The sequence below is a fragment of the Alnus glutinosa genome, chromosome 1 (genome assembly GCF_958979055.1).
Source record: "Alnus glutinosa chromosome 1, dhAlnGlut1.1, whole genome shotgun sequence".
Lineage (NCBI taxonomy): Eukaryota > Viridiplantae > Streptophyta > Magnoliopsida > Fagales > Betulaceae > Alnus > Alnus glutinosa.
The window spans coordinates 23134001-23278179 of NC_084886.1; the positions used below are offsets into that span (position 1 = coordinate 23134001).

General features: G+C 37.6%; 5 protein-coding genes and 1 pseudogene across 6 annotated transcripts in view; 3 read left to right on the forward strand and 3 right to left on the reverse strand.

Moving 5' to 3' along the window:
* Positions 1 to 51719: 51719 nt before the first annotated feature.
* Positions 51720 to 52519, forward strand: LOC133856687 (galactinol synthase 4-like; annotated as a pseudogene).
* A 1471-nt stretch (positions 52520 to 53990) lies between these two features.
* On the forward strand, positions 53991 to 61579 carry LOC133877319 (microtubule-associated protein 70-1-like). The gene is made up of 11 exons (XM_062315578.1): positions 53991 to 54642; positions 54739 to 54824; positions 56073 to 56138; positions 56226 to 56396; positions 56561 to 56731; positions 56834 to 56989; positions 57106 to 57252; positions 57383 to 57454; positions 57551 to 58090; positions 58171 to 58358; positions 60843 to 61579. The coding sequence occupies exons 1-11, from the start codon at positions 54396 to 54398 to the stop codon at positions 60880 to 60882; spliced, it is 1884 nt and encodes a 627-aa protein (XP_062171562.1). The 5' UTR covers positions 53991 to 54395; the 3' UTR covers positions 60883 to 61579.
* A 7295-nt stretch (positions 61580 to 68874) lies between these two features.
* On the forward strand, positions 68875 to 87690 carry LOC133877328 (phragmoplastin DRP1C). 2 transcript variants are annotated; one of them, XM_062315589.1, is made up of 16 exons: positions 68875 to 69251; positions 69353 to 69416; positions 69852 to 69959; positions 74859 to 74960; positions 77231 to 77281; positions 77427 to 77488; positions 80394 to 80484; positions 80596 to 80660; positions 80881 to 81075; positions 81215 to 81334; positions 81422 to 81492; positions 83108 to 83333; positions 84560 to 84610; positions 86466 to 86694; positions 86807 to 86946; positions 87371 to 87690. In XM_062315589.1, the coding sequence occupies exons 1-16, from the start codon at positions 69120 to 69122 to the stop codon at positions 87494 to 87496; spliced, it is 1833 nt and encodes a 610-aa protein (XP_062171573.1). In that variant the 5' UTR covers positions 68875 to 69119; the 3' UTR covers positions 87497 to 87690. The 2 variants fall into 2 exon arrangements, with proteins under 2 accessions (XP_062171573.1, XP_062171583.1); XM_062315599.1 differs by having other exon boundaries at positions 77427 to 77467.
* Positions 87691 to 99563: 11873 nt separating this feature from the next.
* On the reverse strand, positions 99564 to 100547 carry LOC133856736 (uncharacterized). Its single transcript, XM_062291800.1, has 2 exons — positions 100523 to 100547; positions 99564 to 99982 (listed from the first exon to the last, which is right to left on the reverse strand). Exons 1-2 carry the CDS (start codon positions 100545 to 100547, stop codon positions 99564 to 99566), a joined length of 444 nt encoding a protein of 147 aa, XP_062147784.1.
* A 4532-nt stretch (positions 100548 to 105079) lies between these two features.
* On the reverse strand, positions 105080 to 112217 carry LOC133877340 (adagio protein 3). Its single transcript, XM_062315610.1, has 2 exons — positions 111907 to 112217; positions 105080 to 106955 (listed from the first exon to the last, which is right to left on the reverse strand). Exons 1-2 carry the CDS (start codon positions 112182 to 112184, stop codon positions 105350 to 105352), a joined length of 1884 nt encoding a protein of 627 aa, XP_062171594.1. The 5' UTR covers positions 112185 to 112217; the 3' UTR covers positions 105080 to 105349.
* A 29706-nt stretch (positions 112218 to 141923) lies between these two features.
* LOC133858736 (uncharacterized) overlaps positions 141924 to 144179 on the reverse strand; it is a 4559-nt gene continuing 2303 nt past the window's right edge. Inside the window, exon 2 of the mRNA XM_062294204.1 lies at positions 141924 to 142195. Within this exon, the coding sequence (XP_062150188.1) occupies positions 142013 to 142195 (183 nt within the window). The 3' untranslated portion in view covers positions 141924 to 142012. The remainder of the gene's footprint in view (positions 142196 to 144179) is intronic.

Consider the following 144179-nt stretch of genomic DNA (forward strand, 5'->3'; position numbering starts at 1 on the left):
ATGGGATTGATTTCACCACTCACCGCATAACAATGGTCAATCATAAATTAACAAGAAAAATTCATACTATGCATGATATAGGGCTCGTCTCACTCGAGTAGTCAAGAAATTACCTCTAAAGAATAAGTATAATCCATCTTCGGTTGGCATGGACCATCCACCTAACCACTAAGATGTGGTACAACCTGTCTTTCCTAGGTATGAATTAGCTACATCTTTAATAGGATACACACAATCAATGAAATAGTATAACCCATCTTCGGTAGGTAAGAACTGTCTACCTAAATTACACTAAACTAGTGTGTAGTACGATCTGTCTTCCCTAAGTATGGCCTATCTAACCCTCTTGATCATACGTCAAACGTTGTATAATCATCATTCCCATAATCACAAAAAATAAGATTGATTTGAGTTCAATAAAGGTAAAAAGCTTTCTAAGACAAGATAAGGATTTCCCCAATATTGATTTTGAATTTAAGAACAATTGCATTAAAATATTAAGAACAATATCGAATTTTAGCAATTCTCATAATTATACAACCAACATGCATAAATCGAAATTCTCTAAATTAAGATACAATCAAACCATTGTACTTGGATAGGGTTACATCAATACCCTATGAAGGGTTTAGCCGCTCATGATGCTGCTGAGATGGCCTCCTGCCATAATTTACTGCTCTTCAACTCTTCAACTCTTCAAGCCTTCAAGAAGTATTTTACTGAATTTTAGCTCTAGGTAGTAGTGTGTTTTTTAAATGTTTAGGTATAACTTAATTTAAAATTTGTTTGATTTTATTTTGTTTATAACTAAGTTAAATGCACAAAACTAAAGACATAAAAATAAAGATTGTAGTGATCAGAGAAAGAATAGGGGTTTGATTTCACCACTCACCGCATCACAATGGTCAATCATAAATTAATAAGGAGAATTCATACTATGCATAATATAGGGCTCGTCTCACTCGAGTAGTCAAGAAATTGCCTCTAAAAAATAAGTATAATCCATCTTTGGTTGGCATGAACTGTCCACCTTGTTAGTTTGTAATTGACATCATTCTGATTGGACAAAATCACTTGTATGTAAAGATGCCTTTTCATAGGGATTCTACTATTCAAAAGAGTTCCAGAGATTCTGCACTGTTTACAAGTCAGAGATTTCGGTTCCCTGCCAGCCGTTCGGACGATGTGTCATCCCATCCGGACACTCATCTGTCCATAGTTCCAGCCGTCCGGACGACGTACCATACCATCCGGACGCCCGACAGACCAAAGCATCATCCATCCGGATGACGTGGATTTTCGTCCGAACTTTCCTCTGCATCGAGAAGCTTCTGTTCCAGCATGCATCCGTCCGGACGTCTCGGCAGCCCGTCCGGAAGACTCTAAGTGATCGACTAGCTTTAAATTTCGTTCCAAGTTCAAATAAGGGAAGATTGCTGCAACCGTCCGGACGACGTGGATTCCCGTCCGGACGTGCTCATTCATAAGGCAAGAATCGCAATTCAAATTCAACCTTCTGGATGCCAGTCTGACATGGTCTGGACGCGCGCTCAATAGATACAGAAATTGCGTGTAGAAGATCAACCGTCCAGACGACCATCCCCTGGGTCTGGACACGCGAAGCCTTAGTAAGGAAATTACTTGCAGTGGACGTGTGACCATCCAGACGACAGTGCCTCACTGTCCAGATGTGGCTCTCAAACAGGAAAGATTTTCAGCAAAAAATCTCGAAATTCTAGTCGCACAGTTGCCCATCCAGTCGGCCTATGTCCACCGTCCGGACGGCCCCCGTATTTATCAAAGCAGTCGCCCATTTAAACCCTCAGCCTATAAATAGAGGCCCCTGGGTATTGAGAACTGCAAGAATTCGGTATTGAATTCCACTAGAGCTTAGAGAGTTATTTGTGAGGCTATTGAGCTGATTTGTTCTCTCTAGAGCCATTATTGTGTGTGATGTTGCTGCGCTTAACTTGAAGTCTATCTTATGGGTTGGCCCTAAGGTAAAGGATTCCATTGAAGACCCCTTCAGGTAGGAAACTTGGTTGGGAGGCGTTCGTGTTGGGTTACACGTTAGAGAGCAAGGTACGACCACTGCATCAGGGGTATGTGAGTATTACTATCTTGTATCTAGTCTTGTCTTCTGAATAATGGATATTCTGGGTTTGGCTGCCCCGGAGTGATTTTTCTCATCGTGAGTTTCCACTTCGTTAACAAAAATCCTTGTGTTATTTATTTTCCGCATTGTTAATTTTTGTTAACACTTTGTGCACACACACACTTGTATTTATTTTAGAAGTCAATTTCAATTTTTCAATTGGTATCAGAGCTTGGTACACTCTGTATAGATTCAATTCTTGAGTGTTATTATTTTGACTTCTTTCTGTTTAAAATGTCTCAAACTCTTAATTTTGTTCCTGCCTTTGATGGTACGAACTATGGCTATTGGAAGGCACGTATGCGGTTCTTTCTAAAATCTATTGACTGTTGGAGTATTGTTGAAACTGGTTGGACTAAACCAGAGGATGCAACACTCGAACTAGTCCCTCAAAAAAATGCACGTCTTTCAAATGATAAAGCCCTCCATGCCCTTTGCCAAGCACTTTCACCATCTGAATTAGCAAAAATTTCAAATTGCGAATCAGCTAAAGAAGCATGGCAAATTTTGGAAACAACATATGAAGGCACTAAACTTGTAAAATCTGCCAAACTTCAAATGTTGATTTCAAAATTTGAATAGATTAAGATGTTGGAAGATGAGACATTTGGAGAGTTTTACTCCAAGATGAGTGACCTAAGAAACTCCATGGTGAGTCTTGGGAAGCCTAACTCGGATGTGAAACTCATCCGAAAGATTCTAAGATCTTTGCCTGAGCGTTTCAGGATTAAGGTGACGACTATCGAAGAAAGCAAAGATCTAGAAGAGATGAAGATTGAAGAGTTGGTGGGATCTCTTCAAACGTATGAGCTGTCTCTGCCCCCGGTCAAGAAGCTGAAGACTATTGCCCTAAAAGCATCCAAGAAGAAGGTAGAAGCTTCATCTGAAGATGACTCTGAGGAGGAAGAAAAAGCTATAGCTATGTTAGCCAAGAATTTCAGAAGACTTATGAGAGATGACCAATTCAAAAAGAAGTTTTCTGAAAAGATGAAGAAAGCTCCCAGAGAAGCTGAACCTGAGGACGAACAAAAGAAGGATCCCAAAGGGCCCAGATGTTTTGAATGCTTAGGTTTTGGGCATATCCGAGCCGATTACGGGAATCTTAAGAAGGGCAAGGGGAAGGCATACAATGTGACTCTCAGTGATGAGTCCGAAGAAGAAGCTCCAGAGTCTGAGAAATTTCTGGCCTTTGTAGCCCCACACGCTGAGGAAGAAGACTCTTATTATTCAGAGCATAGTGATAATGGGGAAAAGCTTAAGGAGGCTTACAAGACACTCTACATAGAGTATAAGAAGCTGAGGGAAGGTCGTAAGCAGCATCTCTGTGTCTGAACAGTTTGCAGACTGAGAAGAGTTCATTGCTGCTCCAAATACAAGAGCTTGAGGAAAAACAATTAGAGACGCAGCTCCGGTTAGAAAGAGTCACTGATGAGAAGTTCTCTCGTATGCTGTCTATCCAGAAGAGCCCAACTGACAAGACCGGTCTCGGATATGTAGCTCCCTCTTCTAATGCTCCCTCTACTTCAAAGACTGTATTTGTGAAACCTACAGTCCCAGAGCCTCCTCCCACTGTTGAAGATAAAGGGAAGGACAAGATCAATGATGATGTTCCAGGCACTCAGAAGCCTCATTCCATCAGAAGATCTCCCATATGCCATCACTGCGGTCTAAGTGGGCATGTTCATCCTTAGTGCTCCCTCCTGAAAGCTCAGAAAGCCAAGGCCAAGAAATAAGTGCCCCAACAGGCTAATCATGGCACTAGACCTACGGCCCAGTTTCAGACTCCATGGTATCAGGCTCTTTATCGTCAAGCACCAAGATATCAAGCTCCTTGGTCTCATGCACCACGATACCAGACATCTCAGCATCAGAGGCCTCAGCAGCGATTTGTACCAACCAATCATAGTGGCAACTCTAAGAACAAATCCAAGCAGTTTAGAAGGCCTCAGAAGGTGGAAGAAGATCAATATCATAATGAGCCACCTATCTGGATGCAGAACATGATGGAGTGGATGATGTCCTGCCAGCAACCACCCTCATGAAGGCAGGCTTGGGTTAAGAAGGACAGCCACCCCATGAAGGGGAACAGACGCACCTAGCAGGTTCGGGTGTTCATGCCTAGGATTTGGTTCCTAATCCTACGGCATCAGGTTTGATTGCTTATCTTCTTGCTATATTTTATATGCAATCTAGGAACCAATTCTGTTTTTGCCCCCTATTTCTCTTGAGAGAATTTTGCAGGTACTTTGTGGGGAAGACAGAAAAAGCGGGTCGAGCGATTGTTTTTCTGTTTTGGCATCATTAGGTTTGTTCTTGCCTTGCATATGATGTCATTTCCATATTGCATTGATTTTTTTCTTTAAAAAATATATATATATATATTGGAGAGAATTTGCAGGATATTTTTTTTCTTGGCATATCAGATATTGCATGTGTTTTCACCTGATATCTCAATTCTTTGTGCATTAATCTACTCAGTTTAGATATAATTGAAAGTTTATGACCATATCTGCCAAGTGTTTTCCTATATATGCAAAAGTATGATAGCTTCTTTTCTCATGAAATGAAAAATGTGCACTATCCACAACTCCCCTAAAGGTACATCTTTCCTTATTTAACTTTTTGTTTCTAGAAATTTTGGATAGGAGAAGAGGTCCTTGATAAGATGGCCAAATTGACCACATGCTAGTTGAACCTAGAACCTAAAAACTTTGGCATTCCCTCTATATTGCAGCATCATAAGAATCAAGCAGTAAATCATAAGAATTATGCGCTTTAATTGTATATTCACTGCTTATGTGCTGAATTTGCTATATGCCTTACCCTCTACGTGCAAGTAAAACATTTACTTTGTCCTTCATGGTACAAGTAAAACAATTAGGTGCTGCATCTCAGGGGGAGTGTATCAGATGAGGGTGGCTAGGCCCTAGTAAGTTATAAGGTTTGACTTTTGACTAATCTGTCACTGATTTTCTCTATTGTCTAGAAAATCTGGTTGCTATCTGTCATGTCATTGAAAGTCATACCTTGTGGGTTAAGTCTTCACACACACACGCATTGCATGAGTTGAGTTGTCTATTTGAATTTTCTATTTCCAGGAAAATAATTGTGCTGAATGAAATCTCAACTCTCTTTTATATCTCTGCTTAGTTTTGAGATGCTATCTGATTGTGTTATCAGTGGATTATACCCGCGTGTTCTGAAACTGACCTGAGAAAAATTAATTTCTGCAATTTTTCATCAGTTTTTTGTTTTTCAGTGTGAAGCGTCCAGACAGTCTCTCTTGGTGTCCTGACGGGTGAAGTTTCGTCGTCCGGACGGTTCAAATTTAGTTCGGACTCGCGCGGTAACCAACGGCTGAACGGTGAGGTTACCCGTCCGGACACGCGTGACCTGTTCGCTAGTTTCCAATGCAGCGCACGTCCGGACGACGTTATTGCACCGTTCGGACGGGGACCCCACAGGATCTATATATACCCCTGATTGCTGCATATCCACCCTACCCCACCAAAATCTCCCTTTTTGGCATCTTGTGAGTTATTACTTGTGAGCTTTTGGATTCATCTTGCTCCCTTTTGTCTTTTTGCGCATTATTCTCAAATTCTAGGTATTTTTCGTTTCTTTTTCTCTTCAATTTATTTTTTAACTGTTAGGTCATTAATTTTTTTCTTGGGATGTTGTTGAGATTGTGAGATGCATATATCTGCTGTGGTGATATTTTTAGGGACTACATTGTGATAACTTCTGTTTATATTTTTGAAAAGTCCCTTTTACTGCCGTTATAATGCCCAATTTTTGTTGTGACCTAACAAGAATATTTTTGGATTATTCTTGGCTATCTTGTTGGTGTCTTTTTGCAGAATCATGTCTGCAGGCAGTCCACAGTGTAGAGTTCGCCAGAGGATTGAGGGAGACAGGGCGGCCATTATAGTCAAGATCATGGATCGCCCAGTCATTGCCGAGCGGAATGTGGTCCGCTCTGACATTATGGTGGCACCTCTGGATAGTATTCATGACACTATCCAGACTTATCATTGGGGGTATCTTCACTCATGTGCCTGTGTTGTCTACATCAGGCTTGTCAGACTTTTCTATGCCAACCTAAAGGTGGTGCAAGACGATGACCACAGGTTGGTACTTCAGTCCACCGTTGGTAGCCATATTATCACTGTTGATCCCCAGATCATCAGTCACTTCATCAGAGTGCCTATTCTCGAGCTGCCTGGCAGTCCTTATAATGAGGTAGTCATTCCTCCCTCTATGGACAATCTCAGAGAGTTCTTCCACGTTGTTCCCCAGGGAGAGGAGCGCGCCACCACCATCAGGATCTGCGCCCTATCTGCTCCTCTTTACATGTTGGCGAAGATTGTTCAGCACAATCTCTAGCCGACAGTCAGGCATAGTGACCTGATTTTGAAGAGGGCCCAGTTCGTCTATGCCATTCATCTCTGCTTGCCCTTCTGCTGGTGCAAGCATATTTTGGGCGTTATTCTGGAGGCCCGTGATGAGAGCAATACCGATCTTCCTTTCGGTTTCCTACTCGCCTAGATCATCCTACAGTCAAGTATCAGTATTGCTGGGGAGCCGAAGATGAAGATTCAGAATCCTATCGGCAAGCAGACTTTGATGAAGTCCAATGCCCAGCTACGGAGAGATGATTCTGATGATGATGCACCTGCTGCCATGCCTGTTGGCTTTCTGGACATGGCCACCTCCTCTCAGACCGTCCCACCTTCTGAGCCGGACGTCAATTATTCTCAGATAATGGAGGCCCTAGCTACCATTCAGGGAGGTATGAGTACCATGCAGCTTTCCATGTCATCCATGCAGCAGTCCATCTCCACCATGCAGTAGGAGGTGCACTCCATCAACCTGTGTGTAGAGCAGAATCAGCTGGACCTTCGGGAGTGTCTCAAGTTCCATCATCCTGCCAGCAGTGACGATTGATGAGTGCCAAATATTGTGTATTTGGACCCCCTGATTTGCACTAGTTAGACCTTTAGCCTTGTTATTTTTCTAATGTTTTGGTTAGTTTTTGTGTTTTCTGTTTCTGTAGGACAATAAGAGAGGAATGACAAATTTCATAAGAAGATAACTGGAAATTCGGAGACCCTGACAAGTCGATCGATCGAACTTAAAATTCGATCGATCGAATATTTGCCCGAAGTCGATCGATCGAAATAAAAGTCGATCGATCGAATTTTCCCAGAAACTGCTTTTGCAGAGCGCGCCAGAACGCCCAATCAAAAGCCAAAAAGCAGTCCTCCCTCTGATTTCCGCTGCAGAACACGCTGGTTTCGTGTTTGGGGTTGTCTCTAGATGCAGAAGAACCCTAGAGGAGGGTAGAGGAGTCATTTCTTGCCATGGCTTTCCTCTATAAAAGCCATAGCCATCCCCTTGTTGAGAGAGTAGTAGAGAGAGTAGGAGAGGAAAGAATAGAGCAAAAACTCTGTAGTTAGTTTTAATTTCATGCTTATTGTAGTGTAATTCAGTAGTTTATTTTCAGAACACTTTCTCTTTGTAGAGCTTTTCTTTCATTTCCATGGTTGTTCATCATTTTCTTGTGGTGTTCTTAGTCATGGAAGGCTAGTAACCTCAACTAGGGTTGAGGATGAAACCTTTCCATTGATGACTCTCACAACCTTGCTGTACCACTTGCACATTTAATGATATATCATGTTAGTTGTTCAAGTTCCATTCATTTAAAGCTTTATCTTTTGCAATGAATGTGGCTAGTGGTGGATAGAGGACATTTTATGTGTTTCAACCGACTAATACATTGTTTTATCGGTTTGAATGATGATATCCATTGTGATTGAATGATACATTGGATGTTTTGATTTCAATCGGTACTCTTTGTGATTTGTCAATGTGTTGGATTCATTTAATGGTTCTTGGGTTTATGGTTAAGAAACTTGAATAACACCCTAAGCTTAATGTTCTTTGGGTGTTCAAGTGGAAACCAAGAGTGTGAGTTGTAGGATTTGGTTTGGTGGATTCCTTAACCTTAGTTCCTTTTATTTTACATATTTCATTACATCTCTTTCATTTAGTCTTTTGTTCTTGAATCAAGTCTCAAACCTTTGGAACTAGGTTAAAATGAGGTTGATTAAGCAAGATACCAATATTTGACCATTTCCCTATGGGATCGACCTCGCACTTGCATAACACTATATTGCAAAACGATTCGTGCACTTGCGAGTATTATTTAAAATACACATCAAGTTTTTGGCGCCGTTGCCGGGGAAATCGGTTCAAAAATTGGTTTTTGTTTGATTGATTTTGTTTTTCTACTAGTTAGATAGATTTTTGTTTCATTTTTGCTGTTGTTTAGCTTCTGTTTTGCATTCTAAGTCTTTTCTTTGTTTTTCCCGGATCTGTTCTGCAGCTTCTGCAACTTACTAGGTGCCCTGAAGAATCGATCGATCGAAAATAAATTCGATCGATCGACTTTCGATCGGTCGACTTAGAATCTGCACTATAAAAAGACGATCGATCGACATTATATTCAATCGATCGACTTTCGATCGATCGAAATATACTTCGATCGAACGATTTCCTGCACAGCAGCAGCTCGGAACTAGGTAAGTATCACTGTTCCAGTATTTTTTTTTTAGGCCATTTTGTTCATTTTTGTTCATAATTTGTTTCTGTTTAATAGTATTTTGCTGTTTGTTTAAATTTCCTTTTAGTTCATTATAACTTAGTTCAAATTCTGTTTAGTCTGTGTTTTATATTATCCTCAATTTGTTTTATTCAAAAAAAAAAAAAAAAGATTTTCTGTTCTATTTTTGTTTCTGTTCCTGGCCCTGCAAATTTCGAACATTCGATCGATCGAATAAAAAGTTAGATCGATCGACTTTCGATCGATCGACCGACCATTACATTCGATCGATCGACCTCAACTCAGAAGGCAGCTCCTGGATAAGATCAGTAGCAGAAAATTTTTACCAAAAATTCTTTTTGGTCCCAACTTGTAAGTATTCTTATCTTTATTTTTACTGCTGTCTTAGTATAAATTGTATGCATTTGTGTTAGTCTTTCAAATTTATCTTAGTTGTGTTATTTTTCTTTGTTATAAAAAAAAAAAAAAAGAAGAGAAAAAGAAAAAAAGAAAATATTTTGCTAGTAAGGATACTTAGCAATCTAAGGGCAATGTCAAGGTGAATTCTGGCAAGGATTGGTCTTGGAATTTAAGTGTGTCCATTGTGACCCCCCTCACCTACCTGGGAATTAGCCTAGATTGTACTTTGGAGAACTTGGTTCCCTATTAGCAAATTGTTTTCTTTATTTTTGTTTGATTGTTTTCTTTGGATTAAACATTTGTGTATGTTTGGTGTATGCTTGGTAGAAGATCATTGAACTTAGACTTGACATCTTTAGATCCCGAAATTGAAAGAACTCTTAGGAGAAATCTTAGAAATTCTGTTGAGATGGGAGATAACATGCATGCTAATGAAAATGAGAGGAATCGGGGAGAAAACATGGATCATACTAGAACACTTAGGGATTTGTTTGCACCCGTTGCAACAAATTCTCCTTCATGTATCGTGTTACCCCCAACCAATGCCACTCATTTTGACCTCAAGCCTCATGTCATTCAACTCCTACCCGCATTCCATGGCTTAGACCTCGAAAATCCTTATAGCCATGTGAAGAAATTCAAGGACATCTGTGCTACCTTCAAATTTCAAAATTTTTCTGAAGAGTCTGTGCATCTTAGGCTATTTCCTTTCTCACTTCATGATAGGGCCAAAGCATGGTTGGATTCAAACATGCCTGGTTCCATCACTTCTTGGGAGAACTTGCTCAACAAGTTCTACAACAAATTCTTCCCCATGTCCAAAGTCAATGAGTGTAGGAAGGAAATAAGTTCATTTACTCAAGAGGAAGATGAGAAATTTTCTGAGAGTTGGGAGAGATTTCAAGAGATGCTGATCAAGTGCCCTCCACATGGATACGAGAAATGGAGACTGGTGCAATTTTTCTATCAAGGGTTAACTCAATCCAATCGTAGCATGATCGAGTCGATGAACGGAGGCGCATTTCTGAGTTTGACGGGAGAGGAAGCGTATAGGACCTTAGATCAGTTATCCGACAATTCCCAACAGTGGGATTTTTCAAGCTGTCGAGATAGAGCTGCTCGCATTCAGAAAAAGGGAGGCATCTATGAGGTTAAGGAGGATGTAGAATTAAAAATGAAGATAGATGCCCTTACCAAAAAGGTCGAAGCCCTAGTTGTTAGCAAATCCATGAATGCTGCCAACCCGTTCCATGTTGACTGCTGTTCCATCTGTGCTAGTCCCTTGCACTTAGCACAAACTTGCCCATCATTGCCAGCTTTTGCCGAGTCACCAATGGAGCAAGTGAACGCTTTCAACGATTACCGAAAGCAAGCCAATGGACCTTTCTCCGAATCGTACAATCCAGGATGGCGGAAGCACCCTAATTTTTCTTGGAAGCAGAACCAGCCTATGGCTCAAGGGGGAGCTCCTCACCAATCTCATACTCAATACCCCCCTGGATTTCATCAGCCGGTTCACCATCAAAGCCGTCCAGCCCAGCCAGCACCATCATACCAGTCCCCCACTCAAGCCCCTGCCTCTTCTTCACAATCATCGTTGGAAGACACTCTTAAGGCCTTCATCCAGATTACCGGCCAATCCATCAGTGACGTGAAGAATGCTACCATGGTGAACACTCAAGCTATTGCCAAGATGGAGACCCAGATCGGGCAAATTGCTAGTCACCTGGGGGAGAGAGAGAAGGGAAAGCTCCCTAGTCAGCCTGTGCCGAATCCAAAGTTGCAATTTCACGAGGGAGGATCATCAAATGCAGTGCATGGACAGGAGCATGTGCAAGCCGTTGTCACACTTAGATCAGGGAAACAAGTGGACAACCAAGTGGTTCAACCGGAAGAGAACCCTGCTGCACAAGGAGAACAAGGAAGCAGGAGCGTCGAGAAGAAAGATGCCGAGCCATCTACATTAGCTCCGACCGTAGAGACTCCTCCTCTTAGGCCGTTTATACCTAGGGCGCCTTACCCTGATAGACTTCTCGCGCCCAAGAAAGGAGGAACATTCGAGGACATTCGGGAGGTATTCAAACAAGTGCAGATCAACATTCCATTCTTGGATGCCATCCAGCAAGTGCCGTCTTACGCCAAGTTCTTGAAGGACTTAATCACCGTCAAGCGGAGGAACAATGTCCCGAGGAAAGTTTGTTTGACCGAGCAAGTCAGTTCCATCCTCCAATACAGGCTGCCCATCAAGTACAAGGACCCTGGATGTCCTACCATCTCTTGCACGATAGGAGTCAGCCACATTGAGAAGGCCCTGCTTGACCTTGGAGCCAGTGTCAATCTCCTACCCTATTCAGTTTACCTGCAATTAGGATTAGGAGAATTGAAGCCCACCTCTATGACATTGCAATTGGCTGATCGGTCAGTGAAGATACCACGGGGAATAGTGGAGGATGTTTTGATTAAGGTGGATAAGTTTTACTTCCCCGTGGATTTCATAGTGCTTGACACCGAGCCGGTACAGAACGTTGGAGTTCAGATACCGGTAATCCTAGGGCGACCATTCTTAGCTACGGCTAACGCCCTGATCAACTGTAGGACGGGAGTAATGAAGATCTCTTTCGGCAACATGACGGTAGAGCTGAACATTTTCACCATCAGCAAACAACCGAGGGAGTATGATGAGATCAACAATGTCTGCTTGATAGAGGAAATCCTGGAGGAAAGCATTGAAGAATCAAGCATTCAAGACCCCTGGAAGCATGCCTTGCTCAATTTGGAGAGGATCTGGACTTGGATGTCCTGCTTGAGCAAGCAAATGATGTTTTGAAGTTTGCTCCTCTGGAGAGCAAGAAGGAAGAGGAGGCAGCAGTACCTGAGCCTCCAAAGAAGGAACTTAAGCCCTTACCGGACAATCTCAAGTATAAGTTCCTCGGTCCAGCAGAGACTTTGCCCGTAATCATAGTTTCAGATCTTCACACCGCTCAGGAGGAGAGGTTGTTAGATGTCTTGAGGGAGCATAAGGAAGCTATAGGCTGGACCATTGAAGACATTAAGGGAATCAGCCCCTCGGTGGTGATGCATAGGATACACTTGGAAGAAGACACCAAGCCATCAAGGGAGCCACAGAGAAGGCTCAACCCGACCATGCAAGAAGTCGTCAGAGGAGAAGTCATCAAGTTGTTAGATGCTGGCATCATCTACCCCATCTCTGACAGCAAATGGGTGAGCCCCATTCATGTCGTGCCCAAGCGAGCTGGAGTTACAGTCGTGCAGAACAAGGAAGGCGAGTTGGTTCCAACTCGAGTACAGTCGGGATGGAGAGTCTGCATTGACTACCGCAAGCTGAACACCGCCACCAGGAAAGATCACTTTCCTCTTCCGTTCATTGATCAAATGGTGGAGCGGTTGGCCGGGCACGAGTATTATTGCTTTTTGGATGGTTATTCTGGATATAACCAGGTCCCTGTGGACCCTGAAGACCAAGAGAAGACGACCTTCACTTGTCTGTTCGAAACGTTCGCCTACCAACGCATGCCCTTTGGCTTATGCAATGCACCAGCTACTTTTCAGCGGTGCATGATCAGCATCTTTTCTGATATGGTAGAGCGTTTCCTGGAGGTGTTTATGGACGACTTTTTGGTTTTCAGGTCATCTTTTGAGGAATGTTTGCACCACCTCACGTTGGTTTTGGAGAGGTGTAAAGAGAAGAACCTAGTGCTCAATTGGGAAAAGTGCCATTTCATGGTGCAACAAGGAATCGTGCTCGGGCACGTCATCTCTCGTCGGGGGATTGAAGTCGACAAGGCGAAGGTAGATCTGATATCCAACCTTCCTCCCCCACGGACAGTGAAAGAGGTTCGCTCTTTTCTGGGCCATGCAGGATTCTATCGGCGATTTATTCAGGATTTCAGCAAGATCGCCCGGCCCTTGTGCAAACTGTTGGTAAAGGAGGCCCCTTTCATTTTTGATGAAGATTGTAAGAAAGCATTTGGGGCCTTGAAGGCTATTCTGACGTCCACACCCATCATTCGGCCCCCAAGCTGGGGTACACCCTTCGAGATCATGTGTGACGCGTCCGATTACGCCGTTGGAGCTGTGTTGGGGCAGCGCATTGACAAACTTCCCCACGTCATTTATTATGCTAGTCGGACTCTGAACGACGCCCAGCTGAATTATTCGACCACTGAGAAGGAGTTGCTGGCAGTCGTTTTTGCTCTGGACAAGTTTCGATCCTACCTACTAGGATCGAAAGTCATCATCTACTCGGATCACGCGGCATTGAAGTATCTTTTTTCCAAAAAGGATGCTAAATCTCGCCTCATCCGGTGGATTTTGCTCTTACAAGAGTTCGACATTGAGATTCGGGACAAGAAGGGGTCCGAAAACGTGGTGGCTGATCATCTCTCGAGGATTACCGTGGACTTCACGGAAGAAGCCGCCCCCATCTCTGAGACCTTCCCCGATGAGCAGTTGATGCATATTGCTCATACTCACTCACCATGGTTTGCTAACATAGTGAACTATCTTGTCACCGGACAAATGCCTTCACATTGGGGACGGCAAGATAAGTCCAAATTTCTGTCCATGGTGAAGAATTTTTTCTGGGACGATCCTTACTTGTTCAAGTATTGTCCCGATCAGATCATTAGGAGATGCATTCCCGAGCCTGACCAATCTAGTGTCATTTCCTTTTGTCATGATCATGCCTGTGGAGGCCACTTCAGTGCGAAGAAGACCGCTGCAAAGATTTTGCAGTGCGGATTTTACTGGCCTACCATCTTTCAAGACGCTCACACTTATTGTGTTGCATGCGAGCGCTGTCAGAAGCTAGGGAGTATTTCACGTCGAAATATGATGCCCCTCAACCCGATTCTTATTGTTGAGATTTTCAATGTATGGGGCATTGATTTCATGGGACCTTTCCCAAACTCCTTCGGCTATCTGTACATTTTGGTTGCTGTGGACTACGTGTCCAAATGGGTAGAGGCAGTTGCTTGCAAGACCAACGACCACCGAGTTGTGGTCCAGTTTTTAAAAGACACTATATTTGCTCGTTTTGGTACTCCTCGAGCAATTATTAGTGATGGTGGAAAGCACTTCTGCAACCGGGTCTTCGAACAGCTGATGAAGAAATATTGCATCACGCACAAGGTTGCCACTCCTTATCACCCTCAGACGAGTGGACAAGTGGAGGTTTCAAACAGAGAGATCAAGAGGATTTTGGAGAAGACGGTGAACCCGTCAAGAAAAGATTGGTCTCTCCGGTTGAACGATGCATTATGGGCATACCGGACAGCGTTCAAGACACCGATTGGCATGTCACCTTACCGTATCGTGTACGGGAAAGCATGCCATCTGCCTGTGGAGTTGGAGCACAGAGCCTACTGGGCCATTAAGCAGCTAAATTTCGATCTCACAAAGGCTGGCTCACAGAGGAAGCTCCAACTCAATAAATTGGAAGAGCTGAGGAACGATGCCTATGACTGTGCTAGGATGTACAAAGCACGGATGAAGAAGGCCCACGACCAGAACATATTGAGACGATCTTTTGAGCCTGGTCAGAAAGTCCTTCTTTACAATTCACGTTTGCATCTGTTCCCAGGGAAGCTCCGATCTCGATGGACAGACCCTTTCGTAATTCGATCAGTGTTTTCTTATGGGGCCATTGAGATTGAAGATCCAAAAAATGGCAGCATGTTCAAGGTGAACGGGCAACGACTAAAGCCATTTTTAGAGTTACAGAGCTTGGAGGTTGAGACGACCCTTTTAGAGGACCCGAGTTACTCGGAGTGATTGTCGTCAGGATGGAAAGTCTGGCTGAAGACTGAAAACTTAGCGCTTGTGGGAGGCAACCCTCATCATCATTTTTTCCTATCATTTGATCTTCTTGTGTTTCAGTTGTGATTTTCAGGACAGTGTCCGCCATTCAAGTTTGGGGGAGCGCTTCTCTTACAAGTGTGCCCAACTTGCATCACCCTTCGGTATTGTATCTCTAGCCACATTGGGGACAATGTGTTATTCTAAGTTTGGGGGTGGAGTAGACATTTCTGTCTGTTTTCATTTGATTCTAGTTTTGTTGCCTTGTTAATACTCATTCATAAAAATAAAAAAATAAAAAAAAATAAAAAAATAAAATGCTTTATTGTTAGTTGAGCATGGTTACATCTTGCTTTATTGTTAGTTGAGCATGGTTACATCTTACTATGGTTTGCATCTCATTGGTTTGTTTAAAATGTTGAATTTTGCATATCATGAAAATCTGAGATCTTTTGACTCATCTTTGGATTAGAGAGACTTGACATGTTTAAACTGTTCATCACAAGCACATTAGCATTTGTTTCTGTGGGGTATGAGATTTGAATTAAAATTTATATGTCTTGAGATTTGTAGGATGACTTGTTGATGAATCCTTGGCTTATTGTTTAAAAAAAAAAAAAAAAAAAAAGCTTAGAATAATATCACCAATTTGACTTTTCATTGAGTAACCGGGCCCCTTGCCTCATTAAGCATTGGGTGTTCGCGTAAAAAGATGAGAATTTCAGCTTGGATGATTGTTTGGCTAGTTTGACTTCGTAGCCTTTTTGACTTGAGTAATTAAGCCCTTAGGGATGTCTTTACATCTAGTGCCCTAAAACCATCTGGTTTGGGACTCACTGGCCCAACACTCGTTACATAGGTCAATTAGAAAGCTTAAAAGAGTCAAACATTGCACAGCCGACACAAAATAATAATAAATGATAATAAATATATAATGAGCCTTGGTTATTTGACGGAAGTCCTGCGAATTTTTGGATATATGTGCTTTGAAGAAAATCGAAACCCCATGATTCTATGCTATTCACACCTTACACTTTTTGAACATGTGTTGTCTCAATTTTCCATCTATGAGTTGATCGATTTTTGATAACATGATAATGTGATATTCATTTTGTTAAACATGCTCATGATGTGTGAACCATGTGTTTGAATGATGATTTTCGCTCAATTGATAAATACGGCATTTCAGTGTTTGTGGGTACCACTTCTGGCAAACCCTCACGAGACTTCACTCGTCCACTAGGGAGTCCTAGGGGTTTAAAAGGCTTATTGCATATGCTAAATGCAATCGTTTCTCCCACGAAAGAGGACTTATGTTTCATGCTTTGATTTTGTTTTTCATTTTGTTTTTGCTAAGGGACTAGCAAAATGTAAGTTTGGGGGTATTTGATGAGTGCCAAATATTGTGTATTTGGACCCCCTGATTTGCACTAGTTAGACCTTTATCCTTGTTATTTTTCTAATGTTTTGGTTAGTTTTTGTGTTTTCTGTTTCTGTAGGACAATAAGAGAGGAATGACAAATTTCATAAGAAGATAACTGGAAATTCGGAGACCCTGACAAGTCGATCGATCGAACTTAAAATTCGATCGATCGAATATTTGCCCGAAGTCGATCGATCGAAATAAAAGTCGATCGATCGAATTTTCCCAGAAACTGCTTTTGCAAAGCGCGCCAGAATGCCCAATCAGAAGCCAAAAAGCAGTCCTCCCTCTGATTTCCGCTGCAGAACACGCTGGTTTCGTGTTTGGGGTTGTCTCTAGCTGCAGAAGAACCCTAGAGGAGGGTAGAGGAGTCATTTCTTGCCATGGCTTTCCTCTATAAAAGCCATAGCCATCCCCTTGTTGAGAGAGTAGTAGAGAGAGTAGGAGAGGAAAGAATAGAGCAGAAACTCTGTAGTTAGTTTTAATTTCGTGCTTATTGTAGTGTAATTCAGTAGTTTATTTTCAGAACACTTTCTCTTTGTAGAGCTTTTCTTTCATTTCCATGGTTGTTCATCATTTTCTTGTGGTGTTCTTAGTCATGGAAGGCTAGTAACCTCAACTAGGGTTGAGGATGAAACCTTTCCATTGATGACACTCACAACCTTGCTGTACCACTTGCACATTTAATGATATATCATGTTAGTTGTTCAAGTTCCATTCATTTAAAGCTTTATCTTTTGCAATGAATGTGGCTAGTGGTGGATAGAGGACATTTTATGTGTTTCAATCGACTAATACATTTTTTTATCGGTTTGAATGATGATATCCATTGTGATTGAATGATACATTGGATGTTTTGATTTCAATCGGTACTCTTTGTGATTTGTCAATGTGTTGGATTCATTTAATGGTTCTTGGGTTTATGGTTAAGAAACTTGAATAACACCCTAAGCTTAATGTTCTTTGGGTGTTCAAGTGGAAACCAAGAGTGTGAGTTGTAGGATTTGGTTTGGTGGATTCCTTAACCTTAGTTCCTTTTATTTTACATATTTCATTACATCTCTTTCATTTAGTCTTTTGTTCTTGAATCAAGTCTCAAACCTATGGAACTAGGTTAAAATGAGGTTGATTAAGCAAGATACCAATATTTGACCATTTCCCTGTGGGATCGACCTCGCACTTGCATAACACTATTGCAAAACGATTCGTGCACTTGCGAGTATTATTTAAAAAACACATCAACGATGAGAATGATGCGCCTAGGACTGCACCTATGGTAGAGGATGCTTGAGTTTCCTTTTGTTTATTTGTCTTTTTTTGTGTGTTTGAGACATTTGGTTTATATTCTACTATGTTAAACTCTTGGACTAATATTACTCTGTTTACCCTGGTCCTTCTGAGACCGTTAGGAGGAGTAATTTTTGTTATGGTTGGTTTTCATTACTCTATTTTACCCTTTGTGACAAAAAGAGGGAGTAATTTTTATTTTTGGACCGGGAATGTATTTTCAAACTGGTCAAGTGATTTTTGTCCCAGAATGGCTAAAGGGGGAGTTTGTTAGTTTGTAATTGGCCTCATTCTGATTGGACAAAATCACTTGTATGTAAAGATGTTTTTTCACAGGGATTCCACTATTCAGAAGTGTTCTAGAGATTTCGCACTGTTTACAAGTCAGAGATTTCGGTTCCTTGCCTGCCGTCCAGACGACGTACCATACCGTCCGGACGCCCGACAGACCAAAGCATCATCCGTCCGGACGACGTGGATTTTCGTCCAGACCTTCCTCTGCATCGAGAAGCTTCTGTTCTAGCTTGCATCCGTCCGGACGTCTCAGTAGCCCGTCCGGACGACTCTCAGTGATCGACTAGCTTCAAATTTCTTTTCAAGTTCAAATAAGGGAAGATTGCTGCAACCGTCCGGACGACGTGGATTCCCATCCGGACGCGCTAATCCATAGGGCAAGAATCGCAATTTAAATTCAACCGTCCGGATGCCAGTCTGCCATGGTCCGGACACGCGCTCAACCGATATGGAAATTGCGTGTAGAAGATCAACCATCTGGATGGCCATCCCTCTGTTTCGGACGCGCGAAGCCTTAGTAAGGAAATTACTTTGCAGCGGACGTGCGACCGTCTAAACGACAATGCCTCACCTTCCGGACCCGGCTCTCAAACAAGAAAGATTTTCAGCAAAAATCTCGAAATTCTAGTCGCACAGTTGTCCGTCCGAACAGCCCATGTCCATCGTCCGGACGGCCCCCGTATTTATCAAAGCAGTCGCCCATTTAAACCCTTAGCCTATAAATAGAGGCCTCTGGGCATTGAGAACTGCAAGAATTCGGTATTGAATTCCACTAGAGCTTAGAGAGTTATTTGTGAGACTATTGAGCTGATTTGTTCTCTCTAGAGCCATTATTGTGTGTGATGTTGCTGCGCTTAACTTGAAGTCTATCTTAGGGGTTGGCCCTAAGGTAAAGGATTCCATTGAAGACCCCTTCAGGTAGGAAACTTGGTTGGGAGGCGTTCGTGTTGGGTTACACGTTAGAGAGCAAGGTACGACCACTGCATCAGGAGTATGTGAGTGTTACTATCTTGTATCTAGTCTTGTCTTCTGAATAATGGATATCCTGGGTTTGGCTGCCCCGGAGTATTTTTCTCATCTTGAGTTTCTACTTTGTTAACAAAAATCCTTGTGTTATTTATTTTCCGCATTTTTAATTTTTGTTAACACTTTGTGCACACACACACTTGTATTTATTTTAGAACTCAATTTCAATTTTTCAATTGGTATCAGAGCTTGGTACACTCTGTTTAGATTCATGCACACTATCTCAAGAAAATATCCCAACAAATATTCCAATATTCTAAAAGCACAAAGACTTAAAAGAATAACGGAAGACACAATGAAGATCATGGGATGAAAAGAGATGTGCAAAAAATGCCAAAATCTCGGGAGAAATCCACGAGAAAAACACACAACATGATAAATCAATAAAAATGCAAAGATATGTGTATGGCAGAGAAAGAGAAGCAAGTCTTAAACCTATAGAGATCTTGTCAAGATGTGCAACTACTAGGTCAACATATAGCAAGATTGCTCTCGTCTGGACGAAGAATAGGTCCGTCCAAATGCTTCACACTTGAAAATCTGAAACTTGAGGAAAATATGCAAAAAAATATTTTTCCCAAAAGTTAGCTTCAGAACACGCATGAATAATCAATTGATAAAGCAGTCAAATAGCAATGCAAAAATATGCAAAGATATAAATGAGAGTAAAGTATTCAATAAGCACAAATTTCCCTACAGATAGAAATTTTAAATAGATTACTCAACTCATGCAATGCGTGTGTGTGTGAAGACTTTCTCAATAAGGTATGAAATTCACTGATATGACAAAAAAAACAACCAGATTTTCCAAACAAGAGAGAAAATCAATGAAAAATCAGCCAAAAGTCAAACCTTATCTTACTAGGACCTAGCCACCCTCATCTGATACACTGCCCCTAAGATGCAGCACCTAATTGTTTTACTTGTACCATGAAGGACAAAGTAAAATTTTTTTACTTGCACGTAGAGGGCAAGGCATATAGCAAATTCAGCACATAAGCAGTGAATATACAATTTAAAAGCGCATAATGCATATGATTTACTGCTTGATTCTTATGGTGCTGCAGCCTAGAGAGTGCCAGAATTTTTAGGCTTTAGGTTCAACTAGCATGTGGTCAATTTGACCATCTTAATCAAAGACCTCTTCTCTTATCTAGAATTTCTAGAAGCAAAAAGTCAGATAAGGAAAAGATGTACCTTAGGGGAGTCTTAGATAGTGCACATTTTCATCGTATGAGAAAAGTAACTATCTATCATTAAGATGCAACAGGAAAACTTAGCAGATATCATGCATAAACTCTCAATCATATATAAGCATATTTAATCAATGCACAATGAACTGAGATATTAGGCAAAAACACATGCAATATCTGAAAAGCTATCAAAAGAAATAAATAAAGTTCCGTATCTTCTCCCAATTTTTTTTTTTTTTTTTTTGTTGAAAAATGAGACAAAAAAAAAAAAAAAAAAAAAAAAAAAAAAAAAACAACAAAGACATGCTTATGGAAAAGGAAATGACATCTAATCCCAGCATGTAAGGTAAAACCAAACCTGTCCTCATGGAGAGAGGTTTAGAAATACCAAGACAGAAAAGCAGCCGCCCAACGTGCTTTAACTGTCATCCCCAAAAAAAATATATGCAGATGATTTTCAAGAAAACCAGAGAAAATATAGGGAAAGAATAAAAAGGTTCCTCAAATAGAATGCAAGGCATGAATAAGATATGACATGATAACCGATGCAATGCAAACATACCTGACATGCACTAGGATTTAGGAACCAAAATCCTAGGCATGGGAAGACTTCACCTTTACTAGGTGAGTCCACTCCCCCTCAAGGGGCGAATGGTCTCATCCTTCTTGACCCATACCTACTTGACTCATGGCGGTAGCTTGCAGGTCTTGCCCATGTTGTCCATTCTCCTTAGCATACCTTGCATCAGGCTCAGAAACCCTTCATAGTCATGGTAGCTAATGGGCTTCTGCGGCTTTCTCTTGTAGCGCCTTGATTTGTTCTTTTTTGATTTGCCACTATGACAGGCAGGAACAAACTGATGTTGATGCCGTGGAGCCTGAAGCGCCGTAGGAGGTAGAGTGCCTGATGTAGCTCTAGTTGGCAACTTCCTCTAAACCTTCAACTTCTAGAGTTGTGGGCATTTGGATCGGATGTGACCGATGATGCCGCAGTGATGACAGGTAGGCAAGCTTCTTTTGTTTGAATGCTTCTTTGTATTCTCTGCAAAATTATGATTAGCATTCTTACAAATAACATTGCCTTTACCTTTTATATGTCTCCTATGCGGAGGACATATTTTGCTGAGAAAGAATCTTCAACTTCACTTTTCCTCAGAGCATCCTGCTTAATCCAAGGCCTGTGGGATTTCAACAAATAACAATTTGGCCTAATATGACCAATCTTCCCACAATTATGACAAGTAGGGACAAACTTACCATGAGCTTGTGTACCTGTATCTTTCGATTTGGCATCACATGATTAGTTAAGCAAGAATTTTCTAAACAAGCTGTATCTACTATCACAGGCTTAATATCAATAGAATCTATTTCAGAATCAGAAGCATGTGAAGTAGAAGTACTCATATCATCAACAATTGAAGCAGGCTTGTTAGAAATATCTGAATGAATACAAAGCATGCTTTTCAAATTATCACTTGAGAATTTTTTCAAGATATCCTCAGATTCTTTTAATTTATTCTCAAGTGTATCAATAATGTTAAATATCATAGTATTCTCAGATCTCAAAGAGTCAATCAAAACATGTGATTCAGATAACTGAACAATCAAAGACTATTTTTCTTGCTTCACATTTTTGAGCTTTTTTGGAATAACAATTTTATCTATTTTAGCAAAAACTTTAAAGAGCTCAATATCATGATTTTCTTCAGATAACTGAGAGAAATCCATGATAAAAGGTGTAATAAAAAAATAGAAGTCACAAAGAGATGAGGATCACACTCAGGAAATAAATCCTTTCAACGGAGTGTGCCCGCTTTGATACCAACTGAAAAATTAAATGGACTTCTAATTTTAACAAGTGTGTGTGAACAGTGTGCAACAAAATATTAAATGCAGAATTTAAAGGAGACAAATATTTTGTTGACGAAGTGGAAACTCAATTAAGAGAAAAACCACTCCGGGGCAGCCAAACCTAGGATATCTACTATTCAGAAGACAAGACTAGATACAAAGTAGTAACACACACATACCCCTGATGCAGTGGTCGTACCTTGCTCTCTAACGTGTAACCCAACGCGCCTCCCAACCAGGTCTCCTACCTAAAGGGGTCTTCAATGGAATCTTTTACCTTAGGGCCAACCCCTAAGATAGACTTCACAGCTGATCAAATCACACACTGGCAAAGCTAGAGAGCTAGTAGATCTTTAATATCTCCCTAAACACCCTCTCTAAGCTGTGGATAATTCACCACCGAATTCTATATTGAAAGCATGCCTCAAGCCTCTTATTTATAGGCTTAGGAAACCCAAAAACGCGTCTAAAACGGAGTCTGAAACACACGCGTCCGAACGGGTCATGTTTTTCTTCTCCGGAAAGTAATTCTGGAATTTTCTGCAGGGCCGTCCGGATAGGAAAATATTTCCGTCCAGACGGGTTCCGTCCGGACGCTTATAGTAGCCGTCCAGACAATCAGTTGACAGCATTTTTTGTCAGCTTTCCAACGACGCTGATTTTGTCCCAATCCGATATTTGAGTAAAACGTTATGATCAAAATACCGGAGGGAGTCCGGACGGCTTGACCGAACGTCTGAACGGTCAACTGCAACCACCTTTCCAAAATAGTACTGAAAGCTCCCATAACAAGGCCACGTCCGGACAGTGTTGCCCTAGCGTCCGGACGGTTGCACTTTGGCTGCACATAATTAACATAATAAGGCTTTGGAGCGTCCGGACCCTGAAGGGTGACGTCCGGATGGTTGAACTGGTCCACGCAATTTCCATATATGAAGCTTGATCGTCCGGACCATGAAGACTGTCGTCCGGACGGTTGAACTTTGTATGCACGTCTTGCCTCATAGATAACATCGTCCGGACGGGATCACACATCGTCCGAACGGTAGCAGCCGTCTTCCCAAAACTGTGTCTTGAGGCAGAAACCCTAAAGCTTGTCAAACCCTGAATGGCGTCCGGACGGTATAACCACGTCGTCCGGACAGATGCGCTGGAACACTGGGATCTTCTCGAACTCTGAAGAGCGTCCGGACGATTTGCCACTATGTCCGGACGGATGCAATCTTGAACTGTTAGAAGCTGCTAGACACTGATGGGCGTCCGGACGGAAAGATCTCATCGTCCAGACAAAAGTTGCTGACTGATGAGCGTCCGGACTGAATACCACGTCGTCCGGATGGCTGACAGGGAACCGAAATAAATCCTTGAAAACTTCACAGAATCTTCTCGAAGAACATAGCTAAAGAGTAGACTCTGGATAAAGCAGCATCCTTGTGAAAGCAGCAACATTACATAGAAGTGATTTTGTCCAACAGAATGCAGCCAACACAAAAACTAACATTCCACATTGTTAATTTTTGTTAACACTTTGTGCACACACACACTTGTATTTGTTTTAGAAGTCAATTTCAATTTTTCACACCTAACCACTATGATGCGGTACGACCCGTCTTTCCTAGGTATGGATTAACTACGTCTTTAATAGGATACACACAATTAATGGAATAATATAATCTGAAAATTGAAATTACCTTCTAAAATAAATAGCAAGTGTGTGCTTAACGTGTCAACAAAAAATAACAATGCGGAAAATAAATGACACAAGAATTTTTGTTAACAAAGTGGAAACTCAGTTAAGAGAAAACCACTCTGGGGCATCCAAACCCAGGATATCCACTATTCAGAAGACAAAGCTAGATACAAGATGGTAACACTCACATATACCCGATGCAGTGGTCGTACATTTACCTTAGGGCCAACCCCTAAGATAGACTTCAGATGTAGCGCAGCAACAGCACACTTGCAATGGCTTCAGAGGAAACTAAATCAGCTTAACAATCTTCAAAATAACTTCTCTGAGCACTTGTGGAATTCAATACCGAATTCTTTCAGTTCTCAATGCCAAGGGGCCTCTATTTATAGGCTGAGGTGCAGAATGGGCGACTGCTGTAATATGTATGGACGCCGTCCGAACGGTGAACCTGGGCCGTCCGGACAGACAACAGTGTGACAGAATTTTCTGAGATTTTTGCTGAAAATCTTTCCTATTTAAGAGCCGCGTCCGGACGGTGAGACACTGTCGTCTGGACGGTCGCATGTCCGCTGCAAATAACTTTCATATAAGGCTTCGTGCGACCGGACCATGGGGATGAGCGTCTGGACGGCTGAACTTCAACATGCAATTTCCATATCGGCTATGCGCGCGTCCAGACCATGATAGGCAGTCGTCCCGACGGTTGAAGTCGAATCGGCAATTTCCTTAACTGATGAACGCGCGTCCGGACCAAGGCTGACTGCCGTCCGGACGGTGATATTTGAATTGCAATTCTTGCCTTATGTATAAGCGCGTCCGGACGGGAATCCACGTTGTCCTGACGGATGAAGCAATCTTCCCTTAAATTGAACTTGGAAAGAATCTGAAGCTGATCGATCACTGAGAGGCATCCGGACGTGCTGCTAAGACGTCCGGACGGAAACAAGCTGGAACAGAAGCTTTTCGATACAGTAGAGGTCCGAACGGAAAATGCACATCATCCGGTCGGATGATGCTTGGTCTGACTAGCGTCTGGACGGTAAGGCACGTCGTTCGGACAGATGGAACAATGGACAGATGGGCGTCCGGACGGCTAACAGGGACTCTGAGAAACTTTTGACTTGAAAACCGTGCAGAATCTTCTGACATCACTCTGAATAGTGGAATCCCTGATAAAAGCATCTTTACAAACAAGTATTTTTTGTCCAAACACAGAATGAGGCCAATCACAAACTAACATAATCCATCTTCGGTTGGTACGAACTGTCTACCTAAATTACACTAAACTATGGTGTAGAACAATCCATCTTCCCTAGGCATGGCCTATCTAACCCTCTTGATCATATGTCAATTAAAACCGTTGTATAATAATCATTCACATAGTCACAAAAAATATGAAGGATTGAGTTCAATCAATATAAAAGACTTTCTAAGACAGTGTTAAGAAATTTTTAATGATTGAATATAAACATTAAGATCAATTCTCACAATTATACAACCATCATGCATATAGAAAATTCCAAATTAAAATACAATTAAACTATCGTTACTTGGAAAGGGCTACATCAACACCCTATTATGAATTTTGCCACTCATCGTGGTGCTGGAATGGCCTCCTATCATGTTCTTCTCCTCTTCAACTTGCCAAGCCTCCAAGAAAAATTTTCTGTCTAAAGCTAAACACACCTTCTCTTGAAGTTTAGGAGTCGATTTATAGAGAATAGAAGAGGCCTAAAAGCCCTAGGAATCCAAGAAAAATCAGAACTTAGTCTCTTAGTCCAAGTAAGAGATTGAAAATTCAATCCAAGTAGGAAAAGAATTCCAAATTCATCTAGATTTGCGGTCTTTTATTGTGGGGTGATTTTTATATAGTAAACTTCCGAATTAGGGAAAAGCTATTTCTATCATATTTGTTTCATTTTGTATTAGATTTCCAACGCCACTAATTTCATTGCAATCCAAAACTTGAGAAGAAAGTTATGATCAAAATACTGAGACGTGTGCAGAATCCAAATTTGAATCCAATCCGATTTTCACTCTTCGATTTAATCATTCCCTTGATTTGATTAAACTTAACCACATCTTCTAGGTCTTCCCAAAGTGTGCTTTAAGCCCAAAATCAATGGAGTTAATTACATGTTTATTTAAAACCTAAAAATAATAAAACAACACAAAATCAAACAAATAACAATGCTAAGGAATTAACATATGCAAGTTAAGGGGCTTGAATGTGTAACATTCGACGCTTATCAATGTCCAGACGCATGACTGGGCCGTCTAGAAGGAAAATTAGGATCCGACTTCTCTGAGTTGGAATCTGCACAGAATCTTCTTTGAACATCTTGAAGCACTTTTCTGAAATGAAGACTTTGAAATATAAGGCATCCCTGATAAGAACAACAACTTTACAAGATAGTGATTTTGTCAAACAGAATGATGCCAACACAAACTAACAAACTCTCCCTTTGGCCATTTTAGGACAAAAATCACTTGACCGGTTTAAAAATACATTCCTGGTCCAAAACCAAAAATACTTCATGTTTTTATCTTAAAAGGACAAAGGGTAAAATAGAGTAGAAAAACCAGCTATAAAATACTCCCCCTTAATATCTTAGCAGGACAAGGGTAAATAGAGTAAATAAAAACCTGAGTTATAAAAGTTTACAAATATTCAAAACAGGAATAACAATAACAATTGTCTCAAGATAAACCAACAAAACTCCAAAAAAAAAAATGAGTAAACAATCACTCAATCCTCGTCATTATGAGAAGGATGATGGCACTGGAGACAATCCTAAAGATCTAGCTGGCACTACTCAACTCTAGTACTGATAAAGCTGACCTCCCGCTGAATAGAGCTAACCTCCCGCTGAATAGAGCTGACATCCCTCTAAAGAGAGCATAAAACAACCATAACCTGCCCAAATCCAACGTCATATTGTGGAGTTAGAGGAGTAGTCTGAGAAGATGAAGCTCTGGTAGGTAGATCAAACTGAACTGAAGGAGGCTGAGGAGCTTCGTCTTGACCTTCTTGCCGCGGCTGGTCATTAGACTTCATGAGAGTCTGACTGCCAAAGGGGTCCTGTACTCTTATCTTGGGCTCTGTAGATATGTTTGTCACAACCTGGAGACAGAACTTCGTGACCAAGCACACAAATGGAAGCCCTATAGAATGATCATCTCTTAACTCTAGCATATGGTTGAGGATGTGCTTGCACAAGCAGAAAGGCATCCTCATACATAAGGCATAAAGAAATTAGGTACTCTTAAGAACTAGCATTCTCCTACGAGCTGTGGGACATAGATTGTTCAAAACAATCTTTGCAAGCAGTTGGTGTGGGGGAGAGAAGTCATCGATCTTGATGTGAGCATGAGCACGCTTGTCACCTTGTTGATGAGCATCAAAGAAATCCCTGAGCTGCTCTATGCTAGGAGCCTCAATGACCTCTGAGAACAGATTGAATGAAAGGCGCTATACTGGAACACTAAGGATGGTGCTGATGGCATGGGATCAATCTGAATAGTCTACCCCTAAACAGTGGTCTGAAGTATGATCCCACGGTCATCATCCTGAATGACCTCTAGGCACCCATAAAACTCTCATACAAGCCTGGGATACACAGGACTTGCACAAGTGTACAAGTACCCCCTAGTGATTTGCCTCGATAATCTCGACAATGAAATCCAGTGGAGGCCTTATAACATCAGCTCTGAGGATGTTCCTATCTGCAAGTGCTTGCTTGTTTGCCGCTTTAGCCATAGTGGCAGCCTATCCTTCCTCTGTCCTCTGTCCTCTGTCGCACTCTGGCTGGGAGATGCTAGTAGACATAATTCTGCAAAAATATTACCCAAATAGTTGCCAAAGAAAATAACACCAATGAAATTTTATTAGTCCCAGAAAAATTTCAGCATTATAACGGCAATAAACTAGATGCCCAAAAAAATTTCACATGAAAAATAGTAGTCCAACAACATAAATAAATTAAACCAACCCTAGCAACAAAAAATATAAGTAGGTCCATGCATTATTTATCTCAACAAAATATTCCAAAAGAGTCCTAAAATGCTAACAGTTAAAATAACTGAAAGGAATATAAAGGATAGAGCATAGTTCCTGGAATGGAGAAAAAAATGCACAAAAAGATTAAAAAAAAAAAAAAAAAAAAAAAAAAAAAAAAAAGGACGAAAACTCATGAGAAGACACGAGAAAAACTCAAAAAATCGCAAGAGAAAAGAGAGAAATGAGGGATGTGTGGCGCAGGGGGGAATAGAGCACAACTTACCCGTCCGGCCATTGCCATATCAGTGCTAAAGATTATTGAAAAATAAATAGACTTCTAAATTACAGTGTGTGTGTGTGTGAACAACGTGTAACAAAATATCACAAGTGCAGAATTTAAATGAGACATATATTTTGCTAACGAAGTGGAAACTCAATTAAGAGAAAAATCACTCCGAGGCAGCCAAACCTAGGAATTCCACTATTCAGAAGACAAAGCTAGTAACAAAACAGTAACACTCACATACCCTTATGCAGCGATCATATCTTGCACTACGACACGTAACCCAACGTGAACGCCTCCCAACCAAGTCTCCTACTTGAAGGGGTCTTCAATCAATTCCTTTAGCTTAGGGCTCCTCCCAAAGCTAGACTTCACATGAACAAAGTAACCGCATACCTGCAACAGTTAGAAAGCTAGCAGATCTTCATAGTATCTCCCTAAACACCCTCTCTAAGCTATAGAGAATTCAATACCGAATTCTGTGTAAAATGCATGCCTAGAGGCCTCTATTTATAGGCTTAGAAAACCTAAATCGCCACTAATTCGGATTTCTCTAGGCGTCCTCCAGACGGAAGTATAGAGCGTCTGGACGGTGAACTATGCAACTGCCTTTCCATGACGTGCTTCATGCGTTTCCATATTATGGCCGTGTCCGGACGGTTGCAAGCTGTCTTTCCCAATCCGTGTTTGCAAAGAAAAATTGGAATCTTCTAAAACTTTGAAAAGCCTTCGGACGTGTTGCCATGACGTTCGGACGAAAGCAACGCTGAGCTTGTCAGAATCTTTTAGACACTGGAGGGCATCTGGACGCATAACTAGGTCGTCCAGACGAAAACAAAGGATTCAACTTTTTCTGAGTTGTCAACTACGCAGAATTTTCCTGGGACTTCTGAAATTGCCTTATTGATGCTTGTGACACTGAACTTGTCATAATAAGTCTCTTTCTATCTTTAGAGAAATAAACTCTGATAAACTGGAGATTCTGAATAATACTGTAGCCCTGTTTACAACAACAACATTACATAAAGTGTTTTTGTCAACAGAATGAAGCCAATAAACTAACAAACCCCCCTTTGGCCAATTTGGGACATAAAACACTTGACCGGTTTAAAAGAACAAAGGGTAAACATAGTATATATAAAATCCAGAGTAGCAAAAACAATAATATTCCAAATAACAAGAATAAAAGTAAATTGTCTCAAACAAGAGCCAAGAAAGCACAAAAAAAAAAAAAAAAAAATCAGTAACAATAGCACTCAATCCTCATCATCACGAGATGGATGATGGTGCTTAAGGCATTCCTGGATGTCAATTTGGCACTTCTCCACTCTGACATTGATAGAGCTTACCCCCCACTGAATGGAACTCAACATATCCATCATTTGAGCAAAACCAACATCATACCATGGAAGAGGAATAGCAGTCTGAGGGGAGGAGGCTACTGCATGTTGATCATCCTAAGCTGGAAGAGGCTAAGGTGCTTCGCCTTGACCCCTAAATTGGGGCTGAGCATTAGATTTCATGAGAGTCTAACTCGCAAGAGGATCTTGAACACGTATCCTGGGCTCAGCAGAGATGTATGTCACAAATTGAAGGCAAATTTTTGTGACCAAGCACGCAAAAGGAAGCCATGTAGAATGATCATCTCTCATATCAAGCATAGTGTTAAGGATGTGCTTGCACAAGCAGAATGGCATCCTCATAGCTAATGCATAAACAAGGCGAGCCCTCTTTAACACAAGCTCACTCTTACGAGGTGTGGGCCAGAGATTGAGCAAAACAATCTTCCCAAGCAACTGGTGCGAGGGAGAGAATGCACAGATCTTGATGTCTGAGTGTGCTTACTCTTCGCCCTGAGGATGGGCATCAAAGTAGTCCATGATATGCTCCAAACTATGAGGCTCTAATACCTCTGAGAAAGGATTGGCTGCAATAGTAAGTATCGAGACATCAAGAATGGAACCGATAAGCCGAGGGTCGATCCGGATAATGTACCCGTGCACTATAGTCTGAAGAATGACCCACTCTCAGCATCTTGTACCACCTCCAAGTGCCCATAAAAGTCCTGCACCAGCCGAGGATACATGGGGCATGCACAGCTATAGAGGTAACCCCAGTGATTTTCTTGGATCATCTGAGCAATGAAGTCCAGTGGAGCAACCATAATATCGGCTCTAAGAATATTCCTCTTTGGAATCAGCTGTCTATTCTCCATGCGAGCTCTGGTGGCAACAATTCCTTCTTCTGTCGTCTATCTTACCCGGCTTTGAGAGCTATCTGAAGACATATTTTTGAAAAAAAAATATGCAAAGAAATATATGCCCAAAAAACGCCACAAACAGTTAAGGCTTGTTAGTTCCATAAAAAAAATCGGCTGTAAAATGGACTTCCCAAAAATTACATGCAATGTAATAAATATCCCAAATTAGTACAAAATATAAAATCTGTTAGTTTTTGATTGGCAGCATTCTATTGACAAAACCACTATTATGTAATGTTGCTGCTTTCACAGGGATGCCGTATATTTCAGAATCTTCAGATATTCAGAGTTTATTTCGTTGATGTGGAAATAGCCGTATTATGACAAGTTGCAAGTGTCACAAGCTTCATGAAGGCTCTTTCAGTATTCAAGGAAGATTTTGTGCAGATTCTAACTCAGCGAAGTCAGATCCCAAGCAACCGTCAGGACAATGTGGTGTTCCTGTCCGGACACTCATCAGTTAGCAACATCCGTCCGAACGACGAGAACTTTCTGTCCGAACGCCCATCAGTGTCTAGAAACTTCGAACTGTTCAAGATTGCATCCGTCCGGACGTAATGGCAAATCGTCCGGCCGCTATTAAGAGTTCGAGAAGAATCTAGTGTTCAAGTGCATCAGTCCGGACGACGTGGCAATACCGTCCAGACGCCATTTAGTGTTCGACGTGTACTAGGGTTTCTGTCTTAGACACAGATATGGTAAGACAACTGCAACCGTCCGGACAATGTGGTGTTCCTATCCAGACGCTATCCTTGGAAAGGAAAGTCGTGCGACAAAAGTGCAACCGTCTAGATGCTAGGGCAAGACCGTCTAGACACCCCGCAATGTCTTACAGATAAACATTGAAGACATCCGGACGTCAAAGCAACATCGTCCGGACTCTAGGTCAATCAGTATTCAACAAGGAGTCTGTTTTCAGAAGTCAACACTAATTGGGAAGTCTCTGCAAGACGTCCAGACGACGTGGCAACAAGTCCGAACGATGTCTAATAGTTCAGAATATTCCAAAGTTTCGTTCGAACGCTGAAAGGATTTTAGCGAAGACCGTCCGGACGCTCGGTCAAGCCGTCCGGACGTGAACCTGATAAAGATAAAATTACGCTGTTTCTGAAAGGATATCGCAGTAAATCGTCTGGACGTGGCTAACTTCCGTCCGGACGCTCGCCAGCCAGAGTCCAAATCTCAGCAGTTTTTTAGGTCTCTTGAAGCCTATAAATAGGGGGCTCTAGGCTAGTGTTTTGTATAGAATTCGGTGGTGAATTCCATAGTGCTTTGAGAGGGTGTTTAGGGAGAATCGAAGATCCGCTAGCTCTCAAGCCATTGCCAGTGTGTACTTAGTTGTTCTTGTGAAGTCTATCTTAAGGGTCGGCCCTAGGGTAAAGGAATCCATCAAAAACCCATTCAGGTGGAAGATCTGGTTGGGAAGCATTCGTGTTGGGTTACATGTCAAAGTTAAAGGTATGACTACTGCATAGGGTTATGTGAGTACGAGTGTCTTATAACTAGCTTTGTTTTTGGATAGTGGATTTCCTGGGTTTGGCTGCCTCAGAGTGGTTTTTTCTCTTCATAGAGTTTGCATTTCTTAACAAATATCTTGTCTTATTTAAATTCCGCATTTAAGATATTTGTTTGCACACAAACACACACACTAGGTTTAAATTAGAAGTCAATAAATATTATCAGCTTTGAAAGAATATTTTATGACTCTCTTAGCATTCTTTCTTTTCTAGTTATATTGTGTTCTTTGATTTAATACATTGTTTAAGGACCCAATAAGCTTAAAATATTAACAAAGAAAGATAAGTGTAAACATAAACTATTTCTTACATTTATTACATTTACATATATTGTCTCTAAATTTTGTCCTCATGAATAGCATGAGTTGATCGTATTTACATTTTGTCATCATGAATAGAATGAGTTTATATTGATATTTAGACAATTGTGAGTGATTATCTTTACTTTTCTTATTCTTACGATATATCTTTATGTTAAGATTATTGTTTAAGTGTTGTAGCATCTTGCTTGTACGTTTAACCATTGATCTTAATGTTTAGACAATTGTGAGTGATCGTTTTTACTTTTAAAGTCCTTCTAATGTGTCTTTACTTAAGTTTCATGTTTAAAAATTATGTCACCAAAGGCTTTACGCTTGCTTCAATGTTTAAACATTAATCTTCGTATTTGGATTCTTATAAGTGATCGTCTTTATATTATTAATTGTCACATAAAAATAAAGAGATAGATAATAATAAATATAAAGAGTAAAGGGTCTAAAACAACATGTTATTTAGAAAAAGAAATGATAAATGTATTATGTTCTTTGTGTGTGTGTGTGTATATATATATAATGCAAAGAATGAGCTAAGAAATCTATACTAAGTGTAAGTATGGAAGTACTTACTAAGAAATGATTCTATGTTTCATTACTAAAATGATTGATGTTTTACTTATTTATTGTTATGGATAACTGCTTATGAAATGCATATTGTGCCAAAGAAAAAAAAATAGTTGAGATGATGGCTATAAACAAAACTAATGAGTAGTAGGGGGGAAATGACAAATAAGTGGACTAAGTGATAACAGTCCAAAGGTTTTTTAATAAGCAACTAAGCTGGGACCGGTAGGCTTCCAACAGTAAACATGTAAACTTTATAAGTGGAAGCTTTAACAGTCGCTAAGACTAACCGGTATTTAGCTTGGGTACGAGATGAGCGAAAATATATAAAATCTAAGACTCAAGCCAATTGGCTACTACGATGCATATTCATACATTCATTATCTTCTAAAACTATTTCAATAATCCAACGGTCTCTTATACTATGAAAATGGAAGACTCGCTTGTTTGTGCCTATGTAAATATGATAATGTCATATTTAAATAATTTTCGATACAGGTCAAGAAGGGGAAGGCGATGATCCCTTTGCTAGTTTTGATAATTATTGAACCATCTTCTGTTTATTTTGTGCTAGCCTTTGAGGAGCTAGTTTGTGTTTATTTTTTGTTGTATGTAATACAGCTTGAACTTTGCTTATGTTTAGCATGTTTAATTATGGGAAAAAGACACTTTGCCCCCATGTTTTATCCACAATCTGGCGATATACTCCCCAATGTATCAAAATTGTTAGATGACCCTCCTGAACTTGCCAATGTGTGACAAGTTATACCTTCCGTCCACTCACCGGTCTGTTTGGACGGAAAGTTGGTCACGTGCAACGGACATGACCGTTTAATGCATTTCTGCTTCCAAAAATACCCCTGTCCCATTAGCTCTTAAATGAAACGGTGTGTTTTGATTTTAAAACAACATCCAGCAAAGACCACACTCGCATGGCACTTTCACAGAATTGCTTTGGATAAAGCTCCATTAATGGCTTCCTCACTCCGTCAATGCTTCGGGTGAAGATTTTTGACCCAGTTGCTTTGCTTCCTTGTCCGAGAAAGCCACGGATTCTACTGGTTCATTGCAGAACCGTCCGAGACATGCACTCAAACGTCCTAACCTCATCGTCCCTGTTAAAGAAAACTTCCACGCCTTCACCATAAAGCAGAACCAAGACCTTGCTGACAACCATTTTTTTCTCTTCTTTTGTTAAACCTCGTCAATCATTGCACCACTTAATCGGATCACATGCAAGCCCCCATATCATCAATCACGCCAGCCATTGATCGAAGCACTTTCTTTTTTTTTTGAAGTCATCGAAGCACTTTCTTTAGTTCCTTAGGAAGACAACCTTTGACAAACCCATTAGTCTTTATGGACATGGTGCTTCAATACTATGAGGGAATTGTAACAAAGTTCAACCTAGCTACGACACAAAAAAAGAAGATTACCATTTCTAAGGTTGTACAAGCAGAAAATAAGCTAGCCATGCAACCCATGGTTTTGTTTGTCGAATCCGTTGTTTTGTTTGCATGGTTTTCATGTGCCCACGTGGCACATGTTTTTGTGCCCACCTAAGGGCCCACGTAGCATAATACCAAGATCTTTGATTGTATGATCTGTGCCTATTCCATCTGTACAAGCTTTCAGCTTTCATTGCTGCGGCTGCACATGTAGCCTTGATTATTTTAGTTTCCTTATCTGCAAATTGCAGCTTGAGGAGCAATGCTAATATCAATGACAACTAATTCCTCAAGTGCAATAGCTCTTGATGAATCTGCTGCTGTAGGAAAACTTACCTTGACATAAAAAAGCATTCTCCACGTCCTCTGTTTCATGTTCAAAAAACAGAGCATGACAAATTGCTGTTGTGTATAGTCTAGTTTGCAACATTGTTTGTATTTTGACTATGTGGATCATGCTGCTGCTCAAAATTAATATTTTAAAGGTTTGACTGATAAAACATATTCACACAGAAGGAGGGGTCCTGTTGTATATGAGAATGTCCGAGGGTACTGATGAGTGACAAATATTGTGTATTTAGACCCCTTAATTTAAATTAGTTAATCCTTTAGCTTTGTTATTTTCTGATATTTTTTGTTAGTTTTAGTGTCTTGGTGTTTTGCAGGTCTTTGAGAGAAAATAGCAGTATTTTCGTGGATTTACAAAGGAAAGAAATATTGGGGAGAATAAAATATAATTGAAGAGGAAATAATTTTTTTTGTCTTCACCGGAATTTGGACCACCAAGCTTTCTTTCCATGAAAGTGCAAATCAATTTTATTTCTAGACTTGTGGGGACCAAATCAAGCAAATATCTCCCTTCCATTATCAGCAGCACCGAACGAAGCCCATAAGCAAGCATGTTTTTCTTTCCAAAAGAAGGCGCCGTTGAGTGCATTAATTTGGAACCAAGACACGTGAGCTGGCCAACATTGAAGACACATTCTTTTATTGAGGATTGAGGGAGCGCCGAATATGATTTATTCCCAAACTGGGTTGATCTCCATGCAGCTAGGCAACCAAAAACACATTATTCTTTCCATCCCTGGCAGCAACAAATTCTATCCATAAAAGAACCACGACTTTTTCCATGAACAATGAGAAGCATAGACCTGTGGGACCGAATCTACTAGTAGTTCGTGACTCCCGTGCATCAAAATATATACAGGATTTCTTTCCAAATCCTGGCATTGGACATGAGTGGGAAACACGTATAACTGAAAAGGAAAGCTGCACGTTGTTTTTTTTATACCTTGCGGCACTGATTTGTAACTTTGCGTGAGACGTACGTGGAGGTGCAAGGGATTTAACTGAAGCACGAGACAGTGCCAAATTGATTCTTTCCAATTCTTTTCTCTTGAAATCACGTACGTGAGAGGGGAATGCATGCATAAGGAGAACCAAATCAACACTTGATTTCTTTCCACGCATGGAGCACTGACATCAATATACGTGATTCTTTCCAAATGAAGGGACCGAGAGACTCAAATTCTTTCCATATCAGAAGCATCGAAATACCCCAGGACTTAGCCTATATATATGTGTGTGTGTGTGTGTGTGTGTGTGTGTGTGTGTGTGTGTGTGTGTGTGTGTGTGTTTTATTTTCTCTTGAAAGGTGTGGAGGGTGAGAGGCACAAGCCTGCAGCCACACCAAGGCCTGTAGTAGTTTGTAAGTTTTTTACTTTATTTTATTTTCTTAATAAAATTTAGTATTTTATTTTTATCAATGAGTAGTTAGTTTCTTTTCAACTAAGGTTGAGGATGAAACCTCACCTTTGAAGAGTAACAATATTTTTATGAGAGTTTATGCTATCCGATTTTATTGGGTTTAATATTTTCAATGTTCTACTTCTTTTCAATTATTCAGATGGTTTCTTGGATATCTATTGTGATTTCCAGATACATGTGATGATTTGAGAATAGTCTCATTTAATTGATTGCTTTGATTTTTCATTTATCAAAACATTGGATATTCATTGTGTTTCGTTCTACGAATACATTTGATGATTTGATTCAAAACCGGATATCTTTTGTGATTTGCGCAAAGAACGGATTCAGTGAATGATTTAATGAATTTTTGAAGTATAGTAGGATATACATAAGATTTTTACGGTGAGAACTTCGGATATGTATTGACAATCATGAGAATATGTTGCTATGATTTGGTGGGTGTGGATTCCAAAACCTCAGTACTTTTTCTTTTGTTTTATTTTATTTTTCTGTTATTCACAAAATTTGAAACTAGGTTAAAATAGAATTAGTTTAAATAGAAATTAGTTTTTGCAACACAAATACACAATTCCCTGTGGATACGATCTCGCACTTGCACATACACTATATTGCAAACGATTAGTGCGCTTGCGAGTATTAAAATTTGCACATCAGGTACGCCTTTCTTCAGTATATTTATTCCAAAAGCCACTGGGATGAGATCTTTTCAAGGAAAGGTCCAATTGCGGCAAAGAATCAAACTCCCCTATGCCTTCACTACTGTTGTTTGGATAGTTACGAAATGCTCCAATCAAGTCAATGGCTTCTTTAGAAGAGTTGACAAGGGCATATTATTGTCACAATCCTCATTGCCAAGAGTAATTGTGATATCATCCTTGGAGGTTTCCGCAACTGACTTAGACATGTTCAAATGTTAGATGCATCCCATGGGACAGAAAGATTAGGGATGTTTACCCCCAGCTTCACTCTCATTCATAAGCAATTTATGGCCCATCGAGCCTATTTATCCGTCTGAAAACCAAATTCAGTTTTGAAAATAAAATAATGACTTCTAATTTAACCAAGTGTGTGTGTTTGTGTGCAACAAAATATCTTAAATGCGGAAGTTAAATAAGACAAGATATTTGTTACAAAGTGGAAACTGTTAGTTTGTAATTGGCCACATTTTGTTGGATAAAATCACTTCTTTGTCATGATGTTTTTTAACCGGGATTCCGCTATTCAGAGTGCTTCCAGAAGATTCTGCACAATTTACAAGTCAGAAAATTCAGTTCCCTGCTAGCCGTCCGGATGACATGACATACCGTCTGGACGCCCAACTGTCCAAAGCATCATCCGTCCAGACAACGAGAACTTTCCGTCCGGACCTTCCTCTATGTCGAGAAGCTTCGAACTGCTCCAGCTTGCATCCGTCCAGACGTTTCAGCAGCATGTCCAGACGACACTCAGTGTTCGACCAGCTATGGGATTTCCTTTCAAAACACAGTTATGGGAAGATCGCTGCAACCGTTCGGACGATGTGGATTCCCGTCCAGACGCGCTCATCCATAAGGCAAGTATCGCATACAAAATCCAGACGTTTGGACGTCAGTCCTCTTGGTCCGGACGTGTGAGCATCAGATATGGAAATTGTGTGCATCAGATCAACTATCCAAATGACCATCCCCTTGGTCTGGACGCGCGAAGCCTTGGTATGGAAATTACTTGCAGCGGAAGTGCGACCGTCCAGACGACAGGACACCACCGTCCAGACGTGGCTCAAATCAGAAAAGAATTTTAGCGAAATTTTTGAAAAGCCGATCGAACAATTGTCAGTCCGAACGCCCTATGACTACCGTCCGGACGGCGCCTAGGTTTTATCAAGCCAGACGCTCATTTAAACCCTCAACCTATAAATAGAGGTCCTTAGGCTTGAGAATAGCAAGAATTCGGTATTGAATTCCATTAGTGCTTAGAGAGTTATATTGTGAGACTATTGAGCTGAGTTAGTCTCTCTTAAGTTGTTGTTGTGTGTGCTGTTGCTACGCTGATCTGAAGTCTATCTTAGGGGTTGGCCCTAAGGTAAAGGATTCCATTGAAGACCCCTTCAGGTAGGAGACCTAGTTGGGAGGCGTTCGTGTTAGGCTACATGTTAGAGTGCAAGGTACGACCATTGCATCAAAGGTATGTGAGTGCTACTACTTTGGAACTAGTCTTGTCTTCTGAATAGTGGATATCCTAGGTTTGGCTGCCCCGGAGTGGTTTTTCTCATTTTGAGTTTTCCACTTCGTTAACAAAAATTCTTGTGTCTTTTAAATTCCGCATTGATATTTTGTTAACACTTTGTGCACACACACACACTTACTTTGTGTTAGAAGTCATTTTTATTTTTCAATCGGTATCAAAGCTTGGTACACTCTGATTAAGATTAATTTCTTGAGTGTTATTTTTTATCTCTGACTTCTAACTATTAAAATGTCTCAAACTCTGAATATTGCTCCTGCCTTAAACGGTAAAAACTATGGCTATTGGAAGGCTCATATGCGGTTCTTTTTTAAATCTATTGACTGTTGGAGTATTGTTGAAACTACTTGGACTAAACTAGCTGATGCAGCCCTCGAACTAGTCCCTCAGAAAACCACACGGCTCTCTAATGATAAAGCCCTCCATGCTCTTTGTCAAGCACTTTCACCATCTGAATTTGCAAAAATTTCAAATTGTGAATCTGCTCAAGAAGCATGGCAAATCTTGGAAACAACATATGAAGGCACTAAACTTGTAAAATCTGCCAAACATCAAATGGTGATTTCCAGATTTGAAGAAATTAAGATGTTGGAAGAAGATACATTTGGAGAATTTTACTCCAAAATGAGTGACTTAAGAAACTCTATGGTGAGTCTTGGGAAACCCGTCTCGGATGTAAAACTCATCTAAAAAATTATAAGATCTTTACCTGAGCATTTCAGGATCAAAGTGACTACAATTGAAGAGAGAAAAGATCTGGAAGAAATGAAGATTGAAGAGTTGGTGGGATCTTTTCAAACTTATGAGCTATCCTTGCCCCCTGTCAAAAAGTTGAAGACCATTGCCCTGAAAGCTTCCAAGAAAAAGGTAGAAGCCTCATCTAAAGATGACTCTGAGGAGGAAGAAAAAGCTGTGACTATGTTGGCCAAAAATTTCAAAAGACTAATGAGAGATGACCGATTCAAGAAGAAGTTTTCTGAAAAGATGAAGAAAGCTCCCAGAGAAGCTGAACCTGAGGAAGAAGAGAAGAAAGATCCCAGAGGTCCAAAATGTTTTGAGTGCTCAGGATTTGGGCATATACGAGCTGATTGTGGGAACCTCAAGAAGAGCAAAGGGAAGGCATACAATGTAAAAGAGGAGGATTCTTATTACTCGGAGCATAGTGATGATGGGGAAGAACTCAAGAAGGCATACAAAACCCTCTATATAGAGTTTGAAAAATTGAGGGAAGATCGTAAGCAGCACATTCATGATCTGAACAGTCTGCAGACTGAGAAGAGTTCTTTGCTGCAGAAAATACAAGAGCTAGAAGAGAAGTTACTAAAGACACAGCTCCAATTAGAGAGAGTCACTAATGAAAAGCTGACTCACATGGTATCAATTCAGAAGAGCCCAACCGACAAGACTGGTCTCGGGTATGTAGCTCCTCCCTCTGACACTCCCTCTACTTCAGGACTATCTTTGTTAAGCCTGCAGTCCTAAAGTCTCCCCCCACTATTGAAGATAAAGGGAAGGACAAGCTTAACTGAGATATTCTGGGCACTCAAAAGCCCCCTTCCATCAGAAGATCTCCTATATGCCATCATTGCGGTCTAAGTGGGCATGTTCGACCCCAGTGCTCCCTTCTAAAAGCACAGAAAGCAAAGGTCAAGAAAGAAGTGCCCAGACAAGCTAATCATGGCACTAGACCTCTGACCCAGCATCAGACTCCATGGTATCAGGCTCCATACCATCAATCACCAAGGTATCAGGCTCTTCAATATCAAGCTCCTTGGTCTCATGCACCATGGCACCTGACATCACAACATCAGCGGCCTCAGCAACGATTTGTACCTGCCAATCATAGTGGCAACTCCAAGACCAAATCCAAGCACTTCAAAAGGCTGCAGAAGGTAGAAGATGATCAATACGGCATGGAGCCACCTATTTGGATGCAAAGCATGATGGAATGGATGGGTCAATAGATGAAGTCCTGCCAGCAACCACCCACAGGAAGGCAAGCTTGGGTCAAGAAGAAGAATGAAATTCACCCCATGAGGGGGAATGGACGCACCTAGTAGGAAAAGGTGTTCATGCCTAGGATTTGGTTCCTAATCCTAAGGCATCAGGTTTGATTGCTTGACTTTTACTTGCTATATTTTGTGCTTATTATGCAATCTAGGAACCAGTTTTATTTTGTCCCCTATTTCTTTTGAGAGAATATTGCAGGTACTATTTGGGGAAGACAGAAAAAGCAGGTCGAGTGACTGTTTTTCTGTATTGGCAACATCGAGCTTACACAGGTTTGATCATGCCTTGCATGTTATATGATGGCATCTCCATATAGCATTTTGTTTAATAATAATAAAAAAAGGGAGAAATTACAGGAATATTTTTTTTTCTTGGCATGTAAGATATTGCATGTGTTTTCACCTGATATCTCAATTCTTTATGCATTAATCTACTTTGCTTAGATATGATTGAGAGTTTATGATTATATTTGCCAAGTGTTTTCCTGTATATGCAAAAGTTGGATAGCTTCTTTCCTCATGCGATGAAAATGTACACTATCCAAGACTTCCTTAAAGGTACATCTTTCCTTCTCTGACTTTTTGCTTCTAGAAATTCTAGATAAGAGAAGAGGTTTTTGATAAGATGGCCAAATCAAATGCTAGTTGAACCTAGAACCTAACAATTCTGGCATTTTCTCTAGGTTGCAGCATCAAAAGAATCAAGCAGTTACTCTTATGAATTATGCGCTATATATGTATATTTTCTGCTTATGTGCTGAATTTGCAATATGCCTTGTCCTTCATGGTGCAAGTAAAATTTTACCTTGTCCTTCATGGTACAAGTAAAACAATTGGGTGCTGCATCTTAGGGGAAGTGTATCAGATGAGGGTGGCTAGGCCCTAGTACTGAATAAGGTTTGACTTTTGACTAATCTTTCACTGATTTTCTCTTTGGTCTAGAAAATCTGGTTGCTTTTTGTCACATCAGTGATAGTCATACCTTGTGGAAAAAGTCTTCACACACACACGCATTGTATGAGTTGAGTAATCTATCTAAATTTTCTATCTACAGGAAAATCTTTGTGCTGATTGAACTCTAAACTCTCTTTTATATCTCTGCATAGTTTTGAGATGCTCTCTGATTGCTTTATCAGTTGATTATACATGCGTGTTCTGAAGCTGACTTTAGGAAAAATATTTTCTGCTAATTTTTCCCTTAGTTTCTGTCTTTTCAGTGTGAAGCGTCCGGACGGCCTCTCTTTGCGTCCAGACGAGTGTGACTCTATCGGCCGGACGATTATGTTAGACGTCTAGACGCGTGCGGCTCTGACGGCCGGACGGTAAGGTTACACATCTGGACGCGCGCGGCCTGTTCGCAAGTTTACGAGGCAACGCGCGTCCGGACTGGTTAATGAGTCGTCCGGACGGGGACCCCACCAGTTTTATAAACCCCTGGCCACCGCATTTCTAAAGTTACCCCACAATATCTCTTCCTCTTTTGGCTTCTAGTGAGTGACTTCTTGAGAGTTTTTGCATTTTCTTGCACTCTTTTGTCCTTTTGTGCATTACTCACCACATTACATGTACTTTTTCTAGTTAACTTTATTCTTTTCAGTTTTTTTTTTTAAATTGTTAGAATAGTGATTATTTTGGGAATGTTATTGAGTTTATTTTGGGAATGTTAGAATATCCTTTTATGCATATTTGAGATATCTACTGTGTTGGGATTATCTGGTTTGGTATTATTGTGGACTATATTATGATATTTCCTGTTTGTAATTTTTGAAAAGTCTTTTTTACTGCCGTTATAATGCCGGATTTTCTATGTGCACTAACAAGAATATTTCTTTTGGATTATTATTGGCAAATCTTGTTGGTTTCTTTTGCAGAATCATGTCTACAGGTAATCCACAGCGCAGAGTTCAATAGAGGACAGAGGGAGATAGGGCAGCCCTTAGAGCTAAAATTATGGACCGACCAGTCATTGCTGAGAAAAATGTTGTTCGGTCTGATATCATGGTGGCTCCTCTAGACAGTATCCACTACACTATCCAGACCTATCATTGGGGGTATCTACACACATGTGCCTGTGTTGTGTACACCAGGCTGGTCAGGCTATTCTATGCCAACCTCAAGGTGGTTCAGGATGATGACCGCGGATTGGTGCTTTAGTCTATTGTAGGCGGGCATACTATCACTGTTGATCCCCCGATCATCAGTCAATTCATAGTAGTACCTGTTCTCCAGATTCCTCGCAGCTCTTATAATGAGGTGGTAATCCCTCCTTCTCTGGATGATCTCAGCGAATTCTTTCATGTTGTTCCCCAAGGAGAGGAGCGCGCCACCACCATTAGGATCGACGCCTTATCTGCCCCACACCGCATGTCAGGCACAGTGACCTGATTTTGAAGAGGGCCCAGTTCGTGTATGCTATCAATCTTCGCTTGCCTTTCTGCTTGTGCAAGCATATTTTGGGCATTATTTTGGAGGCCCGTGATGAGGGCAATACCGGTCTCCCATTTGGCTGCCTACTCACAGAGATTATTCTACAGACAAGCATCAGTATTGCTGGCAAGCCAAAGATGAAGAACCAGGATCCTATCAACAAGCAAACTCTAATGAAGTCCAATGCATAGCTACAGAGAGATGATCAGGATGATGATGTGCCCCCACCTCCTCATATTCTTGTAGGCATACCAGATGTGGCATCCTCTTCTCAGACTATTCCGCCATCTCAGCAAGATGCCGGCTATTCTCAGATTATGGAGGCATTGGCCGCTATTCAGGGGGGCATGAGTTCATGCAGCTCTCGATGTCATATATGCAGTAGTCCATCTCAGCTATGCAACAAGAGGTTCACTCAATTAACCTCTGCATAGAGCAAAATCAGATTGATCTCCGGGAGTGTCTCAAGTTCCATCACCCGTCCAGCAGTGATGACGAGGACGATGCACCGATGGCAGATGCATCCTGATTTTCTTTTCCCGTTGTAGTTTTTGATATATTTGGAGACATTTGTGTTATCTTTTTGATAATTTGCTACATTTGTTTAAACTCCTAGATATTTTATTACTTTGTTTACCCTGGTCTTTCTGGGACCTTTAGGGGGAGTAATTTTTGTGTGGTTTTTATCATTACTCTGTTTTACCCTTTGTCCTTTTGTGACAAAAAGGGGAGTAATTTTTATTTGGACCGAGATCGTATTTTTAACCGGTCAAGTGACTTTTTGTCCCAAAATGGCCAAAAGGGGAGTTTGTTAGTTTGTAATTGGCCACATTCTGTTGGACAAAATCACTTCTTTGTAATGATGATTTTAACAGGAATTCCGCTATTCTGAGTGCTTCCAGAAGATTCTGCACAATTTACAAGTCAGAAAATTCAGTTCCCTGCCAGCCGTCCGGACGACATGACATACCGTCCGGACGCCCAACTGTCCAAAGCATCATCCGTTCGGACCTTCCTCTGTGTCGAGAAGCTTCTAACTACTCCAGCTTGCATCCGTCCGGATGTTTCAGCAGCACGTCTGAACGACACTCAGTGTTCAACCAGTTGTGGGATTTCCTTCCAAAACACAGTTAGGGAAGATTACTGCAACCGTCTGGACGACGTGGATTTCCTTCCAGACGCGCTCATCCATAAGGCAAGTATCGCATACAAAATCCAGATGTTCGGACGTCAATCCTCTTGGTCCGGACGCGCGAGCATTAGATATGGAAATTGAGTGCAACAGATCAACCGTCCGAACGACCATCCCCTTGGTCCAGACGCGGGAAGCCTTTGTATGGAAATTACTTGCAGTGGAAGTGCGACCGTCCGGACGACAGAGAACCACCGTCCGGACGCGGCTCAAATCAGGAAAGAATTTCAGTGAAATTTTTGAAAAGCTAATCGCATAGTTGTCCATCCGGACGCCCTATGACTACTGTCCGAGCGGCACCTAGGTTTTATCAAGCCAGATGCTCATTTGAACCCTCAGCCTATAAATAGAGGTCCCTAGGCTTGAGAATAGCAAGAATTCAGTATTGAATTCCATTAGTGCTTAGAGAGTTATATTGTGAGATTATTGAGCTAAGTTAGTCTCTCTAAAGTCGTTGTTGTGTGTGTTGTTGCTGCCCTGATCTGTAGTCTATCTTAGGGGTTGGCCTTAAGGTAAAGGATTCCATTGAAGACCCCTTCAGGTATGAGACATGGTTGAGAGGTGTTTGTGTTAGGCTACACATTAGAGTACAAGGTACGACCACTGCATCAGGGGTACGTGAATGCTACTACTTTGTAACTAGTCTTGTCTTCTGAATAGTGGATATCCTGGGTTTGGCTGCCCCGGAGTGGTTTTTCTCATATTGAGTTTTCCACTTCGTTAACAAAAATTCTTATGTCTTTTAAATTCCACATTGATATTTTGTTAACACTTTGTGCACACACACACTTACTTTGTGTTAGAAGTCATTTTAATTTTTCAGAAACTCTATGAAGAGAAAAAACCACTCTGGGGTAGCCAAACCCAGGAACTTCACTATCCAAAAACAAAGCTAGTTACAAGACAGTCATACTCACATACCCTTATGCAATAGTTGTACATTTAACTCTGACACGAAACCTATCGTGAACACTTCCCAACCAGATCTCCTATTTTAAGGGGTTTTGATGGATTCTTTTACCTTAGGGCCGACCCCTAAGATAGACTTCACACGAACTGTTGAGCACACACCGGCAACGGCTTGAGAGCTAGCGAATCTTCGATTCTCTCTAAGCACCCTCTCACAGCTAAGAGAATTCAATACTGAATTCTGTACAATTTACATGCCTAGGGCCCTCTATTTATAGGCTTACAGGAAACCTAAAACTGCTGAGATTCGGGCTCTGGCTGTCGAGCGTCCGAACGGAAGTTAGCCACGTCCAGATGATTTTCTGCGATATCCTTTCAAAAACAGAGCAATTCTATCTTTATCAGGTCCACGTCCGAACGGCTTGACCGAGCGTCCGAATGGTCTTCGCTATAACTCTTTGTAGCATTCGAACGGAACACTGGAATATTCTGAAATACTGGACAGCGTCCAGACGTGTTGCCACGTCGTCCGGACGGCTTACAGAGACTTCCCAATCAATCTCGACTTCTGAAATCCAACTTTGTGCTGAACAATGATTGACCTAGCGTCTGGACGATGTTGCTCTGACGTCCGAACATCTTCATCGTTATCTGTAAGACACTGCGGGGCATCCGGAAGCCTTCAAAGGCTCGTCTGGACGGTTGCACAGGAACCGGTTGATTTGGCTTGAAATTTGCAAGGACTCTTCATGGACATCTTCTAGAAGCTTGTGATCAGTCACATGCTTTGATTTGAACACTGTCTGAATACATGAAGATTCTGAATTGAAAACCGATCATCCTGTTAAATTGCAACCATTACATAAAGTGTTTTTGGTTATCTAGAATGTAGCCAATAGAAAATACTAACAAACTCCCCATTTGGCCATTCTGGGACAAAAACACTTAACCGGTTTAGAAATACATTCCCGGTCTAAATACCAAAATAAACCAAAAAATACTCTCCCTTTTTGTCACACAATGACAAAGGATAAACAAAGTATTAATTAAAACCATAAGCGTTTTAATAACTACACAAATGGTCAACACAAATTTAAAATTGTTCAAATACAAACAATAATAAGTAAAAAAATCAGTCCTCATCATCAGGCTTGGGGTGATGATACTACAGGCACTCCCTGATGTCAATCTGACATTGTTCTACACGCTCTCCTATAAGATTAACTTCACGCTGGAGAGCTCCCATGGATGACATAAGCTGAGTAAATGCAGTATCTATATCAAATATAGGAGGCACAACCTGTGATGATGATGTAGCTGCTGGTGGGGGAACTGATGGAGGCTGAGGAACATCACCTTGAGCCTCATGCCGCAACTGCGTATTCGACTTCATGAGGGTCTGAATGCCAAGAGGATCTAGAATCCGTGATCTGGGCTCAGAGTCTGAAATATCTGTCACGACCTGCAGACAGATTTGAGTGATTAAACACCCAAAAAATAGACTCGTGTTAATCTCGTCTCGAACCTCGAGCATAGTGTGCAAGATATGCTTGCACAAGCAAAAATGAGTCCACATCACAATGGCATAGAGAAGGGTGGCCTTCTTGAGAGTAAGCTCACTCCGACGACCTTGAGGCCAAAGGTTTGTCACGACAACCTTTGCTAAAAATCGGTGCATAGGAGCAAAAGCACTGATGTTGATCTGGGAGTGGGACTTGTCGTCTCTCTGTGGTCTCGTCTCGAAGAAATCATGCAGGAAATCAATGTTGGGAGCCTCATCAGGAAAAGGAACTCCGGATACTGGTAACACAAGTACTCCGATCACAACACTAATAAGCTGCGGTTCAATCTGAATTGGTTGTCCTCTGACCATGGTCTGCATAATGAGTCCTCTGTCATCATCCTGGATGATGATCATGTTGCCATAGAACTCCTGTACCAGTCTGGGAAAGGCCGGGCAGGCACAGTCGTATAGGTACTCCCAGTGGTTTTCCAGTAGCATCTAAGCAATGGGGAGCAGAACTGGATCCCTCATATCTGCTTTGAGGAGATTCCACTCTGATAGGACCTGCTGCGATTGCATGCGGCGCAGCTTGTCAGCAACTGACTCGAGGAGGAGAGTCATCTGAAGACATATTTTCTGGACTAAAAAAAATCACAGAAACAAATCCATGAAAGCATTAATTCCTATTAGTCCAAAAAAAAAAAATTTGGGCATTGTAACGGCTGTAAAATGGACTATCCCAGAAATTACAACAACAAGAAACACAACCCAAACAATATCAAGAACCAAATATGCAAATTCTCAACCCAAATAATAATGAATTTTTAGCAATAATACATATTAAACTCAAAATAATAGAAACCCAAAAACAAACTATTTTAAGCATAAAAACTTAAAGTAAATTAGTAAAAGAGTATAAAATACCTGGGGTGGAGATAAATTGCAAAGATGACACTTGCACTTGAGAAATACGCATAAAAAGCATAGAAAAAACGCATAAGACGACAAAAAGAACCAAAAAGGTTAAATGAGAAGGCTGCAGCGCGGGGGGGGGGGGGGGGCGGGGGAATGCGATATAACCCTACAGGGATCACCATCCGAACAGAACTTAAGTGACATTCGGACGTAGTGCCACGTAGGAGATCGCAAAAACACTCTCGTCCGGACAAGGAGGAGGGACGTCCAAACGAATCAACCTTACCGTCTGGACAGCTAGAACCACCGTCCAGACGCTTCACACAAAAAAAATCTGAAAAGGAGAGGAAAAATAGCAGGAAAAATATTTCCAAATAATTTCCAGAACACGCATGTATATAAAACGGATATCCCAGTTCAATTAGCATTTCAAAAATATACTAAGATATAATTGAGAGTTAGGATTCAATAAGCACAAAAATTTCCCTGTAGAAAGACATTTTTCAATAGAAAACTTAACTCAAGCAGTGCGTGTGTGTGTGAAGGCTTTCTAAAAAAAAAGGTATGAATTTCACTGATATGACCTAAATCACTCGAATTTTCTAGAGAAGAGAGAAAATCAACGTTAGAGTCAAACCTTATTTTACTAGGGCCTAGCCACCCTCATCTGATATACTCCCCTTAAGCTACAGCACATTTTCTTTTACATTGTCCTTTAATGACTGTCTATTCCCGCAATGATTTGGTCACTGACTGTTTCTATAGAGACAATATCAAGAACAGATTTATAGCATATAAGCAGTGGATCTTTTTATTTATCCATATTTATTCACCTTTGAATGTTTTTTATCACTTGGTGCTGCAACCTAGAAAGAATGCTAGAATTTATGGGTTATAGGTTCAACTAGCGAGTTGGTCAATTTGACCATCTTAGCAAAAAAAATCTCTCTCATTAAAAAAAATTTCAAAAGCTAAAAGTCAGAGGAGAGCGTTAAGGGAGCCTTTGAAAAGTGCATATTTTTCATCGCATGAGAAAAACAACTATCTATTATGGATGCCACTGGAAAACTTTGCAGATATCAAGAGAAACTCTCAGTTATATAAAGGCTAACGAATAAATGCATCAAAAACTGAGACATCAGTTAAACATACATAAGATATCTGGAAGCTATATAATGGAACAATAAAACTCTACATCCTTTAACCCCCCCCCCCCCCCCCCCCCCCACCCTTTTTATTATTATTAAAAAAAACATAAACAACAAACATGCTTCACAATAAAGAGGATAGTATAGACCAAGCATGTAAGGTAGAAACAAACCTGACCCCAGGGAGAGAGGTTTGAAAGTAACAAGATAGAAAAGGAGCTGCTCGACATGCTTTTACTATCATTCCTATTTAATTCCTGCAGAATTTCCTGAAGACAAACAAAAGGGAATATAAGGATAGAAACGATAGTTCCATAACAACATGCAAAGTTTTTATAAGATGATAAAAAATATGCAAGTGAACTTGTCATGCTCTAGGATTTAGGAACCAAAATCCTAGGCATGTGTGATCTTACCTACTAGGTATGTCTGCTCCCCCTCGGGGAGTGGGTGTCCTCATCTTTGTCATGTCCTTCCTTCTTTAGCTATAGTGTTAGAAATCTGACCAGATCTTGCATGAAAGAACTGGCAGGAGAATTTCCTTCATAACAAATTTCGCTTTCTACGGTCTTCTGTTTTTCCAATTACAGCTTTTTGGGAACCCAAGTCTTTTTTGCTTGAATAAGATTCTGCAGCTGCTGATGCCTTGGAGCATGATTTATGGGCGGAGATCTATGCTGCCTGGGAGGCTTAGGTGGAGGAAACTTAGGTATGACATGACTACTAACTCCACATTGGTGACATATGGGAGTTTTAGGAGCCTGCCACTTTTTCTTCCTCTGAACTTGCTGATGAGGGCACTTAAGTCTGATGTGCCCTAACTCGCCATAGTTATGGCATATGGGAGGCTTTCTTCTGATAGAAAGCTTGGCCAGAGGCTGAGGGATGACAGGTATTTCCCCTTCCATTACAGTTTTTCCCTTATCCAGAATTGGGGGTAGAGATTCGGGAATAATTGGCTTCACAAAAATAGTCTGTGAGGTAGAAGGAGTATCAGAAGTAGAAGGAGGAACATATCCTAGGCCGGTCTTGTCTGTTAGGCACTTCTGAATGGAGAGCATGTGAATAAGCTTCTCGTCTGAGACTCTCTCCAGTTGCAGCTGTGTCTCCAGAAGCCTCTCTTCTAAATCATTGATCTTCATGAGCATAGATGTCTTTTCAGTCCTGAGGCTGTTTAACTCTAGTACCTGCTATTTGTATTTCTCCCTCATCTTTAGGAATTCAACATATTGAAGTTGATAGGCTGACTGCATATCTTCTTCTTCATTATTCTCAAAGTAGTAGGACTGATAATCCTCATTTTCTTCATGTGCGGCCACGAAGGCCAGGAATTTTTCTTCCTCAGGAGTTTCTTCTTCCTTCTCAGATTCATCGCTGAGAGTTGCATTAAAGGCTTTCCCTTTTTGTTTCTTTAGATTTTCACATTCAGTCCTGATGTGTCCAAAACCTGAACATTCGAAGTATTTGGGACCCCTCGGATCTTTCTTCTCTGCTTCTTCTGTATCAGTTGTATAGGGAGCTTTTCTTAGTCTGTCAGAGAACTTCTTCTTGAAATTATTACTTTTCATGAATCGCTCGAAGTTCTTGGCTAACATTGCCACTGCATCTTCATCAATGTCAAAGTCTTCGTTAGATGAAACTCTGGATTACTTCTTAGATGCCTTGAGGGCAATAGTCTTTGCCTTTCTGACTAGAGGTAAGGAGTATTCATATGTCTGAAGAGATCCTACCAGCTCTTCAATCTTCATCTCCTCCAGATCTTTGCTTTTTTCTATAGTTGTCACCTTAATCCTGAAACGCTCAGGCAAAGATCTTAGTATTTTTTGGATGAGTTTTACATCCGAAATTTGCTTCCCAAGACTCACCATCAAGTTTCTTAGGTCACTAACCTTAGTGTAAAACTTTCCGAAGGTCTCTTCTTCTAGCATCTTAATTTCTTCAAATTTAGAAATCAACATTTGAAGCTTGGCAGATTTTACCAGTTTTGTGCCTTCATATGTTGTTTCTAGAATTTGCCGTGCATCTTTAGCAATTTGAAATTTCTTGTGAATTCAAATGGTGAAAGTGCTTGACATAGTGCATAAAGGGCTTTATCGTTGGAAAGTCGCGGGCTTGTTTGAGTAACAGTAATTTCGTCTGCTTCTTCTGGTTTAATCCAACCAATTTCAACAATTTTCCAAACATTAATTGATTTTAAAAAGAAGCGCATGCGGGCTTTCCAATAGCTATAGTTTGTCCTATCAAAGGGCGGAACTGAATTAAGATTTTGAGACATTAAAATATAATCAAAACAAAAGTCAAAAGAATACACTCAAGAAATAAATCTAAAACAGAGTGTACCAGGCTCTGATAGCAATTGAAAATAAAATATTAACTTCTAATTTAACCAAGTATGTGTGTTTGTATGCAACAAAATATATTAATTGCGAAATTTAAATAAGACAAGATATTTGTTACGAAGTGGAAACTCTATGAAGAGAAATAACCACTCTGGGGCAGCCAAACCCAGGAACTCTACTATCCAAAAACAAAGCTAGTTACAAGACAGTCGTACTCACATACCCTTATACAGTAGTCGTACCTTTAACTCTGACACGAAGCTTATCGTGAATGCTTCCCAACCAGATCTCCTATCTGAATGGGTTTTTTATGGATTCCTTTACCTTAGGGCCGACCCCTAAGATAGACTTCACACAAACTATTGAGCACACACCGGCAACGGCTTGAGAGCTAGCGGATCTTCGATTCTCCCTAAACACCTTCTCAAAGCTAAGAAAATTCAATACCGAATTCTGTACAATTTACAAGCCTAGGGCCCTCTATTTATAGGCTTACAGGAAACCTAAAACTGCTGAGATTCGGGCTCTGGCTATCAAGCGTCCAGACGGAAGTTAGCCATGTCCAGACAGTTTTTTGCGATATCCTTTTAGAAACAGCGCAATTCTATCTTTATCAAGTCCACGTCCGGACGGCTTGACCGAGCTTCCGGACAGTCTTCGCTATAACTCCTTGTAGCGTTCGAACGGAACACTGGAATATTCTGAAATGTTGGACAGTGTTCGGATGTGTTGCCACGTCGTCCGGACGGCTTGCAGAGACTTCCCAATCAATGTCGACTTTTGAAATCCAACTTTGTGTTGAACAATGATTGACCTAGCGTCCGAACGGTGTTGCTCTAACATCCGAACGTCTTCATCGTTATCTGTAAGACACTGCAGGGTGTTCGGACGCCATCAAAGGTTCGTTTGGACGGTTGCACAGGAACCAATTGATTTGGCTTGGAATTTGCAAGGACTTTTCATGGACATCTTCTAGAAGCTTGTGATCAGTTGCATGCCTTGATTTGAACACTGTCTGAATACATGAAGATTTTGAATTGAAAACCGACCATCCTGTTAAATTACAACTATTACATAAAGTGTTTTTGGTTATCCAGAGTGTCGCCAATATAAAATACTAACAAGTTTGTTATGGCTTACCACGTTATCAACTACTCCAAGCTTCGTATTTGGAATGTAAGTACGCTATATATACATGCTTTACACTTTATTTGCAGTTTGAGGAGTACAACAAGATGATGTATTTGGATGCGGATATTCAAGTGTTCGAGAACATAGACCATCTCTTTGACACACCGAACGGCTACTTCTACGCCGTGATGGACTGCTTTTGCGAGAAGACATGGAGCCACACGCCGCTGCATAAGATTGGGTACTGCCAGCAGTTCCCGGAGAAGGTGACATGGCCTGTTGATCAAATGGGTTCTCCTCCTCCTCCCTTGTACTTCAACGCCGGCATGTTCGTCTTCGAGCCTAACCATTTGACTTATGAGAACCTTCATAAGGTCCTCAAATCATTCCACCTACACCGTTTGCAAAGCAAGTGAGTTTTCTAATTTTTGGTTTTTCATGTCTTCCTCGAGTATATATATATATGATTTCTTCACGTTGGCACGGCACCAGCTTCATTCTCATCTCCCTTGGAAGTAGAGACAGAGAGCACGGAGGCAAGGAGCCAATGGAAGAGGGGATGGACTTAATTGGATGACACGTGGTGGGATGGTTGACTAAGAGTTAGTTAAGGGTAAGGGCAATTTTGGAAGAGAAAATGCATTAAAAGGTCGCGTGCAACGCACGTGCCAATTTTCAGTCCAAATAGATGGGCGAATGGACAGAAGGTATAACTTGCCACACGTTGACAAGTTCAGGAAGGTCATCTCTTAATTTTGGTACATTGGAGGGTATATTACCAGGCCATGGATAAAACATGAGGGCAAAGTGTCTTTTTTTTCCCTTTTATTATGTATGTTTATGTGCTGTCTATGACATTTATTTGATGCACAATGAGTGCATTCGTCATGTAATATAAAACTAAGCTATGTTTATAATATATCGTGGTATTTCAGTCAACTCTGATGTGTTATGCGTGCTATTCCCAAGATTTTTAGAGAGAAAAAAATAGGGGTAATCACCTTTTCCACCCATGAACTACAAAAAAATGCGCAATGCCCCCATGAACTACCAACTCGACCAAAATAGAGAATTCAACTACCAAAGACAACCATTTTCCCCCCTTCTGTCAGTTAGAGGGATTAAAAGAAACAGTCAACGGGTCATGTACCGTTTTACATGGGGGCATGTTGGAAGATGGTGGTAGTTCATGGGGGAAAAGAGATAGAAAATGAGGGTAAAACGGCGTGTGACGGTTACATGACCCGTTGACCGTTTGTTTTAACTCCTTTGACTGACGGAAGTGGGGAAAATGGTTGTCTTTGGTAGTTGAATGCTCTATTTTGGTTGAGTTGGTAGTTCATAGGGGCATCGCGCATTTTTTGGTAATTCATGGGGGGAAAAGGTAATTACCCCAAAAAAATATATATATTTCACTACGAGAGTTTTTATCTTTAATGTAGTAATGTCACGCGAAAATTAGAGGTTTCTGTTTATAGTTTTGTTATACAAATATCGAAGAGTTACAATAGGAATAGTCATTCCATTTCATAGACATATTCCACGAACCAAATGGGCCATTAGTACTACTCTAATACTAATACTGATGAGGATAACTGGATAATGAAAATTTCCTCTTTATTGGATGGTGCCCATCTTCAATCCTAACTCTGGCTGCCCAGGTGCAATGGCTTGTTCCTCTTCCTTCGTAGAATTCTCACCCATCACTTATACTTAGTTGTTGCCTTTCTTTGTTATGTAACAGAGTAATATTAGAAATTATATTTTTATTTTACAATTATCTTACAATACGGATATGACAGTTTTAACCAACTATTAGATCATTTATTCTTAAAAAAAAAAATTCTAAGAATCAATTAAAATTGTTATATCAGTACTGTAAAATAGTTGTAAAAATAAAAATGTGGTACGGAGGATAATTCATTGAAAAAATGTGCCCATTTATTTGTCACGCAAAAGTCAAAATCGATAGAGGCACAAACATTAGTTATTAGATATTTTTTCTTGTTAAAATTGGAAAATAGACGTGAAAATACAGAATGTTTTTCATATTATCATAGAAATAAATGCAGATACGCTAAGTGGTATTAGAGCAATTATTTATTTTTTTATTTTTTAAAAAAGTGGTATTAGAGCTAAAAGAAAGTCCCCGTAGGCGCTGAAGAGGCTACTCTCTGCGTAACAGCAAAGCGTCCCTGCCAATGCCATGTATTTTTATTTGAAAAAACAATACCGGTAGCAGTATTTTAGAGCTATGTAAACTCCCTTGATGCACTGAGGCACCACTCTCTGCTTAACAGCAAAGCGTCTCTGCCAATCCCACATTTTTTTATTTGAATTTTTTTTTTAATCACTCTCTCTCTCTCTCCCCTCACACTACTGACACTCTCTTAGAGAGAGAAACACTAATCAGAGATACAACCAGATTTAAATCACAATCCCTTTAGAGAGAGAAACACCCAAAAAGCACTTCCCCCTCTCTGTCTCTCTCTCTCTCACTCACGCTATACCACCATTTTCAAGCCCACTCTCTCTCTCTCTCTATATATATATCTGTATAACTGTATATCTGTATCATATATATATAATCTGATTCGAAACCCTAGCTTCTGGATCCTGAGAGCGAGGTGCATTTGGATGTGAGATTCGTAGGTAGTAGAATCGGTCAGATCAGCTATGGCGGAGTTGTCAGAAGAAGGGGGAGCGGTGGCGCCGGAGACGAGCAATGGCGGTGCGGAGCCGACAGCTACTCCGACGCCGCCGGCGCCACTGGCGGTGTCGGGATCGTTTAAGGAGGGGAAGAGCTCGTCGCGGAGGAGGGCGTCGGTGAGGCCGAGCCTGGATGCCGACGAGTTCATAAACCTGCTGCACGGCTCGGATCCGGTCAAGGTCGAGCTCAATCGGCTCGAGAACGATGTCCGAGGTGCGGAATGCGGCTTGATCCGGTGCGCTTCCAGCTGATTTGGATGGGCTGCGTGTTGATTCTCTTTTCTTGGTTTTTGTGTTTGTGTTTGTGCAGATAAGGAGCGAGAGTTGGGAGAGGCCCAGGCGGAGATCAAGGCCTTGAGGTTTTCTGAACGGCTTAGAGAAAAGGCCGTTGAAGAGGTTATTTCTAGTTTTCTTATTTTCTTATACATGTTATTTTGGAGCTTTTCTTTTTATTTACAGTTTTCATCGATAGATTAGATGTGTGCTTATTAATTTAAACATTATTTTAATGTATCTTCAATTTATACGGATTCTTAATGATAACAAACACAAATAAGAGGAATTTGAAGTCCATGGAGGATGGCGAATTTTTGTTTGATTAGTTGGTGTACTTGTATTTTCGGATTACTTGTTTTTCTAAATTGGTGGAAATGGATTCATTCTTTAGCTCTAAAGATACGGGCTTTATCTAGCTCATTATGCTTTGCTTATTGTACCATGCCAATGCTAACTGTCTATTCTAACAGCATAATATCTCACTTTTTATTTTCCCTGAATTTTTTGCATGCCTTATGGTAGTCTTGACTCTAAGTTAGTATACAACTTTTTAATTTGATGTATGTGAGAAGAACTTACTGGTCTTGTTGCTGATCTGAGTTCATTTCTGTTGTTTGTGGTTTAGGTTCCCTCCTAACTTGGCTTTTAATATCCAAATATTAATTTGCATTTAATTTTGAAAAAATTTATTGAAGTTTGTTCATTTGCATTGCTTGTATTTTTTCTGTTGATTGTGGGGTCAATGTTTATCCATTTGATGGATTGGAATCTTATCTGTTAATGTTATGGGATATCACTGCTAATGCAGTCACAAGATAAGAAAACGGATGCGTGTTAGCCAACAGCTTCTGTGCTAGCGCGCTCCTCCGTCGCTTGTTCGTTATCCTATTATGAGTTGTTTTCCTTGGATTGAAGCTTTGTTGTCTCTTTAACATGCCACTCATCTTTTGACATGGACTTCGGTTGCTAATTGTGAGGCTCAAATTTCTACTTGATTTTATTTCTGCGATGTATACAAATATAAGCTGTTTTAATTGGTGATTTCAGTACGTAAGAAAATGTCAGTAGCTTTAATCTAGTACCTTTCATCATTTTTGCAATTACCTTGTGGGCCCTTTGTTTCTGTTTTGACATCTAGATTGCTTGTTGATGTTTTTTAGAGTAAATATTTTGGTCTTGCATTGCATTGGCCAGTTTTAGAGCAATCCAAGTATTCTAGTTTATCATTTTTTTTTTGACAAACGTGATATATTTGATCACGGATTATTTTCTTTCATTGCTTTTTTTTAACCTAATGTTTTGAAGTTATATTATTTCGTTGAAATGGATACTGACTTTGCTTCTCCATTTTTTTTTTTATTACCATAGCTCACTGAAGAACTGTCAAAGGTGGAGGAGAAGCTGAAGTTGACAGAGTCTCTTCTAGAAAGCAAAGTATTGCTCAAAGACTTCCAATTTCTGTTCTGCTTTTGATTCTTGTTGTCACAATTATCTATTTATTCTACAAAAAATGTTTTGCAGAATCTTGAAATAAAGAAGATTAACGATGAGAAGAAGGCTTCCATGGCAGCTCAGTTTGCTGCTGAAGCCACTCTTCGAAGGGTTCATGCTGCCCAGAAGGATGATGATATGCCACCAATTGAAGCCATTCTTGCGCCTCTGGAGGCTGAGCTCAAGCTTGCTAAGCAGGAGGTATGTCCCGTGTTTCCGAATGATAATGGTGTTCTGGCATCCTGTTGCCAGGAAAAGATTTAAACTATAATCATTTTCTGCATTTCTTTCTTTTTTTCCTTGCTGTCATCATAAAGGGACAAAAAGGATCTATTATAGTGATTATTTTAATTCTGTCCTTGCAGATTGCAAAACTTCAAGATGATAACAAAGCATTAGATCGTCTTACGAAATCAAAAGAAGCTGCTTTACTTGAAGCTGAGAGGACAGTCCAGGTTGCCTTAGCAAAGGCCTCTTTGGTGGATGATCTCCAAAATAAAAACCAGGAGTTAATGAAACAGATAGAAATATGCCAGGTAAACAAAATCTTGCATGATATTCTTTTCCCCAAGTGTAGATCTTGGGATGTCCATTCTTTCAAATGGAATGAATTTATGTCTACTGCTTGTTTGTTTTAGGAAGAAAACAAAATTTTGGACAAAATGCATAGACAAAAGGTAGCAGAGGTTGAAAAGCTTACCCAAACTGTACGGGAGTTGGAAGAGGCTGTTCTTGCTGGTGGTGCAGCTGCAAATGCTGTGAGGGATTATCAGCGGAAAGTTCAGGAGATGAATGTAATGTCCCTAACATTATTGAATGCTCAATCTTGGAAGTTGCTCAGGTTTACCTATAATTTTCCTCTAGTGGGAAGCAATCCTTGAATTGGCAAGGTTTGATTTTTGTTCCTCAGGAGGAAAGGAAAACTCTTGACCGGGAGCTGGCCCGTGCGAAGGTAACTGCAAACAGAGTGGCTGTAGTGGTTGCAAATGAGTGGAAGGATGCTAATGACAAAGTGATGCCTGTAAAGCAATGGCTTGAAGAACGGAGATTCTTGCAGGTAAATGTGGGCTTTTATTTCTTTGTGCTTTGATACTGAGATCTTACTGAGTTTCTTTCTTTGAAGAAAACCTTGTTCGGCTTTTTGTAGTTTCCATCTTTGAATTATTGCCAAACTATGTTGTTTACAGGGAGAAATGCAGCAACTTCGGGACAAGTTTGCTATAGCTGAGCGAACTGCAAAGTCTGAAGCCCAGTTGAAAGTAATCATCCAGTTTTATAGGTCATGTCATAAAGTAACTGTGCCATATGTCTATTCTGTTGATGAAAGTGGAAATTTTTTCTTTATCTATTTTCAGGAAAAATATCAATTACGACTAAAAGTGCTGGAGGAGAGTTTGAGAGGACCTTCTAATAGTACCACTCGCAGTACGCCAGAGGGACGGAGTGTAAGCAATGGACCTTCTCGTCGTCAGTCACTGGGTGGAGCAGATAACATCTCAAAATTAACCTCCAATGGCTTTTTTTCCAAGAGAACACCAACATCTCAATTTCGATCTTCTTTGTCCTCTAGTACCAGTGCAGTATTGAAGCATGCTAAAGGCACTTCAAAATCGTTTGATGGTGGCACAAGGTCCTTGGATAGGGGTAAGATTCTCTTGAATGGAACAAGCCCCAGTTATACATTCAACCAATCTTGTGAGGGAATGAAGGATGGTGAGGCAAATAATAACTGGAAAGGAAGTTCGGATGATAAGCCAAATGAGTTCCAGGCGGTGGATACAGAGGATAGCGTCCCAGGGGTTATGTATGATTTACTGCAAAAAGAGGTGGTAGCTTTGAGGAAAGCCGGCCATGAGAAAGATCAAAGCCTGAAAGACAAGGATGATGCTATTGAGGTTGATTTTTTGTCCTTACTGTTTTTTGATTCTATAATTACACCTCTAGTTAATATTTGGTTTCGATTGGTGCTTTTCAGATGTTAGCAAAGAAGGTAGAGACATTGACCAAGGCAATGGAAGTTGAAGCTAAGAAGATGAGGAGAGAAGTAGCTTCCATGGAAAAGGAGGTAGCTGCCATGCGTGTAGAGAAAGAACATGAGAATAGGGCCAAGAGGTTTGGTAATGCAAAGGGTCCAGTCAACAGTGCTCAGCTGCTTCCTTCTAGGTACTTCTTAATATCTCTTCACCTCAAGGTCATGCCTTGCGCTAAATTAGTGCATCATTTAGTCAATGCATTGCCCTTCACATGAATTTTTTCTTTGATTCTCGGATTAGCAGTCAATATATGACTTGCATGATTTTTCCCCTCCAGTTTTGCATATTGATGTTTGAATTCAAATTACATCCTTCTTTCTTTGTTTCTATTCTCAGGTTGAAGTTATTTTAATTAATTTCTAACATATACCTTTTACTCATGAAAGTTAATTTTTCCTTCATAGCTAGATATGGGCTATATTTGAACTGAAAAGTGTTGTAGTTCACTATGGTTTTTAATATGCCCTTTCAACATGTTGATTTGTTATACCAAATATTAACTCAATGTATTCAGCTAAATGTCAGTCTAAATTATAGGCTTTTTTCCCTCCAAATTCTCAATAAGGTGCTGAGGCACGTTCATGTTTGTTGCTCCCTTAGTTTTTTGGTATTTAAATCTACTTTTCATTATGTGATCATGTATTAATTCTGTTAAATGAATCTAGAGATAAACTTGGTGCGTAAATTATACAACAGTAGTAATGTAAAAAATGGAATAGATGTACTTAGTGTCCTCACAGTTGCATTTGGGGTAGAAAATGAAATACATTCAGGTCTTTCTGATTGAGCCTTAATTAAAGAGTTCTTAGGGTTGGCTGTAGGGATTCCACATTTTGTCATTGGATTGTTCGGTGGTCTCTCTCTCTCTCTCTCTCTCTCTCTCTCTCTCATATAATTTTTTTGAAGAGGCATAAATATTTATTTTTTTGGTAAGTAAAAAAAATTATGGCTCTTCAAAAACAACTCGATTCCTGCATATACTTCCTTTGCTTCTAAGTCACAGAAAGGGGTGATGATTGGTGGGGCTGGTTTAGGCTTGGAGCTTTTGATCTATGTTCTCAATTCCATTGGGCTTCAAGTGGTCCTAACGAATAAAAAGAAAACGGCTGAAATACACTTTTGATCATTGAAATCTAGCCTATGTTCGATTTTTGTTTTTCGAAGCATAAAAAGTTTCAATTTCCACACTAAACATTAAAGGGTAGTAATTTTGTCCTTTCTTCCATTACTCATAAATTGAAAATGCTCATGCGACTGGTAGAAAGCTGATGTGGCACGGTTATAACTTGACGTGGCATGCATGGCTGATGAATGGAAGGATGAGATAGCTACATTTTAAATTTATTGGGGAAGAAATTGAAACTTTTTAAATTTTATGTGGGTTAGCTGAGTTTGCTTCTATGTATACTTCCTGTGTACTTAGGGGCGCCTTACGCTTTTTTTAATGAAATTATCTTACTTATCAAAAAAAAAAAAAAAAAAAAAAAAAAAAAGGAGTGAAAAATCAAAATTGGGCCAAATTTTAAGTGCATGAAAGTATATTTCAAACAAAGAAAACCCTTGTTGTGATGCGTAATCTCATCAATATTGTAATCTACATGATGTAATTTATGGTTAACATGTATCCTCAATGTCTTCTGTTTAACCCTTTCTATTTAGGGGGAAAAAAATTCTTTTATTCAGCCCTTATTGTTTGTTGTTACACTTTCTTTTATGTAGGGGGCACAATAGGCACATGGCCAGATATGTACACATGCACATAGAGACCTGCACTAGATCCCCTATAATTAAAACCCTTTTATATTATAATTTTTAAGGAACCAACTTGGTTTGATATTATGATAATCACACGTACTGTAATTGCTAATATCTTTGCTATAATTAATATTGGGCATCAAAATATTCTTTGATTTATATTGTATAAGAATTCATTGGATTGTAGTTTGTCAATTCTTAAAGAAGAATTTTGTCAGGTTGTTCATTTTAGAGTTATAGAGTACATTCTGTTAAAAATGTGTCAGTAAAATATATATCTTTTTTTGATTAGTAATTGCAAAATATTACTATTAGTAAAATTCTAATAATATTGATAAGTAAAATATTATTAGTATAACAACTTGTTAAATGTATGGACATATGCACACTAGCTTGACAATTTTATAAGGAAGCATATAATTAATAAATGAGAGGGTACATAGTGATTATTATTCTTAACAAAAACCTTTTTCTTTTTCTTTTCGTATATGTATATATATATATATAAAACTATTTCTGACAATAAATTATTCCACTTTGAGCATGAATTATTGGACGTCTTAGTGAGGAACCTTGCATACGATTTGGCTGTGGCCTTTTATCCATCCTTTATCTAAAGGCAGTGAAAAAGTTTCCAGTTTACGGCTTGGTGGAGGTGGCACTACTTAATTCTCAATTTTCAAAATGTCAGTTTGGAATGCATAGTTCAAACCTTTGTTTAAGAATAACATAGACCTTTTCTTATTTTCCGCTAATAATCGGAAGACATTGACCATAAATTAAATTAATAAAATTATAGTTGCTGATAATTATTTTTTGTGTTAATTTTTAAAGTTGATGAGTCCTTGGATTTTTGCAGAAATGTGGCTCGGGGTGGGTTGACACGCAGCACCCAATGACTATAAATCTTTTGACGCAGCTGCAGTAAATCTGCATAGGCCTTGTTATATTTTTTTTTTTCCCTCATTTTGTGATTGACTATATGTAACCGGCATGCCGACCTCTCTACATTCACTGAAATTGGCGTAGAGAAGAAAATCCGAAAAGAGAACAGAATCTGAGGAAGAAATCGGTATGCTTCTGACGTAGACTGTAATTCCTCTGTTTAGGGCTCAGTAAAAAAAGCAAAAAGGAAGATAATTGACTTTGGGCTAACATATTGTCAGGTTTTCTTTGAGTGGGCCAGTGGTGTGGTTGTATAGGTAGCTTATTGGCTTTTACTTTGTTCCTTCCATTCTCTCTTTGCAGTTTATATTTGTATTCTGTGTCTAGTGTGATTGTTGTTGGTTCAGGTTTGTTAATATTTTTGTAATCAGATCAAGATCAGATGTTCTATGGTTGTGTTATTCATCTATAGTTCTCGTTGGTTATAAATCTATTGTAGATTCATTACTGGACAGGCAGCTGTTCTTAATTTGGCTTTTCTTGTTTTTTATTGCAATCATGTGAATGAGGTGGAAGCTGAGCTAAAAACCGTAATATATGCTCGCTTTACCTGCTTAAAAATTCTTGTAATTATCATATTGGGGTTGGAAAGAGGAACACTGAACTGATTGATTTTATGATTTTATCATATGTTTGATGTTCTGTGTTTTATGATTTTATCTTATGTATGCGATAATTTGATCTAAGATTTCTCTTGTTTAAGCCTGATGATCGTGAGAACAGAAAAGAAAAAGAAAAACAAACGGTCTTCAACTAGCAGATATCGAGAGAAAAGAAAAATGGTAATGTGATATCAATGCTTATAAGCAGAACAGTGGCAGGTTGACGTGCGTGCATGTCTAAGTTTTCAAGCCCAAGAGGAGAACATTGCATTGTTGGTGGAATTAGATTTGTTTTTGGGATCCAAGTTTTAGTAAACAATTAAATACATAAACACAAAAGAGTAGTAGAATAGAAAGCTAAATTAGATGGTCAATCGAGTAAGAAAGTTATCATTACCGAGATCACGATATACAAAACAATAATTTTATAAAGATTTTAAAAAATTTTAGAGCTGCCAAAAACCTTCCGCGTGTGTTGTGATATCGTGACTACAGTTCGAGTCTCGACTCTCTTTGTCCAAATAGTAATAATAAGTTACTGATATGATATAAAGTATAAAAAAAATGTAAAAAAAATTTTTTTAAGAAAAAATTAAAAAAGTTTTTAAAAAGTGACTGATGTAATATAAAAAGTATAATGTTTTAAAGTTTACCAAACAAGCCTTACATCTTCCACCCTCGTGGCAAGGTGAGGGAAGGAAAATATGCAAAAAAAAAAAGAAAAAAAAAAAAAAGAAAATAACAAAATAACAAGACAAGATAAAAAGATTACAATATATGAAACTAGTTCTTCAGGAACTATGTATGATTTTTCTCTATTATTGTGTGTTTTACAAACTACTCAATACTCCATTTTATAGGTATAGAATCATAGTGGGAAGTTAAGGAATAAGAAATAATAGGACATGAATTAAAAGGCAATATCAATGTATTACATGAATGCTATAGGAATTTTAAAAGGTGACATGAATGTATAGAATTCCAAGAGATGGAACTAAATGGTCATCCACCAAATGCATGAATGCATTCATAACACTTTCTCTTTGATGACCATACACTAAGATATGCCTCGTTAAAACCTTGCTAAGGAAAACCCAGTGAGAAAAAAAAAAAAACTTGTGGCGAAGGAAAAAGAGTACATTATTCTTGTGTGTCGTCGTATGCTTTATGACTACCTCATTAAAACCTTGCAAAAGAAAACCCAATGGGAAAAACCTTAGCGAAAGAAAAAGAGTACAATTAGCATAATCATTTTACTCCCCCTCATTAGGATAAAGAGCTTTAATTGTTTATGATGAACGATCTTTGAGTCGGCACATTCCAATGTTATTCACCAACTTCTTAAATGTTGCAGTTAATAATGTTTTGGTAAATAAATCTGCCAAAATGTCACTTGATCGTATATGCTTCACATCAATACTACCATTCTTCTGAAGCTCATGTGTATAAAAGAATTTCGGTGAAATGTGTTTTGTTTTATCACCTTTAATGTATCCTCCTCTGATCTGTGTGATACAAGCATCATTATCTTCATATAGTATTGTCAGGTTATCTTTGATTGTGGATAAACCACACTTTTCTTGAATGTGATGAATTAGTGATCTTAGCCATATGCATTCCCGACTTGCTTCATGAATTGCAATAATCTCTTAGTGATTTGAAGAAGTAGTAACAAGTGTTTACTTGACAGATCTCTATGAAATAGCAATACTTCCACATATAAATAGATATTATGTTTGAGATCTACCTTTATGCGGATCAGAAAGAAAACCCGCATCTGCATATCCAGCTAACTGTGAATTTGAACCTCTTGGATAAAATAATTTCATGTCAGTTGTTCCACGAAAATAACGTATAACATATTTGACCCCATTCTAATGCCTTCAAGTTGGTGCAGAACTGTATCTTACTAGTAAATTAACTAAAAATGCTATATCAGGTCGTGTGCATTTTGCAAGATACATCAGTGCACCAATTACACTAAGATATGGTACTTCAGGACCAAGAATTTCTTCGTCATCTTCTCGAAGATGAAAATAGTCTTTTTTCACATCAGGTGATCGAACAACCATTGGAGTGTTCAAATGATGAGTTTTTTCTATGTAAAAGTGTTTCAAGACTTTTTCTATGTATATTGATTGATGAACAGTAATTCCATTTTGAAAATGTTCAATCTGTAAGCCAAGACAAAATTTTGTCTTTCCAACATCTTTCATCTCAAACTCATTTTTTAAATAAGTTGCAGTTTTTGTAAGCTCTTTTGGAGTCCTAACACAATTTAAATCATCTACATAAATTACAATGATGGCAAATCCAGATTCTGATTTCTTAATGAAAATGCATGGACAAATTGGATTATTTTCAAATCCTTCTTTCAATTGATATTCACTAAGATGATTGTACCACATGCGTCCGGATTGCTTTAACCCGTATAAAGATCTTTGTAGTTTGATAGAATAAATACTTCGAAATTTGGAATTATATGCTTCAGGCATTTTGTATCCTTCAAGGATTTTCATGTATATATTATTATCAAGTGATCTGTATAAATATGTTGTAATCACATCCATTAAACACATATCCAAACTTTCTGTAACTACTAAGCTAATCAAAAATCTAAATGTAATTGCATCCACTACAGGAGAATATGTTTCTTCATAATCAATATCAGGTTTCTGCAGGAAACCTTGTGCAACAAGTTTTGCTTTGTATCTCACAATTTCATTTTTTTCATTACGTTTTCGTACAAATACCCACTTATATCCAACAGGTGATACACCTTCAGGTGTTTGGACTACAGGTCCAAATACTTCATGTTTTGCCAGCGAGTTCAATTCTGCCTGAATTGCTTCCTTCTATATTGGCCAATCATTTCTATGTCGACATTCTTCGACGGATTGTGATTTAATATCATCATTACTTCTGGTAATGTCAAATGCAACTTTAAATGAAAATATGTTGCCGATAACAATTTTGTTTCTATCAAATATTTCTCCTATACTTATATAATTTATTGAGATCTCATTATTTTCAGGTACCTGTTCTTTTTCAGGAGGTAACTTTTCAGGAGATTCCTCTTCAGGGGATTCATTTGTAGGAGATCGAATTTTGTACAGAAAGTTTGGATGGATCAATTTTTGTTGCCGGTTTTGTGGGTAAGGCCTCTTCAGGAGCGCCGATTTCATTTCCTTATGCTTTTCTCTTCCGGGGAATCTTATCATTTGCACCAATAGGTCTTCCATGCTTCAGGCGTGCCTTAGACTCATTTGCTGCTATATTAATTGATTGTCCTACAGGGACTTCTATCTTTGCTGGAGTATTAGCAGCTGAAATGTAAAACTTAACTATTTTCTTGTTGTTAATAAATGCATCCGGCAATTGATTTGCAATACTCTGCAAATGAATGAACCTCTAAACTTCTAGTTCACATTGATTTGTAAGAGGATCAAAATGAGATAATGTCGAATTATTCCAAGTGATTTCTTGTCGTGCTTCTGGCAACGACTTTTCTTTCCCTAAAGATGAGAATATATTTTCATCAAAATGACAATCTTCAAAACGTGCTTTACAAATATCACCAGTTAAAGGCTCGAGGTATCTAATACTAGATAGAGAATCAAAACCAATATAAATCACAAGTCTACATTGAGGTCACATCTTAGTGCACTGAGGTGAAGCAATTGGAACATATACAACACAACAAAAAATGCAAAAATAAAAAATATTTGGTAGTTGACCAAATGCAAGTTGTAAAGAAAAATATTTTTGGTAAGATGTTGGTCTGATCCAAACTAATGATGCAGCATGTAATATTGCATGTCCTCAAGCAGAAACATGTAGTTTTGATTTCATAAGCAAAGGTCGAGCAATTAACTGAAGTCGTTTAATAAACGATTCAACTAAACCATTTTGAGTATGGGTATGAGCAACAAGATGTTCAATATTAATACTGATTGACATGCAATAATAAGAGTCATAAAATGATTGAGATGTAAATTCACATGCATTATCCATCCGAATAGATTGAATTGAATAATTAGAAAATTGTGCTCGTAATCTAATTATTTGGGCAAGAAGTCTAGCAAATGCAACATTACGAGTAGAAAGCAGGCAAACATGTGACCATCTAGTTGATGCATCTATTAAAACCATAAAATATCTAAATGACCCACATGGAGGGTGAATCGGCCCACATATATTCCCTTGAATTCTTTGTAAAAATGATGGGGATTCAAGAATTACCTTAGAATGGGATGATTTTATTACAAGTTTACATTGAGAACATGCAGCACAAGGATAATCACTTTGTAAAAAATTCTTTTGGTTCTTTAAAGGATGCCTATGAGAGTTCTCAATTATTTGACGCATCATAATTGTTTCCGGATGTCCAAGACGATCATGCCAAAGCATAAACATCTTTAGATTAGAGCACTTCTGGTGCATCACAACATGTGATTCAATTGTTCTTATTGTTGTATAATATAACCCAGAAGAAAAAGCATGCAGTTTTTTTTTTTTTTTTTTTTTTCAAAATGAGCTTTTGGCCTGAAATTATTGAAGTAATATAAAGATATTCGCACCGCCTTCATTAGTGGTTTCAACATGATAACCATTTAGATGAATATCCTTAAAACTGATTAAATTTCTTTTAGATTTAGAAGAATACAAAGCATCATCAATACAAAATTTTGTTCTTTTTGGTAATATGATATTCGCTCTTCCAGAGCATTCAATTAGGTTTGATGAACCTGATATTGTATTGACACTAGCTTTGTTTAATATTAAGTATTAAAAATATTTCTTATATTGAAAAATCATTCCATCAGTATGACTCTTGCCTTCATATATAAATAAAATAAATTTCATTAATCAAAAGAAAATAACAAAATACAATTAAAAATGACAACGTAAACATAATATGATAAAAACATAATGAAAATATTAATCTCCAATCAAAAGATCAGATTTTTCTGTTAGTCTACAAAGAAATTAGAAACATCAAGATGAATGATACTTTCTCCATTTAGAATATCAAGAAAAATTGAAGGATCTCCAGGATCACTGTGATTAGCAAAATTCATTTCAATATATTTTTCTTCTCTTTTATGGAGGCTAGATATAAGTCTACTAAATGTTTAAGTGTATGACAGGTACACAACCAATGTCGTTTCATATCACACCTGTAACATTTATCTTCATAGATTTTTTTTTTTTTTTTTTTTTTTTTTTTTTTTGTAGTTTTATTCTGTAAACCTTTTGTTTTTATCTTGTTTCGCCCCAGTATGGTTTCACTTCTGGTGGAAATGAGCATTTCTTTTGTAAGAATTATGAGTACGTTCCACTTGAGCTCTATAATTTTTTATTTTGTTTACCACATCCACGTCCACAACCACGGTTTCCTTTATTACCATGAAATGAGGTTCCATTTGCTTCAGGAAATGGTGTAAAACCCGTTGGACATGATTGATGATTTTTCATTAATAAGTTGTTGTTTTGCTCAACCACTATAAGACAAGATATTTATTTAGAATATCTTATAAAATTACGCTCTCGATATTGCTGTTGCAGGAGCACATTCGAGGCAATGAAATATGATCTATATCATCATAAATGATTTTTTCACCACACAGTTTTAACTGTGAGCTAATTTTAAAGAGTGCAACTTCAGGTGCATCCAACCATAATGAGCTTTTGGGAGGATAATTGTCTTCTGGTACTCGTATCTCTCCCTTAAATTATTTTACAAGGTTAATGGATCTTTTACTATAAGGTACTATTTTTTTTTTTTTTTTAATTCACTGATAGTGAAAAAAAAAAAATTATTGTTTTAGCGCGATTTTGCTGGGATGCTTGATTTTCATTCTTAATAGTATTTTTAAGATTCATAACATCAATATTCATAGCGTTATAATAATAACATTTTAGTTCATAATGATCTCATACAGGTCATAAAATTCATATGTTATAATATGATTCTTAAAACATTATATTTTTTTAAGCATACGGTAGAATGTTAATTAACAAAATATATAATAAGATTACTAAATCTTAAAGAGATTTACAATGAATTAAGAATATCCCACAGACAACTTTTGATGTTGAAGATCAAAAGAACACAACAACTGGCTAGAGCTTCGTGCTGATAACGTGTTGTAAAATTAAAGAAAATAACAAGACAAGATAAATAGATTGCAATATGTGAAACTAGTTCTTCAGGAACTATGTATGATTCTTTTCTATTATTGCGTGTTTTACAAACTACTTAATACTCCATTTTATAGTCATAGAATCATAGTAGGAGGTTAAGGAATAAGAAATGATATGACATGAATTAAAAGGCCACATTAATGTATTACATGAATGTTATAAGAATTCTAAAAGGTGACATGAATATATATAATTCCAAGAGATGGAACTAAATGGTCACCCACCAAATGCACGAATGCATTCATAACATATATATATATATATATATATATATATATATATATATATATATATATATATATAAAGAGAAATGATATTTTTATATTTCTTGTACATCTCATTTTTAAATAAACCTTTTAGATTTATGAGACTCACATTAGACCCCATAAATTCAATGGTGGATTTGAAATTTGGTTATATTTAGATGTTATTGTTACAGTTTTTGGTATGGTCATGACAACTCACTCCTCTTTCGCGGTCTTAGTCGTCCCTTCGCTGCAAAATAAACACAGTGAAGAGAACACGCCGGGGGTTGGCCGCGTTCCTCCCTCTAATGCCTAAGCCGCTAAGTCAATATCGAGCGTGTATTGAGTATCAGTGTATAAAATTGTAGTCCCCTTTTCATACATGAGGTTCTGGCATATTTATAAGTTGGGTGTTAATTACCTTCTTACCCCTAGGATTCTCTCTCTCTCTCTCTCTCTCTCTCTCTCTCTCTCCCTTCTTCCCTTAGGAACCACGCCGATGTCAGACTTTAGCTCGTAACCGCCCACATTCTGTATCGGGACTCTTTCCTTAATAATCTCAATGCGAGATTTACGAATTATTTGGAGGCAATGTGCGGTTCTGAAATATCAAGGATAACGCGAGATATGCTTCCTGGATACTTAGGGTCACACGTAATGGACTTCTTGTCTGTTATGTTCCTTCCGGCATGGTGCCCATAACTTCTGAACGCCTATTCTTACGGGCTTATATCAAGCGGGCCTTGGGCCCAGGCTCTAGCCCGAATAGACATGGGCTGTCAAGCTTATGGCTCTGAATATGGGCCGGGCTGGTGTGAGCCGAGCCGAAGTGGGATTATTTTCAAATGATGGAAAAAAATGTATACGAGACGTAAGTGTGTACCATTTCTCTATATTCAATCAAGGAACATGCAGCAGCAACTTCTAGCAGCCCTGCAACCGTTTTTTCCGTTTACTCTCTCTCTCTCTCTCTCTCGCTGATTGACATTCTGTACCTAACCCATTGCTGATTCTGAGATTAGATTTAAACCCTTATTCTTGATCCCGCATTCTATTCTGGGATCCAATTCATTCTCTTCCCTCAACCCAAATCCCATCTTACATTTCTCCTACGCTTCTTAGATCTTGGATCCCGAAATGGCAACCATGGAGAGCTTGATTGGCCTCGTCAACCGCATCCAGAGAGCCTGCACCGTCTTAGGCGATTACGGCGGCGAGGGAATGTCGCTGTGGGAAGCTCTTCCTTCCGTCGCCGTCGTCGGAGGCCAGGTTTCCACCTCTTCACATCCTTTTCTTCGTTTCACGTTTGCTGCAGGGTCACCCATTTTCCTTTTGGTTTCAAAATGCTTGATTTTTTTGGTGGATATCAGAGTTCCGGGAAATCGTCGGTCTTGGAAAGTGTGGTTGGAAGGGACTTCCTGCCTCGTGGATCCGGTAATTCTTCATTGCTGTGGTGCTGATCTTTCTTCTTATCCATTTTGGTTATTCCATTGTTTGAATTATTCTCTTTGATTTGTGACGTTGGATCTAGTTACAAATCCAACGTTCAGTGGAGTGGAGCTTTTGACATTTAGTTTGTTCTATTTTGATACATTTTTAAAGTGGCCAAGTGGGGCTTTTGAACAATTAATGCTGTGCATCATATTCATGCCTCTGGCGACCATGTTTTCTCCTTTCTATTTCAAGTCCTGTTGGTCACTGTCGTCAATTTATTGATTTTCAAGTATGCCGTTGAGATATTAGTCATTTTCAGAGTTACGGCATATGGAATTAATAGAAGAATATATATACACACACACACACACACTATGTTCTTCCCTTTGCTAACACAGAATGTTTTGTTGTTATTTATCGTTCTATGATTGAAAGGTATTGTCACACGGAGGCCGTTAGTTTTGCAACTTCATAAGACGGAAAGGGGGCAATCTGAATATGCAGAGTTTCTCCACGCACCAAAGAGAAGGCTTGCTGATTTTGGTACGTCAACTTTTAATAAAAGCTGCAATTTTCTCTTGGGTTATACCTTTTGCCATTTAAGGGCTAATGTAATGAAAAACTGTTTCTTTTATCTTTCTATATTTGTGTTCCTGTTTTTGGCATACTTGAAAAGATTATGAGCCATGGTTAAACAGTAGCTTTAAAGAATTCTTTGATGCAACAGTTCTTATGAATTGCTTCTATTACCGAATTCTTGGGTGAAGTTCTATCTTGAGATGGGGACGATAGGGGTTGAAGGTGAGGTTGGGTGTTTTGAGGCTTCTTTTGATATGCTAATCTGAGATTTATGCTTATATGGAAAATCTATAATGCTTTAACTACAGGTGGCACCGAAAGATTAATTTAACTAAAAATATTATAGTCATTACCTCAGATGATATTGTTGTTTACTTTTGCTTATACTTAAAATGATATATGTTTAGTTCCAACTACTTGGTTTGGCTGCAAGAATGAGATTTTACCATTTAGCTTCATTAATCTTCTAGAGAAATGGCCACCATAAGATCCCTGGTGACCATATCTTTTGGCACCGCCTCTATCCATACTCCTTTCCTTACCCTTCCAGCTTAACCTTGTCAAACACTAGAGAAATGTACTATCATTCTATTTCTAAGCACCATTTAAGTGAAGATACTAATGTGGTGTTTGGTTCCGGGAATCTAACATTCCTCCAGCATCCACATTCCCAAGAATGTGATGCCTAAGAATATGGATTCTCAAGAATGTGACTAAACCCACGTTTGGGAATGATTAGGAATCTGATAGGATTCTTGAAAATATGAGATTCCTATATTTGGTTTATTCCTAGACATCTTGTAGGAATTATTTATGCTTCTCAAAATATCCTTATATTTCTCTCTTCAAGTGCATAAACACTGTCTGATATAAAAAAAAAATTTAAAAATTAAACCGAAAATGATAGGGAGTAAAAACTATATATAAACCATTGTTTTTCTTTCATTTCCCAAATTTATGGAATAAAATAATTTCTCACTTTTTTTTTTTGGATAAGTAAATCAAGTCTTATTAAAAGCGTAAGACGCCTTTAAGTATACCGGAAGTATACAAAAGGAATCACTTAACTAGAAAGAGAAAAACCAACAAGGAAATCAACATAACTAAGTGACAGTGGGGACACAAAAGCCACCGTCCAAAGATACAAAGTATAAAGAAACGAAGCTAAAATATCCTCCATGGACCTTTCTAAATCCTCAAAACACGTATTATTTCTTTCCTTCCAAACACACCAAAAAAGGCAAATCGGTACAATCTTCCAAATCATAGCACTCTTTGGCATTCCAGATGTCCACCAACAAGCAAACAAGTCAAAAAATCTTCTAGGCATAACCTAAGACATACCAAAGCGAGTAAAAAGAGCATTCCACAGAATGAAAGCCACATCACAATGAAGAAAAATGTGATCCACTAATTCCCCATTTCTCTTGCACAAGCAGATCTGTAAAGATGCCTCTTCCTGAGATTATCCACTATAAAGATCTTGCCTATGGCTGCCGACCGCGCAGGAAAAGCCGTCCACGAAGGAGCCTGAGTTTGCCACACACTCTTCCATAGGAAGCGACTACCTTCGGAGCAAGCCAAGGAGCTAAAGAAGGACTTGACCTTGAACAAGCCCCTTTTGAAAGAGACCCACCAAAGCTTATCTTCATTACCTCTACTCACAATGACTGAGTGTAACACCTAGAAGAAGGAAGCAAAGACATTCACTTCCCAATCATGTGCCTCTCTAGCAAAGTTCATGTTCCACTGAGTGGAACCGCCTAAAAACTCCAAATTATCCACAATAGAGGCATCCTTCGCACGATCAATACCAAATAAAACAGTAAAAGCTTCCTTTAAGAAAATTATTCCTACACCATAGATCATGCCAAAATTTTGTCCTAGCCCCATTCCCCACCTCAAATCTAGAAAAGCCAGAGAATGTCTTGCACCCTTTCTAGATATTCTTCCACAACCCCACCCCCAAAGGCACCTACAAGCTCAAGGGAGCACTACTCATCCCACAAACTGCCAAACTTAGAGTCCACCGTCACTCCACCAAGCATCTCTCTCAATCCCATACCGCCACAGCCAATTACTTAATGAAGCGTGGTTGAACATCACCAGGTTTTTGATACTCAGCCCTCCCTTTGAAATTGAAGTACAAACCTTAGACAACTCACCAAGTGATATTTGAACTCTTCACCAATCCCACCTCATAAAAAATCCCGTTGCAGCTTCTCAACGCGAACAACAACACTCACCAGGAGAGGGAATAAAGACAAATAATACTTGGGTAAATTGGTGAGGGTACTCTTGATAAGGGTGACTCTACCACTTAAAGGTATAACCTTTTCCAGCTGGCCAATCGTTGTTCTATCTTATTGATAACACCGTCCCATTTATGAATAGACTTATAGGAGGCCCCCAACGGAAGACCAAGATACTTTATCGGTAGAGTGGCAACCTCACACCCTAAGATTCCGGCTAAAATTTCCACTTGATCTACGGTCCCTACATGAATTAAATTTGACTTAGCCAAATTAACCTTCAAGCCTAAAGCAACTTCAAACAGAAGAAAGAGACTCCGGAAATAACGCAACTGAAAAGGATGAGCACTACAGAAAATTAAAGTATCATTGGCAAACAAAAGATGAGAGAAAGTAGCATTGCCAACTTTGAAGCCTTCTATCAGACCCCCATTGACCGCAGCAGAAATCATTCGGCTCAAAGCCTCTATCACCAAAACAAACAACAAGGGTGAAAGAGGATCCCCTTGTCTCAACCTACGAGAGTTTCTCACTTCTATATACAGATTTTACAAATGGTCACAATCAAACAAAAAGTAGCATTAAAATAATAATTATAACAAAATTCTCTCATAGTCAAACTTTTCTTGTGTAACCACACTAATATCCAATAAAAAAGAAAAGAAAACCAAATAGTAGTATCAAAAAGTTAAAAAGTTAGTTTTTGATAAGTTAAGCAGAAAGCTAAAAAGAGTGGCTTGATACTTTAGCCTAACCATATCTTTCACAATTAGTCCTGGAATTTACCCATCCATCTGTTCCTTAGTAAGTACCATGCCTCCATCCAACAGACCTATAAAAATCCAAATTCATCTTATTAAAAGCAGGGGTAGGTTTCTCCACTTACCCTGGGTTAAATAGTCCTTTCTTGCTGTTGGAAAAGCCGGGCAACTAATTGAAGCACTAAATTCAAAGCAGTCAAACAAACTTCAGTGTTTTTCAATAACACAGACTATGAACTTTTGACAAATTAAAATTTCTACCAATATTGATAACAAACAAACATATCCTACTTAATTATATTCTTCTCATTTAGTTATTTGATTTGAATGATTAAATTTAAGTTGACTTTGTTTTGTTGTTTGGTGATCTGTGTTTGATAAAATTCTATGCGCTGAACTGAAGCATTACATTGGTTACGCACACAAAAAGCATAACCAAGACACAATAAACTTAGCGCTTTATATGTATGTTATAAACATGCATTCTAGAGAGAAAATAGTGGCTAAGGAGAGATCTTTTGAGGCAGCCTACAGATTTGAGAGAGTTTTTTAGTCTGCCTAGGGAGAGTTTTTTTTCCAAGGCTTGGGGATTGAGAAAGCCTAGGGAGTATGTTATTAAAAATAAAGTATGGGCATTTTTGTCCGTTTAAAGGGGAAAAAAAACTTTGATAGGGTGAGGGAAATGTGAATTCCCATCTCTCTAGAAGGGAATCCAAATTCTCAACAAAAGGAGGTTGGAAGGGAATCCAAATACCCATGGGCATCTGGATTCCCTTTACTTAAATGCAACTAAACAAGGATTCCCGGGAATCCTAAAAGATTACTCCCAACCAAATGCCACATAAAAGTCTTGGCTACATGCATTGCAGGCATATAGGTTACTTTGTTATTTACTTATTATGCAGTCAAAGTTTCCTTTTAGAGTTCAAATGATTTTACTGAACACAATCACTTATATGTTTAAAAACACTCTTTTGTCCCATTAACTTTCAGATTTGCTAATTATTGCATTTAAGGGCTAATATTGGTATTGAATTTCGATAGGATGGTAGTGGAATGGGATATGTTAATGTGACACCTCAAGTCCTTAAGTCATTTAGAAGTTGTAACTATTAGCAGAACTGATTGACCTAGATGCTCACATGAGGATAATTGGGGGGGGGGGGGGGGGGGGGGGGGGGGGCAGAAATCACCTTGCTCTCTGCAAGAAAACTCATTTTTCAATCATTTACGACAAAGGGGATGAATGTAACAGATGCTAACAATCACAGCCCTTTCTACTATGTTTTGGGTTTGAATTCATGCTATTGTTAGTCATCCAATGGACTCAAATACCTATTAAGCATACACAATGGCAGGAGCTACAGAAAGCCTTGGTCAAAGCAGATGCTCAGGAGAAATAAATTGATGAAGTTGGCTCAACAACTTTGAATTGGTTAACATTTTTGGTTGATTTATGATTTTATTTCATCTATTACTGTATTTTGCATTGGATGGGATAATTGTGTCTCTTGCTTAGTAAGTGAAATAGTTACATTTTAAGTGCACCAAATGCTAGAAAGGAAAGACTAGTTTATGTAAAACTGGCATAAATAGTCTTCTTTCTGTTAAGTAATATCTCATCCACATTATTTGGCTGTCAGTTTTGTACTTGGCAATATTTATTCATTTTTTTTTTTCCAAAATAAGAAGTTTGACATTTATGAGGTTTATTCATTAATCATTTACTTTGTCATGCTATCATGGGTTAGAAGATAAACTACACTCGTTGTCATGCTATCATGGGTTAGAAGATAAACTACACTCGTATACAACTCTCCTCCAAATAACGTGTCTTTTTGCTTATCCAGCTGCTGTGCGCAAGGAGATCCAAGATGAAACAGATCGTATTACTGGGAAGTCAAAACAAATCTCTAACATTCCAATTCATCTGAGCATATATTCTCCAAATGGTTTGTATTTATTTATTTTTTTAACAAAATATTAACAAGTTATGCAAATGAATTATGTTGTCCTTTATATAAGCCTCATTCATTCACTCACCACAGTAACTTGTTCTTGTTTGTATTGGCATCCCCCTGATTTGCATTTTTATTTTAAAGAAAAAGGAATATTGTAAGGAGTTTTCTACTGTAGAGTTAACTACATAGGAAAAGACAAGACGATGTAACAACTGAGTAGTTTGGTCATTATGATGAGAGATGTCCCCTCACCTTTAATGGTTTGTGTTACTTTTTTTACTGAGTAGGTTTTTGCTCTCCTTGAGGTCCATCTTCAAACTTGTAAACTGCCTATTAATTACCCTTGTTTGTTAATAAAAAAGATGAACTAACTTGCATTTCTTAAGTATGTTTCTATATGCTATTAACACTCTTACAAGGCACTGGTTGTCTGATTTTATTTGTTGCAGGACCTTTCTTTATAATTTAAGAGTTACATTCTAATAACTGTTGAGTTTTGAACTTGTGTGCTTCTATTTCAGAATTGAAAATTATTCTGTCCTAGGGAAATTCACTCAAAACTTTATTGAGATCACAACTAAGAGAAATATTCTTTTCGATTAGATCGCATTTAAAATCTATGGTGACCATATTTAAGTTCTTTAGTATCTGCATTAGCATTTCAGTATTAAACTTTTTATGGCTTTACTTTGGTCAGCATTTCTCTGACACATATTGAACACTGTGCTCACAATCTTTAAGAATAACTGTTAAGGATCATGATTTTGAGTATGAAATCAATAATGAACCTGAGTTAACACAAGGTACTTATGTAATTTTGAACCATAATGTATAGAAAATCTTAATATTAGGTAAATGGTGAAGTATTCATGAAGAATTTCAACAGATGTTGACAAGGACAGATGCTGGAATGTGGAGGTTTATAGTAAGAAAATACTTCTGCTATGCAACTGCAGAAATAATACCTATTGTGCACCCACTGCCAAGTGCTTGAAGTTATATGGAAAATCCTAGCTGTAGCATGCACATTGATGAAGATTTCGGGTCACAGAAGCTGTATAAATTTTGAAAGTCATGGGCCATAATTATCTTGCTTCTTGACAAAATGAGATGAGAATTTTCCTTTAGTAAGTATTAAATAGAGGGTAATAAGTAAAAGTAGAGAAGTATACTTATCAAAAAAAATAAGTAAAAGTAGAGAAGCTACAGGTATGATTTTGATCTAAGGGCCAGACTGTGGTTCCTATAAAAATTGGATGTTGTCTAATAAAGAACGAGTTTATTATCAAATTTTCATCATTATCTATTTATGCGATTATCCTATGGAAGTAAAAAGAAAAAGATATTGAAACGAAGATATGGTTTAACTAGTAAAGTCTCTTGCATTGGACCAGAGATCTGGGCTCAAATTCTGTCTTCACCAGGGTTGGGGGAGTTCAAGGGAAGGGAGAGGGCTACCTCCCAGTAGGTATCCCATAGGCCTATTGGGCTTCCAATAGAGAGAGAGAGAAAAAAAATATAAAAAAATGAATGCAACTCGTGCCCACACTTGAAAATACTTTTTTCAATTCAAGGTTTCCATTCTTTACTGGCTGTTTACTGTACATTTTAGTAACAGTAGGATGGGAAGAGAGTTATTTGTATGTTAGATCAGTTCACAGATACAGTTGAATAATAGAGATGGAATTAAACTGCCTTCCATTGTAGATGTGATTTTGACAGAGTAGCCTATATGAATTATCCCCTTAGGATTCATTTGCTTAGCAAACTTTATCTAGTGCAAAATTGTTCTTTTTTTCGGAGTCGCATCTTTAGGGGAATGGAAGACATAAGTTGAATATTTCTATTAGTCGTACAATACACACTGTTTATAAGTTTTATTTATTCTCAATCTGCAACTGGAAGTTTGATGGACCAGAGGCCAAATTTTGAAGTTAGGCATCTTATGTAGATTCTTATTGGAATTCCTAGTCCTTCATATAAAAGTATGAACAGTGAAGCCCATCCTTATTAGAAGCTTAAAGTGTTAACATCATAGACATGTAAAGATTAACCATTGGTACATTTTTCCTTCTTCCTTCTATGCAAGCACTCATGAACTTTCTTATATTTGTTCTACGCTTTAGTAATTCTAGTTCTCTTTATTCATTTCTATATTATACGTTATCTTCTGTTTTTTAGATAAACTCTTTTGTTAGTTTCTTGTAAGTCTCTGTATTGGTTTGATTTTGTGATGATAAGTGCATGGTTTTGTCTGGCAGTTGTAAACTTAACCCTCGTAGATCTTCCGGGCTTGACAAAGGTTGCTGTAGGTAATTTCTATTATAATTTTTGGTTTTCTAAGATTACTGTAGGTAGTTTCTATTTTACTATTTGGTCTTCTCTCCCTTTCTTTGTTCTGGTAAGAGTAGTCAACCTACACATTTGGATATGCAATGAAACAATTGTCTTTTGCAGAGGGACAGCCAGAGACTATTGTCGAAGATATCGAAAACATGGTTCGTTCTTATGTTGAGAAGGTGGGGATGCTTTACATTCTTGATGAAAAACATAAATTTGCTAAAGAAAAAAGGCAATGCCAAGGGGTGGGGAACAAGATTTTAATCAAGACCAAGTTAGTAAATCAAGGCAATGCTCAGGTTCTGTAGTTTGTGGGTTGCTTGTGGGCTGCGGGTGTTGTGTTTTAGGGTGTAGGTTCCTGTGGGTTTTTGGGTGGGTTTCTTGTGTGTTCCTTGTGGGTTGGATTGGGGTTCTTTGTGCTTGTAGGCTAGGTTCCTGTGGGTTTGTGTGGTGGGTTTCTTTCTTTCTTTTTTTGGGCTGTTTTTTTTTTCGTTTTCCAGCATTGCGTTTTCTCTTGTATACTGCCGGTGTACTAAGGGGCACTTGACGCTTTTAATAAAACCAGGTTATTACTTATCAAAAAAAAGTAAATCAAGAAAAGAAGATTCTGCTCCCTGCCCAGTCATCTCCTTCAAAGAGTTAAGATATCAAGAAATCAAATGTTGTCTTGAGATAGTTCATATCATAAAACAAATTATGCTTACTTGACTCCTTTAAAATGCACCAAAGAAAGCAAAAGGAGCCACTCTTTACACAAACTTCTTACTTCAGATTAATGCCATAACCCACCTCCTACAAATATTGTTAACTACCACCAATTTATCCCTACAAATCCAAGAGAATTAGTATCCACTGAAAACGATTCACTTGTCGATGAAGCAAACTGACCAACTTCTACCTTGCACAATTATAATTTGTTTAGAGTTATGAATTCCAACTAATGAAATGATTTAGTGTAACATAGACATAGTTATCTCACTTGGATGTCGACATAAGTAGTTCTTCCTTGGGAGGCGAGAAGCAACAGATTCCATTCATCTTGATATGTTTAATCACCATCGCCTAAAATCCCACGGAATGGGACAAAAGTTCAGTATATTCTTATTCTTCATCTAGAGATGTCATTCACCACCTTCTTAAATTGTAACTGAGATTAGTTTTTAGAGGACACAGCTGCAATGCGAAACAAGTCCAATTTTTTTACTCTAATGAGCACTCTGATGCTGAACTTTTGGAAGATTTCAATGCCATATTATGATTTGAGGCTATTAGCTTCTTTAAAAATGGGTGAATGGAAGTCCTTGGGTTTCTTTATCAATTTATGTGGGGCACAACAGGATCCCATTCTTTATGCTCTTGCAATTCTGAAAATAAGATGCTTGGTGGATTTATTGTTAATGCATTAAGTAGATATCTATTGAATGAAGGGTTTGGAAGGGATTGCAGGGTATCTCTACTTGTTTATAATCTTTTTTTTTTTTTATGAATAATAAGAAGTTTTATTGAAAAAAGAGGAAAATCCTTGTACACGAAGAGTATACAAGAAAACAAGAGCACCAAAGAACTAGCTGCTATACAATGAGCACCAAGAACTAGGTGTTGTTACAATTTAGAAAACAAATCAGATCTACCAAATTCCCTGAAGAGAAGGTAGGAACATGAGTAAGGGCCCAATCCAGGAGAGATCTAAGGAAGAAGGATTTAAGAAGAAGCACACTGGACTCACTATCCTCAAAGATCCGACGGTTTCTTTCTCTCTAAATGCTCCACATTAAGAGGGCTAGAATAACTTTCCAGATAGCTTCTCTAGGATGTCCATGCTCAAGGAATTTCCAACAATAGAGCAGTTGAGGCACGTTACTAGGAGTGACCCAAGAGACCCCAAAGCTGATAAGCACTAGGTGCTAGATATCTATAGAGAACTCACAATGGAGGACAAGATGATTAATAGTTTCCTCATCCTTCTTACAAAGGCAACATCGATTAATCAGTTGAAACCCCCGCCTTCTAAGATTGTCCACCGTGAGGATTCTACCCAGAGCTGTGGCCCATAAGAAGAAAGCAATGCGCGGAGGGGCCTTCACCTTCCAAATGCTTTTCCAGGGGAATGAACCAGGCTCTTCTCTGTTAGGAGAAGATAAAATTCTGTAGTAGCTTTTTACCGCAAAACCATGCCAGCTTGAAGGAGTCCACACCATGCTATCTGTAGCTCCCGAACGTGGGTTCATGGAGTAGAAAAGAGTGAGAAAAGAATCTAGAGATTCAATTTCCCAATCATGAACATCTCGCATGAAATTAAAATTCCAAAGGGTGTGCGGGCTGGAGCGATCCATGTACTCTGAAACCAAAGCCTCCTTGTTTATAATCTTGATGGAGGTAGGCCCATTCTTCATACTACTTATTTAAGGGTAGCTCCTGAAGCCACCACCAAGCTTTGCTTAACAGTCAGCTATTTTCAAAATCAATCTCCAAGTAGATCCTAGTGGGCCCAACAGTCACATCCACCCGTTGCACTGACCTGGCTCTCTCCGTTTCGAAGTAGAAATGCCTTACACCCTTCTAAAAGAGCATCCGGCTTTTATTCCTCTTTGGTATATGAGTCTTTGGTTGGAGCCTTCAATTATGTCTATTCATTTATGAACATATATATAGTGAGATGGGATATCTCTGAATTGTATCTATTGATGTGTATAAATATGCAGCTTGAGGACGATTATGCATTGTTTTGAGTTTGCAGTGATGACCCTAAGTCAACTCCTTCAATCTTTTAATTTTCCTTTTTGCCAAAATTATTGTGGCATGCTGGAGCTGGTTTGGCATCTGAAAGGAAAGGGTGGGAGGGTTCAATTCTTACTACAGACCAGAAAAAGAGGAATTTATGCTTCAATTTTCTTTTCGTAGTCAGTGATGTATTTCATGTTTGTGGTGATTTCTTTTGGTTGAATTAACGATATATTTACTACCTAGCGTATTTCTAGAATTTTAAGGGTTTAGAATCTAGGAAATTGTTGGCACAATAATTATTTCTTTGTGTTCAAGTTTCTACATATGCTTATTAATCCAACAGACTTTCTAATTTTGTAGCCGAACTGCATTATATTGGCTATTTCTCCTGCTAATCAAGATATTGCCACTTCGGATGCTATTAAACTTGCAAGAGAAGTCGATCCCACAGGTACTATAAAGTAGGTTCCATAAGTTTAAGGCTAGAGTTATTTGCATTTAGCATCGGCTTGTTTGTTTTGTGAGCAAAAAGTTTATTTTCTGTTACATTTTGTATTTTCAGGTGAAAGAACATTTGGTGTACTCACAAAACTTGATCTGATGGATAAAGGAACAAATGCTTTGGATGTATGAATTCAATGATACTCACAGCATAAATTAATCATACTACACATTAAATTTATGAGGGCAATAGCTTAACCTTCATCCATTGTTAATTTCTACCTTCGGCCTTCTGTTTGATTTTTTTCCCCCATTTATGGCACTACTGAAGTTTAGTCTCCTGAGGGTAACTCTGGTTGTAAGCACAACATTAAAATATGATATTTGCTCTATACAAATGTTTAAGGTTCTCGAAGGAAGGGCATACAGGCTGCAACATCCCTGGGTCGGAATTGTGAACCGTTCACAAGCTGATATCAACAAAAATGTTGACATGATCGTTGCTCGTAGAAAGGAGCGTGAATATTTTGAAACAAGTCCTGAGTATGGACACTTGTCAAACAAAATGGGTTCAGAGTATCTTGCCAAACTTTTATCCAAGGTCTTATTCATCCATGTCACCTTCGAGTTATTTTCTTTAATATATGGCTTACGTTACAAATTTATTGAAATATCTAACCTCTCTAATACTGAATAACTTTCATTTCTTCCCTCTTCTTTCTTCATTTTTTTCTTGTCAGCATCTAGAGACTGTTATCAGGCAGCGGATACCAAGTATCATTGCTTTAATAAATAAAACCATTGATGAGCTTAACGCAGAGTTGGATCGTATTGGAAGGCCTATTGCAGTAGACTCAGGGGTAAAAATTGGACTTTATATCAGTTTTCTTATATAGAAATCAGAATTTTTTATTTCCTGACTTGTAATCTGTTACCTGTATGTACAGGCCCAGCTTTACACTATTTTAGAATTGTGCCGTGCATTTGACCGTATATTTAAGGAACACCTGGATGGAGGGTAAATTACATGATTATTTTTTCCCGAATTTATTATCAATTTCAAATAAACATTTCTTTCTTAGGTTCTGGTTGAAATTGTTGCTTGATTTGATTGCTCAAGACTACAAGATTACGAACTTGATTCTTATTGAAAAAGTTGTATTTGATTCAATGTTTGAGTTTCTGAACCGAATTTCCTTGTAGTGGAGAAAAATGATGTTCTCTGAAAAAGTTTAAATTCATATTAAATGCATTTTAAGGCACAAACACCTATATGTCCCCACTATTTTGCAAGAATAGTTTATTGGATTGGATAACTTCTCATTTTTAAAGCTCTTGGCTCTATGTGGGTTGTGATGTAGGTTTAAATCTTTGCACTCAACCTTTAGTGATAGAATTGTGTTTCATAAAGCACTAATTCTTGTTATACCTTGCTCTTGTCTGAGGGGAAAAATCAAAGCCCCTCAGAGTACATTGGCATGCTAGTAATTGCAAGAGAAACAATTAATTGTTTAAATCGCACGGAGACCATTTGTCTCCTAATCTTAGGAACTAAACTTATCTTAGGACATTATTAAGCCTCTCCATAATGGCACTTAGGCCAGAATAATAAGAAATCTCAATTGAAGTGACCACCTGTTACGTGTATGTGAAGGGAATACTGCCTTTCTTTACCCAATATACATGGTTAACTTCAACTGCCTTTTAGAAAGAGGAGCATTCAAGACCAAGAGGATTTAGATACGTCCAACAGTATGTAGAAAAAAAATAAATAAATAAAAAGCTAAGGGACTGAACCCTACTCAAAATTTTCGCCTTTTCAGTAACAATCATTCCCCTTTTGGCAGCCATCCCTTCCGTGTTTATGCTTACTACTTCTTTTACTAGTCAACAAGCTTAGGCCTGAGTCTTTGGTTATGTTTTTGAGTTAGCTTACCATTTATTTGTAATCTGTGGAATAGGATACGGAAATCCGCATTCTGAATGGAAAATAGGCTTTATGCATGACAAATCTCTTTAACCTAAACATCTGAACACAGCTATTACTGAACTTGTAAATTTGTTAAATTGGATGCACATATGTCTGTCATATAGCTTGTATTCATATTTATATATGTGGTGGAAAACTGATATAGAGTAGTAGGTTTAGTACAAGAGAGGAGTCATAAGATAGTAGTCCATTTGCATTTTCTATTTCTCTTTTTATAATTTTAATAAAGGTCATATCTTTTGTATCTGTCCAACTCAATGTTAGGCAGGTGGGAATGGATGTCATGTTGACCAATATTAATGACAGAATACTGTTTAACCAATTCTGGAAGTCCTTTGATGAAGAACATTTGTGAAAGGAGCAGAAAAATAGAAATTAGTTTGTTCTATAATATTGTTCATAAGAAAAATCTAGTCTTGTAGCTTCACCTGGTTTGAACATTGTGACTGACTGGATGTCTATTGAGTTCAATTAGATACTCAACTTATCGTAGTGCAATTTGGATTTCTGCCTAGAAAGTTTTGTTTAGTTAAATTATCTTTTTTGGGTAAATATTCGTATTTAAGCTAAAATTTTCTTTTTCCTTTTTTTGGGTCTCCTTTTGGGTGAATATTTATAGTTAAGTAATTACTTGCTACTTCAGGCGACCTGGTGGAGATCGTATATATGGAGTTTTTGACCATCAACTACCAGCTGCTCTGAAGAAGCTCCCTTTTGACCGTCATCTCTCTTTGAAAAATGTCCAGAAAATTGTTTCTGAGGCTGATGGTTATCAGCCCCACTTGATTGCTCCAGAACAAGGATACAGAAGACTCATTGACGGATCCATCAGCTACTTTAAAGGCCCAGCTGAAGCCTCCGTGGATGCGGTAATTTTCTTTATTTTGCCATATTCTAACTGAGGATTTTAGGTTTTTTGCCCTTGTAGTTCTGCTAAAGTTGAAGTTTTTTTTTTTTTTTTTTCCTTCCCTGCTGTTTACTGTTTAGACATGTACAATATGATAACTTAGATTCTCTGAACGTTCATTTAATTTTTTTAATATGGATTGCCATATTCTAACTGATGATTTTAGGTTTTTTGCACTTACAGTTTTGCTAAAGGTATAGTTTTCCTTGACCATATTATGATATGCATTTAGTGTGCGTTATTATTTGTGTTCTAGCCCTTCCCTGTTGTTTGAATTTTCTTTTAATGTGTGAATAGAAAAATAGCAAATGTGATGGAGGGAACCTTCTACACATGCTTTATGCTTGAATGTCAGACTTATATCCTCAGTTTATGAATCCCTTTCTAGAATTTATAGAATCTTGGCATGCTTAAGTTTGTCTTCTTCTTCTTGTTCTTTTCTTTTCTTTTATATCTATATATATATATATCATTTAGCTTTGTCGTTGGTGCTTGTTTCCTATGTAAGAATTTCGAAAAGGAAGTAGTCAAATGACTCGTGAAGAATAAGAGTTTTAAATTTATTTGTTCCTTCATGCATAAGGAACCCTACATGGAGTAAGTGTGTATGAAAAATATTGTTTTTCAAATATGCACTCAACCTACTCTCAATCTGTTAAATTTTTCTTCTCCAAATTGGGATTACGATATTTGCTAAGCAGGGGCTTTGTTACTCTTTAGAGCCTTGGTGGGGGAGAAAACTAATATTAGGACCTTTCTCAACTTTTTTTCATACGTGAAAGGATTCAGGTGCTTGTTGGGATATTGTATTTAGTGAATGATGTGTGGATAATACAATTAGAGACCTGGAAGGGAAAAAAGAACAACAATATTGAATTGGGACTCAGATTCTTTTCTTGAAACTAGATCTTTGAGAACTAGAAAATTAATTCATCACTCATTTTTTGGGATTTAGTAACTTTTTGAGAGACTATAATCCATTGTTGGGATGTTAAAGAGATCATTGAGATGGTGGATTGGAGTGGAAATGGTATTTATACACCACAGTTTCGCAAGCAAGAGTTGTATTTCCTACCAGTCATTTTTTGTTTTGTTCGAAGTAATGCTCTTTACCGAGGCAAAATTCTTAGTTTACTTAAAATCCCATAATTGATTTTTTTTCTCTTCCTTTTTGATTGTCTTCCTCAGGTGCACTTCGTCTTGAAAGAACTAGTGAGGAAGTCGATAGCTGAAACAGAGGTAAGCAATTTTGTTAGTAATTTTTGCAATACTCCAGTAAGATTTATATAAATTTAATTATTTTAATTTCTCTTTGATTTGGTTTTCCAATTACATCTATTCTGCTTTTGTTTCTATATCAAACCATTGTCATATTTCTATCTAAGACTATGCTTGATTTCATTATGAATAGTTCTACTTCTTTTCCCATCATGAAAAAGTCAAATGGAGTGTATGTGTCAATTTACTTTTTTGAAAGCAACTTCTATAATTCCGCCGTCCCTTTATGTCAAGTCAGTCTACCTACCAAAATTTGAGACCGAGGGACATGACATGGTAGAAAAAAAGCTTCTCATTGTAGTAAATAGAGTTCTAATCTTTAGAGCAAAATAAAAGTGTTTGATTTCAGAGAACACCTAAGATGGTCAATTTACTCAGTTTGAAAAAGAAAAAACACAGGAATAGAGTAAGATAATATCCAAGGGATGTTTTAGCAAATGAGGCTATTTCACACAGTTATAATTTATTAATGCAACGTAGGAGCCAATTAACAAGGTATACAACATAAAATGTAGCACAACAAAAATTTGGTATTCTCTACCATTGTTGATATCTTTGATAATAATGTCTCCAATGACACCGTGCCCTGACATAAATCCATGTTTGACCAAGACACTTCACACATAGATGTTACTCTTGAGCTTCGGATGTATACGATAAGAATACTCTTAAGCAATAGCCATTTAGAATATGGCTCCAATAGTTTTCGTTTCTAGTGGGGTACTTTGTTGGGTCGTGGTACTGTTAACCGGATTTGGAAGCAGGTTCCTTTATGTGTTTTGTGGGGCCTGTGGCGTGAGAGAAATTCTAGGCTTTTTGAGGATGTGGAGGTTCTGGTGGGGGCTCTTTGTAGAAATGTGCTTCATATGTTATATCTTTGGGTGTCGGTGCATAGCCCGGATAGTATGTCGTTTGCTGATTTTTTACTTTCTTGTTCGTTCATTTCCTCTAATTAGGGGCTCTTTTTGTATATTTCCTGTGTATTAGGGTTGCGCCCTTTTGCGCTTTTTAATGAATTTTTACTTATCAAAAAAAAAAAGTTTTCGTTTCTATTGAATACAATAATATCTTGTTCGGCCAATGAATAAAAGTGAGAAGCGAAAAACAAAAGCACTTTATAGTGCTAGTTATGATATGAACCTGCTCCCCCTCAATGTAGTAAAAGGTGATTTTTGTAGTCTTGGAGTCGTAATGTTCTTAGGAACTTTTTCTTCAACTCAGCATTTGTTACAATATGTACTGCAGGCAGCTGTTACCCGAATTATTATTTACAAATATTCATTGGAGCTCATTTTATGGCAGTGACGATAGAATTTTGTGGAGCCAATGTGGCAGTGGAATGATAATTTTTTGTACAGTAGTGGTGTTGTGTATCACAACAACGATAACATGATCTGGATAATGTGAAGATCTTTTCGAATTTACCTTTTTAGTAGTGACTTGTCCAGTGTCTCAATGTTTTCAATAACTAGATCCACTTATTTCACAATACATGATGTCATTGAATACAATAGGATACCTGATTTTGTAGATGAAAGAGAATACCTGCAATCAATATGTTCTTGAATGGGTGGGTATTCATGAACATCTTCCTGATTTCTGTTTCTTTTTAAGAAGTGCAATCCACACCTTTGAAAAAGAGCTGTGAATGGTTTTTGTTGAAAAAGAGCTGGAATGGTTTTTGTCATTTTAATACCATTTTTAGGTATATGCATGTCTTTGTCTTTAGCTGGCCTCAAAAGATGAGTTCGGGATGCTTGACAATTTGGACAGAATTTATTATACTTGATGCAATTCTATGTTATGGCAAATGCAGGAATTACAACGATTCCCAACGCTTCAATCTGACATTGCAGCTGCTGCAACAGAAGCATTGGAAAGATTTCGTGATGAAAGTCGGAAAACAATCCTGCGGCTGGTGGATATGGAATCTAGCTACTTGACAGTGGAATTTTTCCGTAAGCTTCATCTTGAACCAGAGAAAATTTCAAACCCAGCAGGCCCAAATGCAGACCGTTACTCAGATAATCATTTCAGGAGGATTGGTATGCTATTTACTCCTTATTTTATTGCCATGTAAAATTCCTCATTAAAGCAATTGGTTTCTAAGGATGCAAGCTGTAAGAGCTGACAGAGAAATCTATAATTTGAATATAGGTTCAAACGTCAATGCTTACATTAATATGGTTTGTGATACACTGAAGAATTCTATTCCCAAGGCTGTGGTTTACTGTCAAGTTCGAGAGGCCAAGAGATCACTGCTCAATCACTTTTACACTCAAGTTGGGAGGAGGGAGGTAAAGTTTTCAAATCCCCTTTTTTTTTTTTTTTTTTTTTTTTTACCTTGTAGTTGAACCCTCCACCCCTCTCCTTTGAATGATTAAAGTATCTAAAGAAAATAATTAACAACAATGTTGGACAAACGATTATGCAGAGGCAGATGAATTTTTAGAAAGCTATTTTGTTCTTCTTCCTGCTCCTCCCCGTTTTGAAGATATTGTTGATAAATATTCCAATTTCTCGTGAAACATTTCATTATATCATCATCCTCTAGCATTTATTAATTGTTTCATTTCCTTCAATTTTGTGTCATTCAAGAAAACAGGACTGTAATTGCATCCAGACATGAAATAGTGAGCTCATCAAAAGGAAGTAAAAATAGGCATGGATGAAGTTATCAAAAGTGATTAACAATATTGTTGTGTGGTGTATTATGTACAGAAGGAGCGGCTTGGTGCGATGTTGGATGAGGACCCAGCGCTTATGGAAAGAAGAACAGCCATTGCTAAGAGGCTTGAACTGTACAAGTCAGCCAGAGATGAGATTGACTCTGTAGCATGGAAATAATGGAGGACCCCTTGCATAAGACTCAAAAATCTGGAAGACTTTTCTCTCTCTCTCTCTCTCTCTCTCTCTCTCTCTCTCTCTCTCTCTTGTGTGTGTGTGTGTGTTTACTTAAACTACCAGAAGGTTCTGGTAGACCACTCTGTGAACAAACTAATTCCATATTCTTTTTGTGCTAAGAAAATAATAATAGCCTATACTGGTCGCCAGAGCTTGATTTTCCAGTTCTCCGGACAAGAAACTCAGAGCACGACTTAAGAATACTTGATGACTTTATTGTAAATTTTAGAAGCAGAATGATTTTTGCGAACTTCGACATAAAAACAATACACAACGACACAACTTTAATATAAACCGTTTTCGAAATCTCAGTGCTAACAATTGAACTAATTGAACATAACAATGCAAATTTTTCTCTAGTGACCCCTCCTCCTACCTCTAAACATTTCGGCCTCCTAACGCGGTCTCACCGACATCTCTAGGGAGGTAACACAAAACAGGGTGATCGGAAAATCAGTAAGAAATATATCCAACCATTTTTAAAATGATTAAGTTTAAAAATCTAACAATAAAACAAAGTTTCTTTGCAGTAGATAATTTTTCTATATACTTTTTTTTAAAAAAAAAAAAAAAAATCTAAACTTTAATAACTTTGAACATTTATCTTCCACTTGTTACTCTGGGGCCTCGCATATGATTACATTCCGTATGTTGGGGTTGTGTGAAATCTCGAATGACCCGTTCTCAACTTGTGGGTGCGGGTTGAGTCATTGTGGACCACCTGATTAAGTCTAAGTGCACTTAGCCTGGCAAATCTCTAGTGATGGATCACACATGGTGGTTGCACTTGCCATCTCTTTTTCCCATTTTTGTACCTCTAAAATATCTTACTTAAGCCTAGGGTTTGACCCCGTGATTTCTTCAATCTTATCTAACTATCCTTTTTTTTTTTTTTTTTTTTTTTTTTTTTTTTTTTTTTTTTCAATATGGGCATGATCTATTACCTTCGGTCCAACAGTGTGTCGCCCCTAATTATTGTGCAATATATAATAACTTAAGGGCGCTACCACTCTACTTTGATGACATAAATCCAACGAAACTTGCTATTTTTTATTTTTATTGTTTTTTAAAACTATATCCCTCAACAGCGTAACGCTCTCAAAATTACTTAATTAGTAATTACTTGGAGCATCTCCCCCAACTTATTTACCAATGAAATAAGTCAAAGGGATTACTTGGACCCTCTGCCAAAGGGTTAAACAACAAAAGTAGACATCTCTTACCACACAAGATAGCTTTACCAATAAATCACAACACAATGAATAACCAAAGCAAGAACATTAAACATCAAAGCAAAACTTAGCAATATAAAAAATAATCACCCAGTATTTCGGTCGAAGACCGGTTACCAAAAACAAATTCCCCAAAACATTACATAAAACGTCTCAAAACCATAAAGTTATCAAATATAAGAAACACTAAGTCCTTGAGTGAAGTCAGGGTCACAAAACAATCGATAATATCCCCGCAAAAATCCTAAGATTGAATCATAAAGAGGTTGATAATGATCATGCCACAAAATATAACTCAATTCAGGGTCTAGCTCCTCAAAAACCCATCTAGCAAGATCCTCCAATGTCATCTGTTTCCTACTCGACTTCACAAATTTCATCTTCTAATGAACAACCAACTGTAAAACAAGAATGTTTACAAGTGTAAGTCCATGACTTAGTGAGTAAAGCATACATGAAAAATAGATTATAATGCAGTAAACTCAGTATTTCATGAAGAAATAATAAATCAAATACATCTTGTAATAAAATCCTTGTCAAAATAATACCACAGAAGATAAGATACATTATAACTATGATATATGATAACACATGTAATTAAGTCATAGCTAATACTCCATATGATCTATCCGTGTAACGCCCTATGAAATAATTAACTGGTAATTATCCCACGACATACTTCCTTGTCGAATCTCGCTAGAGATAAGACCAAGGAATCGTAGAGCCTTCATTAAAGAGCCTACAACAAAAGACTTTTCTAGTGCAATAAGATACTTAATTTCATATTCACGGTAATAACAATACCAGAGCAAACTAAGAAACATCACAACATAGAGATAATCAACAAATGTCGGTCTCAAACCGATCATCAAGTCAAATATTAAAATATTGTAGGCCAAGTCTGAAGCTGCTAACCATAAACTAAAGATAACCAAGTCTACCGTTCCATTAAAGGATTACAAAAAAATTGATAGTACTCCCAAAGAAATCCCAAAAACATATCATGCAAAGGATTCTAGAAATCATGACACAAATCACCACTTAAAAGTGGGTCTAACTTCTCAAAAATCAACTTAGAGAAGCGGTCCAAAGCTAGCCTCTTGTCTGAATCCCCAACATCCATCATCTAAAGGTTCAACATCTATAAAATATGAATATTTTATGAGTGGAAAATATAAAGTATAAGTCTACAACTTAGTAAGTGAGGATATACAAGGGATTCATGTTATCATATATGTGAACTCAGTTTGTATGTAAAAGACCGACAAACCATAGGCAGTAGTATGCGACATTGCTTCAACAGTTATAAGTCATGTGCATGTAGTATAAATATAAGACACATGATAATTAGCTGAGCATATCATAGTTATACTCCATATGGTTTACTCGAAATATTAACCTATTCTCAGCAGGGTTGGTGCTGTCTCGAGGGACCTGTAGTACAACATTGATGCACCGAATGTTTTGCATACCATCCATCACTAGTAGCCTGACTAAGTTCGACCCTAGGTGATCCAAACCACTAATAGCGTTCGTCTATAGTGACCACAAATTAAACATAGTTGCATTGGTCACGTATAAATCATTGGTACCAAGGCAACTGTAAACTATAGACCATAGGGTATAACCCGTACCATGGTCATCATTCGTATATCGGGTGCCATGTCATACGATGTAATTTAGCCATTATCATTTACATGAATGCATGCTTTCATAAAAAAAAACTCACACGATGCATCAATCCATATTCCAATACCCGTTTACATTAAAATGGAGTTTACATTATCATAAATCATATTTCATGTGAGTTGTAAACATGCATGTTTGATACATGAAATAATCATGCTATAAAAGAATGAATAATTTAAAAAAAAAAAAAAAAAAAACTTAACTACGAGCCATTTTTAGAGTAGACACTTGAACTACCAATTGTAGTAATATGACTCCCCCCCCCCCCCCCTCGAAAACTACCAAAGAGTGTCAAAAATACCCATTTTGTCAAAAAAATTCCTATAATACTCTTGTTGTGTGTCATATATTCAATTAAAAAAATAATGAAATTTAAAACAATTTAAAAATCAAAGAAAAATTAAAAATATTAAAAAAAGGTTAAAAAATTTGAAAAAAAAAAAAAGAGGGGTGGCTCGGTCCGCCAACCACCCCCAAATCGGTCGTAGGGGTGGCTAAGGCCAAAATTTGGCCCGAAGGGGTGGCTCGAGCCACCCCTTCATATATATATATATATATATATTTAATTTTTTTAGTTTTTTTTAATATTTTTTTTATTTTTCTTTGATTTTTAATTTTAATTTTTAAATTGTTTTTAACTTTTATTATTTTTTAATTGAATATATGACATGTGGCAAGGATATTATAGTATGAAGATAAGGATAAGCTATTCTTACACAATTTTGCCAAACGTCGGTCTACTTTTGTCAAACGTTTGGTGTAGTGTATTATTCAATGGTTTTATGTTTAGTCAAACGTTCGGTATACCTTCTGACATAAAGCATGCTGTCTGAACAATGTCATGCGTCATAACATTGAATGTTCGTGACTTTAGCCTCGAACATTCGATGTACTATTGTATCTAATGTTCAGCATCCCTCGTCAAACGTTCGGCTAGGACAGAAAATCAAAAGTCACTTCCTTAACCAACTCTAATACCTTATTAACATTAATAATGTTTTCTTAAACCTAATTAATAGTTGGGGTATTACACACGACCATCAGATTTTGCTTATGGGAACACAACCAATTAGTGTTAGACCTTATCGCTATCTTTACTTTCAAAAAACTGAAGTAGAAAAAATTGTTCCAAAACTTTTTTGAGTCAGGGGTTATTAAGCCTAGTCAAATCCCTTTCTCTTAACCCATTTTGTTAGTAAGGAAGGTGGACGGTAGTTGGCGAATATGTGTTGAATTTAGGGCCTTAAATCAAGACACAATTAAGGACAACTACCATATCTTTGTGCTTGATGAATTGTTGGATGAGCTATTTAGGGCATAGAATTTTTTCCAAGTTGGATTTGAGGTCCGAGTATCATCAAATCTGAGTAAAGCTAGAGCATGTTCTTAAAACCACCTTTAGGATAATGAGGGGCACAACGAGTTCTTAGTGATGCTTTTTGGCCTCACTAATGCTCTCTCTACATTTCAAGCTTTTATGAATGACCTTTTTAAACCTTTTTAAATGAGATTTGTGTTGGTGTTCTTCGTTGATATTTTGGTTTATAGTAGTAATTTGGAGGAACACTTAGACCACCTGAGAACAATTTTAGGTGTGCTACATGCTCACCAGCTCTATGCTAAAGGTTCAAAATGCAGGTTTGGAGTACCAAAAATAGATTACTTAGGCCATTTTAATCTCAAATCAGGGGTGCGGGCAAACACTTCTAAAATGGATTCTATGCTTCAATGGCTAGTCCCACATACCATAAAATCTTTACAAGGCATTTTGGGATTGACTAGATATTATAGAAAGTTCTTCAGGGGATATGGTGTGATTGCGGCTCCCCTGACATTTAAGGAAAAACTCCTTCCATTGGAATAGTAGTGCCACGAAGGCCTTTCTCAAACTCAAACAAGCTATTACCAGCCCACTAGTGTTACGACTCTCCAGACTTTACACAAACATTCACAATTGAATGCGATGCTTGTCGTACAGGCTTAGGGGCTGTTTTGATGCAAGAAAGGCAACCTATAGCTTCCCTAAGTCAGGCCTTGAAGGGACAGTCCTTATTTCTCTCTGCATACGAAAAAGAGCTACTATCCTTTATGATGACCCTTTGTCGCTCAACCAACATATGACACATGTACCTGATAATCAGAGTTACATCTAACAGTGGAATATAATATGATAACAATATGATCATAACGGAAAGCATATCTATAGATAACATTTTTATACAAAAGAGCCAACAATAGTCTACTTGTTTAAGGCTTAACAACATTTACATCATATACCAAAAAAATGGCTACACAAAAGAATAAGTGAAACACAGGTCACAAGCCATATACAAAATATACAAAATAAGGACCCCGTAGTCCAACACATTACAACTATCGTAGTAGGCTTCAGTCGTAATACCCCAGATACAATGCCACTGGATCATCATCCACCTCTAATGTATCTGTAGCCAAACATCTATATGGTTGTAGTGGTGGCCACATCCGTATAGGTGAAAGAATGAATTCACCATCTCAGTATAAAACACACTGAGACTTCAGTGATATTAAACTGACTGAGTTTTCACAAAAAACCAACTTTTCCTTTTTTAGTCTTACGTACACTATAACAGCTACCAATTTTATACACTTTTGTCTTTGCAAACACCTGTAGTTGTTACAGTAAACACAAACTATTAGAAAATATTTAAAGCATACTATATAGCTGAGATTATACAAAAAAATTCCGTTGTTGGAATCATTCTCACCTACTATAATACTTTTGTGATTCAGTGGCTTAGGCTTACATACACATGAGGGCATTCGCATGCACGTAGACCTTAAGTTGGAAAACAATGGCATCTAGTTTAGCTGTACTAAGACATTCACATTTCCTAAAATAGATGACATCATGCCTATACCCATCAGCTTATTGCCTTTGGACGTCAGTGTGATCATGCGAGTACTAGAGCTAAACTCCAATATACAAGCACGTCTTAGCTAAAGAACAACGACAACTCGCATGGTTTTACATAGACATTGGCATCTCTGATTCTAATGCTTACACCCAATAGCTTATTGCATTCGCACGACAACTCGTGTGGTATTACATAAATATTATCATCTCTAATTCAAGGCAATGCAATCATCTACACATTCTCAAACTCAATGTATTTAAACCATGCAACTAGCCAATAGAAATATACGTATGCTCTTGTCCATTAAGACTCATACGCATACTAATACGTCTAGCAAAACTACAATATACATATCATGAAAAACCACACAAACAAACACACCTCAATATATATATATATATATATATATATATATATATATATATATATATATATATATATATATATATATATGCAAGTCCCCAGAGCCCCTGGCCCAAGTAACCGAGTCCCTGGCTCAAGTATCCGAGTCCCAAACTCAAGTATCTCTAAAGATTGAGTAACCATGCATCAATGCAATATGCTCCAAAACAATTTGTGATAACATCACAAAAAATCCACAAACATGTCACAACACCAATCTCTCAAACACCAAATACAGTATTTAAAATTCCCAACTGCATCACACAGTCACGCAATTCATTTTACACTCCACATACAATATTCAATTCTCTAAAATATCATTGATAAGTTTAACATACTCGAAAGTACTCAAATCATCCCAAACAGGTATATTCAACATACAATCAGTTCGGATTTATAAAACAACATATATATTTTGTAAATCTATAATATATAAAAAATAATAGTTTCTAAGTGAGTAGAATATTCATCTTGGTTGCGCGAATATTAGTCCTTTCTAGGTTTCCTAAATAATCCCTAGCAATGTGCCACTGTAAAATTACACATTGCACATTACTTAACATTTTTCTAATATTGGACTCACATTTAACTCTTAAATTGCCCAAGAACTAACCCATGGAAACTCATAGAATTTTCTAGGATTCCAAACACATACTCATAGACCATAGACACTAACTAAATCGAAATAACACTAACCCAAAATATTTGCTTAGGTTTAGACATTAAAAACCACTACCTAAATAAATACCAATAACGATAAACACTAACCCATAAATTATATTCACTTACCTAATCACAATAGGCACTAACCCATTAACATATAGCACTAAAATATTCAAAATAACATTAACGTATAAGAAAATCTTAGGGTTAAACTCCCAAAATACCATCTAAATCAAATATTTATAAATTAGGGTTTAAAAGAACTTACCCAAAAATTTACCAAAACAATGTCTGGTGTTTGGGGAATCTTTGCAAGCTCTAAATAACTCCAAGCCTAAAGAATAATCAAGATTAAACTCATATTTTACAAGATTTAACTAAAAATCTAAAAAATACAAGTTTAACGATTGACCTTAAAAGGATCGTAGAAACGTATATCCAAACGTGTAGATCACGTTCCCGAAGTCGGATTTGAGATTGAACGGGTTAGATTTTCATGGATAAAGATTTTTCTTTGAAAAACCTTGAGGAAAAACAAGAAAATGTGAAGGTGTTTCGGATTGCCGAGAAGAAAAGAGGTGATCTGCCTCTTTAAAACAGGTACAATCTAGACGGGTCCCATTTCCGTCCAAACACACATCATCTGATGCGCTGAAGGGTTGTGCGGCCCTTCCTCTTTCTTTTTCTTTAATTGAGGCGCATGCCTGTGCGCCTCTCTTCCTACTTCTTCTTCTTTTCTTTTTTTTTTTTTAATTTTTTTTTTTTATTATTTATGTCTTTTCTTTGGACTTTGAGTGCGTTTGGGATTGCGATTTCGTAGAGAAAAAGTGCAATTTTAAACCAAATCGCAGAAAATGAACCGTTTGGAAACTGCGTTTTTAAAAAATTGCGATTTGAAAACGCATAAAAGTGCTTATTCAAATCGCAGGCAATGAAGTGCTTTTTTGAAAACGCAGTATTTTAAAAGGCTAATCTGTGATTTTAAATGCTAAATTGCGATTTTACCAAACGCTTAACTGCGTTTTTAAAAATCACTTTTTTTAAATCGCACATTTTAAAATCGCACTTTTTAAACCCAAACGGACCCTTTAAAAATGTTATCTTGCATTTTTAATGACATTAAATTAACTTAACCAATTATTTACTCAAATTTTCCTGGACATTACATCCCTCCCTCCTTTTAAAAATTTCGTCCTTGAAATTAGGACATCAAATCGCTTTACAATCATGCAAACATGCAATTTACATGAAACTAAACACACAATTTGGCATGAATCCAAGAAACACACCTAGTTTCACTCGAACAAGTGGGGTACTTATCCCGCTTCTGCTGCTCCAGTTCCCATGAGACTTCCTAAGCACCGTGATTCCACCACAAAACCTTCACGAGAGGGATGGATTTGGTTCTCAATTGTTGCTATTTGCAATCCAAAATTTGCATGGGCAATTCTTTATATGTCAAATTCGGCTGAATATCAAGAGGCTCGTGATTAATCACCTGAGATGGATCGTGACTAAACTTCCGTAACTAAGAGACGTGAAAAACATCGTGAACGCTCGCCAAATCAGGAGGCATCTTGATCTTGTACGCTAAAGAGCTTCCTTGCTTCAACACTTTGAACGGTCCAACATTTCTTGGACTAAACTTGCTCGTGTTGCCAAAACAGCACACATTCTGCATTGGCAACACCTTGAGATACACAAGATCGCCAATTGCAAACTCTAACTCATGACAATGCTTATCCGCATAGCTTTTCTGTTGACATTGAGCGGTAAGCATGTGCTTTCGGATAAGTGCAATCTTTTCCTTCATTACATGCACTAATTCTGGTCCCAATAACTGTCTCTCACCTACTTCATCACAATACAAAGGCGATCGACATTTGCGCCCATACAACGCCTCATACGGATCCATGCCAATAGTTGCCTAAAAACTGTTGTTATAGGCAAATTCAACTAAAGGAAAATGATGTATCAAACTCCCCTTGAAATTCAACACGCACAGCCTAAGCATATCCTCTAGAGTTTAAATGGTTCTCTCGAATTGGCTGTCGGATTGCAAATGGTATGCTGTGCTAAAGTTCAACTTCATACCTAGAGCACTTTGCAACTTCTCCCAAAACCTTGAAGTGAACCATGGATCACGATACAACACAATGCAAATAAGTACTCCATGAAGTCTCACGATCTCCCGCACATACAAATCTGCTAGCCTTTCCATCAAGTCAGCAATCTTTTTTTTTTTTTTTAATAGATCATCAAGTCAGTAATCTTGATGGGAAGGACATGGGCACTCTTCGTCAACCTGTCAACAATAACCCATATGACATCTTGTCCGCTAGGTGCTTTTGGAAGACCGAAGACAAAATCTATAGCAATCTGATCCCACTTCCACATAGGCACTTCAAGTGGCTTAAGTAACCCTGCAGGTCTCTGATTTTCAGCTTTCACAAGCTGGCAGGAAGGACATTGTGCTACATACTTTGCAATATCCTTCTTCATGCCGTGCCACCAAAATTTCTTCTTCATATCTTAATACATCTTGTTATTGTCTGGTGAACAGTGTACCGTTTCTGGTGAGCTTCATCAAGGATATCTCTCCTCAACTCAGCATCACTTGGAATAACTGTTTTCCCACTGCTTGTCTTCAAAGTCCCACCTGCTGTAAGATAGAACCCATATGTTTCTCCTTATCTGGCCTTATCCCTGAGATCTCGCAACTCAAGATCATCTTCTGGTGCCACTCTGATTCTGTCAACCCTCATAGGTTCAACCACAAATGCTGCCATAATTGGAGGACCTCCTGTCATCACCTCATCAATTTGTACAATGGCAAACTGCTGAGATAGTTGGCCCATAACTTCTTATGGATCTGTCTCATCTTCTCAATACTTTCTACTCAATGCATCAGCTACTATATTGGCTTTAGCAGGATGATAAAACATCTTGCTATCATAATCTTTCAAGGCCTCAAGTCATCTCCTTTGCCTCATGTTTAAGTCTCTTTGTGTGAAAATGTATTTAAGACTTTGGTGATCGGTGTGAATTTCGCACTTCTCACCATAGAGGTAATGTCTCCATATCTTCATTGCATATACAACTGCTGCTAACTTCAAATCATGAGTAGGGTAGTTCTTCTCATGATCTTTCAGTTGTCTTGAAGCATAGGCCACAACCCGACCTTGCTACATAAGTACACATCTCAATTCCTTCTTCGATACATCTGTATAAACAACATACCCAACAGACTCCATGGCAATGTCAACACAGGTGCAGTGACTAATCTGCGCTTCAATTCTTGGAAATTGGGTTCACATCCATCACTCCACACAAATGGAGCATTCTTCCTTGTGAGAGTAGTGAGTAACCCTGACAATGAAGAGAACCCCTCAATGAATCTTTTGTAATACCCTGCTAAGCCCAAGAAGCTACGGATCTTCCGTACACTTGTTAGCCTTTCCCATTCAACTATCGCTCGCACCTTGGCTAGATCTACCACAAGACCATTCTTGTTCACAACATGGCCCAAGAATGATACTTCTTCAAGCCAAAACTCGCACTACTTAAACTTGGCAAACAATCTTCTCTCGCAACTTTTCTAACACTATCTTCAAGTGCTCCTCATGTTTTGCATAATTAGCCGAATAGACCAATATGTCATCAATGAATACTACCACAAAGGAATTCAAGTATTCATAGAATACCTGATTCATCAAGTCCATGAACACAGACGGAGCATTAGTCAATCCGAAAGGCATCACCCAAAATTCATAATGGACCTCGTTCGAATCACTATCTTTGGAATATCTTCTTCTCGCACTTTCAACTGATCGTACCTCAAAAGAAGGTCTATCTTCGAGAATACCGAAACTCCCTTGAATTGATCGAACAAGTCGTCGATCCTTGGTAAAAGATACTCATTTTTTATAGTAACCCTGTTCAACTTGCGGTAGTCTATACACATCTGCATAGACCTGTCATTCTTCTTCACAAACAACATCGACGCTCCCCACAGTGATACACTTGGGCGAATGAAGCCCTAATCAAATAACTCTTGAAGCTATTATTTCAACTCTGTCGGTGCCATACGATAAGGTGTCTTGTGAATAGGCTGAGTCTCCGATACTAAGTCAATGGAGAACTCAACTTCACGATTAGGAGGCAAACCAGTGACTTCAAAGAAAACATCCGAGTAGTGATGCACTACCGGAATGTCTTTCAACTTCGCTTGAGTTTCTGGCTTAGCTTGAACATACACCAAGTAAGCTTGTGCTTCATCTCTAACATTCTTGAGAACTTGAACGGCAAAGAGAAGTGGCGGAATAGACCGCACATAAGACCCACAAAGTGTGAACTCTTTCATGCCATGAGGTCAGAAAGTAACTTCCTGCGGCAATCGATGTTAGCCTCATACTTTGATAGCCAATCCATACCCAGAATGACATCGAAGCCCAACATGCCAAATACCGCTAGCTTCGCTGGCAAAATCCTACCGTCAATCTCTATGGGATAGTTGTCCACACACTTCCTATAAGTGATAGCGTCGCCAACAGGGATGGCCACACATATATTCTGCTCTAATGGTTAGGTTCACTCTACACAACTTCACATATGATGAGGAGATAAACGAGTGTGGAGCACTTGAATCAAACAACACACAAGCAATACTACCAAACAATGGAATTGTACTTGTAACCACGTCGATAGCATTGACCTCCTCTAGAACATTCTCAGGAGTGATAGCATACACTTGTGCTGGTGCTGTAGGCCTAGGCTGATTCATGCTGGCCTAAGACCCTTGACCTCTATTCGCACTTGCCTGTGTGCGCTCCCTCGCAAAATGGCCTGGCTTGCCACAACGAAAGCAGACACCTGTTCTCATACCACATTCTCCCGTATGCTGCTTCCCACACTTATTGCATCGCGGGTAAGTGACATTACCCTGGCTAGCATAAGTGTTCTTCCTTCCCTGTAACCCTGCACTACTACTAGTAGCTTGCTTCTTGGATGGTGGTGCAGTGAAAGTCCCCGCAGACATTGACCGCTTCCGACTAATATAGTCCGCAGCCACTGCCTTGATCCCCTTTTCTGTCATGGTGGCTACATGCACCATTTCAATGTAATCAGTCACCTTGACAAAATGATCCTTTCAAGGATTCGTGGCGCTAAGCCATCGTGAAATCTCTCAGCCTTCAATTCTTCATCCAAAATGAGGTTTGGGGCATACCTTGACAGCCTCTGAAACTCAGTTGAGTATTGCTCAACTAACATTGACCCCTGTTTCAGGTCCTGGAAATTCCTTGCACACTGTTGCCTCTGTGCACGAGGAAAGAAGTTATCATTGAATTCTCGCTTAAAGCATTCCCATGGGATAGGAACACCCTGCCCATATTCCCTAGTGAGGTGCCGCTTTTTGGACTTCCACCAATTCTTGGCCTCACCTCTGAACTTTAGACCTGCATAATCTACCTTCTGTTCCTCCGTGCAACGTAATGAGTCAGCTAAGTCCTCGTGGGAGGTGATCCAATCGTCAGCTGCTATAGGCCCTTCATTTCCATAGAATTTAGGCAAGTTTCATTTAACAATGAAATATAACATGATATCAATATAATCATAACGAAAAGCATATCTATAGATAACCTATTGTTTATACAAAAAAGTCATCAATAGTCTATCTATTTAAGGCTTAATAACATTTACATCATATACCAAAAAAATGGCTACACAAAAGAATAAGTGACACGCAGGTCACAAGCCATATACAAAATATACAAAATAAGAACCCCATAGTCCAACACATTACAACTGTCGCGGTAAGCTTCAGATGTAATACACCAGATACAACACCACTAGATCATCCTCCACCTCTAATGTACCTGCAGCCAAAGGAACAACATCTATACAGTTGTGATACTGGCCACATCCGTTTAAGTGAAAGAATGAGTTCACCGTCTCAGTATAAAACATACCAAGACCTTAGTGATATTAAACTGACTGAGTTTTCACAAAGAACCAACTTTTTCTTTTTTAGTCTTACGTACACTATAACAGCTATCAATTTTATACACTTTTGTCTTTGAAAACACCTGTAGCTGATACAATAAACACCATCTATTAGAAAACATTTAAAGCATACTATACAGTTAAGATTATATATAGAAATTCCGTTGTTGGAAATAACTATATACATTCTCACCTACTATAATACTTTTGTGATTCAGTGGCTTAGGTTTACATACACACGAGGGCATTCGCATGCACGTAGACCTCAAGTTGGAAAACAATGGCATCTAGTTTAGCTGTACTAAGACATTCACATTTCCTAAAATAGATGACACCATGCCTACACCCATCAGCTTATTGCCTTTGGACATCAGCGTAATCATTCGAGTACTAGAGTTAAACTCCAATATACAAGCACGTCTTAGCTAAAGAACAACGACAACTCGCATGGTTTTAAATAGATATTGGCATCTCTGATTCTAATGCTTACACCCAATAGCTTATTGCATTTGCACGACAACTCGCGTGGTATTACATAGACATTATCATCTCTAATTCAAGGCAATGCAATCGTCAACGTACCCTCAAACTTAACTCAAACTTAATGCATTTAAATCATGGAACTAGCCAATAGAAATATACGTATGCTCTTGTCCATTAAGACTCATACGCATACTAATACGTCTAGCAAAACTACAATATACATATCATGAAAAACCACACAAACAAACACACCTCAATATATATATATATATATATATATATATATATATATATATATATATGCAAGTCCCCAGAGCCCCTGGCTCAAGTAACCGAGTCATAAACTCAAATAGCCGAGTCCCTGACTCAAGTATCTCCAAAGATTGAGTAACCATGCACCAATGCAATATGCTCCAAAACAATTTGTGATAACACCCCAAAAAATCCATAAACATGTCACAACACCAATCTCTCAAACACCAAATACAGTATTTAAAATTCCCAACTGCATCACATAGTCACGCAATTCATTTTACACTCCACATACAATATTCAATTCTCCAAAATATCATTGATAAGTTTAACGTACTTGAAAGTACTCAAATCATCCAAAACAGGTATATTCAACATACAGTCGGTTCGGATTTATAAAACATATATATTTTGCAAATCTATAATATATAAAAAATAATAGTTTCTAAGTGAGTAGAATATTCATCTTGGCTGCGCAGATATTAGTCCTTTCTAGGTTTCCTAAATAATCCATAGCAATGCGCCACTGTAAAATTACACGTTGCACATTACTTAATATTTTTCTAATATTAAACTCACATTTAACTTTTAAATTGCCCAAGAACTAACCCATGGAAACCCATATAATTTTCTAGGGTTCCAAACACATACTCATAGACCATAGACACTAACTAAATCGAAATAACACTAACCCAAAATATTTGTTTAGGTTTAGACATTAAAAACCACTACCTAAATAAATACCAATAACGATAAACACTAACCCATAAATTATATTCACTAACCTAATCACAATAGGCATTAACCCATTAACATATAGCATTAACATATTCAAAATAACATTAACCCATAAAAAATCTTAGTGTTAAACTCCCAAAATACGATCTAAATCAAATATCCATAAATTAGGGTTTAAAGGAACTTACCCAAAAATTTACCAAAACAATGTCCGGTATTTGGGGAATCTTTGCAAGCTCCAAATAACACCAAGCTTAAAGAATAATTAAGATTAAACTCATATTTTACAAGATTTAACCAAAAATCTCAACAAAAAAAAAAAAAAAAAAGTTTTAACGATTTACCTCAAAACGATCGATAAAAACGTAGATTTAAGCATGTAGATCACGTTCCTGAAGTCGGATTTGAGATTGAACGGTTAGATTTTCGTGGATAAAGGTTTTTCTATGAAAACCCTTTAGGAAAAAACAAGAAAAGGTGAAAGGGTTCCGAATTGCTGAGAAGAAAAGAGGCGATCTGTCTCTTTAAAATAGGTGTTGTCCGGAAGGGTCCCATTTCTGTCCGGACGCACATCATCTGATGCGTTGAAGGGTTGTGCGGCCCTTCCTCTAAGTGCGCCTCTCTTCCTACCTCTTTCTTTTTTAAAAAAAAAAAATATATATATATATATATATATATATATATATATATATATATATATATATATATATATATATATATATTTCTTTTCTTTTCTTTTCCTTTTTCTATTTCTTTTCTATTTTCTATTTTCTATTTTTTTTTTCTTTGGACTTTAAAAATGTTCTCTTGCATTTTTAAAGACACTAAATTAACTTAACTAATTATTTATTCAAATTTTATACTTCAATTATTAAATAATGTTCTGAACATTACATCCTTGGTCAAGACAGTCCAAAAATGGAGACCCTATTTGCTAGGGCTGCCCTAAAGTGAAATCTAATCAGCGATCACTTAAGTTTCTTCTAGAACAGAAGGTGGGAACCGTATCACAACAGAGGTGGAGTCCAAACTCCTTGGATATGAATTTGTGATTGAATACAACAAGGAGAAAGAGAACCGCGTGGTGGATGCTCTATCAAAGAAGTTTAAAGAACCATCAGATCATGAGGATTTGTGAATTTCCCTGATCTTTTTCCATACCCCCAACCTGGGTAGAGGAGTTGAAGGCATCTTACTTACAAGATCTAGACACAAAAGAATTATTGCTTAACTTACAACAAGGCCAGCTACCTAAGGGATATTCCTTGCAAAAAGGTCTAATTTTGAAAATGAGGAGAATTTGGATAGTTAGAAATTTACCCTTCCAGCTACAGCTATTAGATTGCATTCACTCTAATCCAACATCTGGTCATTTTGGTTATCAGAAGACTATACATAGGGCAAAGGCAGATATTGGAAGGCGATGCGCAAGGACATCAAGAATTTGTAAAAGAATGGGTTGTGTGTCAACTAAATAAGCATGAAACTACCCATCCAGCTGGGTTACTACAACCACTCCCTGTACCCACCCAAGTCTAGTCTGACATCTCCATGGATCTCATCGAGGGATTACCTCTCCCTCATGGTTCCACTGTCATCTTAGTTGTGGATAGGTTTACCAAATATGGTCATTTCCTTTCTCTTTCTCACCCCTGTAAAGCTTCTAAGGTGGCTCAAATTTTCTTGGCCAATGTTCTTAAGTTACATGGTATGCCCGAGACAATAGTTTCTGACGAGGACCCTATCTTTACTAGCTCCTTTCGGAGAAAGTTGTTTCATCTTCAAGGTATCTCTCTCGCATTTAGCTCTGCCTATCATCCCCAATCGGATGGCCAAGTAGAGGCGTTAAACAAATGTCTAGAGACCTACCTAAAATGCTATGCTGGAGCTAAACCTAAAGAGTGGAGTGTCTGGTTATCCCCGGCGGAATGGTGGTACAATACAACAAACCATTCCTTTACTGGATTTATCCCTTGAGGTCGTGTATAGGTACTCTCCACCTTCTTTATTGTCCTCTGTTCTTGGAACATTTGAAAACATTACAGTTGATATACAGTTAAAAGATCGAAACACAGTTATCAATCTTCCTAACGAACATCTCCAGCAGGCTCAAAATCGCATGAAGTAACAAGCAGATAAACATCATAGAAAAATGGAGTTTCAAGAAGGGTTCTAGATTTACCTCTGTGTACAACCTTACCATCAGAAATCGATTGCCATGCGTAAGAACTTAAAATTATCTCCAAGATTTTTCGGGACAACAAATTTTGAAGAATATCGGCACTACCTCATGCAGATCAAAACGGGGAAATTAGATCTGAACCAGAGGCTATTCTGGATAGACGTATGATCAAGAAGAACCGCATAGCTCTTACGGAGGTATTCATTCAGTAGAAGGGAGCCCAGCCCCCATGGAAGATGATACCAGGGAGAGCCTCTAGAAGTTGCGTACTCAATACCCTCACCTTGTGGGCAAGGTGCTTTGAAGAGGGGAAACTTGTTATGGGTGTATGACACAGGTGCCTTGGCTATGCCCTATATCAGTGATTCAATGCCAGAGTAGACAAAAGGTAGAGGAAGGGTGAAGCGTGTGATTCAAAACCAGACAACGGTTTAACTCTAACTTGCGGTTCAGTTAACTCTTACATTTTGTATTCTATTATCATACCTGCGTTTTATGTTGATATTGTAACCGAATTGGGTCTATATGTAAAGATTACCCAAACGGGTAGAGAAAAGTAAGAATCAAAATAGCTGAATTTGTCTGTACTCTCTGGAGATCGAGAATCTCGAATAGCTCTTATATTTCTAAAATACTGCATCTGGAATTATTAATACATCATCTCTTATTTTACAATCCATATCAGTCCATGCTCATTATATAATCAATCCAAAATAGACTACAAAAAAGAAAACCCCTTGCAGCCTCGATGTTGAATCCTTCCCGAACTACTTGGACTTGGAATTTAGTCTTATTCAACCATTTGACATGAGCTGATGAACATAAGAAGTGAATGGAGTGATTTTGATCAGTTTTCAAAGTGAGCGATCGAAGAAATACAACCATCGTTTCAACTTGGTGTCATATTTGAACAGTAGCCATTGTATTTTAGAAACAACCATCATAACATCTTGAAGACGAGTCACTTGGACTCAATAACGCAATGTTTGGGAATACAAGCATCAAACATATACATTAGTATTGTATGTTCACATTTTACAACAGTCAAAACAAGTAAGAAAAGCGACATTTCTAATGAACAATACATTAAAAAAAAAAAAAAAATTAATCATAGACCACGTCGGATTGTAGTTTACAAGTAAAAAAATGTAGGAGGAGGTACCTTAACTAGCACAGAAAATGAAGTAAAATATTCATCCGGAAGAATTGGTGCTGATCTCAAGTCCTTTGGTAATTTGGGCAACTGATAATTACATTACACGTCTGAGTCCTGTCTGCTTGCTAAGCACAACTCATGCAATTCATTAAGTATCCATTCCTCCCCCGTATGCCCACCCAATACTAGGACTCTAGTCCCTCCAACCACACAAGTGCTATGACCCCAAGCAAATTTAGGTGGTTGTCCAGGAACATTGAGTATCCTCCATGATGGTTTCTCATCAGAAGGATCCAAAAGGAAGAGCTGTGAAGGAGAATGAAGCCCAGCCATTGAACCACCAAAAATGATAATCCTCCCACAAGGCATGCTGACAGCAACATGATCAAGTCTAGGAGGAGGAACCACAGCACTCTGGCTGCCTATGCCAGTGAATTCACTACACTCCAGTTGCCTCCACCGAGGCTCTTCATCTTCTAAATCAATACTGTAAGCCTCACCTGATCGCAACCGCAAGTTCCCACTCTTGGCAAGTCCACCAAACATAAGAATTTTGGTCTTTCCATAAACTGAAAGTGAATGCCCCAACCTAGGGGGAGGAGCCCACGACGTCGGAATCTCTCTCCACATTGGTTTGTTCGTAGTGAGATCCAACAAGAATGTGTCACTAAGAAGTACCCCTGCATCTGTGCATCCACCTGAGACAACCAATTTAGAACCTTCTATTATGCAAGAGCTATGCCAAGATCTAGGGAGAGGCGGAGTTCCACCAGAGACTTCTCTCCATGTTGGCTGTTTGGCATCCAAGTCAAGAACAAAAACATCATTGAGCAATCCTTCCCGCCCACATCCTCCAAAAACCACTAGCCAAGAATCATTTAAGCATGAGAGAGTGTGACCCCAGCGCCCTGGTGGGGATGATTTCACACTCATCCTACGCCACTCTGGATTTGCAGCATCAAGATTGAGAACAAACGTGTCATCCATTGGCTGCATATCAACTCCTTCCCCTCCAAACAATACAAGTCGATTACCTGCTGCACAAGCACTGAAATTGCATCGTGAAGGCTCTACTGCACCCCCAACTGTCAGTTTTCTCCAACACACAGCCTCTAGAGTAGTCAGTTCCCTGGTTAGACGCCCCCACCCTAACTTCTTAGTCATCAGTTCCAATGTACCTGTAACTTCTCTTCCCCATGCATTTTGACATACCATCTTCCTCACATGCTCATTCTTTGTCAATTTACGAATCCTTCTGCAGACAGACCCAATGGATGCCACATCCCTTGGTGTCAAGCGCGATAAAATGTTGTGAGCCAAGACTTCATCTGAGAGCTGAAGAATTCCACATAATCCTTGATCCTGGCAGAATGGTGATTCTCCACTCATTGCAGAATATTTGCCTGACTGATCAAACTGCTGATTGCAAGTCTCTTTGAAAACTGGATATGATACACGGTTCAGATCTATTTTCGCTTCAGAAAAGACTTGAATACCAATTAAGTGTGTGATAGTTCCATCATCATCGTGTATAGGTACAATTCTTAGCCTGTTCACCATGGGAGTGCCATCCTTCCTGAAATTGAGGAGCTCACCTTGGAATGCAATACCTTCCTCGAGACATCTTCTAATCTCAGAAACAACAACAGGATCTACCAAAGGGTGCCGCCGTTGAGCATGAGGATCCCGATATTGCAAAAACCGACTGCAACATAAAAAATAATAAATAATAAAAAATAAAAAATAAAAATAAAAAACCTCTAATATGTCAACAGAGATTACTTGCAACTTACAATTATAAGAGCAGACGACCACATGATCAAAATGCTGATAAAATCAGAAACATAATTTTGAATACCTTATGACTTTACAGACATGTGAATGAAAATTGAATAAATTATAAAATAAATAAATAAATTTTTTTTAAAAAAAACCTTCACTAAAGACAGAGAAGAGAACATCAGAATAATCCATTGAATCGGTAGCTGATACACAGAAATACAAAGTTCCACATAATATCTTGGATATGAGTTCCTGCAGAAGGTAATAGTCTTCCTTTTTATAACTGAGGATATTATAGACGAACTTTAATTGCTTTAAAGGAAAATCTTCAGAGAAACTACACAGTGGCAAAAAGTGATAATCCGTACGCCAACATATCAATTGAATTCCAGGTGTTAAAAATGGTGAGCAAAACTGAAGACCACTGTGAATTTCTTAAATGAAATATGTATTTCGGATCTAATTGGAAACTAGACACAAGAGCCAGTCCGGGAAGAATGCACATGGGATGGCCACCCCCTCCCTCCATTTAACCTGCCCCCACTCTCCATTCGAATTTTGAATACAATCCTATAGCACTGCTCCGCATGCTAGCCACCATTATTAGTGGCTTCAAAACAGGATATCACTGCTTCAAAGTCCGGTGATTGTCCACACCATGGGCAGAATCTTCTGTGTTGAATCGAAGTCATTCGAATTTTTATTAGATTCAGGGGGTAAATCTTTATGTCTCAAGATTATCAAGCGGGGTTTAGGCTGTCCGCTCTGTTTGTTTGGGTCATGAACGCATTTTTTGGCTTCTGTCGACGATAGAGGAGGTAGCAAGTTCAGCAAACAATAAGGGCTTCTTTCAGAAAATCAGAACCGCATACAACGTCATCATTTGTCAAAGATGCTACAATGTTCACGGGGCTTATTTGGCCATCGAGGAGGGAGGCGGGGGATTATTCTGCTCCCTGAAGGCAGAGAGAAGGCGTGGCATTGGGAAGGCGCTGTGTTTCCTGTTGGAACCATACCTCACCATGAAACAACTTCCTCTGGCATTTCATGGAGATCCCTCCATTGGCAAGTCATTCATGCAGACAGCTCTGGCTGTTAAAACCCCATGCAGTCCTGAAATTCTTGTTGGAGCTCCTGCCCTTGGTGCTAAGTCGAGCTCAGATACAGCACCAATGGCAGATGGCAAGTACATCTGGACAAAACCAGAAGCGGCCATGCAAACTCACAGCACCAGGAAACAGTTCCCTCTGGCTTCTCATGGCGATCCCTGCGTTGGCATGCCCTTCACTCAGTCTGTCTGGTGTGCTAAAACTCCATTCATTCCTGCAACTCTTGGTGGAGATATTGGTTCTGGTGCGACGTCGAGCTCGAATGCTGTGTCAATGGCGGATGGCCTGAACATGAGGACAAAACAACATACACATTCTGTTACGCTCAAGAAGGACGAGGATTTCCATTACAAATTTCATTCTTGCCCACGTCACACAATTTCTGGAGCCAGTGTTAGCATAGAGACAAAAGAGCGAGACAAAGGGGGAGGTAGCAAAACGGCTGGGGCAGCCCTTTCCCCCGCTTGGAAGATCCTCAAGTCCCTCAAGGACAGCTGTCGCCCTTTCCTGGGTAGCAAATTACAAATCATTGTGGATGGGAAGGGGCTGAGACACGTGAGCTGGAAGACATCACGTGTAACCCAAATTTGGAGAAAAAACGGGCAGGGGCTTGATAAGTTGGATTCGGTGGTTTCTTCTAGAACAAGCCTAGGCCTCTCTTTAGGCCAGTCAGACCTTTGGGCTCCCATAGTACTAAGACAAGGTTCTTCTTCCTTGGGCCAGCCCTCAGTCTCTTATGCCACCAGCGTGGAGCCTAATGCTTTGGGCTCATTCTCTGTTTCTGACCCACATCAGAGCTTTCCCTACTTCTTGGAACAGGTTCTTCCCACTTCTAGTGAGGCTGGCCCTCAAGCCCACAACTCCCAACCTCACCTGGTTTCCGATTCTTTCACCTCAACGGTAAGCTTTGGGTCGAGGACGAAGCCGGCCAATATGTCTTCGTATACAGTAATCCTTTCGGCGTTATCTCTGGTGAGCTATGGTTTGGTGGAGAAGCTCACACCTGCGAGCTTGGAAGTGTTTCAGCATGCGAATATTCTCAGTTGTAATATCCCTTCTCTTTAGTTGCATTACTTGGGTCTTCCTCTAGGTGCTCCATTCAAATCTAAAGCCATTTGGGATCGGGTGGTTAAGAAAATTGAAAAAAAGGCTAGCGAGTTAGAAGAAGATTAACTTGTCCAAGGGAGGACACCTTACTCTCATCAAGAGTATGCTTTCAAATATTCCCACTTATTCTATCTCTCTTTCCCCTACCAGCTGGCATAGCCAAAAGAATTGAGCGTTTTCATAGAGATTTTCTGTGGGACAATCCAGGAGGGGAACACAAATTGCATTTGGTAAACTGGAAGACTGTTTGCTCCCCAATTGCCAGAGGGGGATTAGGTTTTAAAAACCTTACTTTGTTTAACAAATCTCTGCTTGGTAAATGGCTTTGGAGGTTCGGGAATGAAAAAGATTATTTATGGAGGCAGGTGATTGCTTCGAAGTATGGGATCCAGAGAAGGGGTGGTGCTGTGAAAATGCACGAGGTTCTTATGGGGTTAGTCTCTAGAGGTATATTAAGAAAAATTTGGGGAGCTTTTTCAAATTATATTTCTTATGAGGTTGGGGATGGCCTTTGCATCTGTTTCTGGAATGATATTTGGAGCAATGATAGTGCTATAAAGTGTTCTTTTCCAGAATTCTTTTCCTTAGCTCATAACAAGAAGGCTTTGGTTTCAGGGTACATAGATCGCTCCAATCCACACACCCTTTGAAATCTTAATGTCATTCGAGGTGTTCATAATTGGGAAAATTGAATCTCTGGATTCTTTTCTCACTCTTTTATACTATATGAACCCACTTCCGGGAGCTATGGATAGCATGGTGTAGACTCCTTCCGGCATGGTTTTGGAATAAAAAACTACTACACTATGTTAACTTCTCCAAGCAATGAAGAGCCTAGTTCATTTCCTTGGAAAAGCATTTGAAAGGCGAAGGACCCTCCGCGCATTACTTTCTTCTTATGGGCCACAGCTTTGAGTAGAATCCTCACGGTGGACAATCTTAGAAGGCGGGGGTTTCAGTTGATTAATTGATGTTGCCTTTGTAAGAAGGATGAGGAAACTATTAATCATCTTCTCCTCCATTGTGAGTTTTCTGTTGATATCTGACACTTAGTGCTTAACAGCTTTGGGGTCTCTTGGATCACACCTGGTAACGTGCCTCAACTTCTCCATTGTTGGAAGTTCCTTGGGCATGGACATCCTAGAGAAGCTATCTAAAAAATTATTACCGCCCTCATCATGTGGAGCATTTGGAGAGAAAGGAACCGTCAACTCTTGAGGATAGTAAGTCCTATGTGCTACTTCTTAAATCCTCCTTGAGATCTCTTCTGGATGGGGCCCTTGCTCATGTTCCTAACTTCTCTTAAGGGAATTTGATAGATCTGATTTGTTTTCTAAATTGTAACAGCAGCTAGTTCTTGGTGCTCTTGTACGGCAGCTAGTTTTTCAGTGCTCTTGTTTTCTTGTATACTCTTCATGTACGAGGAATTTCCTTTTTCTTCAACAAAAATTATTATCATTCATAAAAATAAAAATAAAATAAAAAAAAAGGGCGGACAACAACCTAAAAAAGCATTCGCAACTAATTGGTATAAAGAGGAAGCCAAAGTCAAATCATAAGTATATCAGCTTCTACAACAGCTCTACCAAGCTAACAACACTGCAACTACTCAACATGTCAAAGTGTCGAATTGGGCTGACCATGCAAGTAGTAAAGAGATGGTTTTATTTAAATTTAATTTTATGAAATTTTAGGAGTATTGTATTTCTGTGATATTTGGTTTCTAGAATGGATGTAATTTTGGTCCATGGGGTTATATTGCAATTTTCTTAGGTTATTGGGTGTTTTATTTATCGAATTTGGGTTTAGTGGTCAAAGTTCATGAATCCAATTCCTATTAAAGTCAGATATTAGTCATCTATTTATATAAATGTAATGTTTTATACTCGATAGAGAATATGTTTTACTATGATGGAGGCTAATAAAACATACCCATAGAACCCATAGAACCAGATTTGTTTTCCTAAGTTAAATTCCACAACCACAAAACAGATCGCATTTTCTAACTTTTTCTCATCTGTTTGAGCTCCAAAGGGTACCCATTTTATTACCCCATAATTGAAACTTAACCTGGTCAGCCTTTTCCACTCCAAAACCGGAACCCAACCAAACCTAATTTTCCTCAAATGACAGCTGCCAGGAATGATTCATGCAACCAAACTGTTACTAGTCACTTTCATCCTTCAAGATTCAATCTTTCCAAGTCTAAATGGATATTTCCAGCCATTAGACCCATTGCCACATATATTGTTAGACGTTAAGCCAACTAATATTTGCTTTTCTATTTGCACCAGAGCAATTTCTCATTTCAACAAGTCTAAAACTTCTGGCAATTTAAGCTTAATACAGCTAGCTAACAATTATTATTGATTTTTTCATATCAACTTCACTAATTGCTCCTTCGCTTAGCAACATTGTTAACCAGGTATGCTCATTCATCTTTGACATTCGAGAAATCCCAGCACTGCTCCACATTCCCAAGTAAAAACGATACGAACAAATCGTAGCGAATACATTTGAGATTGGAAACCATGACAACAATTTTATCAGACATAAAAATATACATCCCTACAACCCAGATGTTATAGCTAATTCACATTAACCAAGCGCTGGAACAAGAATACGAAACGCTACATAAATCGAGGAAACACTCCTTACCAGTTCCGACCGAGGATCTCGTCGGCGCGGTAGCCGGTGCAGATCTCGAAGACTTTGTTTACGTAAATGAGTGGAAAATCAGGCTCCAGAAAATCGGAGACCACGAAAGACGTGGGCGCCATGGGGTAGAAGAGCTCTGGCTTCAGCGGAAGCTCGCTTTCCTCGTCATCTTCTTCTTCTTCTTCGACGGCCTCAAGCTCTTCCTCTCTGACGCATTTCAGTCTCTTCCCTGAGCTCCGAACTTCCTTCTCTTCTCGTTGCTCCTTTGCCATGGCCATTCTGATTATGCTCTCTCTTTCTCGCTCTGTGTCTCAAGATGGCTGTGACACAGCTCTGTGCAGGACATATATATCTGGACAGTCTCCGATGAAAATGCCCCATTTGAGTACCTTAATTACCACAGCACCACCGGGTATAAAACCAGTTTTCTTTTTTAAAAAAAAAACAAAATTAAACACCCAATTTTAAAATAATCCCTAAATTTGCGAGTGATGACCCATCAAATTATAAAAGTGGGCCAAAAAAGATCATTTTTATCGAATATTTTTATAATATCTTTATTCTCTTAAAAATTGAAATAAAAAATTATTTTTTTTAAAAAAAAATAGATTTTAAAAAAAGTACTAATATAAAACTAAAATGTTAAATAAATTTAAAAATTAAATTTTTTTAATTAAAAAGGAAAAAAATTAATTAAATGCTTTTAGTAAAAGTGACACATGTCATCATTTTATTGATAGTAATGTTGACACTAACAGACTTCATCAAATATTTTGACGAAATTTAACTACAATGACTAAATTGTTATTTTTTGTTTACCTTGAAGACTTTTGAATTTTTTTTATTCCACAGTAAACGATTTGAAATTTAGATAAACCATATGAATTGATTTTGTATGCTTTAAAATTCATGAGTTATTCTAAAATCGGTTGTTAGTTCAATAATTTTTTTTTTTTTTTTATCCTTTAGTTTATAGTGAGACGGTAGGCGATTGGAGAGAGGATAAGGATCCACGTGTGAGTCTTTATGAGTCTTACAGATCTAATGGTTAATTTAAAAAATAAATGGCCAATAGATATACGATAAATATAAAAATATAATTTCTCTAATTTATATTTTGTTTCATAAAGTACGGAAAATTGAAAAATAGGTAAATGAGTAAATCTACCAATTTTTTTTTTTAATAAATTCTGTTTTGTTTCATAAATATAATGGGATAATTTCGGAAGTACAAACCCTTGTCACAATATCCTATGCTCACCCGACAAGGCTTTGTATCTGATTTCCAGAATCAGAGGGATAATTGGGGTGGGGCGTGGGGGTTTAAAGGCTTATTATTGACTATCAATATTTATATTCAGAACAATATCAAAATATATTATATATAGCTTCCTCCAACGCCGGGTGAAAACGCTCGTTCCTCCCAAACTCTCTTCTTTCTAGCCTTCCAGATCAGACTCCATGGAAGGAGGGAAGCCCTTCCTCTCTTCTCCCTCTTCTCTTTCCCTCCTTCTTTGTCCCTCAACTTTCACCTGTTTTAAGGCTTCTATCTTGCTAGAGTTTACTCTAACCCTAATTGCCTCAATGAAAGTATTATCTTTATTTTCTCTACCAATATCACAACCTACACCGGCCAACTCCTTTACCCACAATGTCCACCGTCAAGTTTAGATAAGAATTTGGGTCAAGTTTTTTGAAGCTAGATCTATACTCTTCAATCGGATTCAGCACAACACACTGGAGCTGTCTTTATCCTCCGTCGACACCAGCCGCACTACCTCCGAACCACCTCTTAACAGTGTGTTGATTGCACACGCCAATGAGTGCATCTCACTCGCCGGCACATGGAGGCCACTTTCCCACCATTTCCTTCCAACGTCTTTGTTGTTGGTAGATTGTGTGTGGCAGTCCACAATGGTTTTGGCAAGAGATAGGTCACCCCAGCCGGCGCGTGGTCTACATGTGCCGGCGACTCCCATCCGACCAGTGCTATGCTATGTTGTCTGTTTTACCACTTTTGTATTTATGGGCTATCTGTTTTATGTATCTACTTTGTTTTTCCTGTAATGGTTACGCACTCGGTGTTTGGATCATTTGACACTCAATATGAACCTTTAATCTTTCACTGGTGGGTTGCGTTCTTGGCATCTGTGCCAAGAATCAATAGGCCCGCATTTTTGAAAGTATTGTCTCCGCGTACTTACATTTCTAATGCTTATTTTGAGTTGTCCAACCCTAATTTAATGTAATTTTTTTTCAAGTATCTCAAAAAAAAAAAAAAAAAAAAAAAAAAAAAAAAACCTCAGGGGTAGGTAATGGGCAGCCAGGACTCATCAATTGTCCAGGTCGATCTATGTACCTGCGGTTAAGCTTGGCAATTCGGATTATCGTGTCAACCCATTTGGTTGGCGTGTCAACCCATCGGGTTAGCATGTCAACTCATTTAGCAAATTTGGTAAAAAATATGTAATTATTGCGTCATAAATGTGTTATAAACGGATCGATGGGTCATAAACGGGATCATAAACGTGTCATAAACAGGTTGGTGGGTCATAAACGTGTCATTAACGGGTCATAAACAGGTTGACGGGTCATAAACAGGTTATAGTATGATGCCGGAACAGAATAGCGATTATTCTGTAGGCTAATCAACAGGCAATTTGCAAGGAAGAAACAAGGAAATCACCCAAAAACAGAGAGAAAACTCTGAATTTTGATAAGTAATCAATAATAATAAGCTATCGAAAAAACGCCCACAAGCCGGGCTTAAATAGCTGAAAATTAGGTTTAGGAGAATTTTTGCCAAAAATAGCAAAATCCCGAAAACCCTAATAAAAAGAAATACGTAATAAAATAAGTATTCTGCCGAAAATCTGGCCCAAATCGGGCTCAGAATCACCTCCTAAATAATAAACGAAAAGTTACCATAAATGGAAAAAAAAAATATCTAAAATTAGGGTTTTGACAAGGAAAACAGCGGATTTTGGGGCTCGAAACGAGGCGCACCGAGCAAAGCTCGGTGGCCACGACGTGCGCCCCGAAGAGAGCTTTCCGAATTGGGGTCATATGCGCGAAACAGATACTCGTAGCCAAAGTTATGGCCAAATTACTGCAGCGCACTCGGAAATTGCCCCAATTAAGCCAAATTACGATTTCTTGCCAATTTTGCGCTGATCCGCCTGCTCCAGGTATTTCAGAGTCATTATTGTGCAATCTGACAGCTCAACGTCATCAGACTTAGATCCTCCTGCATCATAGTATAAACCCAAACCCTATATATTCATGTCGTGTTCGTGTCGGATTCGCGGGTCGTGTCAAAATTGCCAAGCCTACCTGCGGTTGCTTTGATTGTGATTTGTGACCACTTTTTTTTTTCTTTTTTTAGCATGATTATGAATATATTTATTAACACATTGTGGTCCTGCAGTCTTTACAAATAACATGAAATTATGTGTACAGTTACATATACTAATTAAAAAATTTGACTATAAAATTGATATTATTAAGAAGAAAAAAAAATACATAGATTCTCCTCAAATTACTACTCTATTGTTAATATGCCTCCCCAACTACCCATTGTATTAATATCTCATCTAAACTACCAAAAAATGTCAATTCCCTAAAGCTAACAAAAAGGCAAAAATAATCCTAAAACAATTTCAATAAGACAAATATATTCTTATAAATTCAAAGAAAAAAAAAACTAAATCTAAAAAAAAAAAAAACAATTTAAAAAATATGAAACTATTTTTGAAAGAGTGAAAAAAAAACAATTTTTTTTTTAAAAAAATAAAAATCCAATGGGGTAGCCCAAGCTAAAAATCATATTAAAAAAACAAGTTTTCAATAATAATTTTTTTAATAAATATGTATGTATATATATATATATATATATATATATATATATATATATATATATATATATATTTAACTGTATGGCACATTGAAACAATTAGTAGTTTGAGGAGTACATTGACAATTAGATGGTAGTTTAAAAAAGGTATGTGTACTTTTCCCTATTATTAATTTCATATCCTTGTCCTTTTGTAATTTGTAGTCGCTTTGATTGTGTTAATGCTTTTATTATCCGATTAGGATCTTCTGCAATTTCAAAGAAATTGTTCATTCTTAAATTATGCAATTTAAGCTATTTTTAGACATCGAAACGCTTGAAAATGTCACCTATAAAAAAGGTGGCACGTTACAGTTGAAAATTAAGTATATTTTCATCAGGTTCATACTTTCTATATTGTAAAAAAGTTTTGACCAAAAACATTGTATTCTAATTTTATGAAGAAGAAACGTCTCTACAAAAGTGAAGAGGAAGTCTTTCGGGAGGGAAATTCTTCCTGACTACCTTGATAAACATGCCACATTTTTTATATGTGGTATTTTTCAATCGTTTCGATGCTTAAAAATGGCATAAATTGCGTAATTTGATAATCTACAATTTATCTTAATCCAAAAATACTACCAAGTATCTCAAACACAAAAATAATTTTACCTTTATATTACATCAAAATTTTATTTTTTTTTAAACTAAAAGGAAAAACAAAGCCTCTAAAACATATTAACAAACAGTTGGATAAATCTCATTTTCCGAACGCAGAGATACTTGCTTTTTTTAAAAAAAAAAAATTAAAAAAAAATAAAGAAAAAAAAAATCAATTTTATGAAAGGGCTTATAACTTCTAGACGACCTAGATTACTTCTTAAAGTAGTTGGGCATTTTATATATTTAAAAAAACCCCAACTACCTTAAACTACTTTAATCCATAACTATGATTAAGATGTGATAGAACTTTAGTGAACTTTATGCTGTAGAGCTTTTTAAACTTTAACCATTATTTTCAAATTAAATAATTCAAATATTGTCACTTTAATATTTCATCACATATGATATACTGAATTAGTTATTTTTTAATTAATTACATTTTGTACACAATAAATGTAAGGGTGGTAAATTTTGAATTATTTAATTTAATAATAAAAATGAAAATTAAATTAATCTGTAACGTAAGGAATGGCAATTTAGCAGTTTAAGAAACAATGGAGGGCTAAAAATGGCAATGACTGCCCAAGTCGGTGCCGTGGGTACCACGTGTCGAACAGATATTTTGTGGGAAAATATCTAGACCTAACTTGCCACCATATATCTCCCACCGAGAAACTTCCACGTCATAGGTGGATTGAGAAGATATTTTGTAACTTTGGGAGGTGGTGGGGGAATGTCCTAATAGATATTTCCACGTCATAGGTGGAAGTGCTGTCACGAAGCGGTCGGCATCTTTAGATATATCCCTAGAAGAAGAATATCTTAGTAATAATCGACTTTCTTAATAATTTCCAAAATTTATATTTTAACGGATGGATTGGATTAATGCCACTTTAAATAAAAGATCATCTCAAAATAATAATAATAATAGAGAAAGAGAAATGATCCTTACACTCATTTCTCACAACATTCTCACAACAAGCTGACGTGGCTGGTAATATTTTATTATTTTTTTACAAAAAGAAAAGAAAAGAAAACAAAGAAAATAATAAAATATTATCAGCCACGTCAGCTTGTTGTGGAGCTGTTGTGAGAAATGAGTGTAGGGATCATTTCTCATAGAGAAAAGTACACAAGCTTTCTAAAATTACTGCTCAATTTTTATTGTGCTCTCAAATTATTAATTGTATCAATGTTTTTCCTAAACTACCAAACAATGTTAATGTCTCCTTAATACAAAAAATATATATATATAATTCTTAAAATTATATAAAAACAAAACAAAAAACAAAAATAATTTTTTTTAAAAAAAAAAGAAAATATAAATAAAAACCAAGGTTTTTAAATTTTTTTTTTAAGATTTTGTTTTATATAATTTTTAGTTTGGCCAGCCCCTTAGATTTTTATTTTTCTCATTTTTTTTTTTTAAAAAAAAGTTTGTAATTTTTGTAATTTATTTTTTTAATGTTTTAATTTATTTTTTGAAAAAATTATTTTTTTTATTATTGGATTTTTTTTTTTTTCAAATTTATAAGGATGCATTTGTCTTATTCAAACTTTTTTAAGGTATTTTTGTCTTTTTGTTAGCTTTATGAGGGACATAGACATTTTTTTTGTAATTTAGGAGAAACATTAAATCAATTAGTAATTTGTGGGGCACATTGACAATTGAATCGTAGTTTGAAAGAGTATTTGTATTTTTCCCATAATAATAATAATAAAGAAAATAGACATAAAGGCAATCAACAAAATCTCATCCTCTTATATTGTTGAATTTAGTGCTCGGTTTTAAAACGCCAAATTTTGGCAATGAATTTCAAGAAGTGCTTCTCATGAAACCTAGCATAAAAGTTGAGGAAAAAACCTAGTATAAAAATAAAAAGACCTGATCTTCAAAGATATAGGGGTGCCTATAGGGATGTATATGAGTCGAGCTTTGCGTGTTCGAACTCGGCTCGACAAATTTTTAATGAGTTCGAGCTCAGCTCCATTTCTTCTTAAGTAGTTCGAACTCAGCTTAAATTCGATAAGTATTTATCAAATAAAAGAGTTCGAGCTCTCTTTTTTTTTTTGGCAATTTATTTTTTACAAGCAATTAAAAAAGGCCAAATAAACATAAACAAAAACTAAAATTCATTCTTATATCAAATTTTATAATTATTTTGATTTGATTTGATCATTCAAGCCTGATAGCAAATTTCATTGATCCTTAGACATTTTTTACATAGACTAACTTTAAAATTGATATATTTGAAAATACAACTTTTATAACTATAAATAAACACAATATAATCCGAAAAATACCAAACAATCCAAGCAAGTAGGCTAATCTTAGCATTCATAAAGTTACAATTTACAACTCATTCTTCATAAAGCCAACAAAAAATTCCAACTTACAACTCATTCTTTATAAAGCTCAACTTATTCTCAAGAATTCCAAAAATAAATAAATAAACAAAAGAGAAGTTGTCAGCCTGCCAAGCTTCATACAGTTAACAATAAAACATGAACTAACTAAGCATACAAAAAAATTAGTTTAGATGCCAAGCTTACAAAATTAACAAGAATAAGTTTAAATATTATACAGCTGAAAAATATAAAGTGACTCCTATGCGTGTGTGTGTGTGTGTGAAGGGCAACCAAACCCAGGAAATTCACTAACAAAAGAAATAGCTAGTTACAAAGCAGTCGTACTCACATACCCCTTATGCAATAGTTGTACCTTGAACTCTAACACGTACGTATACGTGAGCACCTCCCAACCAGACCACTTGTCTGAAGGGTTTTTCAATGGACTCCTTTAGCTTAGGGTTCCACCCTAAATTAGACTTCGACGGTTGATTAAATCACACAAATAAAAATTCTAAGAGAACTAGCAAATATTCAATCTCTGCATAAACACAATCTCTTAGCACAATGGAGTTTATATGATACTCCTTACAAAAACACTGTCTAGAGACCTCTATTTATAGGCTTCACAAACCCTAAATCAACACTTATACGAATTTCTCTAGGAGGCATTCGGAGTAGGTAAATGGGCGTCCAGACGTCAAGCAACAACCAACTTCAAAATACACGTTTTTCTTCAGAAGTCTTCAATAGCGTGTTCGGACGGCATAGCCCTAGCGTCCGAACGGTTGCATGCTGTCTTCACTGCTTGCATCCTTCAATTTGCTATTTGGACTCCTCATCGAACAGGAGCTCTCGGGTCTAGGTGTCTGCTGGACTGTCCGGACATCTATGCGAACATGTGTTCCTTGTGGTTGATGTCTGTTGAGGTGCTCAGACACTTCTTCGAACACTGGTGAGCGTCCAGACGCTTCCTCTGACAGTCCGGATGGTCACAATGGAAACCGCCTTGCTGAGCTATAAGCACGTCAAAATCTTCATTGACTTCCAGAAATTGTCTTTCTTGATACTTGTAACTCTAAACTTGTCAAATTAGGCCATTTCCATATTGAAGAAAATATTCTGAATATCTCTAGAAAATTTCCTTAATTACGGTGTTCCTGTTTTAGCAGTACCCTGATAAGCTAGTGATCTTGTCCTTCGGCTTTTGAGCTTGCAACTGTGGACACTTGGGTTGAATGTGACCGCTTATGCCACAATGATGGCATGTGGGAGGGCTTCTCTTGGTAAGAGACTTTTTGATAGTCTCTGCAGCAGCTATTACTTTCCCACAATTAGGCTTGGCAATTCGGGTTGGCGGGTCGGGTTCGTGTCAACCCAATTGACCTGGCAACACATTTCTGCCAAACCCGACCCGATTATTAATCGGGTTGGAACCTGTAACCCGAACACAACCCAATGAACACGATTACTTAACAAGTCATGTCAACCTGACATGACCCGATTTTTTTGAAAAGATTTTTTGAATGCTGGTTTATGATTTTTTGAAGCTGTTTTAATTATGATTAGGAATTCAATATATGAGCCAATAACCATCTAAAAATTAAAAAACATCATTGGACGATACAAAGCTGGATTTGATTTAATCAGACCACTAATAAAATTGAAAACCAATAGCAAGTTAGCAACTCTCATCAATTGGCATTTTCCAAAAACATAAATTATAAATCTGATAATCATATAATCATTAATTAGACCACAAAGGCACAAATTAATCAAATTGAAAACCAATACATCTACTTGCAAACTCTCGTAATCTCATTAATTGACAATTTGACATTTCCTAAAATCACAAACCAAATCACATCTCCAATGCCTATTGCCTAGTCTACCTCCACATAATCCAAAAAACATTTGAATTAAAATAAAATTTGAATATACAAACATATATTGAAAATTTAAGAGAAATACAAAAAGGCAAATGCTAAGCTATTCCTCTCAAATTAAACTTAAGTTAACTAAACATAACTAAAAAATTTAAAAATTTAACAAAAGTTAGCAAACAAAATTCAGTTTTAGTCAACTAGTAAGGGCAAAATAAACCCCATAATCAACAACCAAGAGTCTAGTAAAAAGTTCTATATAAAAAGAACTCATCCACATATAAGCCAATGTCAAGGAATATTAATAGAATTTGCTCATAATGAAATTGGAATATCATTTGAATTGAGATTCAAAGTCAAAATATCTTCTTCAGGCTCATCCAACTTTATTTGTGTCAATTATACATTAAAAGATAAGAGGAATTAGTGTAATGAAAAAATAATATAAGTTAATGAAAAAATATAAATATACAAATAACAAATATTACATTTCTCTTCATATTACTAATCTCGAGTGCATACTAGTGTCTCAACAATATTTGGTTTGAGCAAACTCCTATATTGATTAATCATACATCCACCAACACTAAAAGTGGATTCTGAAATAACAGTAGAAATAAGAATACTTAAAATGTCACAAGCCATAGAAGCTACTGTAGGATAATGAAATTCATTTCCTTTCCAATGTGAAAGAATGTCAAAATTTCCCTCTGTATCAATCATCATCCTAGGTTCATCCAAATAAAGTTCTAATTAATTCTTATTTGATTGAACATCCCCTCCGCCACAAATAAAATATTCCTACAATTAAAAAAATATAATATAAACGTAATTTACTAAGTAGTTAGGAGTATATATACTAAGTTACTAACAATAGCATATAAATCACAAAATAAACTTATAATTTTACTTTTATAGTTGCGGAAGTCCGCTTGACTTGTGGTTGGGGTAGTTGGGGATCAACACATCTTATATAAAGAGATATAGTGCTTGAAGATGTAGTTGAGGAACCACCATACTCCATAAAAAGATAGACAAATTTATTACGAACATGTCTATACTCTCTAAAATTATTAACTCTATAAAGTTTTGAATAACAGAAATTTACAAGTTGAAGCTTGTAATGAGGATCCAACACAGCTGCAAGAGCCAACACTAGACTAAATTCTCACCAATATTTCTCAAATTTAGAGAGCATATGTTTTGCCATTAATCTCTTATACTCATCTTCGCTCTCAACTTCTTCCTTCAAGGTTACATAAATGTCAAAAATTACAGGAAAGTATAAGTTGACTGTGAGATACTTGGTACGAGAAAACTCATATGTAACATGGTAAAAGGAAGCCAAAAAACAACATATATTAGTCACTTTTTCCCACTCAAGTGTAGTAGGGCAATGCTTATATTTTGAATCAATCATCTCTAAATAACTAAAAACACGCCGATAATGAATAACAATCTCAAGCATAAGATATGTAGAATTCCATCTGGTTGGCATATCTTGTCTTAGCCCATTTTTACTATCCAATGACATTTGATTCACAGTCTGAATAAAATTTTGTTTTCTCAATTGTGATCATCTAACATACATCACACTATCACGAATCTTTTGGAGAGCACTATCAATCTCTTTCAAACCATCTTGAACTATCAAATTAAGAATGTGTGCACAACAACGAATGTGAAAGAACTCGCCTTCACAAAGAAAAGTTTTCTTCATGTTCAATTGATTTTTTAATAAACTAACATAAACATCATTGGAAGAAGCATTATCCAATGTTATAGTGAAAACCTTGGTCTCAATCCTCCACCCTTGTAGCATATTATATGTCTTTTCACACAAAGATATACCATTATGTGGTAAGGGCATAAATGAAAAGTTTAACACCCTTTTACTTAAGACCCAATTTTTGTCAATAAAATGTTTTGTGAAACATATATACCCATCAGTAGTAAAAGAAGTCCACAAATTAGATGTTAAACAAATCCCCCCAAAACAACCATTCAACATAAATTTAACCTTTTGTTTATCCATTAGATGCAAAAATTTCAAATAAGCCTTAAGAGTATTCCTAGAGATAAGTGATGCATCAGGATGCAAGCATTTTATCATCTCTCTTATGCCCTCATACTCAACATATCGAAAAGGCAAGTCATGCTTAATGACCGAAGTAACCAACAATTCTCGAAATCTGTTGGGACAAAATTTAGAGCTACTTACAGACATAGATCCCTGACTTCTAGATATGAGCATCTGCCCAACATCACGAGTGTTTCTCCTCGAACAAGTGTCTAAGTGAAGCTTCAAATTTCCAGTTCCATACGTACTTGGAGCCAAGTATATAGTACCACACAACTTGTATTTTTCCTTTAACTTCCCACCATCCGTACCACGAATGGCATCAAATATTGTTAAAATTCTGAAGTCCTCTTATGCTTGTGGCCTTTTTTTATCTTTCCCCGCATGTTTTCAAAAACAAAAGTTTATAAAATTGGTACTTATTATAGTGTACATAAGACTAAAAAAGGAAAAGTTGGTTCTTTACAAAAACTCAGTCAGTTTAATATCACTGAAGTCTTGGTATGTTTCATGCTGAGACAGTGGGCTCATAATTCCACCTGTATGGATGTGGTTAACCCCGCAACCGTGAAGATGTTGCTCCTTTGGCTGCAGGTACACCTGAGGTCGACGGCGATCTAGTTGCGTTGTATCTGCAATATTACGATTGAAGCCCACATCGATAGTCGTAATGGGATGGACTATGGTGTCGACTCTTTTGTTATGTTTTGTATATGGCTTGTGAAGTATGTGTCACGCATTCTTTTGTAAAGCCATTTTTTTGTATTAGTGATAATATTGTAAAGCCTTAAACAGATAGATTCATGTATGGCTCTTTTGTATGAACCACAAGTTATCTATAGATATGCTTTCTGTTATGGTCATATTGGTATCATGCTATATTTCACTGTTAGATGTAACTCTGATTATCAAGTGCATGTTATGAGGCATGTGCCATATGTTGGTTGAGCGAAATGTAGCCGGGCCATTGTGATGATCTGTTTGTATGTTTCACAAAAAAAAAAAAAAAAAGGGTCATCACATTTAGTGCCTTTATATGTTGTTTCTAGAATTTGCCATGCTTCTTGAGCAGATTCATTGTGTGAAATTCGTGAGAATTCCGCCGGTAAAAGAGCTTGAAAAAGAGCATGTAGGGCTTTATCATTGGAAAGGCGAGCATGGGTTTGAAAAGTAGTCCATTAAGCAATTTCAGCTTCTGGTTTAGTCCAACCAGATTCTACAATTTGCCAAACGTCTATGGATTTTAAAAAGAAGCGCATTCTTGCTTCCCAATAGCCATAATTCGTGTCGTCAGAGGCAGAAACGAAATTAAGAGTTTGAGACATGATTAAAAAAAAAAAAAAAGAGTCACGGATTGTACTCAGGAAATAAATCCAAAAAATGCTTTGATACGAATTGAAAAATATAAATTGACTCCTATGTGTGTGTGATCAACAATGCACCAAAATATAAATGTGGAATGTAAAGAAGACAGATATTTTGGTGACGAAGTGAAAACTCTTTACAACAAAGAGAAAAATCACTGAAGGGCAGCCAAACCCAAAAAATCCACTAACAGAAGAAATAGCTAGTTACAAAGCAGTCGTACTCACATACCCCTTTATGCAATAGTTGTACCTTGAATTCTCTATAAATGAGCGCCTCCTAACTAGACCACCTGTCTGAAGGGTTCTTTAATGGACTCATTTGGCTTATGGCTCCTCTTTAAACTAGACTTCAACAGTTGATCAAATCACACAAATAAAACTCTAAAAAATCTAGCAAATATTCAATCTCTGCCTAAACACCATCTCTTAGCACAATGGAGTTTATATGATACTCCTTACAAAAACACTGCCTAGGGACCTCTATTTATAGGCTTCATAAACCCTAAATCAACACTTATACGGATTTCTCTAGGCAGTGTCCGGACTAGGTAAGTGGGCGTCCGGACGTCGAGTAGCAACCAACTTCAAAATACATGCTTTTCTTCAAAAGTGTTCAGTAGCGCATCCGGACGGCAGAGCCCTAGCGTCCAGACGGTTTTATGCTGTCTTCACTGTTCGCAACCTTCAGTTTGCTGTTCGGACTCCTCATCGAACAGGAGTTCTCGGGTTTAGGTGTTTGTTGGACTATCCGGACATTTGTGCGAACATGTTGTAATACCCGAAAAATATCATGCTTAGGATAGTAATGCATAAATAAAAATATGAGAATATGCATACATAGGTATAAGACTTAATTATTATTAGTTATAGATTAAATAGAATTGTGTATATATATAAATATATAAGTATAGAAATCGGATAAGTAAAGATAATATTAACCAAAGTCGATCAAGCGACTTCATAGTCGATCGAGTGACTTTGGAAGCAAAGTTGATCGATCGAATATTAAATCAATCGAACGACATAATAATAGCAGGTAAACGGAATCGATCGAGCAGCTTTGTAGTTGATCGAGCGATTCTAAATCGATGTCGATCGAGCGACCTTGTATTATAGTACATTACAGAACTCGTAAAAGCACAGAAATTGATTTTCTCCCTGTAATTCTTGAACCCAATGCATGTGGACGATTTTAGACGATTAAAACCATTTAGTTAGCCTAAGTTAGCCTAGTTTGGTTGAAAATGAACTACATATGGTAGTACAATCTAATTATGACATTAGATATGATTAAAAAAAAAAAAAAAAAAAAATCTAATATTAGATATTGTGTAATCTTGCCTAGATTTTTCTCTTTCTTGCTGTCAAAAATCCGACCATTGAAAGAGATTGTACTGGATTGATCTCAGCCCTTCAAGATTGTTATATAAGGATGCATGGGTAATCGGTTTTCATGAAGAAAAGCCAAGATTTCAGTAAACTCTCTCTCTCTCTCTCTCTCTCTCTCTCTCTCTCTCTCATGTAAACACTGTTTTCTTCCTTATTCTAGTGCAATAACTTTGAGTACAAAAATATCTTTGATTCACTATGCTTTTCCTACACCTAGTAAGCTAAATTAAAGTCTAAAATTGCCCTCTTATCACCCCAAAACCAGCAAGAACCGAGTGAGAATCAGCCCCTGTTTTTAGACCAATAAAACAGAGCATCGTTGGTTGAATTTTCCGGTTTAGACAAGCAACTCATTATCTTCATTCGAGTCACTATAGAGCAGCAGCATCAATAAGTGGTTTCTCTCCTAAATCTCTCAAAGAATAAGCAATACTTTCCTATGTTAAACTATGACTTGTTTTACTACCTTGAAGAAGCAATAATCGGTTATGTATATATATGTATATTTATGGATCTTCATTGTTCTTTCAAGACAAACCAGCAAGCAAAATCAAGTTGAAGCTTAAGACATGAGTGTGAAGATTGTAAATTTATTAGCTTATGATCAAGTACATATATATATATATATATATATATAAAGTGTTCGTGTGTGGTGTTAATAAGTACGTGAGTTGATTAAGAGGTGTGGATGTGTGTGCATGAAGAAGTAGGAAGAAATATGTGCATGTGTGCTTCAAAAGGAGAAGACAGTGAGTGTGTGTATTTGGTGAACGGGTGTAGGTGATTTTTAAAAGAAAATGAATGTATGTGGATAATATGGGTGATTGATAAAAGTATATATATTAGTTGGAGCTAATGGTTAATAAAAAGAAGATATATTTGATTATATTAGTGTCATCTCATTACTCAATAATTTAAAATGGCGTTTAATATTCTAGTTAAGAAAACAAAACATCAATACCGTTATGCCATTCAATTTTTATAAATGGAAGTATTAGAATGATAGTTATATTTAAATTTGTAGCCGCTATAATTTCTTGAGAATAAGTATAGTAATAATAATAAATACTTTTGTAATGCCTTTTCACTAATTTATTATTATTGCATGGCTTAAATTATGCAGTTTTTAAGGATAACTGTTGAAGCAAACGAGTAAGTATCTCTATACTTACTGAGGACGAAGCTGATTGATTTTTCCTATAATACTGGGTCTACTTCTTTATTTACTTGTTTGCGCATGTGGTTTTGCATATTTTATTATTTTAATGATCTGTCTAATAACAAGCTGTTGGATCAAGATCCACAGTGGGTACATGAGGCTTCACTAGAGTTCCAAGGTTCTCGGTGAATGAAGAAGTACCTGAAAAGAGAATAATAAATACAAAAATTAGTGTACCAAGGTCACCAGGGAAACCAAGGTTTCCAGGAGCCAAGGTTGCCAAAGAATATAATTAAAAGTTAAATTGAGGAAGCCAAGGCTTCAAATAAAACGCTAATCGTGCCAAGGCCAACAGAGGAGTGAAAAAAGGGAAATACCTAAAACTCTGCTTTTAAAACTATCATTACTTTATGGTTATGTTTATATTCAATCTATGTTTATGCTTCGCGACCAAAGATTATATATTGCGTATACATATGATTATAAAGCTATTGCATTATGTTGCATTTATTAAATGAATCAACATTCATATTATTATGGGAAACAGCGGACTCACTTTAGTATTTTATGTTTTTGTTTTCTCCTTGTATTATGTGCTAAATCAGGTTATGAAGAGGAAGAATATCAAGGTTATTCAGACCCATAAATGAACCTTGATTCTAGTATTTGAGGCTAGACTACCTCCTTTTTGGGAACTACTATGATGTAGTTCACTAACCTAGTTTTAGAGACAATAGTTATATTGTTATATAATATTTTGGCTTGTATAATTATATATGCCCTGTGAGACATGAATACTACTACTTTTGTATAATTATGTTGACTTACTATTTATATCTATTTTGAGGTATTTCAGTAGAAGCTCTGAAGTGTTATTAAATTCCCAAGTCTATATTATATTTAGGGGTAATTACCTTTTCCCCCCATCAACTACCAGTCATTGTCAACATGCCCCCATGAATTGACACCTCAACCAAAGAGAGCATCCAACTACCAACTTTACACACTTTGCCCCCTTCCATCAAAGAATTTCGTTAACTTGGACGGAATATTCCATTTTTGGGCGTTAATTTTGGTTTAAAGACCAAAATGCCCTCCAACAGTAATTAATAAAAAAAATATTAAAATTAATATGTTTAAAAAAGTTGAGGGCATTTATGTCTTTTTACGAATTAAACTGACGGAATGGGGCAAAGTATGTAAAGTTGGTAGTTGGATGCTCTCTTTTGGTCGAGGTGTCAGTTCATGGGGGCATGTTGACAATGGCTGGTAGTTAATGGGGGAAAAAGGTAATTACCCCTTATATTTATATATATTCTGTTGCTAACATTTAACTCTGATGAGATAGTGATGTCACGTGAACATTCGAAAATTTTCACTTACACTTTTTGTAAAAGCGGGGCGTTACACATGTGCTTCCTGTGATTGGTGTCTGCTGAGGTGTTCGGATACTTCTTTGAATACTGGTGAGCGTCCGGACGCTTCCTTTGGCCGTCTAGATGGTCACAATGGAAACCGTCTTGCTGAGCTGTAAGCGCGTCAGAATCTTCTTTGACTTCCAAAAATTGCCTTTCTTGATACTTGTGACACTAAACTTGTCAAATTATGCCCTTTCCATATTGGAGAAAATATTCTGAATATCTCTGAAAAATTCCTTGAATTGTGGTGTTCATGTTTTAGCAGTACCCTGATAAGATAATGATTTTGTCAACAGAATGCAACCAATAAACTAACAACAGCATATCCCCATTGATGGATTGACCACATCTCAAGAATTCCAACAAAACATAAACAAAAGATAAGTTGCCAACATTCCAAGCTTTAAGCTAACAATATAACATATACAAAATAACATGAACTACACTATACAAGCATTCAAAAAAATAATTTCAGTTGCCTAGCTTACAAAATTTAACAATAGTAAGTTTAATACATGGTAGACTATACAGCAAATCCCCATGGATGGATAGACCCCATCTCAAGAATGCTAATAAAAAAAATAATAAATAAATAATAAATAAACATAAAACATAAAACAAGCTGGTTAACTTCTTCACTTGTTTATTATAGAGAAAATGCAAAAATTAGTAAGAATCATAAATATAAACTCCTCAAGTCTTAAACAAAAAAACTTAAGCATGCATGACCATGAAACACTTTACAATCAACTTACCACGAGCATACCAAATACCAACAAAAACTAAACACAAAATACAACACTTCAAGTCTTCAATTATACCAAGTACCTACATAAAATAACATGTTAAAAGCAAAGCAATAGATAAGTTAGTTTCACTCAAGGCAGAATTAATAAAAGAAATCAATCATAAATTAGAATTTGATCTCATTAACTACAACAAAAAAATATACTACATAATCCAGCATTGCTCACAACTTGCTAAGTAACTAAGGCAACAAAATTTCCACCAAAGATGGTTCCTCCTGCAAAAAACAAAGAATATTAATTACATTTTATTAAAGGGAGAAACAAAAACAAAACATACCTCTACAAATTATAATACTTACATTAGATGATTTTTTTTTTAAGTCTATGTAGTGCTCGAACCCAATCATAGCCACATAACATCATTTCCATAGTTTCAGTTGATAAAGATACACGAGACGGATCAATGACCCTACCACCAGCACTGAATGTTGATTCTGAAGCCACCGTAGTGATAAGAATTGCAAGTATGTCCTGTGCTATCTTAGATAAAATGTAGTATTTAAGTTGATTGGATTTCCACCATTCCAAATTATCAAATTTCAAATCAACACCCTTATCACAAATATAAACATCTTCTTCCAAATATACTTCTAAAACTAATTTCGTAGGTTGAAAAAGTATCAACACTTGTTACAAAAGATTGAAGCATAGCCATTCCACTTGTAGTGCTCCTTCGAAGAACACTGGTTGAACTACTACTTGAAGTTGAAGAAGATTCAAAAACATTTTCTTGCCCACTTTGTGGGACAGCATTTAAGTTATGATCATCAACATACTTACCATACAACTCATTTAAAACCCTATGGACCATTTCAATATTTGTAGTGGCTTCAGGCTCTTGATAAATTTCAGGGAAAGAAAATTGTAAAAGTTTCATCTTGAATCTTGGATCCAAAACAATACCATTTTCATCCCCCTAATACTTCGCAAACTTCAAATTTATTTCTTGTGTTATTGCTCTTATATAACAATTTTCATCCCTACATTTCTTACCCAACACATCTTTAATTCTCCAAACCTTTGGAAGAATAAATTGGCAATTGGATAATTACTCCATGATATTATTTTTGTCACCTCATTAAAAACCTATAAGACATGACAAATATTCTCAAATTTTCCTCAATCTTCAATAGTTGGCACCCAACGAAAACTTTGATCCCACTCTTCAAACATAAGGAACACTTCCCTAAACTCTAATGTAGCAGCCAACATCATATAAGTGCTATTTCATCTTGTGGGAACATCCAAAATCAGTTTGTTTGAGGACAATTGTAATTGCTTTGCAATTTCTCCAAATTACTTCAACCTCCCCTCCGATGCAACTAGATACTTTATATCATCCTTAACACAATCCATAATATCTTCAATTTGACTAATCCTATCTTGCACCAACAAATTTGTTATATGAGCACAACAATGTACATGAAACATTTGTCCCCCAACAGATAATTTTTTTTTTTTTTTTTTTTTCATAGCAAAATCATCTTTTAAAATTCAAATGGCCACATCATTGTTTCTAGCATTGTCTACTATTATTGTTCACACTTATTCTCAATTCCCCAGTCAATGAAACTATTTTAAAGACCATCAGCAACAGTAACACCACTATGTGGGGGTGGGACGTTACAAAAGTTCAAGACACGATTTTGTAAATTCCACCAAGAATCAACAACATGACATGTAACTACCATATAAGAAACTCTATGCCCTAAGGACCACATGTCAGTTGTTATATTTATTTGTTAATATTTCTCAAGAAATTTTTAGCTTCTTTTTCTCTATTTCATATGTAGACCTACAATCATTTTTTGCAGTTGCACGAGATATCTTTTGTCAATAAAGAGGGTTAGCTCTCATAAACTTATTAAACAAAGCACGTTCCATTTGCAGAAAATGATACTCGTGGTAAAGTATCATATGAGAAGCAAGTTCTCTTACCTTCTTATGATCATAACTAAAATTTGCACTGGAGCTCAAACTACCACCCTCATAATCAAATGTAACCACCTTCTGCTTCTTGTTAGTTGCTATGCGTGGAATACAACCATTCAAGTGCCTATGAAATTGAGTTGTGGCATCCAAAGAATGAATGGCAAGGATTGATCTACAATGAATGCATTGAGCTTTCTTAACACCAGATTGCACTACTTCCTTAAAATCATTCCAAACAAGAGAAGCCTTCTTCCTTGGCTTCCTCTCATAAGCATGCTTCTAAGGATTATTCTCCTGGACCTCTTCAGCCACAAGAGCACCTTCCTCACTGGGGACAACAATTGCACCACCATCATCATCAAATGTGATATCCATTAGATTTAGGTTCACAACAAGTGAACTTTCATTTGAATCATCTCCAATGGTTATCAGCTCGTCCATGGACAATTTTTTAGTAACTGACTATCTACATAAGAATAATAAACACAAACATATACAGATTATTAAATAAAAAATAATGAAAAATAAAATCACACCTACATATTTAAACAGCATTGTACTACAAATTAAATGGTAAATGCTAAACAACATCAGCATGCATCCTTTTTCTGAATTTGCTCAGAAACCAAATAGAGAGACAAAGTGTTAAAAAAAATAAAAAATAAAAAAATTCATTGTATATATATACCTTTTACCTAAGAACCAAAACAAAGAGACGAAAACTCTTTTTTCATCATACATTCAACAAGGAAAAGACTTTCTTAAAATCTGCATTCCTGATAACCTAAACTTTTGCGGTCTTAGAGCCATCACACATCTTCGAGTCTTTAACTTAATGATTTTTTTAAAAAAAATAAAAAATAAAAGATTATTTCTCTCTGTTTTCTGAGAATACATACAGAGACGAAGAGAGTAAATGAGAAAAATGAAGTTTTTTTATTTTTATTTTTTCTTTCTTTCTTAGTTTTCTCAGGACCCAAAACTTAGGACATGAATAATGGAGAGAAAGAGTGACTAAAGATGAAGAGCTAGGAAGATAGGCTAAGAGGATGAAGGAGAAAGAGAGATTCACCAAACAAATCACAACGCCTGTGAGATTTTTGGACAAAGAAGTCAAAAGTCAAAGTTCTTTCTACAAAAGAGTAACCAAGTAACAATAGAAAAGTAACAAAAACAAAATGAAATATATTAGACAAAACATATATGCCCATAAGATGATGAATCGTAAGGGTGAGCCCAAGATAGGCTGTCGTCATGCACAAGATTTGATAGCAGTCTTAAGGGTAAAGCTTTAAGATCGGAGTGTGCGGAGTTTAGATGAGAGAGGCTGAGAGAGAGGTTGAGAACTTGAGAGAAAGACTGCAGATGGTGAGGCTTGGAGAGATTTGTGAGAAAAAAGCAGATCCAATCGCATTGAATGTGGGGCATGGGTGGTTGAGAGCATTAAACTCATTAAGTCTATTGACATGTGTTTGAGAAACCGAAGAGACGAAGAGGCAAACTAAGTTGAACTAACTAAACTAACCGTGATAAAAAAAAAAAAATGAAAAGCCTCAATCCATTTAGGCATTTAGTCGTTGGATCTTCACCCCATGAGATCCAAGCCAAACAATAAACAATTTGGCTTTTCGAGGATTGTTTAAGAAACAGAAGAGGCAATGATTCGCATGAAAAATAAATGATTCTGCTTTGACTCCTTGAGCAACGTGTGGGGGGCATGGCTGCATGGTGCAAGATGACATTTAGTGGATCAAGTGGTGATTACATAGTCTAATATATGTTGTCAATTAATTATATGATTGAAAATTATAAGCCTTGCTGACTGTTCTACTTCTATGTCCTTGGAAGTTGTAACTGGTAAAAGTTAAAAATGCTTGTCTTCTAAAATATATACTTATTCTACTTATTGTGACGACCCTTTTTTTTTTTTTTAAACATAAATGAGTCATCACAGTGGCACGACTACTTATTGCTCAGCCAACATACGGTACATGATGAGCTCCAAATATTATATATTTGGACCCATTAATTTGCATTTGTTAAGCATTTAGTTTTGTTATTTTCTAATGTTCTTGGTTAGTTTTTTTGTTTTAGTGCTTTGCAGATCATTGAGTAAAAATGACGGTCTTTATGTGAAATTGCAAAGAAATAGAATTATTTGGAACAAGTGAGTAGATGTCAAGAGCATATATTTTGTTTGCACCGTAGGACACGTGGGATGCGCCATACAAAGCAAATATTCTTGACATAAAACATGTGGTATGGCGCCATATAGAGAAAGAAATTTCTTTTTCTCTTTTCCCTTGTTTTGTCTCGGACAGGGATAAAAGACGTGTGCATGTGGACTATGGAGGCGCAATGCAAGAGTTCATTTTGACCTATTGCGCATAAATAGTGTTTAGGTCAATCAGCACCAAAAACCCAATGGTTTTGCTGTAGCATTTATTTTTCTTTTTCTCTTGAACACGTTTTCTTTATGGGAGACGCCAAAACCTGAAGGCTCAAAATATATTTTTGGTAAACACATAAGTGGACGTGCGGTGCAAATCTAGGAGAGGATTTTTGTCTTGAATGAAACGAAGAGCTATAGCATCAACTTGTGTAAACGTATGTGGAGACGTGGAGGTGTGAAGTGGGAATTCAGAAATTCTTTCCTTAAGAGGACATGCAGCATTGAATTCTTAAGGAAAGAATAGAACCCAACAAAAACGTTGAGAGGTGCAGCAAAGATTTTTTCTAGAGGACTGAATAGAGACAAGACGTGGAAGCGCAAGTGGATTCTTTATTTTCTAAACATAAGCAAGCCGTGCGTGAGTGCCAGATATACACGTTTCTTTCCAAGCTTGCATGCACCTGAAAAAAAAAATAAAAAAAAATAAAAAAATAAAAAAAAAATCTTGTAATAAGACAACGCGGGGGATGAGGCGCCAGACCTAGAGCAATTTTTTTTAGACAGATTTCTTGCGGCTCTTCTCACCACGTTTACTTCTTACATGTTTTATTTATTTATTTATTTATTTTTATTGATGTTTTTAATTAAACTTAGCATGATATTTTTAGTCATGAGAAGCTAAAATCTTCAACTAAGGTTGAAGATGAAACCTCGCCATTAATTACACGCACAGTTTTGTTATTTTATTTATACAATTCCGATGTTTATCAAAATATTGTTCAAGTCTAATTCAGTTAATTGATTTATGTCGTTTGATTGAATAATTATTTGTTAAAAGTTGGATATTCAATGTGTTTCAACCAATAAATACATCGAATCATTTAGTTTGAAAGATGATACCCATTGTGATTTGTTTATCAAACAGATACATTGGATGATTTGATTTCAATTGGATATTCGTTGTGATTTGTTATTGAGTTGGATTCATTGAATGATTTAATATGCATTTTTGTGGAACCTCGAACAATGAATAAGGCTAATTTGTTTGTCAGATTTATGAGTAAAATACAAGAGTGTGGTGTTTAATTTGGCGAGGTGGATTCCAAAAACCTTAGTGCTTTTTATTAATTTTTTTCTTAATCAGTTTAATTTAATTTATTATTTTGCATAAAAAAAACTCCAAAAATTCATAACGAGGTTAAAATAGAATTAGTTTAAATAGAAATTAATTTTCGCAACACAATTCTCAGTGGATTCGACTTCGCACTTGCTCACACACTATATTGCATACGATTCTTGTACTTGCGAGTATTTTAAAACTCACAACAAGTTTTTTTTGTCATTGCCAAGGAATTTGTTGATTTGTGAAAATTAATTTTTGTTGAATTGATTTTATTTTTCTACTAGTTTAGGTAGATTTTTGTTTTACTCTTCTTCTTGCAATTTTTGTTTATTTTTATTTTTATTTGTTTTGCTTTATTGTTTAACAAAAAATAAATAAATAAAAAAATTTGCAATTTCTTTTTGGTTTGTTTTTGTTAGTATTTTGCTTTTCTTTTTAAATTATCTTTTGTTTGTTTTTCTTCTTTTCTATAATTTTATTTTTATTTAGTTGGTTCATTTGAGCACTTGTATTTGGTATATGCTTGGTCGGAGATCCTTGAACTTAGAGTTGATACTTTTAGATCCCGATTTAGAAAGAACTCTTAGGAGAGAGCGGAGAGCACCTGTTGAGATGAGAGATAACATAGACCAACCTGAGAATGTGAAGCAGCCTAGGGGTGAGTATGAGCAGCCTAGAGGAGATAATGTAGATTATATTATATCACTTAGGGATTTGTTCGCCCCCGTTGTAAAGCTCGGGCCTGAGTATTTCAATTGGTTTTACTGAAACTTATTTTGTGTAAGGTGAGATTTATTCTCACATGGTACATAAAGGATAATCATGTAATTAAATTAGTTATTCGAGAAAAAGAAGTAGTGAACAAAGTAATAATGGATGAACTTTGGTTCGATTACGGAATAATTCCATGGAAGTGTAATATATGATTAATAATCAATAAGTACGTCATGTGAATTAATTCATTCAAATCAAATACTATTTAGAGATCAATCATAATTATTGAGTGAAATCAATTGTGATTAATAGTGCCACGTGACATGCTAGGGCAGACAAGGTCACGGGCCTATTGGAGCTTAAAGTATTTTTCCCTTAGGTCCTTTTTTGAGTTGATGTAAATTGACTAATTTAATATTGGTCATCGGGTATGTATTTATTTATTTGGGTTGTTTTATTTTATAAAGCATATGCCAAGAGATTTATAACTGAAGTGGCTAATTATTTGGAGAAGATTGGGCTTAGGAATTAAATAGAGCTTTGGGCCCATGCATTTAATTCCTATACGCTTAGGCATGAGTTTTGGGTTCAGTGGATTTACTCCTATATGCTTAAACAGAGATAAAGGAGCATTGGGCTTAAGGGATAAAACCCAAGCCCAAGAATATGGGCTAGATGAATTCGTCTAGGGATAAAAATATAGACTTAGGCACATGGGGAGAATAATTCTCCCCATGGCCATGTCTCTAGAAGGGCAATGGAGGTCTTTTTCCTCCCTTGGCCAATTTTATGTAGGACTAGGATTTGTAGTCTTAGTTCCACTTGAACTCATATGCTTTCATTTCTTTCCTCTCTAAGTATTCCCAAACCTATAAATAGAGGTGTCATTGAAAAGCAAAAGAATAACTTGACTCCTCACAAGAGTAATACACGATCAAGGGAGAAATTTTCTCTTTGAGTTTTACTTCAAGGTTTTTCTCTAGTTCTTGAGAAAAATTGTGTGAGACCATACTCATAGTCATGTTCAATCATCAAAGAGAAGATCTAATGGAGTAATCAATTCTTCAAAACCTTCTAGTTCTTGAAGAACACAAAGAACAAGAGATGAGCTTTGAATCCTCTTGTGGGTACAGGATTGATGTTCATCCAACATTACTCAGTCCTATGCCCTAAAGCCTAGGAGAGGCCGAATCATCAAGTAAGTAGCACAAACTCTGTCTTGAAAAGCAATCTAGCAATGTTTCTCTTGAAGTTAAAAGCTTTGTGGGATTGCTTTATTTCACTGCGCGCTTTGGTATGAATTTTGTTTCATATATATATATATATTTTATGGCTTTTACTGTCTAATATCAATTGCGATAAATCAATTTGAATAAGATGGAGTTCAACTCTTGTTCCTCCATTAAAATAGGGAGTCATCTCTTGTTCTGCGATGAGGAAGCTCATTCATGTACTGTTTGCTATTGATACGTCAGCACACGTCAATGGATGGTTGAGCTTGCTCCCATCGGGCTATCGATATACGTTGGCTCTCACAGATGGATGATTGAACTTGCTCTCATTGAAGGCATTGATATCTTACTAAGTTTATAAATACTATTTATGTTATTGTTTTATGATATATGAAATATGATTGTATTCATGAGATATGTTGATGTTTTATGATATATGATAATGTTTCTTGAGATATGAGCTATGTTAATGTTTTAATGATATTTAATATGATGCATGACATGTTATTTAACTCTTTTCTTAATACTTCATGAGATTTACTATGTGATTATCAAGTAGCTAAAGCTTTTAATAAAACTTTTTTTTAAAATGACTCCAACTGCTTAATTAGCACTAGATATATTGGTTTTCAAAGAAGAAGGGACTCATGTCACATGTTTCCAAAAGTCAGTTTATACTAGACTTACTGAGATTGTTGACTCACTAATTCGCCTAAGAAATTATGGATTTAATTGGAGTAATCTTCATAGATATTATAGGAGAAGAGATAGTTGTTGATCCATATGCATGTTTAGGTGTCTACCTTTGAGATTCTTGAGGAGTTTTAGCTTTTGGAGTATCGACTTGAGATAAGTCAAGCTTGTTAGTTAATAATTATATTTATATAGATGCCGCATGTGCCATGTTTTGTGATGTATAAATTGATAAGTTTGATTATTGTAAAGACTGTATATGGTGAAATAGAGGCTATGTTAGATTTTATTGAAGACTTAAAGAGAAAGCATATTTATTCTAGTTTTCGTTGTGTTGATTTATATAAAATAATATTAGTAGTAGTAGCATCATAGCTTTCTAAAGGAAAAAAAAAAAAAAAAAGCCAAGGGCATTACAATCACGGTTGACCAAGCTTCTCTCAAGCCATATACCGAGACTTTCGTTGCCCTTGCATATGACCCAGACGGCTTTGCTGCCACTAGGCAACTAACTTCTTCTCTATCACTCAATTTATTATTAAGTGAGAATGATTCCTTATAAATTAGTTGTCGTCTTTGTATCTAACCAATGTGTGACAAAACTTTTCTCTTTCACTAAAAATTTTTGGTTTTCCCTCTAAACTTTTGGATTGACTTGAAAGATGTAAATGCACATAAAACTTTTAGGAAAAAAATAGGTTTCATAGTTATTTGAAATATCCAAAATAATTAATTTTTATTTTATTTATTTTAAATAAATCCAACAGAGTTCATATCATTGTGGTAAAAGGAAGCTGGTTTAAAAAGTAGGAAGCTGAGAACTGGGCGATATCAGAAAAGAAAATATGAAAGAGAAGAGGGAGAAGGTGGTTTCAAAAAAGAAAAAAAGAAAAAGAAAAAAGTGTGAAATAGAGATTCAATGAGGATGGCTTTCCTTTCCTAGTGAGGTTGGTTTTTTTTTTTTTTTGTTTCGAACATGTAGCATCTGCTGCTGAAATTAACTAAAAGAAGCCAATGGCCAGTACAAAAAAGGGAGGTGAAAAACCCCCTAAAACCAGAGCCAACAAAACTGGCTAACACAATTGACAGAAAGAGATCCCAAAGAACAGCGACAACAGAACCTACGAAGATCTCTGTTCCCTAGTGACAATATCAACAATACATAGAGGAACCTCTTCTAGCCAAACATCATCACAGAAGCTGATAGCTGCAGATTTTGCAAGTGTATGGGCTGCCTCATTTAAAGCTCTAGACACATGAACAAAAGAATAGGAGTTGAGATTAAGCACCTCCTGTTTGATTCCTTCAATAAAATGACCACTTTTAGATAGATAAGGAGGATTACAGTTCACCTCCCTAATGACATTCAAAGCGTCTCCTTCAAAGATCACATGAAAAAAACCAACTTCCAGGCAAAAAGAGAAACATATGAGGCTGCCATTAACTCTGCAGAACGGGCATCAATAAGCATGTGTTTGGACAATCTTTTTGCTCCCAGCAAGTACCCCATGCAGTCCTTAGCAATCACACCCAACCCCAACAAACCTGAGTTTTTATTGATAGCCGCATCGAAGTTAATTTTGATAGTACCTTCTGGAGGTTTCATCCAGCAAGGGGGGCCCCGAACCTCAACCTCCAGGGGCTGATGTGCCTCTTCATCACCTTTGAGACAGCGTTTGAAGTCATCCACCACAGCAACAACATTTGTATAAGACTTATTTGGATGATCAACAACACCCTCAAAGAGCATCTCATTACGCCTTTGCCAAATCCGCCTAGCAATAGCTGCAAAATAGTCCATCTCATCCCTGCTAAAACGGCCCAAACATAATTGAAAAATTTCCAGAAAAGAATGTTCAACAAAAGCACATTTATGGAAAATCGAATGGCCTGCATTCCACACATCTTTTGCTGCCGGACAGAACCAAATAACATGGGCTGTAGTTTCCTCTTCTAGATTACACCAGGGACATTTGTCATCATCAATCACCCTTCTTTTAAGGAGATTCTTTCTAGTGGGGAGGATATCATTGCAAGCACGCCACAAAAACATTTTAATCGGGTTTGGAACTTGAAGATTCCAAATACTACACCAAACATCAGTGCCCTTCTCAACTTGGGAGGTTTGACCTCTATCTCTATCTATGATTTCTAGGCCTAGATGGTAAGCACTCTTTACAGAAAAATTCCCATTTTTAGTGCTTAACCAAATAAGGCGATCCGGTGGCAAGTGCGGGCTAAGAGGAATTGAAGCTATCACTCTGGCCTCCTCTGGGTTGAAAGTGGCCTGCAGCAAAGGAACGTTCCAACATTTAGAATCCCTGTCAATAAGGGTCTGAACCCGGTTTTCTTGGAGGGACAAAACAGGAGGAGATTGAACAGTGTAAGTGATAGGAGTGGGTAACCATCTATCCCCCCAAATATTAATGCTTTCACCATTACCAACTCTCCAAACTAGTCCCTGTTTCAATAAATCACGGGCTGAAAAAATGCTTCTCCATGCATAGGAAGGACAATTACCTAAAAATGCCTCCAAAAAAGAAGAATATGGGAAATATTTAGCTCTTAGAATACTGCCCGTGAGAGAACTGGGATTTTGGCAAAGTCTCCAACCCTGCTTGGCAAGAAGGGCTTTATTGAAACAAAGGAGATCCTGAAAGCCTAAGCCACCAATCCTTTTGGCCCTCCCCAATTTTTCCCAACTCATCCAATGGATCCTTGAAGAATTAGCCCCATTCTTCCTCCAAAATTTTTGCATCAAGCGATTAAGATCCTTATATAAAGAAGTAGGCAGCAAGAACACACTCATGCTATATGAAGGAATCGCCTGAACCACAGCCTTTAAAAGCACTTATTTGCCAGCTTTGGAGAGGAATTTTACTTTCCAATTGGTTAGTTTCTGTCCCACCCTATCCTTAATACCTTTGAAAGCTTGAATTTTAGACTTCCCAATCAGTGCAGGCAAACCCAGGTAAGTATCAAACCTATTTGTTTCAGTCAAACCCGATAGGCGAAGGATCTCAGCTCTTCTGTCTTGAGAAGTATTCCTACTGAAAAATATGGAAGTCTTCATCAAATTAACCTTTTGGCCAGACCCTTCCTCATAAATCCCCAAAATTCTCAAGACTCGTCTACATTCCACAAAATTTGATTTGCAGAAAATAATGCAGTCATCAACAAAGAAAAGATGACTGATTTTTGGGCCTTTAGGAGAAGTGGGTACCCCTGAAATAATACCCTTAGACTCCGCTTGTGAAAGTAACGAACTTAGCACCTCAGCACAAAGGAGAAAAAGGTAGGGGGAGATCAGATCACCCTGGCGGAGTCCTCTAGAAGGGCTAAAAGGTTCTCCTGGATGGCCATTAACCAAAACAGCATACTGCACTGAAGACACGCAAGTCATAACAAGCTGCACCCATTTGACAACAAAACCCATCTTCAGAATAGCTGCCTCCAAAAAGCTCCATTCTACCCAGTCATAAGCTTTGCTTAGGTCCAACTTGAGACCCATAAAACCAGTCTTACTCCCCATTCGAGAATGCATGGTGTGCATTGTCTCATAAGCAACTAAAACATTATCAGAAATTAGTCTTCCAGGGATAAAAGCACTTTGAGTAGGGGAAATAATATGAGGCAGTATTGGTTTAAGCCTATTTGCCAAAACTTTTGATATGAGTTTATAAATAACATTGCAAAGGCTAATAGGCCTAAAGTCTGTAACATTTTCAGGAGAGCCCTTTTTTGGGATAAGGGCGATATAGGTCTTATTGATATTTGCATCTAATATCCCTGTGTTAAAAAAATGTAAAATAGCAAAACATACCTCTTCTTGAACAGTAGGCCAATTTTTCTGATAGAACACAGCTGGGAAACCATCCGGTCCCGAAGCCTTTAACGGATCCATTTGAGACAAGGCTTGAGTGATTTCCTCCATATTAAAATCTGCCACCAATCTCTCATTCATTTGAGAAGTGACCTTCCTTTCAACAGCCACTAGACTACGATCCACTTCCAAGTTGGCCCCAGCAGAAAAAAGGTCTTTGAAATACCAGTTAAAAGCATTCTCAATATCACCTTGAGAACTACAGGTTCTACCATCTTTATCCACAATTCTCAAGATCTGTTTCCTCCGGCTTTTTTGATTGGCACAAGCATGGAAGAACTTTGTGTTCCGGTCCCCATATTTGAGTCACTCCTCCCTGGCTCTTTGCTTCCGTTTAATTTATTCCTGTTCAAGCAAGAAATGTAGTTCAGATTGGAGATTGGACTCCTCAACACTATTAGGTTTAGACTCATTCATTTGTACATCACGCAGCTTTTGAGACACCTCCCTAATCTTGACCTCCGAAAGCATTCCTTCCTTCCTCACCCAATGTTGCAATGATTTTTGACATCGTTTCAAATTATCCTGCACCGTCTGCCAATGATCACCCTAACTTCTTCTCTATCACTCAATTTATTATTAAGTGAGAATGATTCCTTATAAATTAGTTGTCGTCTTTGTATCTAACCAATGTGTGACAAAACTTTTCCCTTTCACTAAATTTTTTTGGTTTTCCCTCTAAACTTTTGGATTGACTTGAAAGATGTAAATGCACATAAAACTTTTAGGAAAAAAATAGATTTCATAGTTATTTGAAATATCCAAAATAATTAATTTTTATTTTATTTATTTTAAATAAATCCAACAGAGTTCATATCATTGTGGTAAAAGGAAGCTGGTTTAAAAAGTAGGAAGCTGAGAACTGGGCGATATCAGAAAAGAAAATATGAAAGAGAAGAGGGAGAAGGTTGTTTCAAAAAAGAAAAAAGAGTGAAATAGAGATTCAATGAGGATGGCTTTCCTTTCCTAGTGAGGTTGGTTTGATTGTGAGCCATTAGATTAATTAATTATGAATGATATGGTACATTATAAATCATACATTAAAAAAAATTAGAGGAAACTCCAATTGGAGGACATGTCAGATTGACTGTTTACACCAAGCAAATAATAATAATAATAATAATAATAATAATAATAATAATAATAATAATAATAAAAAGATTATTCTAAAATGCCGGCCAGCCAAGTTTAAGTACTGCCTAGGAGACTGGTCTTGAAAGCTTCCCATGTTAGACCTTTCTGAATGTACTCTATATTAGAAGGGTCGAAAGGTCCTTTAATTCTGTCTATGGACTTTATCACTGCCCTAGCAGGAAGAATGCTTCTTGATGGATCTGGTGAAGTTCTGTAGCTCAAGCTTGAAGAAAATCCCTGAAACATTCATATTACAAACATAGTTTTGAGCAAACTCTGAACCCAATTTAGTTCATCTTTTGATGATGAAAAAGATCTTGAAAAATTCGAGAAGAAGTCCCATTCTTTCCCTAGCATTTAGCATAAGTTTTAGAAAATCTGCCAGAGCTATGTATGTACCTCAGTTTCTTTTTTTTTTTCTCAGCAGATTTTTTTCTTAAATGAATTTACTTCTATCAAGAGAAGAGAGACTAATTATTTGTAAAATGCTTAGTTGTACATTCTTATCATACTCCTATTCTACCCTTGTCTACGTAGACCAATAATGTGAGAGATAGTAGAGAGTGCGTATTAGGACCCTAATTTTTTTAACAACATTATTAGTCCACGTAGACAATATAATGGTGAGATAAGAGTGAGATGGAAGTGTACAACCAAACATTCCTCATTTGTATATGAGTTTATGCTTTTAACATAGTTGAAAATTTATGTTTCCATAAATATTAATATTGCAATATTTGCGAATCTGTTCAATAATGAGGTAATCCATGATACTAGTTTCCATATGATGTCAGCAAAGAAAAAAAAAATTAATCTTTAGCCGCCTCTCTCGACAAAACTCGATTAAGTGACACATACCCTATTAAGGCTACTCAATTATTAAGTGATACATACTCAGCTCGCTCGATTAAAGCTCGAAAGCTTAGCTCGTATAAAGCTTAACCTTACTTGCTCGCCCGACTCAATTAAGGCTCGCAAGCCTAGCTCATATACACACATAATATGTGAATATGTTGGTTAATATATACTAACTTAATATTACTAATCAACTAACTAACTATGTAAGTATAGTTATATAGTTAACTATAGTCCATAGGTCATTTTGATAAAATAAAAAATAAAAAATAAAAAGAGAAAAAAAATTGTATGTACTAAATAAGCATGTAGTATACTAGCTAAGTAAATATAGTATTACATATTAATTATTATACTTTGATAGTGGCATTTAATTAGTTATATATAGTATATTAGACTGAATAGTTGCTCACATTATATATACTATAGTTTATACTCTCTAGTTCTATATAATTATAACATATCGTTAATTTGTTATTTATTGACTATAGTTATGTACTACATTTTATAATATGCCTTATATAGTTAGATATTATATATTTATGCTATAGATAAATGTATAAAGGTTGTTCATAAACTCGGACTTAAACTCTGATCCGCTCGTATTATGCATTAAAAAATATAGTTAATAGCCGAGTTCGAACTCTAGTTGAATCGAGCTTGTCGTGTACCCGGTTCGACTCAAATGTCGACATTCAATCTCAACGAGCTCAAGCTCGAGCTCGCCCAGACTTTCAACGAGTCAAGCTTGAATACACATTTTAAAACTCTACTCGAATTCGGACTCTACTATTGAACCTCAACTCATTAACATGTCCATCTTAAAATTTTAAAACTCGCCACGACTCAAATCATTTACCGTCCTACTTGAAAGACGAGAAGTTGAGCTCGACTCGCTGGGCGGACGACATTGAACTAAGAGAGCCAATCGAGTGGTCAGTGACCCCAACTCCCCAAGGACGGCACATTCATTCTGCCCATTACTGTTCTTACGCAGAAATATTCCAACAGCTATTTTCCCTTCTCATAAACTGAAACAACTGCACAGACATCAACGCTGAGAGTCCTGAATCCCTGATGTGGATCGAGATGCATGCATTTGAAGATGAGAACCGAGACGAGCAACCCAAAAAACTGTTTCAGACAGGGGCGTTCAGTCATACGAGGTCGATGATCGTACGAATGAGCTAATACAGAAGGCCACAGGAAGGGTCCAGAACGGCTATTCGATCGCTAACTTGTCTGAAGGCCCTTACGAACTAGCTGATCCAGGAAGCTTGCAGTAGTGCTTGTTCGCTATATCCCCTTTGAACTAGATGTTCCAAATCCAAGATAATGACAAAAGTGCTCGTTCGCTACCTCTTCC

Coding starts and splice junctions, on each gene's coding strand:
- LOC133877328 (XM_062315589.1), top strand. CDS start 69,120: ATGGCAACCATGGAGAGCTTGATTGGCCTCGTCAACCGCATCCAGAGA. Junction 80,661..80,880: donor AAGGAACAAATGCTTTGGAT/GTATGAATTCAA, acceptor CAAATGTTTAAG/GTTCTCGAAGGAAGGGCATA. Junction 84,611..86,465: donor AGTCGATAGCTGAAACAGAG/GTAAGCAATTTT, acceptor TGGCAAATGCAG/GAATTACAACGATTCCCAAC.
- LOC133877319 (XM_062315578.1), top strand. CDS start 54,396: ATGGCGGAGTTGTCAGAAGAAGGGGGAGCGGTGGCGCCGGAGACGAGC. Junction 56,397..56,560: donor TCAAGCTTGCTAAGCAGGAG/GTATGTCCCGTG, acceptor CTGTCCTTGCAG/ATTGCAAAACTTCAAGATGA. Junction 57,455..57,550: donor AGTCTGAAGCCCAGTTGAAA/GTAATCATCCAG, acceptor ATCTATTTTCAG/GAAAAATATCAATTACGACT.
- LOC133856736 (XM_062291800.1), bottom strand. CDS start 100,547: ATGGTGTTTATTGTATCAGCTACAG. Junction 99,983..100,522: donor GTTTATTGTATCAGCTACAG/GTGTTTTCAAAG, acceptor ATGGAAATGAAG/GGCCTATAGCAGCTGACGAT.
- LOC133877340 (XM_062315610.1), bottom strand. CDS start 112,184: ATGGCCATGGCAAAGGAGCAACGAGAAGAGAAGGAAGTTCGGAGCTCA. Junction 106,956..111,906: donor GAGATCCTCGGTCGGAACTG/GTAAGGAGTGTT, acceptor TTTATGTTGCAG/TCGGTTTTTGCAATATCGGG.